The 144,179-nt window shown below is 39.3% G+C and overlaps 1 protein-coding gene across 1 annotated transcript; it reads left to right on the forward strand.

Moving 5' to 3' along the window:
* Positions 1–17,197: 17,197 nt before the first annotated feature.
* On the forward strand, positions 17,198–112,435 carry IRAK3 (interleukin 1 receptor associated kinase 3). Its single transcript, XM_043967812.1, is given in 15 exon segments — positions 17,198–17,356; positions 44,543–44,586; positions 44,588–44,623; positions 44,625–44,705; positions 44,707–44,728; positions 59,825–59,892; positions 63,038–63,092; positions 67,237–67,388; positions 73,876–73,940; positions 78,767–78,881; positions 83,176–83,294; positions 108,827–109,025; positions 109,529–109,591; positions 109,685–109,849; positions 111,956–112,435. Coding segments are annotated over 15 exon segments (1,818 nt in total). The 5' UTR covers positions 17,198–17,202.
* The last annotated feature ends 31,744 nt before the right edge of the window (positions 112,436–144,179 follow it).

The raw sequence follows: 144,179 nt of genomic DNA on the forward strand, positions 1-144,179 counted from the left end.
GGCATTACTGCTCTTCTCACCTTGGGTCTCACTCAGATTCATCACCCCCGGAGCTCAGAGTGACAGTGTATCAGGTCAGGGGTGAAGTAGCAAGCACCAGAGCCTGGCTTGGGGTTATCAGATGTACCTAGTCAGAAAGTAGCCAGCCCTAAATGGGGGGGGGGACCGCTTATGGTGGCCAGAGTCTTGGTCTTCCTGATTTCTCCACTGCTGTGGACTGCTCCTTTACACTCCCAGCCACCTCCAGTTGTACATACTTCTTCTGGAAGTCAGGCTTACCTAAACCGACAAGCCCAAGCCCAACACTGCTGCATTGGAGCTTCTGTATTAAACTTCCAGAGATGTATCTGCAGCCCTTAAACCCACTCTAAACCCCAGAGCTGCCTTAAGCCCCTGCTGTGGGTATGGGGACCCATTGGGGTACAGAACTGACTCTTGGGAAAGTGGTCTTCCCTTCATCCCCCAACCCCAGGCCAGGGAGCACTTGGATCAGGAACCATGTCTGCCTAAGGGACTGCACAGGGCTCAGAGCTGATTTCAGCCTGGCTGGCAGACCATATGCCAGACCTAGCATCTCTAGGACCCTCTGTGGAAAATGGGCTCCAGCTCTGGTCACGCTGGCACCTCTGTGGGACTTAACTTGTTCCTTCACTCAATTTGACCAGTGTAAGTGCCTCTGCTCTGTACCCTATTAATAAACTAAAATAAAGGGAAGAAAAAAAAAAAGAAAAGTGCAACATGGGGGCAGCTAGGTGGCACAGTGGATAAAGCACTGGCCCTGGATTCAAGAGGATCTGAGTTCAAATCCAGCCTCAGACACTTGATACTTACTAGCTGTGTGACCCTGGGCAAGTCACTTAACCCTCATTGCCCTGCAAAAAAAAAAAAAGAAAGAAAAGAAAAGTGCAACATAACCCAACTTAACTCTTGTCTAGATAAGATCCTTGTTTCCCCACCTACCTGAAGTGATTTGGACTACTACCAATCTGAAGGCAGGGCAATGGTGTCCTTTTTTGCATCCAACATTATTATGGAAAGGAACTTCATTTATTCCTTAAGAGGAAGATCTTGGAAGGTACAGAGTGGTGATTATTCTGGAATGTTAATACAGAACTGTATTCTAACATATTATGCTTTTGCTTTTTTAAGATTCCTATACATGTTACCTGAAATCATCTTAGGGCAGGGAGTCAGGTCAGAGAGTATGGGGTTCCTTGAGAGTTTGGATCTCTCTCTCTACAAGCTAATGATGACTTGGATATACATTAATATTTTTTTGGTGTTGTTGGGTTTTGTTTCTTTGTGGGGCAATGAGGGTTAAGTGACTTGCCCAGGGTCACACAGCTAGTAAATGTCAAGTGTCTGAGGCCAAATTTGAACTCAGGTCCTCCTGAATCCAGGGCCAGTGCTTTATCCACTGCGCCACCTAGCTGCCCCCAATATACATTAATGTTAAGTAAAATTTTTTCTGGCAAGCTCTAGCCTAAACCACAGAGTACAATATTAGTGTTGTTTTTTCTTTGACAAAAGTAAATAAAAAGCAATTTATGTGGGGGAGAACACTATGGGAATGAGCATTATATATGGGAATGAGTAGGATGTGACATTTGAGCTTGAGCCTTTAAGAAAGGTAAGTGTTTTGTGTAGTAGAGGTGAAGAGGCAATTCATCCCAAGAAGAGGGGAGAATTTGTTCAAGGACAGAGAGACAGAAGATGGAAATTCATGTTTAGGAAAAAGAGAGTAAGCTAGCATTTCCAGAACATAGAGTATATGAGGGTAGGTCAAGGTAGGCTGGAGTCTGATTATGAAGGACTTTAAATACTAAACAGAAAGGTTTATATTTTATCCCAAAGTAGGTGGAGGAGCCTTTGAAACTTCATGGTTAGACCTGCTCTTTAAGAATTTCAATGTGGTTGGGGCAACTAGGTGATGCAGTGGTAGAGCACTGGGCTGGGAATCAGAAAGACTCATCTTCCTGAGTTCAAATCTGGCCTTGGACACTTATTAGCTGTGTGACCCTGGGCAAGTCATTTAACCCTCATTGCCCTGGGGGGAAAAAAAAAGAATTTCAATGTGGCAAGAAATAAATGGCTTACATAAGATATCTATTCAGATGTCTCATAGACCTTTTCCTAAATCTCTCCTTTACATTGTTGAATATTAAAATATAGCTCTAGCATCTGCCTGTCTCCTACAAACAAATCAGAGAAATTATCTTTAATCTCTCCTATGAAATTAATAAACATCAGAGAAATTATAATACTTTATAATATCTCCTACTAATCAGATCAGAGAACATGATATCCATACCTGTCCTACAAAACAGATCAGAGACAGACAGAAAAAACATATCAATTTAATATTTTGTCCCAAGAAGAAAGACGTAACACATGATCATGTGGAGACTTCCTTACTAAGAGAAATGCTCAAAGCTCCCCTTCTTTTCTAAGGGTTTTAAGGTTTCTTGGCTCACAGGTTACGGAATAACTTCATTGGCATGATACAGATCAACCTATTATAAATGTAAATCAGTTAAACAATACAAATCAGTTTAAAAGCTCAACTTAAAGCAGATGCTATGGATAGATAGGTGGAAACAGGTCTCTCTTTACTTCCTGGGGAAGAAGATAGAAGATAGTGAATGGGGATTTCAAAGGAGCATTTGAGTTTGTTTATTCTCTTGGGGAAAGTAAATAGGGACTGTTTGGTTCACTTTGAAGTCTTTGAACAAAGGGCATTTTGCTTCTATTAATCCAGGGTCCCATAAAAAAATACTTTTGGATAATAAGGTACCTCCATCAAATTCAGGTGATCCATATATTCGTATTAACAACATTTATCTTTTGAATATATCATAGTTGTATCTTATCATCTCCATTGGATTGTAAGCTCCTTGGGAGAAGGGCCTGTGGTGTATCGGTTCTTGTATTCCCACCATATTTAATACAGGACATGGCAGGAACTTATTGTTTGGACCATTTCCGTAGGTTTGGTCTGCAGTGTCTAAGAAACAAATTCAGGTAGTGTGAGGAGACCAGGAAAGTAAGTGAATGCTTTTCTCAGCCAAGTTCATTTCCCTCCTTGTCCCTTTTCTTTTGAAATTAGTCTGTCCAAAGTGAGAGGAGAAACGGAGTTGTTGACTAGAGATTTATGTCCCTAAGTCAGCTAAGGGAAAGAGCTGAGGAAAGAATGGGTATGTCTACATTCCAAAGGTAAGAGCCATTAAGAGGATTCACCTATACAGCCAACCATGTTTGACAGCATCATTATCTATTGGTTACAAGTTTGGACTTGTCTGGGATATACATATATACATACACACAAGAGATGACGGAGTGTTCTGGGAGGACTAGCAACTCTGATGTGAAGGCTTACTGAGTCCTTTTCAGGGCTGTGCATCACCTTTGGTATCCATCTGTCACCCAACTCTCACCTGTGATTCCAAAAACTATAGCATACACAGTGGCCATACCTGTGCAAAACTGTCTTGGTAAATGAGCTAAACCAGGTTAAGAGTAACCAACAGTCCTCAAACCTGTCTGTGAGGTAGGGGGATGTCTACACCAAGCATGGGAAGACTTCCCCCAGTGGAATGGATGGATGGGAACAGTTTGTTCCAATGGTCTTGAAGGCAGCTAAAGCAAGAGCTGTGAGCCCTTAGAGCTTGGTCAGACATTGAAGATACTAAGGTCATTCATTCACTGATCCCAGGCCATCACCAGTCTTCTTGACTTTTGTCTTGCCACTGAACTTCAGTGACTCTGGAAGAGAAAATGAGGCTGATGACTTTATGCAACCCTGCTTCACTTAAATCCAATACACTGGCAAGTCAAGACATCATCCCATGATGTCACTGGTCCTCTTCAGAAACAAAGAACAACATACAAGTGTGTGTGTACACATACCCATATGTACCTTTAGATATAGATATAATTTCCTCTGCTTTGTAAATTTAAATTCAATTGAATTTTTTTCTGCTTCTATTTAAACACAATTTCCTACATTGATGTTACATGAATTGATATTACCTTGTACTACAAAATTTTGAGAGCAGGGACCATTTTTATCTTTCTTTGCATCACCACCACTTAGCATGGTGTCCAGCACATAGTAGACCAATAAATGCTTGTTGATTTGACTAAATGAATGAATGAAAAATTATTTATTGAGCGCTTAATATGTGCCAAGCACACAGTTTAGGTTGATTCTTTTTTTTCCTTTGAAGTTGAATTTAACCCCACACTGACTACTTTAGAGGAAAAATATTGACTATTTAATTTTTATCTTTAATTTTGCATTCTCTAGATTTTATAATGTTAATAACTACCATTTTACTTATTGGGGGGGGGGCTTTACTTATTTGCTTGATCAGTTAGTAAATGGCCATTTGATGGTTAGTTTGATGTTTAAAAAGTCCAAGAGAGAATTTCTGGGTAATTTAATGATTTTATTAATAAGGCGCTAGGCATGTTACTAATAAAAGGTCAGTGGTACTCTCAAATGCCAAAGACCTTTCATGGCGGTGGGTTCACAGTTTATATGCCTTTGGAACCCCAGGTGTTCCTGAGGGTAGCAATCAACTCTGATTAGTTAACAATGAAAGGATGAATATTATGAGAGGTGGGTTATATTCCAGTGAGAGTCTTGAGGTAGTCATCCAAGTCTTGGCCAGAGAGACTTATCAATTTCCATATCACCTGTCTGACAGAAGGGAGAATCCACATTTCTCCAGACCTGTCTAAGTAAACACAATGAACTGGAATGTGCGCATTAACCTAAACTTGGAATTTCTTTTATTGTCTTTGATTAAATCTTTAGCCAGGGTCTCTGAGAAAGATTTCCCACACTGGTTGATTTCTGGATGAGGAAGTAGAAAAGGGGAAAAACCTTGGTTCTGAGTGAATAATTTATTATTAATACAAAAATGAAATGATCATTTCTCTGTCAAATACTGAACATATAGATCAATATTGTGAAAATATGAATGTTCTATTTGGGAGGTATGGTATTTGATCACTTGTTCAGAAAGGAAATACATGGCAAAAAAGACATCCAAGATTGCCACACAGCTTTGTTGGGAAGAAATACCATCACCCCATCTTCCCATTTCCTCCCCAGCAAGGAAAGTCTAAGAAAAGATAGATATATTCAACACCATAGGAGAATCAAAGAGAGCACCAGGGATAGAGTCACTCACTTTTTAAAGATTTACTGACTCATTAACTCTTCATGCTCAGTGGCCAATAAGGGGGTACTTCCATCATCTCAAAGGAACAAGGTCACACATGGTCAGCAAGAAGCAATCAGGTTGTTTATCATCCTCAAAGCACCCAAGCAAACCAGCACACATGGCCTGAATAAAGGAGAGCAGCTTTGCTCATATCTTGTTCAAGCCTCAGTTATGCATAAATTAGACAAATATTCATTTTCTTAGGAATCTGGAACACAGCATCTCTCACAATTCCAACTGGGTCTCTATCCCCAGGATCAGCTTGGGTAAAGGTGAATTCACAGGCTGATATCTCCTTCCCCACACTTTCCTACCTGGAGGAAGGTGGTACTTTTCCAACTCTGGCCAGCTAGAAGTTTATAAGCCTGTCACAGGTTAGAAACTTGAAAGAACACACCAATTTCCACTCAGTTCTTTTCTTTGGCCCTGTGGGATTCCCCCTGGCAACAGCTGGGCATGGTTATTCAAATCAGCCAGAGCTGCTTCTCACATCATAGACACTTCCTGCTGCTTTCCACCTGTGTCCTGAATTGGCCATCCTTGCTTCTGTGCCATGTAAAAACTTTGAGACATAATTTCTGAGTAATTTAATAATTTTATTAATAATGCCAGTCCTTTGACTGTCTTAGACCAAAGACAATCTTGGCAGCAGGCTCAAGACATATGCCCATTGGAAGAGAGGTGTTCCCAAGGGTGTCAATTAACTCTTTTTTTTTAAAAATGTATAAGGTATTTTATTTTTTCCGTTACATGTAAAGATAGTTCTCAACTTTTGTTTATACAAGCTTTACAATTTCAGATTTTTCTCCCTCCCTCCCCTCCCTCCCCCCTCCCCTAGACAGGAGGTAATCTGATATAGGTTATGTCTATATATCTCTATACATATACATATAGATATAGATATATACACACACATATATATACACATAATAACATTAATCCTATTTCTGCATTAATCCTGTTACAAGAGAAAAAATCAGAGCAGTGATGCAAAACCTCAAAATAGAAAAAAAAAACAACAGCACCCAAAACAAAAGAAATAATATGGTTCAATCAGCATCTATACTCCACAGTTCTTTTTTTCTTTTTTTTTCTTGGATTTGGAGATCCTCTTCTATCATGAGTTCCCTGGAACTCTTCTGTACCATTGCATTGGTGAGAAGAATATAGTCCATCACAGTAGGTCAACACTCAATGTTGATGATACTGTGTACAATGTTCTTCTGGTTCTGCTCATCTCACTCATCATCAGCTCACAAAAGACCCTCCAGGTTTCTCTGAACTCTTCCTGCTCATCATTTCTTACAGCACAATAGTATTCCATTGTATTCATATACCACAACTTGTCCAGCCATTCCCCAATTGATGGGCACCCCCTCAACTTCCAATTCCTTGCTACCACGTAAAGAGCAGCTATAAATATTTTTGTACATGTGGGTCCCTTTCCCCCTTCCATGATTTCTTTGGGCAAAAGACCTAAAAGTGGGATTGCTGGGTCAAAGGGTATGCACAGCTTTATTGCCCTTTGGGAATAATTCCAAATTGCTCTCCAGAATGGTTGGATCAGCTCACAGCTCCACCAACAATGCATTAGTGTGTCAATTAACTCTTATTGGTTAACAATGACAGAATAAATATTATAAGGAGGGGCCAAAATCTATTCAAATGAACTTTATGTCATTTACTTCCAAGTTATTCCCAGCCTTGTACAATCTATTCAAAGAATTTATCCCCACCCAAACCAGAGCAGAGCACAATGGCTTCCCCACCTGGGTGGGGTCTGAAAAAGATTTGTAAGAAAGTTAGTCCAATATCATTATCAGTAATGTCCTTAAAGAGACTGAATTTTTGAAATTGGGATTTTAGAAAAAGGGGGGGAAACGCTGGATCTCTCCAAATTATTGGTGGCTGATAATCATTTCTCTCACTTTACTTGTACAGTCAAATAGATCGCTGATTGCTTTGGTAGTTCCCTCCAGCAATGCAAATCACAACTCATCCTTATTGTTCCCCAACATGTTGGAGACCTTCTTCACTTTCTTCTGACAGTCTGCAGATGACCAGTCATCCCTCCTGCCATGTGACCAGCCCATTTTTCCTTCCTATTATGCAATTCCCTGATAAATAGCCCCTTACTTCTATTCCTCAGGGTTTTTCATCGCTTATATGTTGCAGCTGCACAAACCCACTATGTAACTCTGTGCTGCCCTCTGTGTGAGGCTTATTCTTGCTTCTCTGGAGACAATTGTCTAGATTATCTTTGCCATATTTCAATGCTGGCGGGATGTTTGCTTTTTATTTTATTTTATTTTTTGCGGGGCAATGAGGGTTAAGTGACTTGCCCAAGGTCACACAGCTAGTGTCAAGTGTCTGAGGCTGGATTTGAACTCAGATCCTCCTGAATCCAAGGCCACCTAGCTGCCCCTGGTGTTTGCTTTTTAAAAGAATGGGTCTTTAGTTTCATTTGACTTGCTCTCATTTGGGGCCAGTAAAGCTTTGTAATTTTTGGAAAGCAATTCAGTAATTCATTCTGTTCCACTGTAGATGCAGCTTAATGTCCATGTGTACAATTTGACTGGATATACATAGTGATAGACAAGCTGTAGTGTATACATCCAACTAGACACATGTCAAATTCTGGTCAAGATTTATTATTCATCCACGTGGTCATTCCAGTGTGGATGTGATGGAGGAGGCTAAAAGGTGTTAACAGATAAACTGAGGCTTGAGTGCTTATCAATAGTACCTGAAAGGGTTAACGAAGAAACTAAGGTTTGTGTTCTTACAGTAACCAAGAGGGTTTGTCCCTATAAATCCTTTCCATCAACAGAAACAGTAACTAGGGACCATTGACCATTAATAGCCATTAATAGTTCTAGATAACAGGACACCTAGAAACCAGGCCTTAAGTAAAGAGATATCATAAACACAGAGACCCTCTGGGTCTTTAGGAACATGTGTAGAAAAGGCCAAATTTGTCCTCAGGTTCACCTTATGATGTGTAAACCCCAAAAACACACCCCCAGGGAAAAAGGTACCTGCCTCTGAAGTTGTCTTAGGACCCCAGGAAGTCCAAATTAGGACAAAACTTCCCATGAACCTCCCACAAGGAGGAGATTAAGATAATGAGGAGATAGCCTTCTTTTTTTCACTATAAATATAACTATTCCTCTTTCCCCTATTCGAGACACCTCCCTGGTGGTCTCTCTGTGGTCGCTCACAGTATTGCAATAAAACTTGGGAAACTGAGTCACTGAGTCTTGTAATTCTTTAGGACGCCTCACAATCAGTTTGATCCATTAAATCCATCTCCACATCATTTCGACAGATCAGACTCCTTGATAGATAGATGTCTTGCAGGAAGCTCAGCAATGTTCTAGGGCTTCTTGTAATTATATAATGTCATTTGTAAATAGGAGGAGGTGGAGGACCTACCTCACCTTCCACAAGGAATGCCTGCCAGATCTGGAGCCCATACAGAACCTGCTTCATATATCTCCTTCTTTTATCCCTTGCCTGATACGATTATAAGGCATTAAAGTTTTCAAGCTGCTTTTACTTCCATTTTTCATCTCTTCTTCACAAAGGCATTTGTGAAGCAGAGGGTGCAGGTGTTACTTTCTCCATGTGAAATATGAAACGGGTTCTCAGAGAGGTTAAATTATTTGGCCAAAGTTACATAGCAAGTTACTAGCAGATCTAGTAGTAGAATCCACATGATCTTGAGTTCTTTCCACCACACCACCTACAATATGCATTTTACTGTGTTAAACCAATCAATATTGAAGGTTGCTGCTATTAAATGCCATGAACTATTGATTCAAAGACAAAAACAAGAGTCCCTGCATTCAAGATACTTATATTGTATACTACTACCACCACTACTAATAACAGCTATGAACCTAGTGGGACAAAAGCACATGCCATCTGCTCCACAAAAGGACCCCCTCAACTCTGGACCCATGCATGCAGATGGGAGGGAACCTAGCCTCTAAAAAAAAAAGTTCATATCCTTCTCTCTTTCTTTCCTTCCTTCCTTCCTTCCTTCCTTCCTTCCTTCCTTCCTTCCTTCCTTCCTTTCCTCTCTCTCCCTCTCTCTCCCTCTCTCTCTCTCTCTCTCTCTCTCTCTCTCTCTCTCTCTCTCTCTCTCTCTCTTCTCTCTCTCTCTCCCTCTCTCTCTCTCCCTTCCCCCTTCTCCCCTCTCTCTCCCTTCCTCCAGCTAAGTGGCACACTGGAGAGAGATCTGGCCCTGAAGTTAGGAGGACCTGAGTTCAAATCCCACCCCAGATACTTTCTACCTCTGTGACCCTGAGCTACTTAACCCCAATTGCCTTAAACATCCAGGGCCATCTCCAGTTGTCCTGATAATATAACTTGCCACTGAACCCAGATGGCTCCAGAGGAATAAGGTTGGTGACATTGCATATCCCTTCCTCACTTAAATCCAATTCATTGCAAGTTATGACATCGGTCATGGTCCTCTTCAAGAAGGAAGGACAAAACAACAACAATACCCTTCCTTCCCCATTCTGTTTCTGTCTCTCCCTTCTTGCCCCCCTCATCTGTAAAATGAGCTGGAGAAGGAAATGGCAAACCAATTCAGTTTCTTTGCCAAGAAAACCCCAAATGGAATCATTAAGTGTCAGAGACAATGGAAACCATTGAACAACAAACAAGATTTCGCTGGAACTTTTTTTTTTCCTTTTGGGCATTTTATTTGGGAAAAAAGAAGAAATAACATGAAGTGATATATACAAGGATTATCCAGATACACTTGGACTTTTGTTTCATTTTTTTTTTTTTATTTTAGGCAATGGGGGTTAAGTGACTTGCCCAGGGTCACACAGCTAGTAAGTGTCAAGTGTCTGAGGCCGGATCTGAACTCAGGTACTCCTGAATCCAGGGCCGGTGCTTTAACCACTGCGCCATCTAGCTGCCCCCTTTTGTTTCATTTTTAAAGGACATGTTGGTAATTCCAAAATTTCCTTAAGTTTTTACATGAAACAAATAAATACAATATTAAACCTTTGATAGCAGAAAGATTTTGACCAATAAGTATTTCATATTCTGTTTAGTATTGGGCCTGCTTAATGCCCTCAAGGGTCATAAAACTGTTTTAATCAATTAGAATCTTTTCAGGATAATTTGCTTTATGGATCTGTTATTTCACTGGCATGGACACTTTCTCCATGCTTCTTGTGTGGTTCTTATCCATTGTCTTTTTCATAAACCCTCCCCAGATCAACTCAGTGATTTATTTTATACGTTTTACATCCCTGTAACTTTTTGAGCAGAAGAGTGACAAGGTCAGATATTGACAGAGAATACTAAAACAATACCATAGGGTAGGGGGTCAAAGACTCAGTTTCCAGCCTATGTAACTGAGAAAATGAAATAGTGAATTAGGGACGCTTGGGTTCAGTTATAGACATGCTGAGTTTGAAGGAGAGACAATATGAGTGAATATACATGAAGATTTGTGACCAGAGTTCGGGGGAACATGTCAGGACTGAAATATGAATTTAGGAATCATCGAAGTAGAGGCAACAGTTAAAACCATGAAAGTAGATGAAATTCTCGAAGGGAAATGAGTATAAGGAGAAGGAAACAGAGATCCTAAAATGAAGTCTTAGAGTGTGCCCACAGTTAGGGGGCTACATGAAGAAGATCCAGCAAAGGAAACAAGTCGGGTGGTCAGAAAGACAGAGAGAAAAATCAAAATAATGCAGACAGAGGAGAATTTCAGGGAGAAATAGGTAGTCAGTGGTGTCAAATGTTACAGTAAAGAGACAGAGGACTGCAATTAGGTCATTTCCTCAATTTAAAAAACAAAAAACAAACCTTTTTTTCCCCTCACAGGATTTTTTTTTGTTCTCTCTATGTAGGACCCAAGGTCAAATCAACAAACGTTATTAAGTGGCTACTATGTACTAAGTTCTGGTGATTTAAAAAAGGCAAAGAATTTACTATCTACTGGTGGAGACAACAGGTCAACAACTATGTAGAAATAAGAAATGTACAGGATAAACTGGAGATGATCTCAGAGAGGAGACACTAGTATTAAAAAGGTTGGGGGGCAGCTAGGTGGTGCAGTGAATAGAGCACCGGCCCTGGATTCAGGAGGATCTGAGTTCAAGTCTGGCCTCAGACACTTAACACTTACTAGCTGTGTGACCCTGGGCAAGTCATTTAACCCCAATTGCCTCACCAAAAAAAAAGGTTGGGGAGGAGCAGTTAGGTGGCACAGTGGATAGAGCACCAGCCCTGGATTCGGAAGGACCTGAGTTCAAATCCAGCCTCAGACACTTGATACTTACTAGCTGTGTGACCCTGGGCAAGTCATTTAACCCTCATTGCCCCACAAAAAAAGAAAGAAAGAAAGAAAAAAAAAGGTTGGGGAAAAGCTTCTTGCAAAGGTGTGATTTTAATTGAGACCTAAAGGAAGTCAGGGAAGCCAAGAGGAGGAGATAAAAGGGGAAGGAATTCTGGACACAGAGAAAATAAAAAATGAAAATGCACAGAAAATTTGGGGAGGCCAGTTGGGGGGAGGTGGAGAAGGGAGAGGATTAAGGAAAGCAGGGAGGAAGGGAGAGGGGGGAGAGAAGGAGGAGAGGGAGGGAGAGACAGAGACAGACAGAGGGGGCAACTAGGTGGCACAGTGGTTAAAGCATTGGCCCTGGATTCAGGAGGACTTGAGTTCAAATCTGACCTCAGACACTTACTAGCTGTGTGACCCTGGGCAAGTCACTTAACCCTCATTACCCTGCAAAAAAAAAAAAGAAGAAGAAAGACAGACAGAGACAGAGACAAGAGAGAGAGAGAGGGAGGGAGGGAGAGATTCAACATTTTTTTAAAAGCACAGAATAACAACAATAAAAAATAATCCAGATTCTAATCTCTTCCCACAAAGAAAAACCCAACATAGCAGGAAACTACTGCATATGTAATAACTATTTAGTAAATAATCGTCAATAGTTATGCATACACTTATGCTTATGCTATGTCATGTGACAGACCTACCTACATTCCAAGTCCTCAATGACCTTATTCACATCTTGAAATAATGGTTTCTTTGGGAGAATTTATCCACTTTGCAGGGGAAATAATTTCTAAAACCATGGGAAGAAGAAAGCCGAGTGCGGGGTTTTTTTTGTGTGTGTGTATGTTTTAAGATTTATGCTTATAGCCTGCCGAAGGGTAAAGAGTTCCTATAGAAGAAGGAAAGTAAGCATTTTTCACATTATTCAAACCAGAGCTCCTGCCAGAAAGAGTCAACAATAGGAACCAAGGGACGGTGACCAACATTTCCTGAAGCAAAACAGGTCCTTGACCCAGGAAATGTTGGCAAATAAAATGAGCCACATTTTTCTGGTAAGCATTTTCTCCACCTCAGATTCAAATTTCTTAACAAATACCACCACAATGCTAGACTTCTTCTAGGGGAAAGTAACTATTTACTTAAAAAATTAAAGTTTGAGTGTCTGTTTTTAAAGTGTGTGCTGAAATAACCCTTTAGGGGTCTTTTTTGATGTTGAAGTCAAATTGTTTTCAAACAAGGATTGAATTTTAAAATGTGTGTATAAGTATATAGCTATAATCCATATATTTGTGTGTGTGTGTATGTGTGTATGATATGATTATGCATTTGAGTCAGATTAAACTCTGAGGATGGGGTCTGGAAGGTGCCCAGCCCTGCCCCAGTATAGTTCGTTTAGAAGTTTATTGCTTATCAAATTCTCACTGTCTCCTTTAAGTTTTATTGCCAATTAACAGTATTTTTTTCTTCTGCTCAGTCTCCCCACTTGTCAGCTACATATTAGTTTTGTCTGCAATCCATCATGTGTCAGAATCCCAGTCCCTGTTGAGTGGGTCAGGGAGTTAGCCCACCAATTCAATACTCGGGACTCAAGAAGAAAGGACGGGGCTCGGCACAGGATGCAGCAATTAAGTTGAGACCAGATGTTAAGTGACATGTCTTTTTCTCAGAGCAGAATCCCCTTGGCCCTGGGGTCCCCAACAATGAATTATTCTTTTCTTCCCAACATAATCAAAGATACATTTTAACCCTGTCATCCTTCTAGAATTAACAGGACTACAGAACAATGCTGAAGCACCTGAGTGACTCTTCCTGTTATTCAGGTTGATTATCTTTAGAGACAGGGGCCGGGAGAGGGGAGTCAGTGGGAACTGTGAGATCTGAAACATCTGTCACTCCCCTGGTTCCTCTTCCTTTGGTTTGACCTTGTTCCCCCTCCCCTTTTCCCCCTTGTTCCTGGAACACATATGCATGTCTCCATACATTGATCACAAGCTAAACACGCACCCTGGGTGAGACAGGATTGGATGTTAGATTTTGAGCTTGCCCTAGTGTGCGTGGGGACTTCCCCTATAAAAGGTCAAGGCATGTATTAGCTAGCTCGGCTCAGGTATTGAGCTTGCCCATTCCTATGGGAACATAATAAATCTGTCTCTGCTTGACTTGGTGGTCTCCTCGAGTTATTTGGGTAAACTGAGGCAGTTTGCTCCATACATGTGTATACACACACATAAATATACATATAATTACTCATCCCACGCCTTTTCCTCTCTCTCTCTCTCTCTCTCTCTCTCTCTCTCTCTCTCTCTCTCTCTCTCTCTCTCTCTCTCGGCGGGCCAATGAGGGTTAAGGGACTTGCCCAGGGTCATACAGCTAATAAGTTTCAAGTGTCTGAGGTAAGATTTGAACTCAGGTCTTCCTGAATCCAGGTCCAATGCTTTAACCACTGTGCCACCTAGCTGCCCCCTCTTTCTGTCTCTGTCTCTCCCTCCCTCCCTCCCCTCCTTCTCTTCCCCCTCTCCCTTCCTCCCTGCTTTCCTTAATCCCCTCCCTTCTCTTTTGATCCCTTGTCAGTCAGTTAGTAAACATTTAAGTGTCTTTTATGTGCCAGGCACTGTGCTAAAGGGAGAACCAAATGACCGACCAAGTCAGCTCAGGGGATGCAATATTCAGCACACTTCTGCTTAGCAGGGATGTGTGTTTCATCTGTGCTCTGGACCTAAAGAATGTGTCATTCAGTGGGCAAAGTGTTGTCTCTGTAGCCAAAGGACCTGGATTTTTGGAACAGCTAGGTGGCACAGTGGATAGAGCATTGGCCCTGAAGTTGGGAGGATCTGAGTTAAAATCTCACCTCAGATACTTACTAGCTGCATGACCCTGGGCAAGTCACTTAATCCCAATTGCCTCAAACATCCAGGGTCATCTCCAGTTGTCTTGATGTATATCTTTCCACTGGACCCAGATGGCTCTGGAGGAGAGAGTGAGGTTGGTTACTTTGCTCAGCCCTCCCTCCCTAAAATGCAATTCACTGCAAGCCATGACATCACTTTGATCCTCTTCAAGAAGGAAGGATCAACAATGACCTTGGGTAAATGACTTCCATTTTCTTGGCTCAGTTTCCTCCTCAGTAAAATGAGTGGGTTGGATCAAAATTACCTGTAAGCTTCCTTCTGGCTTTAAACCTATGAAGCTTTAAGCTTAGGTCAGCTGCCTATTAGTGTTATTATTTACATTATTATAGTCATTTTGGATAATGTTCTGTGTCTACTTCCTTCACTTTATACCAGTCCATTCAAGTTTTCCTATGCTTAATTCCTTCTGTTTTTCATTTTTTAGTGCATTTGAAGGAACTACATGTGCAAACCACAATATATTCAACCATTCTCTAATTGATGGGTATCCACTGTTTCTCATTTTGGGGGGTTTTGTTTTTTTACTACCACAGAAAGGGCTGCTATGACTCTATGAATTATTTTCTCTCTGTCTTTGATCTCCTTGGGATAAAAATATTCCTTAATGGTATCACTGGATCAAAGGTATTTTGGTGACTTCCTTTCCCCTTCCCACCGCCATATTTCTAAAATGCTTGGCCTAATTCACAACTCCACCAACAATGTATTAATATATCTGTCTTCTCACCTCCCCTGCTAACCTTACTAATTTGTCTTTGACATTTTACTGGGATTGAGGTGAAACCTCAGAGTGGTTTCCCTTATTGGTGATTTGGAGCATTTTTATATGGTTGTTAATCATCTGTATTTTTTTTGGGCAGAGAATCAGGCTTAAGTGACTTGCCCAGGGTCACACAATTAATAAGTATCAAGTGTCTGAGGCCAAATTTGAACTCAGGTCCTCTTGACTCCAGGACCAGTGCTCAATCCACTGCACGATCTTGCTGTCCCAATCATCTACATTTCTTTTGCAAAATGTTCAAATTGTTTGACCACTGATTTTTTTTGGGGGGGGGGGGCGGGCAATGAGGGTTAAGTGACTTGTCCACAGGACCAGTGCTTTATCCACCACACTACCTAGCTGCCCCTTGACCCCTGATTTATATGAAAGACTAAAATTTTTAAGGAAGGGGCAAAATAAGTGGGGAAGTATAATAGAAAGTTACTAAATAAGTCAAAGGGGATGAGACAATTATAAGATTTTGTAAGGGGCTAAAATTCTAGCTATACTGTCTAAAATATCTAATGAGTGGGCGCCAGTAAATTATAAGCTTTAGTAAGAGTTAGACTTTTAAGCATTTATTAAGGAGAATAAGAATTTGGTAAAGAGAGAGAGAAAGGCAATAGATAGATATCTATTGAAGGGAGAGCACATTTCTTGCTCCACTCTCCACCAGCATCCTGAGGAAAGAGAGCAAGCCAGCCTTGCCCCCTCTTCCTCCCACAAGCAAATGTCACTTCCTGACACCTAAGAGCCCCACGTCTTGCCCTCAGATGCCTTCTCCTCATGGCGGAGCATCCTGCAGTAAGTCTCCAGCAGGTGGCCTCATTCCAATCCTTACAATTTAGAGCCAGAAGGGACCCAACCCATTTCTGAATACCTGGTTCTGAGGGGGGGGGGGGTTGTTTGTTTTTGTGTGTGTGTGCCAGAAATCATTCCAAAAAAGGATTTAAACCCATCTCCCCATAACTGAGGTAATTAAAACAGGGTAGGCCTTTGTAATTTCCTGAGGGCTGGGGGCTGGAACTGATTGATCTCTTGTGGTCCCTTCTAGCCCTCCGGTCTGCTAAGATCTATGTTTTGTTTTTTTTTTTATGAATTCAGAGGATATGCCCAAGGCTAGCTGTCTGTGGGCAGATCAAATTTAATCAGTATTGCATACCCTCCAATTATTTTTTGGTCTAGTTTTAGCTAAGATCTTTCTGATTTTTCCTCTCTGGGCCCCACCAAAATACATCAGATAAAAAAAAGTTTTACAAAATCAGCAACTCAAAACAGTAGAACTAAAAATACTAACAAAATAAAAGGAAAATTGAATGGGATTGAATGGACAAAGAATCCTGTTGGGAATTTAGCAAGAGTGACTGAAAATAAGTATTACCTTGAAGTTTATATGCTGGGATTAATTTCTTTAAATGTAAATAGCTACACACACACAAAAAAAAAAAAATGGGGCAGCTGGGTGGCCCAGTGGATAAGGCACCCGCCCTGGATTCGGGAGGACCTGAGTTCAAATTCATTCTCAGACACTTGACACTTTCTAGCTGCGTGACCCTGGGCAAGTCACTTTAGCCTCATTTCCCAGAGGAGGGGGGGCGGGTTAACTGGTTTTTATGGATATGTAAGATTAAATTAATGATAAAACATTGTTTTAAAAAAAGATCACCAACTCAGAAGCTTGAGATGAATGAAAGACAGGGGAGGGCTGAGAAGGAAGATTTCATCCTCAAAAGTTCGGAGGCAGGGCCGGTTTCTCCAGCTGGGAATCTCCTGTTGGAGTCTGCGTCACAGAGCGGACGTCTGTCCAACTTCGGGCTTTGGCCAAGGTACTTTGTCTTCCGATGGGGAGGATTTCCGCAGTTGTGAAAGAGTGCGCCCAGGGAGAGGGGTGGAGGAAGCTCTCGCCTCCCCACCCGTGTTTCCCCTAGTCAACCGAGCACCAGCCAGAAGCAGTGAGTAGGGCTTCGTAGGCGTCGGGGAGCGATGGCTTGGGCGCCCGCAGACGGAAGAAAAAGCCGCTGGGAGCCCGCAGCCTTTCCCGCGAGCCTACCGCTGTTTGATCTGCCCCCTTCCCTCCTGGGCAGCTTCTGCTCCATCCTAGACTCCTGCGACGGAGCGCTGGGCTGGCGGGGGCTCGGTGAGTGCGGCCGCTGTCCCGCTAGTGGGGAGCTGGGGCCCCGGGGGAGGCTGCTAGAAGGCATTTGGGGAAGTAAGTGGCTTGGCCGGGGCTGACGAGATTTTTCTCCAGCCTGCGCTGTGGGGCTCAGAAAAGGGTGCTGGTGATGCCGTTTCATTTATACACAAACCACATGCGTTTCTTTCCCTTTGAAAGACTTCTAAGTATCCCAAGGATAGCTGCTCATCACTTCTTGGGTCCCAATAATCTGGGGGGTAATCTCTGGGAACTAAGTAGGAGGAAGGCGCCCTTTTTAACTCTCTTGCCTTGCCCCACTCCGTCCAAAAAAAAAAAAGTAAATGGCATTTTAAATCGGAAGGGACATTTCCTCAAAACATTATTTTCATTCTTTACCCCATTTCGAGCAGTCTTACTTGTAAGAGGTTCACAGATGATACTAATTTGCATTATTGTTCCCAAATTCTTTTACCCTTTAAAATTTCCAATGCTACCCAACTCATGAAAGTTACATTCCCTTTGGCAATTGAAAAAATTTTAAACTTTGTAATTGTACGTTTTACATTTTATAATTATACATTTTATAGCATGCTTTTTTTTGCGGGACAATGAGGGTTAAAGTGACTTGCCCAGGGTCACATAGCTACTAAGTGTCAAGTGTCTGAGGCCGTATTTGAACTCAGGTTCTCCTGATTCCAGGGCCAGTACTTATAATATGCTTTATAATTGTACTTTCTGGTTGTATATTTTTATGTACTTTATAATTGTAAGTATAGGCTTTCAACATTTCTTAAATGTATTTTCCTTCAGCTACTCAATGCTTGATTCACCTTGATATAGTGGAAAGAGCTATGTTAGGGGACATAGGATCAAAGTCCTACTCTGTTACTAATTGTGTGACCTTGGTCAGATCTTTACACTTCCCTGGGCCTTAGTTTCTCCATCTGGAAGATGAAGGGATTAGACTCCATGACCTCTAAGGTGTCTTCCACCTTGTAACCTGTGATCCCAGAATAGAATGAAGGTTTCAGTTCAAAGAAAGGCTTTTAACTTTTTAATCTTATTCATGTATCCTTTTGTCCTTTGCCTTTGAAGAAAATGTGGAAAGTTGAGTAATTACTTGAATGTGTAAATTGGTCAATGTGGATAATATAGGTCAAAAATATCTTTTTTTCCTTAATGGCATTTTTTTTTTGCTACATAAATAATTGTTTATACTGTGTGTAGATACCCAATGTGTCCCTAGTTAAAATAGTTAAAAGTAAATGTATGTGTATGTATATTTTCATTATCTGAAATAATAGCTCATAGATTTATATACAGACGGGTATAAGTCATGGGGAGACGTTGCCTACTTGGTGAATGAAGGCATAAATTCTGGGTCCCTTAGTAAAAATCTCAGACAAGGATCTTTTGTTATTTACAAAGCAGACAGATTTCCAGTGGAAATAGAGACTTTCTTTTCCTGGTCCACCACCTTGTTCCGATAGTGTAGAGTGACTTGGAAAATATTTCTACCTAAGGATTTCAAAGGATCTGTGCTTTCATCTGTGGGGGGAATGCCATTATAAATATAGGTTAAGGCCAACCCCTTCCACACCTTAACAGATCATCTTTGTGAGTTGATGTATACAAAAATTTTTTTTTTCTTATAACCAAACTTCTGGTAATGAGCATCTCTGAAATTAGCCAGGTTAGTTCTCTGATAACAGTTCTCTGGTATAGCCTCCCAGAACCTAAGACCATCACTATGCCACCATGAGGTATTGGAATGGAATTTTTGTAGGGGTGTGTCAACTTGCACTGGCTCTAAAGAGTCGATTGTAAAATTTTCAGTGTGAGCATTTGCACTTCAGAAATCAGTAAACCTACAAATCAGGGTTTGATTTATTGTTTTATTGATCCTCTAGTGTTAAGAAAGTAATGGAGAAAATAATAATGCAAATTAAATTTTAAACTGTGTCACACACATATTCCACCACCCCACCCCCCAACCCACCAAGAGCCAGTTGTTGAATATTTACAGCACACCTTTGGATAAAATCACAGGGTTTGAGAGCTGCAAGAAACTATAGAGATTGTGTCATCCATCCCCTTGTCTGTCATTTTACAAAACAAACTAAAGACCTTAGAGGCGAGGTGGCTTGCCCAATAGTTAGTCAGTTGGCAGTAAACTACAGGCTTCTCTGTTCTTTGTCCTATGTTCTCTGTTCTACCCCTACTCATTATTGTACCTTTCTTGGATATAATCATTCTTTATCTCAATGAATAGTTTAATATGTAGGACTTTTTCTGGAACTACCCTCCACGTACACTTGCAGGTTGGCTCTCCAAGGTAGTAATTATCCTCAATGTATTCTGTGGATCTGTACTCTTAAAACCATTGCTTCCAAGCCCCCACCAGTACACTTGCAGTAGCTCTAAACAAAAGCATTCCATGAGATGGCATTGGAAGAACAATAATGATAAAACATTCTCCTATAAACATGGAGTGGACTCTCCCATAATTACAAATGGAATCAGCAAGGAGGGCAGAAATGCATTTAAATTATACTAGTAAAGAGACACACAGGGAACCCAAGTAGCCAAGTAGCCAAGGCAACTCAAGTCTCTGGTACTGCAAGGTCCTAGGCTCCTTTCTTTTCTTGTGGTATCCTCACATTGCTTTCCTTGGACAGAGCAACTTGGACAGAGCAGGGCACTAGCTGGCTTCTTGGGTCTGTACTTGCTACCTCTGTAGCTCTACTTCTAACTACCAGAACTAATTCCCTTTTTTTTTGTTTTTGGGTGGGGCAATAAGGGTTAAGTGACTTGCCCAGGATCACACAGCTAGTCAGTGTCAAGTGTCTGAGGCCAGATTTGAACTCAGGTCCTCCTGAATCCAGGGCCAGTGCTTTATCCACTGTGCCACCTAGCTGCCCCAATTTTCTTTTTTGTTTGTTTCTGTTTTTTAAAGGACCTCTAAGGGTATAGCAGAGCTTTTAGCAAGTCAGCAAGTAGCTAATTGCTAATTCTCTCCTCATTTTCATCTACTGCCTCCCTGACTTCCTTTAAGTCCCAACTAAAATTTTATCTTCTAAAGGAAACTTTTCTCAATCCCTCTTAATTCTACTGCCTTTCCTCTCTTAATTATTTCCTATTCATTCTGCATGTAACTATTCTCATTTGTATATATTTGTTTGCTTGTCTCCTTTATTAAATTTTTGGCTTCTTCAAGACTGGGACTGTTTTTCTTTTCTCTCTTTTTTTTTACCCCCAGCATTTTGCAGAGTTCCTGGCACATAGTAGGCACTAAACACATATTTACTAATTCCACCAAATTTGCCTGAGCAACTTCACATTTCGTTCATGATTTTAACATCTTTGTCTCTTTTACTTGCCCCTTGCCTTTCTGTCATTTTACCAACTGGACTTGGGGGAAGCCAGTGATCAGTAATTCCCTGTTCAACTCTCCCCAGTACAATACAGTTTAATTGAATGATTCATTTCATACATTTGAATTCATTCTCCTGATTTGGGTAATTGGAGCACTGGGAAGAAATGCTTTCAAGTATCTGAAGAGGAATTAATCTTGTTCTACTCGGGTCCAAAAGGCATAACTAAGATCAATGGGTGGGAGTTGAAAAGAGAGAAGTTTAGGCTTAATGAGAAGGCAGTTTTCCTAATAAGTAGAGTTATTCAAAAGCAGGATGAGTTGCTTAAGCATGTAACATCTCCCTCATTGGAGGTCTTCAAGCACCAATTGAATAACCACTTGTCTGGCATGTCTTAAGAAGATATTTTTTGTTCAGTAATGGTTTGGACCCTTTGAGTATTCTTTGGACTCTGTGAGAGAGTCTAAGATCTCCTCTATCTTTGAAATTGTGTAATTTTGTATAGATAGAGGAGATTGAAGATTCTGTGACTCTGCCCATCCCCATCTAGTTCACGGCAGAGAAGTGTTGGGTTATGGGACTTTAGCTATATGACTTCCTTGAAACACAATGCCTTGAAAGTAATACCTTTGAAAGTGTGGTAGTTAGCCTAGGATATTGTATTCTGTTATTTTTGGCTGTTTCAAAAGTTAAAAGCACATCCGTACTTAAGAAACAATGTTATCTAAAATAAAACTCCTGGAATTTTAATTTATAGTTCTTTTTTTTTTCCTTTTGTGGGGCAATGAGGGTTAAGTGACTTGCCCAAGGTCACACAGCTAGTAAGTGCCAAGTGTCTAAAGCTGGATTGGAACATGAGTCCTCTTGAATCCAGGGCTGGTGCTTTATCCACTGTGCCACTTAGCTGCCTCCACTAGAATTTTTATTAGCACCACTACCAGAGATCTAGCAAAACATGTATGACCATTTGCTGGATATGTTGTAAAAGGAGAATTGGGGATAGGATTAGAGAGAGTCTAAGATCTCCTCTATCTTGGAAATTGTGTAATTTTGTATAGATAGAGGAGATTGAAGATTCTATGACTCTGCCCATCCCCATCTAGTTCACGGCAGAGAAGTGTTGGGTTATGGGACTTTAGTTATATGACTTCCTTGAAACACAATGCCTTGAAAGTAATACCTTTGAAAGTGTGGTAGTTAGCCTAGGATATTGTATTCTGTTATTTTTGGCTGTTTCAAAAGTTAAAAGCACATCTGTACTTAAGAAACAATGTTATCTAAAATAAAACTCCTGGAATTTTAATTTATAGTTCTTTTTTTTTTCTTTTGTGGGGCAATGAGGGTTAAGTGACTTGCCCAAGGTCACACAGCTAGTAAGTGCCAAGTGTCTAAAGCTGGATTGGAACATGAGTCCTCTTGAATCCAGGGCTGGTGCTTTATCCACTGTGCCACTTAGCTGCCTCCACTAGAATTTTTATTAGCACCACTACCAGAGATCTAGCCAAACATGTATGACCATTTGCTAGATATGTTGTAAAAGGAGAATTTGGGATAGGATTAGAGAGAGTCTAAGATCTCCTCTATCTTGTGTAATTTTGTATAGATAGAGGAGATTGAAGGCTATTCATTTCAAGGACAAATTGGAGAACATTTCCTGCTAAATAGCCTGATGAACAGAAGTTTTTAGTGGGGATATCATTGTGAAGGGGTCTGCTAAACTCGTCTTCCTCAGCTGCCATATTTTCCAGACACAATGGATCCAGAGCATATGCGGTTAACATCATCATATTGGAGAATTAGAGCTAAAAGAGTCCTTAGAGGTGAGCTAAGTTCAATCCCCTCATTTCACAGATGAAGAAACTGAAGACCAGAGAAGTCCAGTGATTTCTAAGGTCACCAAAGCAAGTAGTAGTAGAGGTGAGATTGGAACTTGGATCCTCCCACCCCAAATCCAGTAGACTTGCCAGTGCACCCACCATATTGTTGTCTTCAAGTTTTGGAAGCACCATCGCATAAAAGAAGAACTAGATTTGTTCTGCTTTGCCACAGTGGAAAGAAATAGGTAGAAGTTACATAGAGGCAGGTTTTCTCTTAAAATCATGAAGAAATTTCTCACACAAAGTGCTAAGCATTGGCTTAGGAGAATGTAAGTTCCTTATCTGTCACAGTCTGAAGTGTCCTATGTTTCTAGTTGAGGTTTAGGCAACTTCCTGAGGGTTAGAGCATGATAGTCCAAAAATCTCTCTGACTTGGGGGAAGGTCCTCTCTGAGCAGCTTCGCTCTTCTCTTTTCCTTTTCTGGAAACAAACATACCTCAGACTGGAAATTCTATGTCTTTTTCCAATAGGACCTTGACTACCATTTTCTAGAACTTCCCTGCCTAGGATATCAGGAATAGGAAACCAATAACGGGTTCCTGAGCAAGAACCAGTTGCCTCCTGATAAAACATGTGAATTCCCCTGACTTAGGAGCAAGAAAACTCTCAGGCACCCAATACATTGACAAAGAGAAGATATGGGAACATAGGAGAAGCTGAGTTTGAGAGCAGCCTATCACAGGACTGTTGCTAATTCCCCCCCTTCACATATCTCCATATGTTATGGCCTGAGGATCCTAGCATCCTACATCCTGACGACCTTCTTTGTAGTAGACGTTATTACCCCTCTCTTCCTCCCTGCCCTCCAATAAATCTTGGACCTTTCCTTGAGTGAGTTACTAAATGCAGGAAGAAATGGCCATTGCTTTGTATATCACCAATCTGTCTGGCCATTTTGTGAAAAGCTTTTAGTTTCTGAATGGATATAACCAACTGGAATGCCATCACCAAAAGTCTTCAAATGGAAGTTGGATGATCACTTTGGGGGAAGGTAGTGGAGGAGATTCCTGGCCATGTACAAGGTGACCCCCAAGATCCCTTTCAGTCCTGGATTCCTGAACCAACACCGTTTGCCCTTGGTTTTCCTCTCTTGACACTCCTGCTTGGCAGCCCTATAAGAAAATAAGACAGCCCACCTTGATTCAGTGGCAGTTCCCCTTTTTCCACCTGCTCTGTGTCTGCCAGGAGAAGCCAAAATCAAGTGCCCCTTCAGTGTGTGTGTGTGTGTGTGTGTGTGTGTGTGTGTGTGTGTGTGTGTGTATATATATATATATATATATATATATATATATAAAGAGAGAGACAGATATAGATAGATAGATAGATAGATAGATAGATAGAGAGAGAGAGAGAGAGAGAGAGAGAGATAATACCTGTCCTAAATAGAGACGCAGAGGGCTAGCATTCCAAGACACTCAAAATTGGCCAGCAGGGAGAAAGTTGGAGAGGGCCATGGGAGTTTAGGAAAAAAGAATGTATGAAGTTCACTGGCATTTAATCCTCAGGAGGACTTAGGGCCTGAGGAGAGAGTGAAGACATTATTAGAGAAAAAATGAACTATCACAATAGGGATAAGGTTTAAAGTGGATCCTTTGCCTTTTGATATCTTTTGGATACCAAGGCTGTGATCACTGAAGTAAATTATACTGAAGAAGTTTGTCAATGCACTTGAGCCGTTATTTGGATGATTTATGGCAAATTCTCTTTGTCCTTAACAACATTTGGTTTTTAGAAGTTTGCCATTTTGGGAGATGCTGGGGTGGAGGTGTGCTAGGTGTCAAGGTTAAGTGACTCATCCAGGGTCACACGGTTGGTATCTGAGGTCAGATTTGAACTCACATCCTCCTGACTCAAGGCCCAACACTCTCAGCTGAGACACCTGGCAGTCCCAAGTACAGTTTAGTGGCCCCCATTTCTATCTGAGTTTTGTACCACTGGACTAAATGGAGTCCACAGGAACTTTGGGGCTTCTGTCATCTTGAAGTCTATGATCCTACAATCTTCAAAACATTGTACAAAAGCAAACTCTCCAGTCAGTCTTGTGAAATAGTCCTTTACTCAGAGGAAATGACAAAAGGTGTCCTTTTGACTCACAGGTATTGTGGTGAAATTGAAAGCTACAAATGAGTAAGGGTTCTTTAACTTTTAACACCTTTATGGATGTAATGAAATGTTCTAGTAAAGCCAGAGTATCAGGCCCTCTTCAATGATCTTACAATAGATTGGTATTTGAGAAACATTCCAAGTTTTAGCTAAAACCATCTCAGTAGGCAATGATAACTATTTTTCACTTTTTTGTTCTTTTTTCTTTTGTTTGCTTCTTTTTTCTTGTGGTTTTTTCCCTTTTATTTTGATTCTTCTCTCACAACATGACTAATGTGGAAATATGTTTAACATGATTGTAATGTATAACCTATATCAGATTACCTGCTGGCTTCCGGATGGGGGAGGGAAGGGAGAAAAAATTGGAACTCAAAATCTTACAAAAATGAATTTGAAACCTATCTTTACATGTAAATGGGGGGGAAAAGATACTATTTAAAAAAAACAAACAAAAACACACAAAAAATAGTCAGTGATATACTTACCTCTATACTGGTGTACTTCCTTCCATAAATTGTATAACAATCTGCATTTAATTTTCTTCCTCAATACAATAATACCATGAAATTAGACATTTATTAGTTGTGGGTCTCTGGGCAAGTCATTTAAACTCAGTTTCCTTTTCTGTAAAATGGGAGTAACAATAATAGCACCTACCTTTGCAGGGTTGTTATGAGGATCAAATGAGATAATATTTGTAAATCACTTAGCCTAGTGCAGACATATAGAAGGCACTTTATAAGTGCTTGTCATCCCCTGCCTCTCCCTTAAGAATGTCTACTTCAGTTACCTGTAAAAGATAAAAAAGCAAATCATTTCCTTGAATACTTTGTCCTGGGTGTAAGGGAAGGAATCCTTCTCCACCCCAGTTGATGTAGTCACATGGCCTAGAAAATAATCACAATGTATTAAGGAGATGTTAAGGAGTTTTCCTATAAACCTAGGTGTGAATAAGTATTTAATCTATCTGAGAGGATTATGGAGTCTTGGCCATTGTATAAAGGTAACTGACACCACATAGAAAATATCTTAGAGAATTAGTAAAAACTTAGAGAATCAGTCTTATTCCCTTGGGGGTGTATGTGTGTGTACACATATATACACATACATGGATATATATATGTGTATGTGTGTGTATGCATATACACGCATACACATATAAACACATAGGTGCTTTTGTATATATTTACACATATGTATATACACATGTACACAATATGTGTGTATAATATATGAAAATATAAAATTTATATATATATATATATTCAGCATTGGGGGAGTCCAGGCTTGGGTGTGTTTTGTGGAGGAGACACTTGGGACTTTATCTCCTCCCCACTTTTTCCAGTGGATCATTTCATTAAAGCTCCTGGACCAATAAGAGACAATGCATCGTGGCAAGAGAAGAGAGAGGCACTAAAGAAAAGATATTCACATAGAGAGATCATCGCCCATGGGAAGAAGCAAATTTAGGGAGCATGACCCCCTGTGGCAAAGAGTGGGGCCAGCTATGGACTTAAGAAAGGAGCTAACCCCTGAACTCAAGAGAGATGTTGCAGCCAAGAGGCTATGTGAGTACTCTGTAGAGAGAGAAAGGATTTCCAGGATCTATGAGAATAGCTAGCATTCTGTAGTAATGGAAATTGTGAGTTACCTTTGCCATATATGTTTGTTACAAACGTACCTTGCTGCTGTTATGCTCTAGGTTTGAGCCCACTTTTTCCATGGATGCTTTTGGTGTTTGTGAAAGAGTAAGTCCCAGATATTGGGGGGGGGGATTATATATGCACACACACATACACACATGTAAATATATGCAGACACACATATACATACATTTAGACATAGACACATACATATGCATATACGCACATACACACACACACTCTATTATTCTTATTTTGCTAAAAGCTAATTAATCCCATTCACTGATTGTAAAATGGAAAACACTTTAATGGGGACTTGGAAGTCATGGTGTTAGAAGTACTCCTTCATTAGGGTTATCTCTAGAATGTAGTATAGCACCCACTTTTTGGGAACCTACCCCTCAAGTGGGAGTTTAAGTTGGGAAAGTCTCTAAAAGGGGGACACATTTTATACCTTTGTATTATTTCAATAGAACAGAAATATTGTTATCTGGTTTTGGTGTTATAGCTTGGCATAAGCAATGTGGCTGAGTTGTGATTTAGATTTTTTTTCCCCTGCTTTTTCTGCAATGAAAAACTTTAATTTGGAAGGTTGGATTGTTGGTTTGGTTTTTTCCCCTTGTATGCTTCGGAGGAAAAAAAAGAGAAATCATTAGCCTATCATAAGACAAACTATAAAAATATTATCTTAACTTCGTAGGGAATTTTGCCTGGGGTTGTATGCAAAAACACATACCAAATAAGGTTATATTGCATTCTTCTAAAAAACCCCCGTCAGACACTTATTTGCATACATGGGCACGTGATTTATTGAACTTAACTCCCCAGCGGTTAACACTACCTAGGAAAGTATGCAGTATAAATATTATAGCTTTGGTTTCCTTCCTGAATATTGAATGATTTTGAACCGTTCAGGATCATTAGGTGAAAAATTTCTAGGCTAGCTCTAGCTCAGTTCATGGTTTGTGGAAAGGGGATAAATAAGCTTGTATTTCCTCAAAAAAAACTTCTCTTTCTAAGAAATGCTATGAATGTTATCTATACCCCTTCCTTGATTTCGACTCCTACCCCCAAGAAATAAGCTCAATTTTCCCAGGAGGCATCTTGTCCTTAATCTGTCTTTTAAACATCTTGTTCTCCTAATACTGACTCCAAATATTAGTTATGAACTTTATAATTTATTTTTATCTGTTTTGTATTAAGAACATACCCAATCAGTCATGTGCAAACCCAGGCTGAAACACTAGAAAAGTATAAATGTCAAAGAACATACCCTTGGGGTTATTTTGGGCAAGAGGTTGTAGTATAAATCACTATGTTGAATGGTTTATTTTTCAGTATGGAAATTTTTTAAAACAATAATATGACATAAAAGAAGGGGGAAAGCATATACCTAAGAATCAGGAGACCTGGATTTTAGTCCTGTCTTTGCCTTTAACTTGTTTTGTGAATGAATTGGGCAATTTCAATATACTAATTATATCGCTTAGAGTTTTTTGTTTTTGTTTTTACCATTTGGGAATGAATTACTTCTGTGAAAGACAGAATTTAATTGTTATTTGAGGGGCAGAAAGGTGGTGTAGTAGATAGATTGCTGGATTGAAGTCAAGAAAGTTTATCTTTCTGGTTTCAAATCTGGATTTAGACATTTACTAACTGTGTGACCTTGGGCAAATCACTTAACCCTGTTTGCTTCAGTTTCCACATCAGGAAAATGAGCTGGAAAAGGAAATGGCAAACCACTCTAGTAACTTTGCCAAGAAAACCCCAAATGGGTTCACAAAGAGTCAGATATGACTGAACAGCAACATCATTAAGAAAAAGGGAAAACCTATTAGAATATTGGAGGGTGAAGCATCAGTTAGAGAAAAGGAGCATAAAATCTTAGTTCTGGAGTGGTGCCTTTTAAATTGAATTTATTTCATGGAATCGTAGGTTTAGAGATGAAAGGGATCTTTGGGATTATCTAACACATACACACCCCTTAAAGAAACTGAGGCCCGGCGAGATTAAGTAACTTTTCCAAAGTGCCAAAGGTCATAAAGAGGTGGCAGAGTGAGGATTGTCTGACTCCAATGCTTTTTCCAGTCTCTTTTTTAAAGATAGTCCAATTCAGAGCCTCTGACTTTTGTGAATGTTGTGCAACACACAATTTCACTCCTCACTGAGAGAGTTAATTAATAAATGCAAAGTGGTGAAGTAGAAAAAAAAATCACAACATTGGATTTAATCAAAGGGCCTGGGAAATCGACAGCATCTCTTGTCTTCAGTTCCTCATTTAAAAATTAGGAGTTTGATTTGATGGCTTCTGAGGTCCTTTTGGCTCTAAATTTGTAAACTCCACATTATGTGCTAGGCTTTGGTGACACATATATAATTAGTAACAGAATTCCCATTCACAAGGAGCTTACATTTCCATTAGGGGAGACAAGGATATATAGAAGTATATAGGGGCAACTAGGTGGTGCAGTGGATAGAGCACCAGCCCAGGATTCAGGAGGACCTGAGTTCAAATTTGGCCTCAGACACTTGATACTTACTACCTGTGTGACCCTGGGCAAATCACTTAACCCAATTTCCTCACCAAAAAAAATTTTTTTAAATAAAAAAAATGAAGTATATATAGAACAAATATAGGGAATAAAGGTAAAGTCATTAAATAAATGGCAGTTTGAGAAGGAGGCCACTAACAATTGAGGAGGTTAAAAAGGGCTTCATGTGGAAGATGATCCATGAGCAGAATTATGAAGGAAGAGAGAGACTCAATGAGGCAGAGATGTAGAAGAGCTTGGAGATCAATGATAGAGCAGGTGGTAAAAAGAAGATAGTAGGTCAGAACCAGAGTAGAATAGGGTTTAGAATACCTCCAACAGGGGCAGCTAGGTGACGCAGTGGATAGAGCACCGGCCCTGGATTCAGGAGGACCTGAGTTCAAATCCGGCCTCAGACACAACACTTACTAGCTGTGTGACCCTGGGCAAGTCACTTAACCCTCATTGCCCTGCAAAAAAAAAAAGAATACCTCCAACAAAAGTATCCAGTTGATAGTAGGTATCTTCTGTCTGGTGGGGACTGGGAAATGGGTCTATGTGGTTGGGTTAGGGAAAGGAAAAGTCCATGACTCAATTCAGTTGCTGGTCTATCTTCTGGTCACCTCTTAGTAGGCTGGGATGAGGGAGGGGAAAGTTGCTAGTGGCCACTTTGGCAGCACTGGAATGTACCAGTATCAGTGAGTTTGTAGATCCATTGGCTAACATATATGTATAGGATGATATTCTACATAACACTAGATTTTCTAAAATAAAGCTTTCACAATGTCATTTTTTTTACTCAAAGACCTTAAATGGTTCCCTATTGTTTATGGAATAAACCAAATTCCACATTCTGGCCTTACATTACATTCATTTTTTTTTTTTTTTTAGTGAGGCAATTGGGGTTAAGTGACTTGCCCAGGGTCACACAGCTAGTAAGTGTGTGTTAAATGTCTGAGGCCGGATTTGAACTCAGGTCCTGCTCTATCCACTGCACCACCTAGCTGCCCCTACATTCATTTTTTAAAATTGAATTTTATTTTCCCCCAATTATATGTAAAAATAATTTTTTAACATTCATTAAAAATTTTTTTGAGTACCAAATTTTCTCCCTCCTTTCTTTCCCTGCCCTCCATTGAGAAGGTAAGCAACTAGATATACATTATAAATGTGCAGTCATGCAAAACACATTTCTATGTTAGTCACCATGTATTACATTTCCAATCCTATCTACTAAGATTACTTTATATGAATTCTTTTCTCTAAGCAAATTGTTCCACTCATTGGTCCCTTGAATATACCATGCTCACTGTTACCTTTATTGCTCATGTTATTTCCTCCCTTTCTCTCTCTCCAATCCCTCTTTTCTTCCCATGGAATGTCAACTTCTTCTCTCTCCATCATTGCAGATTTTACCTTTTCTTCAAGACCATCCTAAGTTTTCTGAAGGCTATTCTGCCTCTACTCTCTCTTCTAATTTATTTGTAAGGGTGAGGGTTGATTGAGTCACTCACCTTACCCAAATTATAAAAACCTCCATTGAGTCAGTCAATCAAAGGCAATTCAACGAAGTGTAACAATAGATCTGTTTTGATTGGTAGAAGGACTTAGTAATGATCTGTGGGGCTTTTATAAAAGCAAAAGTTAGTTTAGAATTTGGATTAAAGTTTCTGGCAGCTTGGTGGTAGAAGCCTCCAGTCAAGGCTTTGAAAAGAAATCACTTTGGGGGAAGGGAAGGAGCCTCATCCTCAATCCACCCCCAACTTAATTGACTAGAAGAAGACCTTGGGAGCTTTGGAAGGCAAGAAGAATTGGATTTATTGTTGTTTTAGGAGCATCTCTAAGACAGAAATAGCTGGTGACAGTGTCTGTATTGGCAGCCAAGGACACTCTTAGAGACACCAAAGAAGAATAGTTTCAAAATTCTACAAGGAAAGAAGCTATACCATGCCTAAGGAGAACTTGATGAGTACTTCAAACATAAAAGAAAAGGACATCCAGCTAGTAGGAGCTATCAATTACCCATTTGCCACATTTCCTCTTTGAGCTTGAGCCACTTCCTCATGGACTCTGTACTTGTGGAGAGTAAGTTACAGACTTTGTGGGGGGTGGGGTATGGAGGAGATTTTGTTCTGTTGTTACTAGTGTGAGATTTAAAATTGGATATACGAGCATTAAACTGCCCCTTTAACTTTTCCCTTATATATCTCCCAGACCACTAAGAAAAAGAAGCCTCTGAGCTTTAATCAGTGAGGGATTAGTTTTTATTGTTTGGGAATTAATTAGACAACAAAAGGTGATACTGATTAGGGAAATAGGAAAGTAGAAATACAAATGAATAATCTTAGATCTAAGCTTAGTCTATATTCCTTTATAAAACTCACCGAATCCCAAACTGCCAGCCAGGCTGGAGAACCAGCACCGAACACCAAAATGGGCTGCCACAGCTAAGTTGCAAAGCCAGAGAGACCGAACTTCGGTTCCACCCTCAGTTTTAAGTTGGCGTCCCGGAAGTTCATCACAGTCTCCACCCCAAAAGGGAGGTCCTTCAAAAGCGCTCAACTCTCAAATGATTGAGCTAAAACTTATGTTTTTTACCACACTAGGCCACCTTACTAAATACCCATTCCTAAAAGCTAGCTGCATGGCTAATTGATATTAAGTCATAATCAATTAGGAAAACAGACCAGAGAGAGAGCTCCTCAGAGTCCCTGAGGGTTTAAGTAGCCCCCCTGAGAGACAACCCTTTCAGTGCTAGGACAGGATAAGAGAGAAATCTCAGACCATGTGCTATACATTTTTTGTACCGCTGCCAGAATAAAATTCCATCTGTCAATTGGGTCATGCCAGTCCTCTGCTCAAAAGTCTTTCACTGTTCCCCTTTGCACCCTTACTGAATAAAATTCGCACTCCTCTGCCTGGCATTCAAGGCCTTCTGCAACCTCATGCTGAGGTCTATCTTTGTTTATACATTGTAGGTCTAGCTTGGACAGTCAATTTCCCGTGCCCCCAAAGTCAACTGGACTGTTCTGCCTCTGTATCTTTGTTCACACTATTCCCAGGGCCTACAACGTTTCCTGCTTCCTTGAATTCTGATCCATTGTTTAAATTTTACTCAACTGTCATTGCCTCAATGGTATGGGACTGTGATTAGCTAGGATTGCACACGTAGGGACCAATTTTTAATTGGGGAGTGTTAGCTAAGCGGCTCACCGCAATATTGGGGCAAGGAAGGAGACCAGAAGCCTCCCTCAAAACAGAGCAGGATTTATTTAACTAGAATGAACTTAAAAAAAACCCCACACAAACAGGATCAGTAAGATCAAAGGAAAGGAAAGGAAATGGGGAAACAGAAATTATACAACCTGAACAGCACCACCGCCCAGGAATCAGCTGAGAACACACAGTAGCGTCCTGTCGCCTTCCAGCTTCAAGCTAGAATGGGGATGACCACACACAGCCCCCAGCCAATTGACTGGCCACTCTGAAAGTCACATGACTGCCCTCACTGGGCTTCCTATCATTATAATTTTGCCAGGCCCATGTAGGCATCAGTGAGTGGTGATGACGTGAGGTGCCAGTGTCATGGTGACGGCTACAAGCAGTGTGTGGAGTGTCGTGAGGTTTGCAGAGCCCCAGACCAGTGTGCGCGCCAATGTTTTTTTTTTCAATTCTAGCCAAAAGAAGGGGTCATAAAAACCTCAAATAACAATTAACACACATGAGGCAAGAATGTACAATAACAACTCACTTTTCTAATGTCATGGTATGTCTGGGCAATCAGGAGCATATATCTTCTGCCCCCTTTCAGCTTTGAATGGGCCAAAGGTCCTCATTTGCCTCTGTCAGGAAAATTGTTAAAGTCCAATGGAGGAACAGAAACAACAAAGTCTCCAAGACATAGAAAAATAGGTTTCTTGAGAGAAGGCCTCACAATAAAGCTAGTCATTCTGGGATTGGACCTGAAAGACACTGAGTTACAAAATCAATGGGGTTTTTTTGTTGTTATTATTATTTCTTTTTTGGTGAGGCAATTGGGGTTAAGTGACTTGCCCAGGGTCATGCAGCTAGTAAGTGTCAAGTGTCTGAGACCAGTGTAATGATTGGAATGACGCCACCTGCTGGAGACTTACTGTAGAAGAGCTCCGCCCGTGAGGTGAAAGTCTTTAGGGCAAGACCATGCATCTTTTCTTTGGTGTCAGGAAGTGACGTTTGCTGGTGGGAGGAAGAAGGGGGAGGCTGGGGCTCTTTCCTGTGGACTCTGGTGGAGAGGGGAGCTAGAAATGCGCTCTCCCTTTAATAGATAGATGAATGTAGGCCTTTCTTTCTCTCTTTACCAAATTCTTATTCTCCTTAATAAATGCTTAAAAGTCTAAGTAGTAAGAAGAGAGTCAATCTACTAATACAATTAAAATAAGATATCTAAATATAATAAATCACAATTTTGTAGTTCATATGCTGATTATTGTAATAATTAAATCACTTATAACTATATTAAATGTCTTATAACTAATGGGTGGGGAAAATCTCACTCACACCTCACCCTTTTTGTGGTTTGACTCTGCCTCTCATTCTTATCCTCCCAGTTAATAATAGCTTCCCCTTTGGACCTCACGCATACAATATTGGGTTATTGTGCAATTGTGTGTATTCTAATTATTTGTGTTTGCGGGTTTTCCTCTTCCTAAAATGTGTCATGAGCTCAGGGACTATGTCTCAGCTAAATTTTGTATCTCCTCTAGTGTCTAGCATGATGCTCATCAAAGAGTGGACATTTTATAAATATTCGTTGAATAAATAGCCTTTGAAATTCAAATTTACTCTAAATCAAATTGTGGAGGTTGCATTGCTTTCACTGAGGATTTTTTGTGTGTGTCTGTGTGTCTCTGTGTGTGTTTTAGGTTACACATGAGTAGTCATGCAAAACATCTCCACATTAGCCAGGTTGTGAAAGAAAACAGACAAAAACAAAACTTCAGATTAAGGAGCTATCAAAAAAAATTATGCTTCAATCTGTTTTCAGATTCCATCAGTTTTTTCTCTGTAGATGGATTGTAATTTTCATAAATCCTTCAGAATTATATTGGATTAATTCAGATTTTAATATATGGCCCAATATGTGGAATATGTGTATATTCCATCTAATGATGCCCTCACCTGTCCATTGATTGGAGATGGTGAACACAAATTTAGTATTTTGTTTCAGAAGATATGTGCTGTTCAAGTCTTCAACCGTGTCTTCTCTAACATAGCCTTTAATAGATGAAGAATCTGAGACTGTTAAGGTTAAGTGGCTTGTCCACACATCCCCATAACATCTGGGACAGAGCTGTTGTTAAGCCTCTTTATATATTTTATTTATCTATATATTGATATATAACATATACTTATATATTAGAGTTAAATTAAATATAAACATTTATAGAATATATAATAACATGTTATTTGTATATTATATATTGCATCTATAATATGCTGTTTGCCTCAGTTTCCTCATCTGTAAAAAAGGTGGAGAAGGAAATGGCAACCAATGAGATCACAGGCCAGTCCCTTATCACTACACTATATTTAAGATAACTTTTGCCCCCAAAGTAGTCTGTTTCCTGCAATGTTCACCTCATCCACAGACATAAAGCATTTAACCAAGCCGTTATTTTGGCTTTGGAAAATGAGCCTTAACCCAAAAGGCTGGTCAATGGATCAGAAAGAAATCTATTTGGAAGAAGAGTCATAGCTCCAACCCTGTTTGCCTTAAATAGCATTTGGTCAATACACATACATATGTATAAGTTTTCATCAGTGATGTGTGATTTCACAGGTGCTAGCCACCAATTGAGGACATAATTCTAGGACTTAGAAGGTCCTCTGCCCTGTTTTAGCAGCAGCAGCAGCAGCAGTGACAATTAAGGCTGTGTTGACATTTTGGTGCTCAGAGCTTTTCCTTACTGGTGGGGCCTGACAGAAGTAAGGTTCCAGTGACTTAATCTTCAAGAATTCAGGATGATGGGGCAGCTAGATGGTGTAGTGGATAGAGCACTGGCCCTCGAGTCAGGAGTACCTGAGTTCAAATCCGGCCTCAGACACTTAACACTTACTAGCTATGTGATCCTGGGCAAGTCACTTAACCCCAATTGCCTCACTAAATTTAAAAAAAAAGAAAAAAAAATTCAGTATGACCTCTAGGTGAGAAGGAGGTTAGGAAGTAGGACTTTAATGGAGTGCTCTATTGGTAGGTATTCTAAAAATCTCCTGATGTTTGATATTCCTTACCTATTGCCTCCTAGATTGAAACAGTAGATGAATACAAAGATATTCAGGGAGATAGAAGAAAACATATGTTCTTATCTGTCAATCAATGAATGGGCATTTATATTATTTATTTTAATGTTTAAAAATTTTTATTTTTGGCATTTATTATTTTTAAAATTTAACAATTTATTTATTCCCAAATTACATATAAAAACAGTTTTTTACTACACTCCCCAATTAAAAATTGGTCCCCACACTTCCATTAAATTTTTTGGGGGGGGAGAGTTCCGAATTCTCTCCTTCCCTTCCTCCCTTCCTCCTCCTCATTGAGAAGGTAAGCAATCTGATATAGAAGTCATGCAAAACATATTTCCACGTTAGTCATGTTGTGAAAGAAAACACAGAGGGGATAAAAAAAGAAAGCAAAGAAAAAGTAAGCTTTGATCTTTATTCAGACTTCATCCATTCTTTCTGTGGAGATGGATAGCATTTTTTATTATAATCTTTCAGACTTGTCTTGAATCAGGGCAGCCAAGGTGGCACAGTGGATAAAGCACCTGCCCTGGAGTCAGGAGGACCTGAGCTCAAATCCGACCTCAGACACTTGACACTTACTAGCTAGTGTGACCCTGGGCAAGTCACTTAACCCTCATTGCCCTGCCCGCCCCCCCCCCCCCCCCAAAAAACTGTCTTGAATGTTGTATTGCTGACAATAGCTAAATCTGAATGAGCATTTATTAAGTACTTACTATTAGATTGGGGCAGTACTAAAACCAGAAGGTAGAAGAGAAGAACAGTAGTCCCTGCTGTCAATCAAGAAGCTTCCATTCTAGTGTGGGAGCCTTGAACACAAAAGCAAGATGCCTATGGAGTAGATAGGAGGTCTTTTTAGAAGGGAAGGTTCTCTGCAGATGGTGGACCTTGGGCTGAGTGGGGAATGAAGCCAGAGATTCTAAGAGACAAGAGGTGAGAAGGGAGAACATTCCACGCATGGAAGACAGCCAGTACAAAGGAGATGGAGTATTGTCTATGAGGAATGGCAAGTGAACCAGTATTCTTTTTTTTTTTTTTTTGCATGGGGCAATGAGGGTTAAGTGACTTGCCCAGGGTCACACAGCTAGTAAGTGTCAAGTATCTGAGGCCAGATTTGAGCTCAGTTCCTCCTGAATCCAGGGCCAGTGTTTTATCCACTGTCCCACCTAGCTGCCCCCTGGACCAGTGTTCTTGAACTGTTGAGTTTGTGAAGGAGTGTGATGTGTAAGAATACAAGAAAGATGGGGCAGCTAGGTGGCACAGTGGATAAAATTAAGTGAGAGTGATTGATTTTGCTGATTAGCCTACTTCATGTTAATTAGATTGTAACCACACCTGGCTGGCCCTTAAGAAGGTATTGTTCTCAGAGGCTAAGAACTTTGAACTCAACACATGACCACCTTCAAATCCAGTGAATCAATGGATTTGGATGACGCTAACCAATCAGCTTGAAGCAGTGTGTAAGGTGTGAGATTTAAAATTGGATATAAGAGCATTAAACTCCCCTTTAACCTTTCCCTGATATATCTCCCAGACCAGTAAGAGAAAGAAGCTTCTGAGCTTTAATTAGAGAGGGATTAATTAACTTTTATTGTTTGCGAATTAATTAGCCAACAAACAGGTGATACTGATTAGGAAAATAGGAAAGTAGAAATACAAATGAATAGTCTTAGATCTAAGCTTAATCTATATTCTTTTATAAAACTCACCGAATCCCAAAACTATCTCTCAGGCTGAGAACCAGAGTTGAAAGCGTGCTGCCACTGAGAACTAGAGCCGATCATCCGAATGCGCAGTCAAACCTGAGCCAGAGTGTGTGAGCCGAGAAAGAGAGCACTGAGAAAGAGAGCACTTCCGTTCTCTCCTCATTTTTAAGCTGGTGCCCCGGAAGTCTGACATGCTTGGCCACGCTCTCCTGGGCAGCAGCAGGTGCACGGCTGTTCATCACGGTCTCCTCCCCGAAAGGGCGGTCCTTCAAAAACTGGCCGTCCTTCAAACACCGTTTCAGTAGTATGCGTTCAAGTCTTAAATTTTAGTTAAAAACTTTCATCCCTTCATGGTTGCCATCTGTTAAGGCTAAAATTCTAGCTAAACTGTCTAAAATATCTAATGAGTGGTCACCAATAAATTATAAGCTTTAGCAAGAGTTAGGCTTTTTAGCATTTATTAAGGAGAATAAGAATTTGGTAAAGAGAGAATAAAAGGCCTAGATTCCTATCTATTAACGGGAGAGCACATTTCTAGCTCCCTTCTCCATCAGCGTCCTCAGGAAAAGAGAGCAAGACAGAGCACCTGGCTCCTCCTTCTTCCCTGCACCAGCAAACGTCACTTCCTGACGCCAAAGAAAAGACTCCTGGTCTTGCCCTCAAAGACCTTCACTTCATGGCAAAGTTTTTCTATAGTAAGTCTCCAATAGGTGGCTTCATTCCAATCATTACAAAGGACCGCCTCTGCTCCAGACCTATAAAAAGCTTTCACACTCAGTTTGAGAGGAGTTTATGGTTGAAGCAGGCTCATTGTGGAGGACTTGAGGAAAAACCAGACCAGGCTGGAACTCTAGGCTAGATAGGCCTTTTCTTAACTCCACGTGTTTGTTTGTTTTTCTAATACTTAGTTATGATTTAATAAAATGCTTAATGCCCAAAGACTGGTGCTAAAGCTTCTAATTTAAATCGACCACATATTAGATTTTTTGGACAACGCATTTTTTAGACAAAACATTTAGATTTTTAAACGTCACAGAGGAAAGACGAGTTCAGCTTTAGACTTTGGACTGTTTGTGCCCAACCTGTGGTAGTCTTCCCAGCTCATATTAGTCTGATCAGCCACAGTTGGACACACTGTAACTTGACTGTAACATAGTGATGTCATTTTGGTCCTCTTTGAGAATGAAGGGCAACAACCAACCAAACAAACAACCGATATGGCATTGGAGCTCAAGAGACTGGGGCTAAAAGCTGTATCCATACATTTCTAGGAGTAGTCTGCACAGAGAAGATGACTGAACCCAAAGGAGGTGGTGGGATTACTACGTGAGTTTACAGAAAGAAAAGAGAAAAGGGACCAGAATGGGGCCTTGAGGTACAAAAGTATGAGGGATGACATGGGTGAAAATAGAGCAAAGGAGACCAAAAAGGACAAGTCAGACTAGTAGGAGCTATGTCACAAAAGCCCCAAGAGGAGAGAATTTTCAGGGGGACAAATGTCAAGTGTCAAGTGTTCAGGGTCAACAGCTTCAAATGCTGTACAGAGGACAAGAATGATAAGGATTGAGAAAATAAAATAAAAATAAAATTAGACTTAGCAATTAAGAGATTATTTATAGGGGCAGCTAGGTGGCGCAGTGGATAGAGCACCGACCCTGGATTCAGGAGTACCTGAGTTCAAATCCAGCCTCAGACACTTAACACTTACTAGCTGTGTGACCCTGGGCAAGTCACTTAACCCCAATTGCCTCACCAAAAAAAAAAAAAGATTTTTTTATAATTTTGGAGAGAGTAATTATAATCGAACAATGAAATCAGAAGCCAATTTATAGAGCATTTGGAATGGAATGAATGGAGGGGAAGTGAAAACACTGAGTGTAGTTAGTTGGCTAGCTGAGAAAGGGAGAAGAAATATATAGGACTATTATTAGGACGAATGGTAGAATCTAGTGAATTTTTAGTAGGATTTTAAACAAAGAAATTTTAAGAAACTTAAATTTTTAAAGAAATTTTAAGGATTTCTCAAAGGGTTGTGAGGAATTTGAGGGTTCTCACAGGCATCAGGGAAGACACCTATCCATAAGGAGAGATGGAAAAAAAGGGGGAATGATAGTAAAGGAAATTTGGCTGAAATGGTTGGAGGGAATGGGATCAAGGGTCTAGATAGAAAGAGTGGCCCTGGCAAGGTGAAAGGCCACCTCTATCAGAGTTTTGAAAAGCCAGGGAAGAATTGAGACATTCCAATTCACTGACGTGAAATACTTAGTTGTAGCTGTTCTTTTATAGGCTAACCATGCATTTGAATCGAATCCATCATCCTCACTTAATGTGTGTATAGGTTTCATTTTTAATAAAGAGAGCTGCCACTCAAAGTTAGATGAGTCATTGGTTCCCAGTTTTTCTCTGCCCAGAACCCCCTTTCTGTGTGACTACATTTTTCATTTCCACCTTTCAATTTTGTTTGCACGAGATTTGGCAGCAATCACAATGAAAACATGTAAAGCATAATGTGGTTTTTCAGTTTACAAGGAAAAGCAGTCCAGGACTGTTTTGTAATTGAAAATTACTTTGAAGCAAGGCAACTTGCCTGTTACAATGTATATACCTTGCTTAGAGTTTAAGCAAATCAAATTATTCACAAGTAGAACTGATAATGTGAAGATGCTACACCAATTCAATTTAATTTAATTCTACAAACATTTATTCAGGGACTACTATGTGCAAGGCATTATCCTTTTCCCAGGGCAGTTCATTTTTAATAGTATAATCAATCCATCAATCAATAAACATTTATTTGGGGTTTTGTTGTTGTTGTTGTTGTTTTTAGGACAATGGGGGTTTAGTGACTTGCCCAAGGTCACACAACTAGTAAGTGTCAAGTGTCTGAGACCAGATTTGAACTCAGGTACTCCTGAATCCAAGGCTGATGATTTATCCACTGTGTCACCTAGCTGCCCCTCAATAAACATTAAATGTCTACTGTGTGTGAGGCAATCTACTAAGCCCAGTGTAGACATATCAAGATCAATAAAACTGAAGGCTCAGACCTCTGATGACCCACCCATGACTATGAAAGGCATAGAGATGAGATGAATGCAGAGAAATCTGGGGAACCCACAAGAGGCACAGGAAGATCATGTTGCTGATTCCTTTCTAAGCCGCATTCTAGATTTTCTCTACCATGCTCCAGAAACCTCATCACCCTGGAAGCTCCCTCCAGCTCTGGAATTCACACATGAGAAGTCTAATATGACACTGTGACCTTTGATTGGATGGTTCTTCCCAAGAACATTATTTAAGGAAAACCCCCCTCCCCCCCCCACCAGGTCAGCCAAATATCATTCCTCCCCCAGTAGTACTGCAGGCTGCTGCCCTTTCCCATTGCCCCTTTCCCTCCCTCCTCTTCCTCTTATGGGTTATCTTTCCCCATTAGAATGTAAGCACCCTATGGACAGGGGGAGTATTTGTTTCAGTTTCTGTTTGTCTTTCCAGTACTTAGCATGGTACCTGGCACATTGTCAAGACAAATGTATTAACTGATTGTTCTGAGGATGGCCAATGGCCCTCATGAAAGAGTTTCCCAAAGAACCTATCTCAATTTGTCAGGAACAGGGATATCCAAGTTTTAATCATCAGTCTTACCCCCCAAGAACTGTGGAATTTGGGGATTTTCTGCCTCTTACTATGACTTCTGACAGTGGTGGTTTCTAGGGACCTCCTGGTTGTGAATTTGAGGATACAGGAATTGCATGACAGGTAGAGAACAAACCATTTCTTCAAATTGAGGTTGGTTTCAGTATGTAATGAGGGAGCTTACTTCTTGTTCTAAGGCTTTATCAATAGTCCTGTGATTGTGATACAAAGCACAAGACTGACTTTCTGTAGTATACAGGTGGAGGAGGGAAGAAGACATCTGGTATTAACCAGCATAAATTCTTTACTGAAATCATGCCAAATTCCATTCATGGGTTTGGTTGTTGTCTTGTCACATCCATTCGCCTTTAAAAATACATTTAAGATTTGAGATTCATGCTGAAAAGCCCTATCATGGCAGCTGGGTAGTGGAGTGGACAGCATGCTGGACTTGGAATCAAGAAGACTTGAGTGTGAATCCTGCTTCAGACACTTACGAATTGTGTGACCCTGGATAAGTCCCTTCATCTCTTCTTGTTGTTGTTTAGTAGTTTCAGTTATATCTGATTCTCTGTGACCCCATTTGAGGTATTCTTGGCAAAGATACTGGAATGGTTTGCCATGCCCTTCTCCAGCTCATTTTGCAGATGAGGAGCTAAGGCAATCAGGGTTAAGTGACTTGCCCAGGATCACACTCTAGTAAGTGTTGGAGGTCAAATTTGAACTCAGATCCTCCTGATTCCAAGCCCTTCATTTCTATCAGCCTCATTTTCCTCATCTCTAAAATGGTGATAATAATAACAATGTACCTCAAAGATATGAATGTTGTTTTGGTTTATTTTTATTTCTTGATCAATTTTTTTCTGAACTAAACAAATATCAAATAAGATGAGCACTTATATATATACATATATATATAAATGAACATAAAAGAGAGTTGTACATAAAGCTGTAAATCTATTACTTATAGCATATTTTTCTTTTTATGTATATAATAAAAATCAGAATGCTATTTTCAAAGCTATCCCTGCTTGTCTTTCTTTCACTTTGGTTTTCTTTCTGTTCTTTTCTGTGTATTTAAAAAAAAAATGCTTCAATGAGCCTCTTATTTTTCTTATTTTTTTTTCTATTAAGGTAGTTTCCCTTTTCTTTGTTTTCCCCCAAAGTCCCCTCCCAAACTGAAAGGAAAGGAAAAACAAACCCTTTGTATCAGACACTCACGGTCAAGTAACCCAAGACTCCCCTCTCCCAGTTGACCTTGCCTGAAGATGAATAGTTCATTCTGCACCTTAAGTTCATTTCCCTCTCTTTTGTGGGTTAAGTATTGTGTCTTCACAAGTAGCATGTCTTCTGAAATCATGGTTAGTAATTGGTTTGATCACTTTTCTCAAATTAGTTGGTTTTTTCCTTTACAATGCTATTGTATAAATTGTTTTCCTTGATTACACCACTCCATCCTTCAACTTTTTCACTGTCTATACACCATGCCTAGAATGCTCTCCCCTCCTCATCTCTGTATCCTCTCTTCTCTGGCTCTCTTCAATTCCCAGCAAAAAATATAAAATAAAAAATAAAATCCCTACCTTCTTCAGAAAGCCTTTCCCAGTCCTTCTTAATTCCGTGGGCCTTCCCTCTGTTTGGTAATTTTAAATTTTTCTTATTTTTTTCTTGCATATTTGTGTCTAGCTTTTTGAATGTTTTCTCCTTCATTGTATTGTGAGTTCCTTAAGGGTGGAGCTGTCTTTTGCCTCCCTTTGTATCCCAAGCACACAGTGCCTGGCACATGATAGACATTTAATTTTTTTTCTTTTTTCTTTTTTTTTTTTGTCAATCTTTTTTTTATTATTTTCAACATTTGTTTTCATAAGAATTTTAGGTCCGATTTTTCTCCCTCCCTCTCCTCCCTCCTCAAGACAGAAAGGAATCTGATATGGGTTATATATGTATAATCACATTAAACATTTCTGCATTAGTCATGTTGTAAAAGAAGAATCAGAATAAAAGGGAAAAAAAAAACCTCAAAAAAGAAAAAAAAAACAGAAACAAAAACAAAAGTAGGAACAATATGGTTCAATCTGCATTCAGAATCCACAGTTCTTTTTTCTGGATGTGAAGAACATTTTCCATCATGAGTTCTTTGGAATTGATGATAGAAATTTAATAAATGCGTATTGATTGACTGACTGGTTCTGATCACTTCTCTCCAAATCAATTCATATAGAGTCTGTCCGAAGTCATCTCATAGGGTGGTTGTGACAGTCAAATGAGATAATATATGTGAACCTTAAAGTCCCATATACATATTAACTACTGTTATCTTTTAATTCATGACAATGCATGAAACTCATCACCTTTTTTTTTTTTTTGCAGGGCAATGGGGTTAAGTTAATCCAGGGCCGGTGCTTTATGCACTGCACACCTAGCCGCCCCCCTACTCATCAGCTTTTAGTTTAGCATTAGAATTTTAACTATGAATTTTAGTTCAATTGAGAAAACATTTATTAAGCACCTACTGTTTAAAAGACATAATGAGGGGCAGCTAGGTGGTGCAGTGGATAGAGCACCAGCCCTGGAGTCAGGAGTACCTGGTTCAAATCTGGCCTCAGACATTTAACACTTACTAGCTGTGTGACCCTGGGCAAGTCACTTAACCCCAATTGCCTCACTAAAATAAAATAAGATAAAAGACATCATGAACATATATTTACATCTTGCTCTCAAGGAGATTACAATTAAATGAGTGGAAATGACAACTACACAAATAACTATGATACAAGGAAAGTGATACTAGATGATCTACAAAGTCCCATCTAGTTTTCTAAATCCCATTATCTTCTGTTCTTAAATATGAAGAAAGGTCCAGGGTAAGTATCTTGAGATATTTAAGAAGGAAAGGAACAGGGAAGACTTCCTGGAGAAAGCCCTAGATAAAATGGGCCTTGAAGGACAAGTAGATGATAGGGTTTGTCCATTTCAGCCATGGGGAAGCTTTAGCAAAGATATGGAGTTGGAAAATATCAGGACGAGAATAGAAGATTCATAGTAGACAAGTTTGGCTAAAGTATAAAAGAAACAGTATTGTGGAAATAAAGCTGGACGGTAGGTTGGAGGCAATTGAAGAGGCTCTTTTTTTTTTTTTTTTTTTTGGTGAGGCAATCTGGGGTTAAGTGACTTGCCCAGGGTCACACAGCTAGTACGTGTCAAGTGTCTGAGGTCATATTTGAACTCAGGTTCTCCTGACTCCAGGGCCGTGCTCTATCCACTGTGCCCCCTAGCTGCCCTGTAGAGGCTCTTTTTTAAGTAGTTCGATCTGACAGGAAAATTGTTACTGATTGCCCATTGACTCTTTACTGATTAAGGTCCTCCATAGCTTGATGCCATCCTACCCTACTGCAGAATCAAATATGACTTAGTTTAAAATTTTCTTCAGAAGATAATAGGGAGCCACTGATAGCATTTAAGCAGAAGTAATATGATCAGGGGCAGTGAAGTGGTGCAGTGCTGATGGAAGCGCCAAGCCTAGAGTCAGGACGATTCATTTTCCTGAGTTCAAATCCGACCTCAGACACTGTTTGATCCTGGACAAGTCACTTATTCCTGTTTGCCTTTAGTTTCCTCATCTGTAAAATGAGCTGGAGAAGGAAATGGCCAACCTCTCCAGTTTCTTTGCCAAGAAGACCCCAAATGGGATCATGAAGAGTCAGACATAATTGAACGACAACAATGTGGTCAGAGTGGAGGTATAGGAAGATAACTTAGAGGTATGGAGAGGGGATCATTTTTTCTAACTCTAAAATCAAATTCTTTCTGTCTCACTCTCTGTCTCTCTGTCTCTCTCTTTTGATTTCCATTTATACAGACACCACTTATATTGGTTTGAAAATTTCCCTTCTTCTCCCTCCAGTATTATTTTTCACTTCCTCAAAGTTTTTCAAGGACAGCCACCCAGTGACTTTTTCTTTTGGTCTGATGTGAAAGTGATATGTTATCTTCTCTTTGTTCTCTCTTCTACCTCCCACCCCCATCTCCCAATTCCACAGCTGAACACCTTTGCAGCAGTTGGCTAGAAGTTCGACACATTGAACAAGTATGTTGAGCAAGGTAAAAGTGGAACAAGGGACATTACTCTGGTCTTGGGCCAGAAAAACACAGACTATCGGTGACCTTTTGCAAGTATTGCAGGAAATGGGCCATGAGCGAGCCAATTAATTTAATTGTGAATCATGGTAAGTTCTTATTTTATTATATTGATGTCATTGATGTTAAATATTGCTATATTTGTGACCCCGTTGGGAGAGGCAATGTGGCATAGTAGAGGGTGTTCTTGGTGTCTGGAAGACCTACGTTTAAGTGCTGTGTGACCCTGGGCAAGTCACTTAACCCCAATTGCTTTAAAACATCCAGGGCCATCTCCAGTCATCCTGATAATGTATCTTGCCATTGGACCCAGATGGCTGTGGAGGAGAAAGTGAGACTTATGACTGCACAGCCCTCTCTCAGTTAAATCCAATTTATGACATCTGTCATGGTCCTCTTCAAGAATGAAGGACAAACAAGTTATAGATGAGTTGCCTCTCTGCAGGCGTAAAACATGGGCCTGGTGTCCCTGGAAGACCTGAGGTTCAACAGCCACATCAGGACACGCCTACCTGAGTGATCCTGGGCCAAGTCACTTGTACCTCTCTCTTTTTGCCTCAGTTCGTTCATCTCTAAAATATAAGATAAATACGTAATACCCCGGTCCTTCCCAACATAGTTAGTGAGGATGAAAGTCATGGTAATTTTTTGTAAAGCACTTTGCACAACCTTAAAGCACTATATAAATGCTAGTTGTTGTTATTATTGTTGTGTTGTTTCTAGTCCACCAGGTAAGTTCCATACACTGACAAAAGCATATGTTGAGGCCAAAAAAAAAAAAGACTTGACTTGTTCCCTTTTTGTGTCAGAGTTTCATTCTTCATCCCGTAATTCTATTCAGAGTGACACAAAGTGGTCCTTCTTGCACCATTCCATTCCTCTTCATTTGTCCCTATCAACATTGTCCCCGTCCTTTTCCGTGGTTTCATCTCTCTCTATTCCACATAATACAAATCTGATTTTCAGCAAAACAATTCAGTCATCTAATAAGCATCCGAGAATGCTTTGAGGTCTATGCATAAGATGAAATGAAACACATTGTTAATTTCTTGATAATTTTATGCTGTGATTTATCACATAATTAAATGTTAGGAATGTAATGAGATTTACATCTGTAATCCGTATGTGACTGCTAGAACAATTCACTGATTTCTCTTTTATCTGTACCCCCAATTCTACCTTTCTCTGCGCAGTCATTCTGCTAGGCTTCTTTCTAATTATTCCTTCTTCTCCCCCTACTCTGATAGCATATAATCTGAAAATGAAATGATATCATAGTAAATGCGCATCATATTTCCTCAGTGTCTGTCTTATCTATTTAAAAAACAAACCCTTCAAGCCTGTGGTCCACAGAGGTGGTCTCTACCACTAAAGGCCCCAGGCTTGGGACTCATGCTGGCTGGGTTTGGGCCTGGAGGAACATGATCTCCAGCATAGGGATCCTCATTGCTCAAGACCTGAGTGGGAACATTTTAAACCTTATGCTTAGCTCTAAGGTCTTCCCCAAAAGGGATTAACTTGGTCCTCTTCTAGAAAAGCTCTTCAAGTTAAGAAGTCAACTTGAAAGGTCATAGAGGAAAACAACTCCCCCACAGATACTCCAGCAACTGTCTCAAAAACGGCTGAGTTCAGGAAGGCCAAGGATCCAGAAGACCCAAGAGTAACAGCAATGAGCTTCTCCATCCCATTCAGGGCTGCAAAAGAAGCTGAGCAGGAGGCTGTGGGTATATCTGGACAGAAATGTGATAGAAAAGGCAGAAACCAGAATGAATTCCAGGAAACAGCAGGGTGCTCTGAGCAGGATGGAACAGAGAATGCTTCCCAAGCCAGTTACATGCCCTGAGCAGGCATATATGCCTGATGACCCGGAAGCCGGAGTGAGAGCTGGTAATAGGGAGGTATTGGAATAGCAGCAGGGTGCAGAGAACCAGCTCCTGGTGGTCACTGAGCAATGACCAATCGCCATTCCAGTTTGCAGCCTTGGGGGGGGGGGAGGGAAGGAAGGAGGGATAGAGATTGAAACAGGAAAATATAAATAAAAATGTTTAACATGGAAAAAAAATAATAATAATAAATAGCATCTACCTCCCAGGGTTATTGTGAGGCTCAAATGAGATAATATTCATAAAGCACTTAGTATAGTACTTTGCACATAGTTGGTGCTAATTAAATGTTAGCTATTATTATTTAGTCCCTGTTTGCTTCAGTTTCCTCATCTATAAAACAGGGACACATGCTTGAATGTTGACATTGAAGTTAATAATAAAAAAGAGAATTAAAAAAAAATAAAATGTTCAGAGCAGCATAGATGATTGAAACACTAGGGGAAAGATAGTAATAAGAACCAGTGATCTGGGTCTGGATTCAGGGGAAAGGGGAGTAATAGAGGAGTGGGAGAAGAGAAGTTAATGACTTTAGTATTGCAAAGGAGAAGAATTTTGAAAGTCTTAAAGGGGCTTTGAACAATGCCAAGGACGAATCAAGACTCCAAAAGATTGACAATGAATTATACTTCACACTTTTTGGCAGAGAAGTGATGAATTAGAAGTTCACAATGAAGAATACATTTTCAAATACTGATAAGGTGAGGCAGCTAGGTGGTGCAGTGGATAAAGTACTGGCCCTAGATTCAGGAGGGCCTGAGTTCAAAACTCAGATACTTGACACTTACTAGCTGTGTGACCCTGGGGAAGTCACTTAACCCTCATTGCCCCGCAAAAACCAAATAAACAAACAAAACAAAACAAATACTGATAAGGTATGAACTCCTTTTCCTTGACTATACTTATTTCTTTTGGGGGAGGGCTTTTTTTTGGGGTGTGAGAGGGGCTAGTTATTGGAAAGAACAAAGTGGGTAGTGATAGTGCTACCAAAATAAGGAGGAAAGGAGAAAAGAAAATCATTTTTTAAGCTACCCAGAAGAGAATAGAAGGGAAATAGAAAAGCAGAGCTGTATTAGTGCTACTACCTTAATTTAACATGTACGGGGCAGCTAGTGTTGCAGTGGATTATAAAGCACTGGCCCTGATTCAGGAGGACCTGAGTTTTAAACTGGCCTCAGACACTTGACACTTACTAAGTGTTGTGACCCTGGGCAAGTCACTTAATCGCACATTGCCCCGCCAAAAAAAAAAATTTAACATGTACACATTACTCAGCCCACCAAGATGATGGATTACAAGCCAGCAACCTAGCTGAACTTTCAACATCCACCGCACCCCTTCCCCAAAGAACTTTACAATAATGCCTCAAATCAATTTTGGAGTGGAAAAGCCAACAAAAGGTCAGGGTGAGACATTTTTCTGGCCTAAGAAAACTTAGCAGGTCAGGAGAAGTTTGTGACATGGGCCAGAAGCCTGTCTAGAGTATACACCAACAGCAGCCAGTAAAAGTGGGCTTCCACAGCAGCAGCAGCTTTTGAGAACTCCAAACCCAGAGACCATAAGGAGGTCGGAACAAATGGTCAGAAAGAGATTACAGGGGACCCTTTGTAGGTACTGGGTATCGCTGGCACTGGCTGGCAACTTTTTTGCCCATACAATATTCTAATATTATAGTTTCAGGGCCATGAGGAGCACTGGGGGTTGATCCCAAAGAGAGTAGGGGCCTTGGTCTACCGTTGCAGGGAAGACCAAGACATAAACTCAGAGAAAACAATGTGAAAATGGCTTACTAAAACCTCAAAGAAATACAGTTAATTGACCCAAGCCCAACAAGAATTCCTGGAAGAGTTAAAGAAAGAATGGTAGAGAAAAAATTGGAAAAGAATGAGTGGTGCAAGAAAATTATGAAAAAAGAAGTAAACTAGGTTGGTAAAAGACAGTACCAAAAAAAATCAAAACCTAAAGAAAATAACACCTAAAAACCAGAAATTGGCCTAATGGGGGAAAAGGGCACAGAAATTCACAGAAGAACTCCTTTAAGAACAGAATTGCCAAATGTGGGGGAAAGGTATATAAATCTCACTGAAGAAAATAATTCCTTAAAAATTAGAATTGGGTAAGTGGAAGCCTAATGACTCCTGAGACATGAAGAAACAATAAAACAAAGTCAAAAAAATGGGGGAAAAAATGGAGGAAAATGTGAACTATCTCATCAGAAAAATAACTGACCTGGGAAAATAGATCAAGGAGGGAGAATTGAATTATTGATAAAAGTACCTGAAATCATAGTCAAAGTAAAAGCCTAGATATCATATTTCAAGACATTATCAAGAAAAACTGCCCCAATATCTTAGATACAGAAGGTAAAATAGAAATTGTAAGAATCCACTGATCATCTCCTGAAGAGATCCTAAAAAGAAAATTCCTAGGGATATTATAGCCAAATTCCAGAGTTCCCGATCAAAGCAGAAAAATACTTCAACCCATCCAGAAAGACACAATTCAAATATTGTAGAGCCACTGCCAGAATCACACAAGATTTAACAACTTCCTTAAAAGATCAGAGGACTTGGAATATGATATTCCAAAAGGTAAAGGAGCTAAAATTACAACCAAGAATAACCTACACAGTAAAACTGAGTATAATCCTTCAGGGGAAAAATGGATATTTAATGAAATAGAGGACTCTCAAGCATTCCTGATAAAAAGACCAGAGCTGAGTAGAAAATTTGACATTTAAACACAAGATTCAAGAGCATAAAAAGGTAAACATGGGGGCATCTAGATGGCACAGTGGATAGAGCACCGGCCCTGGAGTCAGGAGGACCTGAGTTCAAATCTGGCCTCAGACACTTGACACTTAACTAGCTGTGTGACCCTGGGCAAGTCACTTAACCCCCATTGCCCCTTGCAAAAAAACCAAACAAACAAAAAAGGTAAACATGAAAGAGAAATCATAAGGAACTGAGTAAGGTTAAACCGTTTACAATCCTACATGGGAAGATGATAAATGGAACTCCTAAGAATTTTATCATTATTAGGGCAGTTATTAAAAGCAATTTATGTAGACAGAGGGATGTACTGGGAGACTGGGGAAGGGAGAGATAGAAAGGGGGAAATTTTCTCACATAAAGAAGATGACAAGGACAAGCTTTTATAGTGGAGGGGGCAAAATGCTGGGGTGGTCAGCAATGCTTAAACCTCACTTTCAATGGAATTGGTTCAAAGAAGGAGGAAGAAAATATATGCATACTCAGTTGTATATAAAAATGTAAATTATCCAATAACAAAGTAGGAGATGAATGGGATAAGGGGTGGTGAGGGATGTTTAAAAGGAGAGTCAGATTAAAAGGAGGCAGTGGTTAGAAGAAAAACACTTTTGAGGAGGGAAGGATAGAACGAGAGAGAGGAGAAGAAATAGAAGAAAATGGGAGAGAGGGGAAAACATTGTCAATCACAACTATGTATGTCATAAAATAGAAGTGGAGGGGGCAGCTAGGTGGCGCAGTGGATAAAGCACCGGCCCTGGATTCAGGAGTACCTGAGTTCAAATCTGGCCTCGGACACTTGACACTTACTAGCTGTGTGAACCTGGGCAAGTCACTTAACCCCCATTGCCCCGCAAAAAAAAAAAAAAAAATTAAATAAAATAGAAGTGGATAAATAGCAGAATGGATTAAAAAACATAATTCAACAATATGTTGTTTTTCAAAAGATACACTTGAAAACAGACACACAGAGTTAAAAATAAAAGGCTGGGGGCAGCTAGGTGGCACAGTGGATAGAGCACCGGCCCTGGAGTCAGGAGGACCTGAGTTCAAATCCGGCCTCAGACACTTAACACTTACTAACTGCGTGACCCTGGGCAAGTCACTTAACCCCAATTGCCTCACTTAAAAAAAATTAAAAATAAAAGGCTGGAGCAGAACCTAATGTTTCAGCTAAACTAAAAAAAAAAAAAGAGGCAGGGGTCAGCAGTATGATCTCAGACAAAGAAAAGGCAAACCAGACTAAGTGCAAGTTTCTCTGATAAAGTCTTCATTTCTCCAATATATACTGATATAGAACTGAGTCAAATTATAAAATAAGAGCCATTACCCAGTTGATAAATGGTTAAGGGATATAAACAGGCAGATTTCAGAAGAAATCTGTATATGAAAAAGTGCTCTAAATCACTATTAATTAGAAAGGCAAATTAAAACAACTCTGAAGTACCTACCACTTCCCACATATCAGAAATGACAAATGCTGGAAGGGATGAGGGAAAAATAGATACACTAATGAACTGTTGCTATCATAGTGAACTGGTCCAAACATTCTGGAGAACAATATGAAACCATGCCCAAAGGGCTATAAAACTGTGTATACTCTTTGACCCAGCAATACTTTTTACTGGGTCTGTATCCTGAGGAGATCAAAGAAGGAGGAAAAGCACCTATATGTATGTATAAAAATATTTATAGGAGCTCTTTTTGTGGTAGCAAAGATTTGGAAAACAAAGGGATGCTCATCAATGGAGGAATGGTTGAACAAGTTGTGGCATATGATTGTGATGGAGTACTATTCTGTTATGGGAAATGACTAGGGGAGTGGGTTTCAGAAAGGACATGGCAAGGCCTATATGAACCCACACAAAGTGAAGAGAGAACTGAGGAGATCATTGTGCATAGTAACAGCAGTGTTTGTGATGAGTCGATTGTGAAAGCTTGGCTACAATGATATAAGACAATTCTAAAGGACTCATCATGAAAAAATGAAAATTTACCCTCCAGCAGAAATAACTGATGAATTATGAGTGCAAAATTGAAGTATAAGTTTCTCATTTTATTTTTCTTGCCTTTTTTGAAATATGGCTAATATGGAAATTATTTTGCATGATCTCACATGAATAACTGATGTCATATTGTTGGCCTTCTCAGTGGGTGGGGGAGAAGCGGGAGGAAGGGAGAGAATTCAGAACTCAAAATTTTAAAGGAGGGCAGCTAGGTGGCGCAGTGGATAGAGCACCGGCCCTGAAGTCAGGAGGATCTGAGTTCAAATCCGACCTCAGACACTTAACATTTATTAGCTGTGTGACCCTGGGCAAGTCACTTAACTCCAATTGCCTCACCAAAACAAAACAAAACAAAAACTTAAAAAGAAAAGGCAAAGAAAAAACACTAAATTTTAAAAAATTTCATAGGTACTAAAAAAACCAAGCCATAGTTAATAGAGATTCATGGTTTCTTACATAATCCTCCTGTGTTCTTTTCTCTATATTAAAATGTTCATTTGTGTTGGTATCTGTCAAGTTTATAATAAAAAGTCTTTTAAAAAAGCATTCTGTATAAAGTATATCAGACAGCTATTGATTGCATCTACTATAAAAGAAATGTTTCAAACATGAAACCCATAAGTGTGCATTGACAAATTACTGAAAATGTGAAACAGTAACTCATCACCCCTATTATATTCTCCAAGAAGGTTGAAATTTAAAACATCAGGACATGAAATGTTTTGTGGGACTGCTGAACAGACCTTTCACCAGCTCTGCAATGCCAAACAACCTACTCAAGGTCTGTATCTTTGATCAAGCCAGGGCATGGTGTGGGCTCTTCTTCCTGGCACTGGTCATCTTCTCATCTGAGAAGCTGTTACCAAGGACATCTGGACCCAAGGGTTTCCTGATATCTTAAACTCCTGTGGTTATCACCAAAGGTAGAAAATGTCCATCTCAGCATTACTGTTTGGTCACTTTTGATCAGGGAAAGGAACAAAAAGCAGAAGAGACAACCAGCAATTTGAGGTCCATTGTCAGGCTTACCTATATAGCACATATTTTCACAATCATGTGTGAACAACTACCATAGTTTCTGGGGTTAAGGGAGAAAAGTCCCCTTCCTTGCTTGATGGAGGTCTAAGAGGGATGTTCTAAGAATCTCCACATGCTTAACTAACAAGAAAAGAAATTGAGAATATGAGGGCAAAGTCATTCCTTTTAAAATCTACTGAGGGGCAGCTAGGTGGTACAGTGGGTAGAGTATCAGCCCTGGAGTCAGGAAGACCTGAGTTCAAATCCAGCCTCAGACACTTGACAGTTACTAGCTGTATGACCCAGGGCAAGTCACTTGACAAAAAAAAAGTCTACTGAGTGGGCCACCTTTCCTGGCTCAGTGGACAGTCCTCCCATGCAGTGACACCAGGTTCCCATCATGGAGAGCATTGGAAATAAGGGTAAGGCTTCATACCCCGAAAGTACAAGTCTATGAGTGCTAATCAGGTATTGCTGATTCATTCCAAACCTTAAGTATTTCAGCACCGAATCATAATATATGTCTTTCCAGAAGTGACTTGGCATCCAACAGATTAGGGAGTAGGGAACATGGTACTCCATGGCAATTTAAAAACTCTTTTTTCTCACTTTTCGTGGCTGGAAGCACACCAACAGTACTGATCCCTTGTCACTCTGCAAGTTATATTATAGTATTTCAAGTTCTTGGGTTAACAGCCCTTCAAATTCAACATCTTTTTTCTGTTTGGTCCTTTTCATCTGTATGTATTTTTATCTTTGCTTAGTACCACTATGCTTCTGTGATAAAAACAGAATGTGCAAACGATTCCAGCTTGTTACCCAAAGAAGCTCTGAACACACAAAAGTTTAGACCTTGAGAGTTGAACCTGAAAATAATAGCTTCTGAATGACTTTGGCTGTTGTAGGTTATTCTCTTAATAGGATGTAAGACTTAATTCCCACAGGGATCCTGCCATGATATCATCTGCATTCCTCAGCTCTGTGCTTCTCCTATCCCCTGACTCTTTGCTTAACCAGCAGAATGTTGCTCTGTGAAGTTGACTGATCAAGTTCAATTGATGGGTCCCCTGGAATTGTAAATGCGATGCCTTTTCATTATCTGAACCCTTTTGAGCCTCTAAAGCCTCCCACATGACTTGCTGTTCATGATATAAACACAGAAATTTGACTGGACACAGTGGTATGTTTTATGTCTTGCTTTCCTCAAACAGATTTTAGCATAGTTTTTTACCCTCTGGGTTATTTTATCAATGCAGAAGGGGCTGATTTGGCTTAGGAGAGGGCATGAATTCTATGCTCTCACTTGGCTCCATTTTTATGCAGTCCGTGTAACAAGTATTTTTTTTTTTAAAGAAAAACAGTTTCCCTTGTTAGTGAATTCATATAAACCCCTTTTATTCATTTATGTGCCTAATGCAAGGTGACAAATAAAGACTGAGATAGAAAGAGAGATTTTGAAGCTGTATCCTTCATTAAGGAAGATAGAATTGTTTAACTGTGACTATTGGAATTTCTTTTATAATGCAAAATTAAATCTATTTGAACAGAGTTCAATAGAAACAGAGACTTGATTCACTGGGAAGAAAAGTACAGTCTGCTGGATTCTACATGACTGGTTATATATCATTAGGAGTTAGGACTGGCTAAGTAAGTCTAAGAAGGAACCGTCACACTTGATTAATGTCATGGTCAGACATATGAAAAGAAAGTCAGCATAGTGTAGTGAATACAGTACTGAATTTAGAATTGAGACCTAGAATTGAATCCTTCTTGTAACACTTACTAGCTGTATGCCTACTGTGTGCCAGGCTCTGAGGGCATAAAGATAAAAAATGAAACAAATGAAGGTGTTGCTTCTCTCTGAGCCTCAGTGTCCCCAACTGTAAAAATTAGGGGAATTATGCTTATCTGTCCTTGCTACTAGAGTTGTGAGGAAAGTATTTTACAAACTCAAAAATATATAAATATTGTAAAATATAAGAGCTATATGTTGTAACAGTATAATATCCTGAAGAAAGTGCTTGACTTTGAGTTAGGAGATACTGCTTCTGATACTTATTTGCTGTGTGTTCCTAAGCAAGCCCTTTAAGCTCCTACTGGCTTAGTTTTCTCATTTGTAAAATGGGGAGAATAATATTTCATTACCGACTTCACAGGGTCATTGTGAGCAAAGCAAGGAGAGTCCCCATCTATGAGAATACAGATGCATTTAAGCATTGAAATGTTGAGTGGTGGAAGTCCACAATACAAGAAGGCTTCATTTTTCTTCCTTAACAATATTGGCGGCTCTCTGAATGTGTTGACATGCATACTAATGATGTCTTTTATCTTTAGTCCCCTATTTCTGTGTCAGACAAGCTTTCATTTATTCATAGAGGGTAGTTTATTTGGTAGTTTGAGAGCAATCAAGTTCCCTGATCCCATTATAATATTCCTACAAGATATCTTTTGCTTACATTCTTTAGGGTTCCTCACTGGTTATATGTCAAAGTATAGCCACTATGCACCTTTCCATTGCTTTGTGTGTAATTTACTCATTTTTCATTTTTTTGGAGACAGTGGTATTCCACATTTTGCTGTCATGTAGCAACATGTGCAAAATGTTGGTATTAAAAAGACAGGCCTTTACTTTTAGGGGAAGCCTGAAGGCAATCCAATTTGCTTTCCTCCCATTCAACTCTGATGCCTACTCAAAGTCTATACCAAATATCCCAGTTGTACATATTTATGGTGTGATGTTTAAAATCTCAATTGTGGTCGCCTTAAATCAGAAGTTTCAGCTCCAGTCTAGCCTAGAGTTCCAGCCTGGTTGGGTTCTTCCTCAAGTCCTCCTCCAGGAGCATGCTTTAATCAGGAACTCCTTTCCCAAGCTGTTTGTGGAAGCTTTTTTATAGATCTGGAACAGAGGCGGTCCTTACACACTGCTTCAAGGTGATTGGTTGGCCTCATCCAAATCCATTGTCTTTGAAGGTGTTCTCAAGTTGAGTTCACAGTCTAGTTTCTGAGAACAATACCTTCTTTTTTGTTTTGTTTTGTTTTGTTTTGTTTTTTTGCAGGGCAATGGGGTTTAAGTGACTTGCCCAGGGTCACACAGCTAGTAAGTGTCTGAGGCTGGGTTTGAACTCAGGTCCTCCTGAATCCAAGGCTAGTGCCTTATCCATTGCACCACCTAGCTGCCCCAACAATACCTTCTTAAGGGATAGCCAGGTGTGATTACAATCCAATTAACTTGAAGTAGGCTTAATTAGCAGTCAATCACTCTCACTTGATTCAATCAGTATAGATTAATATCCAGGTGGGTCTTTGAGTATCTGCTAAATCCCATTATTTCATCACAATGGACAATCTCTATAGGGTGCCCATGCTGAAATCTATGCAATTGACCTTCTTTATCCACTTGGTCATTCCTGTGTAGATGGTTAGGCCAAACTCCTTTGAGTGTTAACAGATCTCTTCCACAAGGCTCTGCAGTGTTCTGGATCTTGATGCAAATTAGTACAATGTTATTCACAAAGAGGAGCATCTGAAGGGCCTTACTATCCACAAGGAATCCCTTTCCCACCTGAATTCTGCAGTAGATCTCCTACATCACAATGAGAACACCTTTGAGAAACACAGAACTCCCTGTCTTATGCTTTGCCTAATGTATATTATGATTGAGTCATTGAAAAAGGTTATTTTTTGTTCTATCTTCAAAGGAATTTTAAATAATATTGATATAGGAATGCAAAACACCTTGTAAAAGAGACTTCAAGTTGGATTTTATTCTATGGAATCAAATATATAATGAGGGATAGTCATGCCCTGCCTGTTTCAATTCAACCATATATGATTCAAGATTAAAAGAACTTGGCATTTTGATAAGATGCAGCAAAACCTTGTTTCTTTGCCAACTGATGGTGCCATTGTGCAGGGTGTTATATCAGTTCAAAAGGAGGGACAACTTCCCTCTCAATGTATTCCTCATTCCTCCAAATCAAGGCAAGTAATTTGCCCACAACAGGAAGCAGGAGGAACCACCCTTTCCCCTACCCTGTCATTATAGCAATTGCTTCTACATGGCCACTAGAGTAGAGGGGCTCACTAGGTGAGCTTGAGCCTTGAACTCTGGCTGCCTCTTTTGCTTTGTGTTCCTACCCCAAATATAGGTGACCAAACATTGATTTCTCCTCTATAGTTGTGTGGACTGACCTGAAAACAGATTGGTGGTCTAGAGAGCCAATGCTATTCCTGAGACTTTGGAGTTCTGGTTCCTGGTTAGGGGTGGCAAGCAGGGAAGGAGGATATCAGGCCCATTCTCCATAGGGTTTACTCCACTGAACAATGGCTTACTGTGACCAGGCTAGAACTAGAGCAGGTCCAGCATTGCCATTTCTGGGTCTCTTGGGCTAACATACCCATTGATGGCAGTAGATTGGTGGTTGGTGTTGTATGCTGACCCCACAACATTCTCATAATTTTATTGCCTCCAGCCCTTATCACCTCTATATATACCTGGTCTTGATGGAGAAAAATTTGTCATGATGATTTTTGCAAAACATTTCCATTTTTCTTCTATTAAGGAAATGTTATAGATCTTCTTATAAGCATAGGACTTGCCCTATATACTTTCATAGATAGATAAATAGATAGATAGATAAATAGATGATTGATAGATCACTAGACCAATAGATTGATTGATCAAAAGATTGATAGATAGGAGCTCTGTGGTTATTGGGAAAGTCCTGTGTGTGTGTGTATGTGTGTGTGTGTTTGTGTGTAGGACTTTCCTAATAACCATGGAACTCCTTTGCTCTTCACCTTTAGTCTACCTGCTTAGCTTGTTTCCTGCTTAGTCCTACATTTCCCTTTATCCTGTGGTAATATAAAATCATTACAACCTTAAAGTCTATCTGGGCTCCAATATCTTCTCCATGTTTCTTTTTCTCTCATTGTATTCTCACAATCTGGCCTCAAAGTCCACCTCGGCCCCTGTAGATATTAATTCATTCTCTTTTATTTTATCTTTGTTACTCCCTACTTCTGGCCTCCTCTGCTCCTTCCCCAATCTATTGCTTCAGAATATAACAAGCCAACTGCTTGCAAGGCAGTTCTTCTCCCTACTATACCTGCCACACCTGGCCTAAAGTAAATCCCAAGATTCACATAACCTGAAATTGGCTGAAATTCTAAACTTTGTATCTAATAATGCATGAAAATCACTCATCTGGGGCCATGTTTCCCCCTATCCCCATAGGGTGTTCATTATTAACCTGTTTGATAATTGGTTGATTGTCCTTTGGGAGTGAGAGAAAGGAAGTTAAATTACAAGTTAAAAAGGTTAATGGTTTCTTAACTCATGGTGAATTAAAATGACAGAAGCAAGTTAATACAGGACATTTTCTTTATCCTCTTTAAAGGAAACTACTCAGATGATGAAGGAAAAAGGAAAAGAAACTATATGTTCTAAAATGTTTATAGCAGCTCCCTTTGTGGTGGTAAAGAATTGGAAATTACAGGGATGCCCATCAGTTTGGGAATGGTTGAACAAGTTGTGGTCTGTGATTGTGATGGAATACTACTATGTTCTAAGAAATGATGAGCTCGGTGATCTTAGAAAAACATGGAAAGACTTGCATGAAATGAGCAGAACCAAAGAGAATTTGGTATACAGTAACCACAATATTATTTTAAGAACTACTTCAAGTGAATAAGTAATTTTGATTATTATAAATACCCAAAATAACTACAAAAGACATATGAAGTGATGAGCCAGTCAGGAGTTGATTAACCTAGTGAATTTCTTTAACCACCCCCCCCTCCCCCTTATTTGGCCATGAGCACATTCCTGGGCAGTGGGCTTATTCAGGTTGTATTATTTCTCTTCCCCCATTTTATTTCCTTTCCCTTAATTCTACTGATCTTGTTTGTGTTTTTAAGTTCGTTCTTGTTAATAAATCCTGTTCTGTTTTTGAGGGAGGCTGTCGGTCTCCTTCCTTGCCCCAGTATTGCAGAGAGCCACATAGCTAACACTCCCCAATTAAAAATTGGTCCCTACAGAAGAAAGATGCTATCTGTATTAAGAGAAAGAACTGGCAAATAGTAGTATGCACAAAATACTTTTATGTAAATATACCTATTTGTGTCTAATGGTAGCCATGGGGAAAAAAAAGAAATTTACAGAATAACTTTATTATATATTTCAAAGGAATAGCAAGTGGTACATGATAGATTTGCAGTTTCCTGTGAAAAAATAAAATAAAATAAAGGAAACTACTCAGGCTATCAGCTTAGGTAGAAAATGAAAGCTCCCATTTTAGGTGGGGGGGGGTACCAGACTTGTATGATAATGGGGCAGAGAAAAGTTAAGCCTTGTTGGGAAATACCTGTGACTGTTAAAACACTACTCTAAAATTTGCTAAGTATCAAAATCTAAGTACAAGTACTTGATGAAAAAATTGATTTGTTTCCTCTTTTTTTTTTTCTACTTTCTTCCTTAGCCTAATAAATGATAAGTGTTTGTGACATGGGGTTTGGGACTATTAGAGTTTAAACTGGCCAATTTACCTAAGAAGTAAGGGAAATAAACCCATTAGGCGTGGCTGTTGCCTGATGGGTGCCAAGGAACAGAAATAACTCCAGAAGTCAGGACCACCACCTCTCATTTAAACTTATCCCCACCCCCAAAGGGAACTTTTGATAGTCAGATGGTCGCCCCATCCATCCCCAACCATTCATCCTCTATAAAAGCTTTTACCTTTCTTCTGTTGGAGGAGCAAGATGTCTCTAAGATTTCTCCTCCCCTTGAGGGAAGTCTGACTTCCCTCTTGGTCGCTTTCTCTAAGCGCCTAAATAAAAAATTATTTTATTCTCATTGGATTTTGTGCAAGAGGGTGTAATTCTTTTTTGTTTTGTTTTGTTTTTTGCGGGGCAATGAGGGTTAAGTGACTTGCCCAGGGTCACACAGCTAGTAAGTGTCAAGTGTTTGAGGCCGGATTTGAACTCAGGTCCTCCTGAATCCAGGGCCAGTGCTCTATCCACTGCACCACCTAGCTGCCCCACAGGTGTAATTCTTTAAAGAGGAATACCTAAGGATGCCCACTACCTATTTTCCCCATGACATGTTGGTAATTATTTTCAGACACATTTATCTCATAAATCAGCAACAATTCCATGAGTACTAACGTCATTGGTCTTATGATTAAACATCACCACTACAGAGTTTTTAGTTCATAAAAGACAGTATTATGAGTCTAGAACTGGCCTTTGGAGTCAGGAAGACCTGGGTTCAAGTCTCACCTCTGACACATACTTACTCTGTGATGAAGGGCCAAGTCACTTAAATTTGTTGTGCCTCAGGCAATTCCCTAAAACAGTGATTTGCAGTTTCCTTCACTGATGATGAAGTCTGGACAAGAACAAAACAACCCCCCACCCCCACCCCCACTCCCCCATGTATGATCACATCTCAAAAACTTGCTTATTTGTTTCAGCCTGTTTCTCATATCTGGCTTCTCTTACTTCTGTTCCAGGAAGGACCTTAAGTGCCCCGTCTAAGCAGAGTCAGCAGACATCTGGATTTCCAAATAATTCTTCCCAGGTACAGTACAGGATGTCTTAATAAGGGCAACTCAACTCAGAGTTTAAAAGTGAGCATAGGGGGCAGCTAGGTGGCTCAGTGGATAAAGCAGTGGCCCTGGATACAAGAGGACCTGAGTTCAAATCCTGCCTCAGACACTTGACACTTACTAGCTGTGTGACCTTGGGCAAGTCACTTAACCCTCATTGCCCTTCAAAACAAACAAAAACAAATAAAAGTTAGCATAAAAAAGAAACTGATCAATAGATGCCAGAGAAGAAAAATGTTGACCTGATACTGATAGCTTTTGTTTGTAAGAGGAAAACCTTATATTATACTTTGTTTCAATTCCAGATGAGAACTTAAGAATTTGGAGGATTTTAAATATAGAGGGGTAGAAGACTTGAGAACTTCCTCCTCTTGATAATTTAATTTATCCAAAATTTATTAAATGTCTATGGTAATTAACACCATTGACCTTATGATTAATCACTACCATTACAGAGTGTTTAATTCATAAAAGGCAAAATGGCATTATAGATGGAGAACTTCCCTTGGAGTCAAGAGGCCTGGGTTCAAATCCTGCCTCTGACACAAACTAAGTTCAGAGCATTGGGGGGTTTTTTTTTTGTTGTTGTTTTTGTTTTTTGGTGAGGCAATTGGGGTTAAGTGACTTGCCCAAGGTCACACAGCTAGTAAGTGTTAAGTGTCTGAGGCCAGATTTGAACTCAGGTCCTCCTCAATCCAGGACTGGTGCTCTATCCACTGCGCCACCTAGCTGCCCCACATTGGGTTTTTTTTTTATCATAAAAGTATTTTATTATTTTCTAGTTACATGTAAAGATAGTGTTCAACATTTATTTTTATAAGATTTTGAGTTCCAAATTTTTCACTCTTAATGCCTTCCCTAAGACAGCAAGCAATCTGATATAGGTTATATATGCACATTCACATTAAACATATTTCTGCATTAGTCATGTTGTGAAAGAAGAATCAGAACAAAAGGGGAAAACCTCAAAAAAGTAGAAATGGTATGGTTCAATCTATATTCAGATTTCACAGTTCTTTCTTCTGGATATGGAGAGCATTTTCCATCATGAGTCCTTTGAAATTGTCTTGGATCATTGCACTTCTGAGAAGAACTAAGTCTATCACAGTTGATCATCCCACAATGTTGCTGTTATTGTGTACAATGTTCTCCTGGTTCTGCTCACTTTGCTCAGCCATCAGTCCACTTAAGTCTTTCCAAGTTTTTTTGCAATCTGCCTGCTCATCATTTCTTATAGCACAATAATATTCCATTACATTCATATACTACAACTTGTTCAGTTATTCCCCAATTGATGGGTATTCCCTCAATTTCCAATTCTTTTCCACCACAAAGAGAGCTGCTATAAATATTTTTGTACATGTGAGTCTGTTTCCCTTGTTTATGATCTCTTTGGAATACAGACCTAGTAGTGGTATTACTGGGTTAAAGGGTATGCACAGCCCCATAGCCCTTTGGGCATAGTTCCAAATACTGTTCAGAGCATTGTGCTAAACACTGGGGGAGATATAGAGATAAGGAAGTCAGTTGCCTTATCATGATGGTAGCCTGGGAATGACATACAGGATATGACATACAGAAATAGAAAATGGAACTTGATGAATTGATTGGAGAGGTCCAAAATACTATAGGAGGTCTTGGGAGAAAAAATGATAATTTCTGATTGGGGTATCAGACAAGTTTTCCTAGAAGAAGACTCATTTAAGATGTGTTTTGAAAGCTCAATAGGATTTATTTATTCATCCATTTATTTATTTATTTGTTTGTTTGTTCATTCATTTACTCACTCACTCATTCATTCATTTATGCAGGCCAATGAGGGTTAAGTGACTTGCCCAAGGTCATACAGCTAGTAAGTGTCAAGTGTCTGAGGCCGGATTTGAACTCAGGTCCTCCTGAATCCATGGCTGGTGCTTTATCCACTGTGCCACCTAGCTGCCCTCTCCATAAGATTTAAATAAGTGGAAATTGGGGGTTTGGGAGGAATGGGGTTAAAAGATCAGTATTCCAGGTCTTAAGAACCACATAAACAAAGACACAGAAGTAAGAAGACACAAAGACTGTATTAGGTAAAGTCTTTCAAAGTTGGGGGTTGCAGTTATTAAAGGCACTGTGAAATTTCTATTTTTCTCTTTGTTTTCCTATATTATTATTTTTTTTCTTTTGATTGTGTACCTCCTGGGGTCATCCTCCAATCTGTAATCTTGGCCAGACACCCTTGGCTATGGTCTCTACCACTTCTAGCTTATGGCTCAACTAAAATCCTTTCCTATCTCTTCCTCAGGGAAGGGTGGGAGCTTCCATGCTTTCTAAGCCTATAGGGTTTCCTCACATTTTTTTAGAAAGAGCAGAAAACCCTGGCTCTAGGATTGGCAGTAAGCCTCACCTGTCTTGTTCCATCAAAGTCTTTGCCACCAAGGCCTCTAATCTTCTCAGAAAGTGTTTCAGCCCCAGCTACCAAGCTCTTTAGAATAAAGAAATGGGACCTCCCCCGAAATCAGCTATTGCCTGTATGCTTGGTGTATGAATGAATGAATGAATGAATGAATAGCATTTATTAAGCATCTTACTATGTGCCAGGCACTGTGCTAGGCTTTGGGGATAGAAATACAAACATAAGGTGGCACAGTGGATAGAGCACTGGCCCTGGAGTCAGGAGGACCTGAGTTCAAATCCGGCCTCAGACGCTTAACACTTACTGGCTGTGTGACCCTGGGCAAGTCACTTAACCCCAATTGCCTCACCAAAAAACAAACAAGCAAAAAAATAATACAAACGTAGTCCTTTCTGTTCTCAGGGAGCTTCTATTTTAATAGGGTAAAGCTACACACACAGGGGCTTGGTGGTTAGGGTTGGGCATGCAGGTCTGGAGAGTCATAGGGATGGGAAGTGCTACAAGAAGGGAGTGAATGGATGTGCCCTTTCCAGAGGCAGAGGTAACATTGATTTGCTAACTTTCCCCAGAGCAAAAAGGAGGGAAATTGACCTAAGGTACTAGACACCTTCTGAAGGTGTTCTTCTATGAAGAGGTTCCTCTTAGTGGAACTTCTGACATTCATAATGAGGTTTTCTCTCCAGGGTCAGAAGACTGAATTATTGTAATATGTTTTCTTTCAGGTAACAACTAACAATACCATTGACAATGTAGGACACATGCCTGAATATCAGAAAGGTAAAAAAAGAACTGTTTGAAAGGGTGTATCTACCTTTTAAAAAAAGGGATTGGGGGGGGCAGCTAGGTGATGCAGTGGATAGAGCACAAGCCTTGGATTCAGGAGGTCCTGAGTTCAAATCTGGCCTCAGATACTTAACACTTACTAGCTGTGTGACCCTGAGCAATATATATTGATATATATTTTAGAAACAAGTTCACTTCCCAATTGCCTCACCAAAAAAAAAGGGGGGGGGGAGGGTTGGGGACAACATTTTCCTTCTTTTTTTTTTTTGGTGAGGCAATTGGGGTTATGTGACTTGCCCAGGGTCACACAGCTAGTAAATGTTAAGTATCTGAGGTCAGATTTGAACTCAAGACCTCCTGAATCCAAGGCTGGTGTTCTATCCACTGTGCCACCTAGCTGCCCCAACATTTTCCTTTTTTAAAATCCAATTAGTACGGTCTATTTATGTAAGTACATTAACATGTTGATTCCTTATGTAAATAGGAAAGACAAGGCAAGGTGCTTGAAATTTTGGCTGACGCTTAAGATGATGATAAATTATTCAGCTAATATTAATGTCTTTATTGACCTTTGTAAAGTCCAAACATTGTCTTTTTAGCTAGGAGGATTTTCCATTATTTTTGGTTTTGAAATTTGCTATTTTTTAAAAGTAGGGAAACACTTTGGAAATAAAACTTACAAATGATTTCACATTTTTGGTCCTTATGGCTCGCTTGGATGATGGTAGACTAGTTTGGGGGCCAGCATGTACATCCAATTGTTCTCCTTATCAGTCTTCACTTTACAGTTTCATTAGCAGGGAAAATAATTTAGTACCACCTGGAATACATTGCATGGTGTTGTGGGCAGAGCATTGGATTTGGAGCTGAGCAAGACCCGTTTTCAGATCTCATCTTGTATAGTTATTAATTGAGTGATAATGGGTGATGAACCTATCTTCTCCAAGTCTCAGTTTCTTTATTTGCAGAATGGAGATAATAATAACACTTACTCCATAACGTTGTTATGAGGACCAAATGAGAAATTGTTTATAGAACACTGAAAAACTTAAAGGACTGTTGAAAGAGTTATGAATGATCTTAAAAGATTATTAGTCTTAAATACCTCTCCTCCATTATCCTATAGATTTCACTCTTGCTTTTATTTTCTTTTTCCTCTAAAGCTTAATTAGAAAAATTCCTATATTTTCAGCAATGAGCTCCATTCATACATTAAACATTCATAGCTAAAGAACTCTCCTTTTTTGCTTGAATTGTGCTGACAAGAATTTGATTGTGAAGAATTTAACCAATTACATGGAAGATTGTTTTCTAACTATTTGGCTCAGAGAGTTTAATTTGGGTTTTCCAAGATTTCAGTTTACGTACTTTAGTGCTTAGTTTCAGCATTAGTTTTATACACTGTGTGAATCAGCAAATAAATCAGTTGTCTTCATGTCAGGAAAACAGAAATTGAATAATCTCAACATAGAATCATTATAAATTGTAAATTTATTGATCAATTTCTTTCCTTTAAAAAAATATTGATATATATTTTAGAAACAAGTTCACTTCCCAGCAAACATCTAAACAAAACCCCCTACAAGTACATTCTCCAAAAACCAGTTTCTCCATTGGTAAAAGATACAAGGCTGGGGCAGCTAGGTGGCACAGTAGATAGAGCACCGGCCCTGGAGTCAGGAGTACCTGAGTTCAAATCCGGCCTCAGACACTTAACACTTACTAGCTCTGTGACCCTGGGCAAGTCACTTAACCCCAATTGCCTCACCAAAAAAAAAAAAAAAAAAGATACAAGGCTATGTCTACCAATGAGTTTTAGCAAATATGTATGTAACACCATACAAAGGCTGTTGTATTTGATCAGAGTTTTGGGGTTTTTTTTTGCCATTTTGCCTTTATTTGAGCAGCCATAGCCATCGTGAATATTGTTCTTTTGATTCTGCTTTCTTCCCCCCGCATCACTTCATTGTCATGTTTCTCTGAATTCTTCATATTTGTCATCCCTATGGTGCAGTAATATCCTATTACATGCATATGCTATAATTTGTTCACCCATTCATTGGGCACATATTTTCTTCCCAGCTTTTTCTTATCACAAATTGTGCTGCTATGAACATTTTTGCATATGGAAGCCTTTTCTTGCTGTCAATCACCTCCTTTGGATGTAGTTCCAATAACAGAATCTCTCCACCAAAGGATATGAATGATTTAGTAACTTTTCTTGCATAATTCCCAATTATTTTCAAGAGCAGTCAAAACAATTCCAGTACTATCAGCAATGAATTAGCATTTTTGTGTTTCCACAGTCTCTCCACTAATAACTTTTTTCGTAGTTTACTGTCTTTGCTAGACTGGTGGGTGTGAGGTAGCCCATCGGGGTTACCTTAATTTAAGCTTTCTGAATATTAATTATTTTAAAATATTAGGTAGTTATGGATAGTTTATATTTCTTCTGAAAAGTGTTTTTCTTTTTTGACCATTTATCTATTGGGAAATGACTTTTGATTATAGCAATTTGCATGAATCCTTATAGATTTTTGCATGGCAGACTTTTATCAGCATTCCTTAATGAAAAAATTTCCCATTTAATATCTAGTCTTCTTACCCTGTGTTGACTTTGTCTGTACAAAAGTCTTTTAATTTTCTACCATGACATTTAAAAAGTTGAAGACAATTTCTGAGTAATTAACAATTTATTAATAATGCTAGCATATTATTAATTAAAGGGTTAGTAATACTCTTGAATGCCATAGACCAATCATGGAATCCACTCAATGCTTACATGCCCTTGGAAGAGTGGGTGTTCCTGAGGGTAGAAATCAGCTCTGATTGGTTAGCAATTAAAGAGAGAATGGATATTATAATGAGAGGTAGACCTGTTCTAATGAGGGGCTGGGGACTTGACTTTGATCATGTCATTTACTTCTAAATCACCCCCCAGCCTAGGGCAATCTAATCAAAGAATTTCTCTACCCAGACCTAAATGGAAGCACTATGGGCTTCCCCACCTAAGTAGGGTCTAAGAAAGATTGTTAAGAAAGTTAATCCAGTCTCATTATCAGCAATGTCCTTCAGAGACTGAAGAACCTACAGGCTTCTGAAAAATAAAAATCCTTGTCCTAATTGAATAATTGATTATTATTATCAGAGAGAAATCATCACTTCTCTCACTATGATCAAGATTGTCTCTGGTATTTTTCATCTTGAGTCTTGGTTGCAAACTCTTCTCCTTTCTATATAATCGTTATTGATAATCTATGTCTTTCATCTTTTTATGGTGTGACTTTCATATTTTAATTATTTATTCATTTGGAATCTATTGTGGTATCTTGTAGATCTTTATTTAAAAAAAAAAAACCAAAATCCTTTCCAGTTTTCTTAGCAGTTTTGTCAAATAAAGAGCCCTTCCCCAACAATTGGTTGATTGGGGGGGGGGGGACATGGGGGAGGATGGCAAGGGTATATCATCATTCCACTTACCATATGTGTAATTTAAGATTCTAAATGTGGGTTCTAATCTGTTCCCCCAGTTTTGGGGGAAACTGACTAAAATCACTGATAAAATGAGTTTATGTTTTTAAGGGTTTATTGAAAGGTAGAAAGAGAAAGATTGAGAACAGAATTCCAACAGCATGGCAATCCTATCTTTCCTCAATTTTCCTGTGAAGTCCTCTGCTGCCACCACCACCACCACAAAGTCAGGAACCCAAAAAGAGAGAGACCTCCCCAGCAGGTCCTCCTTCCTCCTTCCTGTCCCCTCCCAGAAAATGGGAGGCTCCTCAAGTTGATTGGCTGGTAGCCTTGGTGGACAGTACCCATACGCAAACGTTACTTCCTGATGCCAAGGAAAAGCCACATGGCCTTGCCCACTGAGGCATTCTACTCATGGTGGAGCTTTCCTATAGTAAGTCTCCAGTAGGTGGCATCATTCCAATCATTACACATAATTAGAAAGATGGGTTTTTTATGACATATTGGGAACCAAAAGAGCGTTGTGTATGTAGAGAATACATGTGTGGATTTTCCCTTCCGGGTATTGCTTTCCTGATCTGAGTTCAGATCCAATATATTAATGTAGATTGTAATCAAACCTCTCATAGAGGAAAAGTAACTTAATTTTTCCTCTCTCCATCTTAAGGAATAAGCCTAAAACCTTCTTTCAACTTGAAAAACATCATAGAAGGAACCCAAAACTTCCACAAAGACTTCCTAATTGGAGAAGGGGAATTCTTCAAAGTATTCAAAGTAGAACTTCAAAATGGAACATATGCCGTAAAGTTATTTAAACAGGTATGGAATATAATTATCACAAGAATCACATAGCTTCTGGGATTACTACAACCTGAAATTGGTTTAATTTACATGTACATGTTTCATGCTAAAATGCCACATTTTTCTTACTTTACTCAAAAAAATTGTTTTCTTTCTTTTTTTTTTTTTTTTTTGGTGAAGCATTTGGGGTTAAGTGACTTGCCCAGGGTCACACAGCTAGTTAAGTGTCAAGTGTCCAAGGCTGAATTTGAACTCAGGTCCTCCTGAATCCAAGGCTCATGCTCTATCCACTGCGCCACCTAGCTGCCCCCCCAATTTTTTTTTCAATTTAAAAAACAAAGTTATATTTTTAGAAAATAGTATAAATTTAGCTTAGTCTCCCGACCCCAACTCCTCAGGTCCTGAAAATGAATTTGTTCACTCAGGACTATATGCTTAGCCATGAGGGATTAGAGGTTTTTTCCTAATGCTTTCTCTCATAGGTCATCACTATTGTGTTTTCCTCCATCTTTATTAGTTGATATCAATCAGTCAGTCACATCGAATTAGCTTTTAGAAAAGGGTTTTTACTAAGGGGGGCAGCTGGGTGGCACAGGAGATAAAGCACCAGGTCTGGAGTCAAGAAGACTGATTTCAAATCTGATTTCAGACACTTATTTACTAGCTATGTGACCCTGGGCAAGTCACTTAACCCATTTGCCTCAGTTTCCTCACCTGTAATATGAACTGTAGAAGGAAACGGCAAACCACTTCAGCATCTTTGCCAAGAAAACCCCAAATGGAGTGACAAAGAGTAGGACACAACTGAAATGACACAGAAACAATGACAAATTTTACTAAGGTAGTATAGTTAGAACAGTTGGTACAAAACATCCTCCCACAAAATTCTGTGTCATCTTCTTACTGGTACCTACAGATTCTAGGGGAAAGTGTGGGTAAAATATGGCAAAGGGGGGCTGCTCACAGTTCCTGGAAGTTGTATTGCTAGAGTCCTTAGGATTTTCTCTATACATATAGCACATTTTTTCGGTTGGGCTCCTCTAGGGCCCTGAATCTGTTTTTCCTTTATCATATCAAGACTATCATTGCCTCTTCAGCATTGTCCTTGGAACACTGCTAGGATGCTAAGGCAAAAGTCCACATTCTCTGGCCTCCCAGAGTTCACAAGGAGGGACCAGAGGACTTGGACCAGAGGATCTTCCTCTAGGAAGAGGAAGGAAGAGACCAAGGCCCAAGTGCTCTAATCTCTCCCAAGTTATTTTTTTTTTCTTCAAGAAGTGCTCTCTGTTGGTTCGCCACTCTCTCCAATTCTTGAATCCAAATAGCGCACTGACAGACTTCTTATTTAAGTTCATTCCAGTTCTTTCTGTAGCTTCCAAAGAATCTAAATCAGTAAAGGACCTTTCACACTTGTCCAAGGCCTATGATCAATTGATTCGATTGAAGTGCCAAGCCCTGTTCATACCTCGTGACTCAGCTATGTTTTCTTATAGAGTTAAGGTGTCAGTAACATCTTGTCACTTACTTTAAGTTGGATGGAGGTAATTGTCCAGGCTGACCCCCTCCCTTACATATGAATATGCCAGAAACATTCATAGTTATCACAATACCCTATTTCTTCCCCATTAGTTAGGGGGCTTAAATTCGGCAGGATCTTATGTGACCTCGGGGGAATATAGAAAAGGAATTAGGAAGTGGATGTTTAGCTGGCAGGAAGGTGAGATGGTCTCAATACCTTTATTTTTGCTTAAATCTGCAATGATAATAATAATAATAGTGATGAGGGGCAGCTAGGTGGCACAGTGGATAGAGCACCAGCCCTGGATTCAGGAGTACCTGAGTTCAAATCTGGCCTCAGACACTTGACACTTACTAGCTGTGTGACCCTGGGCAAGTCACTTAACCCCCATTGCCCCGCACAAAACAACAAAAAACAAAAAAAAATACTAGTGATGATAGTTTATATTCTTATGGTGCCTTATAATTTACCAAGTTTGTAACATGTATTATCTCATTTGAGTTTTCTGACTACCCTGATGAAGACTTTCTTCTAACAGCAGCAGGCTTTTTGTAGTCCTTTCTTTGATGATTTTACTTAAAGGTGAGCTGTTAGATTTGATAATTATTGTTTTTTCTTTTTCTTTTTAAAATTTATTTATTTATTTTAATTTTTCTTAATTACATGTAAAGATATTTTTTGAGTTCCAAATTTTTCTCCCACCCTCCCTCCCTTCCCCACTCTCAAACCCAGTAAGCAATTTGATATAGGTTATACATTACAATCTTGTGGAACATATTTCCACATTAATCAGAACAAAAGAAAAGGAAAAATGCAAGAAAAAATAAACAAGAATAACAAAAAAGCAACAACAAAATTGAAAATAATATGCTACAGTCTGCATTCAGATTCCATAGTTCTTTTTCTGCATATGGAGAACATTTTCCACCCTAAGTCTTTTGGCATTGTCTTGGATCATTGCATTGCTGAGACGATCCAAATTCATCACAGTTGGTCATTACAAAATGTTGTTGATACTGTGTACAATGTTCTCTTCGTTCTGTTCATTTCACTCAGCATCAATTCATGTAAGTCTTTCCAGGTTTTTCTGAAATTCATCTGCTTATCATTTCTTGCAGCACAATAATAACTATTGTTTTTCAAAGAACTGTCTCAATGGTCAATGTTATCCTGTTTTGGGAGTCTTTATTGGGGCAAATTATAGAAGAATTTCTTATTAGCATCATTTAGAATGGTAGAGTTGAGCCAATGGATGCCATTAAGATGCAAGTGAGGAGAAAGAAGAAGGTTCAAAAAGGAAAAGGTACTCCTTTTGCCTATTCATAGGACAGACCAGAGAATGGCAGGGCAGACCTGTATTCTGGAAGACAAGAAAGAGGAGGGTATTTGATCAAGTCTCTCCCTCCTGTGAACCATTAATAGTGGCATCAGGGCAGAAAACAGGAATTAATGTGCTCCTCCATAGCTTTCTGAATCCAGGCCTGATAGTGGATTCTAACACATTAAAAGATGTCAGAAGCCAGGGTAATGATAAAGTTCCTAAGCACACCCATGTAGAAGCAGCCTGAGAGGAGAACTTGTGGACAATTCTCCAAGGAGATATTTCACATTGCCCTCTATTTTTTCATTCATTTGGATTTGCTTTATTGTGTCTTGATTTCTCATAAAGTCACTAGCTTCCAATTGTTCAATCCTAATTCATAGGCAATCATTTTCTTCAGAGAGCTTCTGTATCTTCTTTTCCATTTGGCTTTTCAAGTTGTTGACTTTTTTCCCATGACTCTCCTGCATCACTCTCATTTCTCTTTCCATTCTTTCCTCCATCTCTATAAATCTTCCTTCTATCTCTTTTACTTTCTCTTCAAAGTCCCTTTTGAGTGCTTCCATGGCCTGAGACCAATTAATATTTTTCTTGGAAGCTTTGGATGTTGGAGCTTTGACTTTGTTATTATCTTCTTCTGAGAGTGTATTATGGTTAATTTTTCCCCCCAAAAAAGCTTTCTATAGTCCACTGCTTTCTCTGCTTACTCATAACTACCCAGAAGCAGATGTCTGATTGAAATCTGATTCTCTGTGGTTGGAAGCTTGGTGTTCCTGTGCCCCTCCCCAACTGGGCCACTACCACTAGAGTCCACCCACTGGATCAGAACCTGGGTGCTTTGCCCCAACTCCAGCAAAGGCCCCAGCCACTTCACCCCGGCCAACTGCCAAACCCCATCACTGGTCCGCTAACTGAGCCTCAAAAGAAGCCTCTGGCGCCAAAGACTCTGAGGCCCTGGAAGCACTGTATGTTCCAGGCTGGGTCTGCACTGTGCTCTGAGCTCTTCTCTCTATCTGTGAGCTGAGTTCCAGAAGCCACAGTTGAGTCAGAGGTTCCCAAGGCCTGGTTCTTTGGGTCTAGGTCCGCTCAGTGCGCTCCACTCTCACTATGGTACAACAGACCTTTCCTGCTAACCCTCTAAGCTGTCTTTGGCTGAAAAATTATTTCAGCCTGTCCTTTTTTGGGGGTTCTGCTGCTCCAACAATTGTCCTATGGCATTATTTGAAGGTATTTGGAGGGGTTTTGGGGAGAGGTTAGGAAAGTCATTGTCTTTCCTCTGCCATCTTGGCTCTGCCTTCTGACAATTCTCAAACACTAACTTCCTGTACAGAGGAGAGGGATTTCTGTTTCCTAGGTGGTGTGATGTTCAAATCTAGCCTCTCCCACTACTAGACTACTACTTCGTTTATTCTGTATTTATTCATTTCCCTAAATAGAATTTTGTAGTCAGGTTTGCACAAACAAAGTGGGTTCAGGAGGTCCCAAGCTTTCTGAGATGGGCAATTTAAGGAAGTAATAGAAAGTCTTTTCCTTATAGGATGCTAGGTGGTGTGGGGGACAGAGCACATTATCTGGACTCAGGATAGAACTGAGTTCAAATCCAGCTTCAGAGACTGTACTAGCTGTGTGACTCTGGGCAAGTCACCTAAATCTATCTCAGCTTCCTCATCTGTACAATGGTAATAATAATACTACCAACCTTTCTGGGTTGTTTTGAGGATCAAATGAGGTAATATTTGTAAAGCACACAGTCCCTGACATATAGTGAGCATTTAATAAAGACTTATTTGTTTCCTTCCTTTACAAAGAAAGAAAATTTCTTCCCCCAGAATTACCTGTACAAGTGAATAGTTAAGTCCAATACTGATAGATGTGTGTGTTCGTATATAGGTATAGGTATAGGTATAGCTATTGCTATACATACATACATACATATATATACATCATATAGATAGAGATATACATCATATACATATACACATAAACATACATATACATCTACATGTGTGTATCTATCTATCTACACACGTGTATTTATCTCTTTTTCTTTCTCTACCTACCAACAACTGAAATATCCAGAGTTCATCATTAAAGATGCATGTATATGACATAATAAGGGGAAGTAGGAATTTAAGAATCTTTTAAAAAAAATAAGCTTTTGTGTGACCCTGGGCAAGTCACTTAACCCCCTTTGCCCCACAAAAAAAGAAAAAAAAGTAAGCTTTATTGATGACTTTTGCCATTACATTACAGTTATTCTAGAAAAAAAATACCTTCTCCCTGCTCACATTTGATCCCCTCCCTTGTAAAAAAATTAAAATCATAAGACACAGTGACCATATTTGACAACGTATTTAACCTTGTGCTGTAGTTGCAGTCTCCTCTGTGTCAAATATATTATATATGTGTGTATGCATGTTATATGTATCAATGTTAAATATATAATAAATGTGTCTTATATATTATATATATATATACACACACTACACGTGTTAAATTTACCAAAATAATAACAGAATTGCTCATTTCTCTTCATTTCTTTTTGTTTTCTTTTGTGCATTAAAAAAAGTGCTTGGGAGAGAGCATACCTACTGTTATCCATTGTTGTTGTTATTCAGTCACGTCCAACTCTTTGTGATCCAATTTGGGCATTTCTTGGCAAAGATTCTAGAGTTATTTGCCATTTCCTTCTCCAGCTCATTTTTATAGATGGGGAACTGAGGAAAACAGGTTAAATGACTTGACCAGGGTCACACAATTAATAAGTATCTGAAGATAGATTAGAACTCAGAAAGATGAGTCTTTTTGACTCTAGGCCCAGCACTTTATCCAGTGTGCCATCTAGTTACCATTTTACACTTTATATTCATTCTGTTTCTATTTATTCTAGGTATATAGATATGTAAGATGTAGAGATAGAGATGGAGATGGAGGTGAAGGTGGAGGTGGAGGTATAGATGGAGATGGAGATGTATAGATGTATTTACTGTCTCTCCCCTTAGAATGTGAACCCCTTGTAAACAGGAATTATTTAATTTTTTTAATTTGCACACCCCACACCTAGGAGAGGACCAGGCACCTAGTAGACACTTAATAAATACTCATTGACTGATTATTGGTTGATTGTGAGGTCAGATTTTAATCCAGGTCTTCCTGGCATTAAGGCTAACTACTAACCATTACAACTATCACTTATGAGGTGAATCAGATTGCTTGATATTTGGCAAGCCAAGTTCTCCTGTATTGTTAGAATGGTTAGTTCCCAATTCTGGAGAGCTCAGAACCTGACCCTCAGTTTTTCCCTGGAGTCAGTGTGTCACATGGTCAGCATTTTGGTTTTATTCACATTAAGAAACTCAATGAAATCTTGCAATCTGGGCAGGCTCCCAAATGGAGATCACTGCTGCAAGCCACTGAGACCTGGGCTCATATTACATCCCACCAAGGAGTAACCCAGAAGAGTTTGTCATTATAACTGAAATCAACAAGCGTTCAGTTCTCATCGGGGTGGGATTTTTGCAATTTGAAGTACTATGCTAATTTGCATAATGAAGTAATTTGAATGTTAAATTTACCAATGGGTTAATGACACTGAAACATTTTTTCAGATTTGTACTTTTTCTTTATAATTATATCCAGTTTTTTTCTTTCCATATAATATTTAGGAGAAAACTACAAAGGATAATAAAAATTGGAAGATGTTTTTCTCAGAACTTGGAGTTTTGAATTTGTGAGTATATTTTCTCTAATTTCTATTCTCTTGCTGTTATAATATCTAAAATATTGGTTGGTATTTGGTAGAGCATGCTTCATAAGTTAATTTTTCAAATAAACCATTTACATTACTGATACAAATATATTTTAAGTAGGGCACTAGATCTCCACCAGCAGGAAGCTAAGTGATGCCATAGTGCACAAAGTTCTGGACCTGGAGTAAGGAAAACTTGAATTCAAATCCAGCCTCACCTAGTAGCTCTGTGCCCTGGGCAAATCACTTCACTGCTGCTTGTTTCAGTTTTCTCATCTGTGAAATGGGGATAATAATAGCACCAACCTGCCTGAGTTATTGTGAGGATTAAACAAAACAATAATTGGAAAGCACTTAGCGCAATGTTTGCCACATAGTACGTACTATATAAATGAACTGTTATTATTGTAGAATGTTAAATATTTTACAAAACACTATATTGTGATCTGTTTTGTATAGCATTGGAATTCCTTTTTCTTCTTTCTTAGAGACATACCAGAATGGATTATTACATATTTTTCAACCCCAGCTTTACTTTAAAATTTGACTTTTATTCTTTTTTTTTTTTTTTTTGCATGGGGCAATGAGGGTTAAGTGACTTGCCTAGGGTCACACAGTTAGTAAGTGTCAAGTGTCTGAGGCCAGATTTGAACTCAGGTTCTCCTGAATCCAGGGCTGGGGCTTTATCTACTGTGCCACCTTACTGCCCCTAAAAACTGAATTTTTTTTTTAAAACTGAATTTTATAAAGGAATCAAGTGCTATTGAAGTATATATTATTTTCTGGGAATTCATTTCTGAGTCTGGATGTCATTGGAGAGAAATTCCAGGGACTTCATTTTTACATAAAAGCAGTTGTGTAGCCTGGTTTAAAAAGGGATCACTCATCACCTTTTATGTATAGACAATATTTTTCTCAGCTGTTTTCAGAATCAACAAGTAGTGGGAATGAAAACCTCAGCCTTATCTTTTATCTTTAGCTTCATGACTTACAATCAGAATACCAAGAACTCATCATTAAAGATCCGTTAATGGAAGGGAAGAAAAAAATTAAGAATAATTTAAAAAATAAGCTTTATTGTTGCCTTTCATCATTATATCACAGTTATTTTGGAGAAAAAAATTCTACCCCTGAGTACATTGACCCCTTCCTCTCGTAATACTCCCTCCCCAAATTAAACAAAATCACACAATACAGTGATTGCATCAGACAATGTATGCAACCTTTTGCCCTAGTTGTATTTTTCTGTTCTTTGTTAAAAAGGAAGGAATTTTTCATTATCTGTTCTCTCAGACCATGGCATCAATTTTAATGATTAGGGATTTGTTTGTTTTTTTCATTCTGTTTTTAAAAACACACTCTCCCATCTTATTTCATTTCCTTTCTCCTGCTCTCTTTCCCTCTTGCCTACATAAATCCTACCTCTCCTTCAAAATCTAGCTGGAATCCTAATTCCTTATTCAGTCCTTTATTTGTAGCATGGTTTTAGGATTAACCTTCATATAATGCTTAGGTGGGGTGGTTACCTTTTTTTCCACTTGCTACTGCATACTTCTCCTCAATTCTCAAAGGACAGTTCTGTCATTCAATTCTTTCAGTACCCTTATACACGGGGTTATAGGATACAGAAGTAGAAGAGGTCTTTGGCATCATCCATAGTGCAACTCCCTGATTTAATAGATAAGCACCAGAAAGGGTATAGCTTGCCACAGACCTCTATCCCTAGTAGTGGAGCATGTGCTTCAGTTTACATTCAAATACAAGGCTCTTTCCACTACACCCTATTGCTTCTCCAGAGATAGGCAGCTTATGGTGCTTAATATTTATTTCATGTCCTCATTTTTCAGATCTTTTTCTGAAAGTCTCACAGGAACCTATATTGTTACATTTCTGAGTAGGCACAGGGACAAGATGCTACAAGATCAACATCAGAGAGCAACATTAACTCTGTGATTTACATTGATAGAAATCTTTTTTAGCATCAAACTTTACTAGTTGTGTGCATATTCTCTTATATTTTCAATATCTCTCCAATTTGATAAATCTCCCTACATATGGAGTTCTGAACCATTCAAATGAAATTAAGAAGGGACATATGCTGATTTAAACTACATTATCTTTGAATTATGTCTTATATAAGGAGAATTCATAATATAGTTACAATGTATCCCAAACTACTGACAGAGAGATGTATAATCTGCTCATTGATTCATAAAAAGTTCTCTAGAGAGAATCATAAGCCTGCAGAAACCATAATTTCTTAAATTCTCTTTTACATTTAGAATACCTTATTTACTTGAAAAATGTCTACTATCATAATCATCAGAAATCTCCCAACTGAATCTATAACATTTGATAGAAGATTGCTCCAGTTTGCATTTTTTAAAAGTAGTTTGCTTGGTAAATGTGTACTATTTTACACAGTATATCTGAGTACAACACCACATTCCATTAGGGATATAAAAAATGCTTTATTAGGAAAGAATGCATTGCCCAGTAGATAAGTGGTTAAAGTATGTGGTCAAATAGTTCTTCCCCAAAACTGAACATTTTTAACAACTAACTATATGAAAGAATGCTTCAGATCACTAATAATAAGAGAAAAACAAATCATACCAACTTTGAGGTCTATGTCACATTCTAAAAGTTGACAAAAATGAAAAAAGATAAAAATAGTGTGTGTTAGAGGGGTTGTGGAAGATGGGAACACTAATACATTGTTGGTGGAGCTGTGAATTGGTCCAATCATTCTGGGAAGCAATTTGGAGATTTTATATATATATATGTATATGTGTGTGTGTGTGTGTGTGTGTGTGTGTATGCAAAGAAAAGTAACTAAAATTTATATACCCAAGACTAAATAAATTGTGGACCATGAATGTCATAAAATATCACAGTGTTGTAAGAAATTATGTATGTGGGGCAGCTAGGTGGTACAGTGGATAAAGCACCGGCCCTGGATTCAGGAGGACCTGAGTTCAAATATGACCTCAGACACTTGACATTTACTAGCTGTGTGACCCTGGGCAAGTCACTTAACCTTCATTGCCCCACACAAAAACAAACACACACATACACACACACACATAAAAGAAATTATGTATGTGATGAGTACATAGAATAATGGGAAGACATATGAACTGAGACAAAGTGAAGTAAACAGAACCAGGAAAACAATATACCCAATGACTAAAACAATATATACAAATAATACAGAACAAAATAATGAAAATTAAATGCAATGAAATCATAATGCCTAATCTTGGCCTCAAAAAGAGATATAAGTGGGGGGCAGCTAGGTGGTGCAATGAATAAAGCACTAGCTTTGGATTCAGGAGGACCTGAGTTCAAATACAGCCTCAGACACTTGACGCTTAACTAGCTGTGTGACCCTGGGCAAGTCACTTAACCCTCATTGCCCTTAAAAAAAACTTTTTAAAAAATTAAGAAAAAAGAAAAAAAGAGATATAAGAAGATAACTCTATTTTCTTTGCAGAGATGGGAGACTATAGATTTAAAAAACTGAATATAATATTGGACTTTTAATATGTGTTAGTTTTACTAAGTCCCCCCCCCTTTTAAAAAATTTGTTATAAGGGAAGCATCTCCAGGAGGAAAGAGGAATACGCTGGGAAACATAAGTGATATAAAAAAAAATCAACAAAATTTTATTTAAAAATAAAGACCACAGGATTTAGAATTAGGGGACCTAAGTTTTAAATCTGCTTCTACTGTTTGCTTCCCGTGTAATCCTTGGTGCCTCAGTTTCTTCATCTGTAAATAAAAGGGTTATACTAATTCAATACTATCTTATGGCTCTAAATATTTGGTCCTACTATATCCCTCCCATGTCCTCCATCAAATTACCCCTCTAAGTATTTCCCTCTGCCACTGTAATTTTCCATTTTTCCTTATCTACTGGTTCCTTCCCTGCTACTTACAAACACATCTGGTTTCCCCTATTCTTAAAAAAAAAATCTTTCACTAGATCCTGCCATCCTTTATTATCATCTTCAATTTCTTCTTCCTTTTTTAATGAGCTTCATTGAGAAAGCCATTTATATTCATTGCCTCCTCACCATTCCTCTCATTCTCTTCTGTACAAAGTTCTTCCTCATGACAACCCAGTATCATAATTAGTCATTACCTATATTTTACAAGGAAAGAAACCAAATGCCATAAAGCTAAAAGTGATTTTTTCCAAGGTCATGTGGCAAGTAAGTGACAGAATTTTCTGACTCCTAGACCAGTTCCTTTTCTACTATACCTTCTGCTGGTTGTTTGAAATCTTTGTTTGAATTATAGTTGTATACCATTACACATTGTAATTGCATGGTTGTGCAATTATGTTCAACTCTACATGACCCCATAGGCATTATCCATGGGATTTTCTTGGCGAGGTGGAGTGGTTTGCCATTTCCTTCTCCAGCTCATTTTACAGATGAGGAAATGGAGGCAAACAGGGTTAAGTGACTTGCTCAGAATCACACAGCTAGTAAGTCTCTGAGGTCAAATTTGAACTCAGGAAGATTCCAGGCCAGGGACTCTGTCCATCTAGCTGCCTTGGCCAGGATGACTAAAAACAGAAGGACAGAGAGATTAAACTCATCACACAAACAATATCAAGCCAGGATTTTAACCCAGGTCCTAAGTTCTGCACTCTCTCCACTACTACAAGGCTCTTTCCATTTATTTATTGCTTTAGATTTGCTTTTTTCCTCAAGATCAAAGTGCTATTTATTTATTTTAAAAATCATGTTTCCTGTGGATTTAATAATTCTGTGACTTTACAACTCTTTTCTTTCAAGGGTTCATCATCCAAACATCCTGGAACTGGTTGCATATTTTATGGAGGCTGAGAGGTTCTGCCTTGTTTATCCATACATGAGCAATGGATCGCTTTTTGATAGGTTGCAGTGTGTAGTAAGTGCTTTTTATTATTCTGCCCAATTTTCTGACCCTATAAGATTTCAAGAAACTGTTGTAATCCTTCCAAGACAAGTAGGAAGCCCTCTCTGGGTTTATGTGAAAGAATACAGGAGAATTTATTTCTCTCTGCGTGGAAGCAGGGCAGTTCTCCAAACATTCATGTCTCTCTGGCCAGTCAACAAACAATTATTAAATGCCTACTATGTGCCAGGCACTGTGCTAACCACTGGGGATACAAAGAAAGGCAAAATAATGGTCCCTGATCTCAAGGAGCACACATTTCTCATGGGGGAAATAACTGTATACAAATAAAAATATGGGACTAATAACTACATACAAATGATAAACATGTACCAGACCTAAGTGTTGTTGTCATTCAGTTTTATCAGCAAGAATTTATTAAGTACCTACTAGATGCCAGGCATTGTGCTAAGTACTAGAGTTATAAAGAAAGGTAAAAGATAGTCTACCCTCAAGAGGCTTCCAGTCTAATGGAAAAGACAACATGTAAACAACTATGGACAAACCAGGGGATAAATTGGAGATAATCAACAGATGGAAGACACTAGCATTAAGAGAGATCGAGAGGATTCCTATTTGTACGCCACATGGCTTTTTTTTTTTAGAGAGGATTCTTATAAAAGGTGGGATTTTAGCTTGAACTTGAAGGAATCCATGGAAATGAGGAGGCATAGATGAAGATGGAGAAAATTCTAAGAAAGAATTATCCAAAAAATGTTCACTTTAGTTCTTGTTATCTAATTGTTCCAGATCCCAAATTATTGATACAAATTATAGGGATAAGGATTAGGCCTGTGACCTCATGGGTACAGGAGACTCCCAGGTGTGGAAAGTCTACCAGTGCAGGTTGGCAGCTTCTCCACAACAATTCATCTTAGTGAGTTGCCTAGAGCCCTGAAAGGGCTGATTATTTGCCCAGGGTTGCACAGTCAGTATGAGTCAGAGACAGGATGTGAACACAAGTTTTCTTAACTTTGAGGTCAGTTCTTTATTCACTATGCCATACTTTTTTTTTTTTTTTTGGTGAGGCAGTTGGGGTTAAATGACTTGCCTAGGGTCACACAGCTAGTAAGTGTCAAGCGTCTGAGGGCAGATTTGAACTCAGGTACTCCTGACTCCAGGGCCGGTGCTCTATCCACTGCACCACCTAGCTGCCCCATTGCCATACTTCTTGACATAAATAATTTCCTTGTTGTTAATGTTGTTAGTTGTGTCCAATTCTTCATGATGCTGTGAACCATAGCCTACCCAGACCTATCCATGGAGTTTTCTTGGCAAAGATACTGAAGTGTTTTGCCATTTCCTTCTCCAGTAGATCATCTTTTGTCAGAACTCTCCACTATGCTTGTCCAACTTGGGTAACCCTGTACATCATAGCTCACATAAGCCCTTCTGCCATGACAAGGTGTTAATCCAAGAGGGGAGGTAATTTTTATTCAGTTCAAAAACACTTACCATACACCTACTATGTGCATGTCAGTGTGTCTCTATTAAAGAGTAGCTGTTATGGAACGGATGCTGATTTACTGGAAGAGGAACTTTTTTTAACCAGATGTTTCCTAGACTCATGGAATGAAAAGTCTGATGAAAAACAAATGAACAACAAATATGGTTCTATATTAGACATTGTAGCAGTTACAGAGAGAAATAAAACACATTCCTTGACTTCAAAGAACTTACTATCTAGAAGGGGTGACATGACAAGATTTTCTTCAATACTTCATGGATTTTGTTGACTAACACATCTATCTCACAGACTGTGCCTGAGCAGACAAGTCTTTTCAAAGCTGTTGTGGCTCTCTCTCCATGAGAAGCCTCTCTGCAATCAACTAGATTGGTCCAGAAACAATAACTAGGTTCTTTGTTGCCAGGCCCTTACTCCTACCCTTCCCAGTTTGGGAGTAGTACACAGCTTCTTCCTTCCTGACATAGCTTTTGAGAGGTCAAGGTGATCTGTCTTCCATTAATGCTGCAGTGGCCTAGTGGTTTCTCACTCAGCTAGCATTCATTTTATTTTATTTTTTATTTTTGTTTTCATAGGATTTTTAGTTCCAAATTTTTCTCCCATCCTCCCTTCCCTTCCTCCTCCCTAAGACAGAAAGCAATCTGATATAGGTTACATATGTGTAATCACATTAAACACATTTCTGCATTAGTCATCTTGTGAAAGAAGAATCAGAGCATAAAGGAAAACCTCAAAAAAGAAAGGAAAAAAAACAGCCCCAAAATAGATACAGTATGGTTCAATGGGCATTCATAATCCACACTTCTTTTTTCTGGATGTTGAGAACATTTTCTATCATGAGTTCTTTGAAGTTGTTTTGGATTGTTGCACTGCTGAGAAGAGCCAAGTCTATCACCATTGTTCATCACACAATGTTGCTGTTACTGTGTACAGTGTTCTTCTGTTTCTGCTCCTCTCAGTCATCAGCTAGCATTTATTAAGCACCTAAGCACTAGGGATACAAAGTCAAAAAGCAGTCCCTCTTCTCAAAGAGCTCAGTCTAAGGAGAGAGGCAAAATGCAAACAAGCTATAAGCAAACACGATAAAATGTGGGTCATCTCTACAGGAAGACACAAAGATTAAGGAAGACTGGGAAAGGTTTCTTGAAGAAGGTGGGACTTGAGCTGAGACTTCAAGGAAGCCAGGGAAATAAGAAGGCAACTATGAAGAGGGTAGGCAGGATATGCATCATCTGTGGGAGGAACAGCAAGGAGACTAGTGTTCCTAGATCACATTGCTTGTGGAGGTATGAGAAGACAGGAAAGGTAGGAAAGGGCCAGGTTATGAAAGACTTTAAATGTGAAACAGAGGATTTTATATTGGACCCTGGACTTAACAAGGAACTGATGCAGTTTATTGAATAGAGGAGTGGTGCAATCCAAACAGCATTTTAGGGAGATAATTATAAATATATTTATTAAGTATATTGTTATACATCACTTTAATATATAATTATTATGTAATTATGTGAATGTATAACCTTATAATATAATTATATAATTACACTATACATATAATGTTGTATAACATAATATTATATATTATAGAGAGGGGGCACAGTGGATAGAGCACTAGGACTAGAGTCAGAAAAACATGAGTTCAAATCCAGCCTCAGACACTTACTACCTGTGTTAACCTGGGCAAGTTACCTAACCTTTGTTTGCCTCAGTTTCCTCACCTGTAAAATGAAGATAATAATACTACCGGCCTCCCAGGGTTATTGTGAGGATCAGATGAGATAATAATTACAAGTACTTAGCACAGTGACTTGCACATAGTAGGTTAACTATGTAATAAATAATAATAATAAACTATGTAATAAATGTTAACTGCTGTTACTACCAATATAAAAATATTTTGCAGAATATGTAATGTGATATATTAGTAGAGAGATTATTTATATACAGGAAAAAGTATAACACAACAGAAATAAATGCTTCAGGGGCAGCTAGGTGGTGCAGTAGATAAAGCACCAGCCCTGGATTCAGGAGTACCTGATTTCAAATCCAGCCTTAGACAATTGACACGTGTGACCCTGGGCAAATTACTTAACCCTCATTGCCCCACAAAAAATTAAAAATAATTTTAAAAAGAAAGAAATGCTTCAGAGGAATCCAAAGTGCAATGAGATTAAATGAGGGAGAAATTTATTTCAGCTGAAGCTAGAGTACAGGAACTATTTCATTTTGAGTCTAATATCTTGAGTTGCTAGGACAGTGCCTAGCACATAGTAGGTACTTAATAAATTTTTGTTGAATTGAATTTATGGATCTTCCTTATTTAGGACCTTAATTAAGGTAAGCCAAACTGAAGATGAACAATTGTTGAATTGTTTCAGTTGTGTCTGACTCTCTGTGACCCTATTTGAGGTTTTCTTGGAAAAGATATTAGAGTGGTTTGCCATTTCCTTCTCCAGTTCATTTTACAGACTAGGAAACTGAAGCAAACAGGGTTAAGTGACTTGCCCAAGGTCACATAGCTAGTAAATGTTTGAGATCGGATTTGAACTCAGATCTTTGTGACTCCAGGTATAGTGGTGTATCGACTCTCGCCTCAGACACTTACTGGCTGTGTGACCCAGGGCAAGTCACTTAACTTGTTTGCCTCAGTTCTTCAGCTCTAAAATGAGCTCAAGGGGGAAATGGCAAAATGCTTCAGTATCTTTGCCAAGAAGGTAAAAAATGGGGTCAGCAACAACAAATATACTAGATGTTACCTTTAATACTTATTTTTAACCAAACTAACTCCAGTTCTCTTTTTAGGATAATACATTTCCACTTTCTTGGCAACTTCGAATCAGTATATTGATAGGAGTAGCCAGAGCCATTCAAAATTTGCACAATACTGAACCATGCTCTGTCATCTGTGGCAACATAACAAGGTAAATTTGACAAACATCCTTGTTCAATCCCTTATGGTGTACAGAGATGCCCCCTTACTTTTATTATCAAAGGTAAGTAGATTCTATGAGAGGAACATGGATGGATTGCAGTCTATAACTGGAAGGAGTAACTATGCCAATGAGATCCTGAGTCCAACAAAATATCAAAGTCTTCTTAGCATAGATGACAAAACCCTAAATAGTATAGTGTGATGAGGCTATAGGGAAAGAGTATTTGAGTACGAGTCAGAAGAGGGGCAGCTAGGTGGCACAGTGGATAAAGCACCAGCCCTGAATTCAGGAGGACCTGAGTTCAAATCCAGATTCAGACACTTGACACTTACTAGCTATATGACCCTGGGCAAGTCACTTCCCCCCCCCCCACCTTGCAAAAAAGAAAAAAGAAATTACTGAAGAGTCAGAAGACCTGGCTTCAGTTCTATATTTTTCTACTTTCTACCCTTGCAAGTAACGTCTCTGAGCCTCAGTTTCCCCTCTATAAAATGAGAGCTTTGGACTAGATGACCTCTAGCTCTTAACCTATGAGCCAATCAGAATCTTCTCTAGGCTTTTATTCTGTACCTTTTCCTAGTTAAAATGCTTCTCTTAAATTTTGTTGACAGTTGTTTTATGCATGTCCAACTCTTTCTTCATGACTCCATTGGGGTTGTTGAGGGTTTTTTTGGTAAAAGATACTAGAATGGTTTGCCATTTCCTTCTCCAGCTCACTTGACAGATGAGGAAACTGAGGCAAACAGGGTTAAGTGACTTGCCCAAGGTCACAAAGCTGGTAAGTGTCTGAGGCCAAACTTGAACCCAGAAAGATGAATCTTCCTGACTCCAGGCCCAGCACTGCAGCAGCTAACTGCCCCTATATAGTTAACATTTATATAGAACACTTTTGACATTTTCAAAGGCACTAAATTGCATGATGTTAGCTAAGGAAAAGTTTTATTGCTCTCTTTTAGTATTATTATAAAAGCCTTTTTCTATTTATCCTGCTTCATGTGAATTACCTTCCCTGTGCTATCCCCAAACTCACCCACATACTCTAAGGTTTGGTCCCCAGAGGACAGCCACTGCCTTAGGTTCTCAGGGTAATTTTGTGTGGCTACAGTTACTACTGTAGTTCCTATATATCATGAGCCCCTACTGATGTTCTCCTCATCAACAATCATCTAGGTGACAAGATTTGCTCTTAGCAAAGATATTTACTAAGATGGCATAGTAAATAATAGTAAAAAATGGTGATGATAGATATAAATCATTCTTTTCATAAACCTAGGATATACAGTCCCACAAATGCACACAGTATCTATGGGGAGAGTAGGGTCAAACTTAATGTATGGTGGTAGCAAGACACACATTTAGGATACATGTGTGGCAAAGACAGCTTACAATCTTTGGTATTGTATTGTCTGGATGTCCTTTCTCCCCAGAGTCCTCATGTAGCTAGCTTTGGATGTCGCATCTTTGCTGGGTGTGTTGCTCAGCTGGATTTCCAAAGTTTGCTCCTTTCCATAGTTTGACTCCTAGTTGCTAGGGACTCTCTTTTGAGCTCATAGCCAGTTCTTTTTTTTTTTTTCCTTTGATTTTTGCTGCCAGGAATCTAGTTCCTTAAAACCACTACCTTCCTCAAAAGACTTTGTTTCTGCATTGGCATATGTTAGGAATGTGGGTCTCTGCTCCCTTGCCATGTATAATTCTACTGTAACTTGTCTCTCCTCTCTACAAATCATGAATCTTCAAACTTTTGGATGGGGTGTCTCCTACTGATTGAGTAGCCTTATTTCAAATCCATATGACCAATAAGAGGAAGGGGAAGGGGAGAGAATCACCCCTATCTCCCTTTGCTGTCCTTTAGTATAAGTGCAAAGGTCTCCTCTACCACTGTACTAACTCTCTAATCCTTTCCAAAGTCTAATTATTTAAGGCCCTCCAAAGTCAGGTCCAATTTTTATTTGTCTAATGAGGTTGTTTCTTTGAATTCCATCAGAGAAAAGGTTTTGTCACCTTTGTTACCATAGTAAAATGTCTTCAATAGTGATCGAATTCTGTGGTGGGGGTAGGAGAGGAACATCTCCCACCTCCCTAAAACTCTTCTCTCATTTAAACATTTTCTGTCCCTAGAAAATTCATTGTGGTGCTTTTTGGAAAGGCCAATGTTTATAGGAAATCCAAAAATTAACATTCTTCTCTGAGAATTCAGGTCTACTATAGCTGGTGGGCCCAGATATTACATTCTCTGCTAAAGTCATGATCACACAATTTTAACAAACAGACATCATTTTAAAAGTGCTTTGTTAGTTGAACCTGATAGCAGTTCTATGAAATAAATTAGTATTCATTTCTCTGTCTCTTTTTCTTTTTTTGGCTGAGGATTAAGGAAAGGTTAAGCGATTAACCCCAGGGCATCCCAGCAAGACAGAAGCAAAGCTGGAATTAAAATTCATAGCTCCTGTGTCTGCAGTCTTTTGCTGATCCCACTGTACATACTGCTGGAGAATTTTCATATTAAGCTGTACAAACCTCACAGCATCCCTGGCAGTTCATTTAGTGAGATATCAAAAGGGGAGATAGAAAGGCCTCCTCCTTTCTTGTCTTGCAATGTACATTCAGGTAGATGGTTGATTTGCTAGAGTAAGTCTTCACCAAGTGGATGAATCCTATCCTGTTAGTGAATCTTTTATCAGTCCCACAGTTGGGAACTGTGCCTTTGATGAACAGTAGGGAAGACTGCAGGAGATGGTTGCTGCTTCTTTCCAGTAATCTCCCCAAGGATTTGTGAAAGTCTTTTGCTGTATTTTTGACACAAGGACTGGAGCTTTTGTTTGCTCTTGCTCGTGATTTAAGGAAAAAAAAAAAAGGCACCAGAATCCTGCTTAGTCCTGAAGGCATCCACATGGTATCTGGTCACATGGGGGCAGTGGTAAGCCTTCAGTTTTCTTTTTGTTCATTTTTATTTTTTTTTTAATTCTGAACACCAAATAAAATAGACATTTTCATGTACATAGTAGAACGGGGAAAATTATTTTACATTAAACTGCGGATCCCTGTTATTTACAACTTACTTTTCTTTTTAAAGTATGATAAATTCAACATGTAACTTTCAAAGGATGGAGGGAAGAGAATAAACATTTATTAAGTACCTACTAGGTGCCAGGCACTGTGCTAAGCACTCCACAAATATTATCTCATTTGGTCCTCAAGACAAGGCAGGGAAGCAGATAGAGTTTAAGTGACTTGCCTAGGGTCAAAGGCCCAGTAAATGAACTCAAGTCTTCCTGAGTCCAGGCCCAGTCCTCTCCTGACACCTAGCTGTTTCTGCTTTTTTTTTTTTTTAGCGAGGCAATTGGGGTTAAGTGACCCAGCAAAAAAAAAAAAAAAAAAAGAGGGTTTTTTTCACCTTTGGTGGGTCAATGAGGGTTAAGTGACTTGCCCAGGGTCACACAGCTGGTAAGTGTCAAGTGTCTGAGGTTGGATTTGAACTCAGGTCCTCCTGAATCTAGGGCTGCTGCTTTATCCATTGTACCACCTAGCTGCCCCCTGCCCTCTGCTTTTTTTTTTTTTTTTTTTTTTAGAATAAGGTGATAGTTTATTTAGGAGCAAGGGAAGGGAAGGGTGGGGGGAGGGAAACCATGAAAGAAATCCTTGGACTTTCATGGGGAGATTGGCATAAAGCACATGGCTCAGAGGTACCAAATCTCCCCTGCCTCTGCTTTTAAAGCTGTTCTATCCAATTTTTTTTTGAGGCAATAAGGGTTAAGTGACTTGCCCAGGGTCACACAGCTAGTAAGTGTCTGAGGCTGGATTTTAATTCAGGCCTGACTTCAGGGCCAGTGCTCTATCCACTATGCCACCTAGTTTCTCCTTGTCCTATGCATTTCTGATTTTGGGGGCTTTCCTTCTGTTTTCTTCTGTGCATTAAAAAAAGAGCCTTCAATGATCCTTTTTTCTTTTTCTTTTTATTATTCTACCTCTATTCCTACCCTTTACATCTTCCGCCAATTAGAAAAAAGAAAAACAAAACCCTTGTAACAAATATGCATCTTCAGGCAAAACAATTTCCTACATTAGCTATGTCTGAAAATGGATGTCTTAGTCTGTATCTTAGGTCCATAACCACTCAATTGGTTGGCAGGAAGCATGCTTTATCAGCCCTCTGGAATTGTGATCAATCATTGCTTTAATCAGAATTCTTAAGTCTTTCAAAGTTATTTTTCTTAATAATATTGGGTTTTTCTCATTTGTTTTCCTGGTCCTGCTCACTTTCATCTCCATTAATTCATACAAGTCTTCCCAAGCACAATAATTTTCCATTACATTTATATATTGTTTAGTCACTCCTCTGTTGAAAGGTACTCCCCCACCCTCTTTGGTTTCCAATTCTTTGCTGTAACAAAAAGAACTGCTATAAATATTTTAGGTGAGCATTTATATCTCAGAAATCAGCAAATGCTACAAATCAGGGCTTGATTTATTTTTTCTGTTCATTGTCTAGACTTAAGAAAGTGATGGGAAAAATGTGAAGAATGCAATTAAACTTAAAAGTGTGTCTCACATACATTCCTCTCCCCTCTCCATCGCCCAGCTGATTGTTAAATATTTAGTAGTACACCCCTGGTCCTTTCCCTCTTGCTTTGATCTCTTTGGAGTTCAACCTTTGATTGTTAACAAGTAGGTAAAGATGATATAGCAAGGTTGCCTGCTCTGAGCATGTACTAGTAGCAGCAAAATTAGGGAAGACACCACAAGTAGGCTGTTACCTACACAGTTGTGTGTTCAGAAGCCAGAAAAGCAATGTGATGTAGTAGATAGGGTGTTCAGCTTGAAGTACCAGGGAACTGGGCTCAGCTCTCACCCTTAATACTTGCTGGTTGTGTGAACATGGGAAAAATCAAATAACTACTATGAGCTTTTGTTTCTTCATTTGTAAAATAAGGATCATACAGTCTGAAGTAATTACCTTGCATAGTTGTATGGCTCAGATGAATTAAGATACGAAAACCACTTTCCACTTTTTAGGCAAATCTCATTTATTATTTTAAGTCTGGGGATTCTCTCCACCCCCTCTCCCCCAAATAACAACTTTTCCATCCAGTGAGCTCATTCCAGAAATTGTAACATTACATTATCTATGTTCTTTCTTTGGTTTATTATCTTTGTTTGTTTGTTTTTTGGGTTTTTTGTGTGTGAGGCAATTGGGGTTAAGTGACTTGCCCAGGGTCACACAGCTAGTAAGTATTAAGTGTTTGAGGCTGAATTTGAACTCAGGTCCTCCTGAATCCAGGGCTGGTGCTCTATTCACTGCACCACCGAGCTGCCCCTTGGTTTATTATCTTAAATTAAATTTCTTTTTTTTCAAATGAACAGAAATCTATTTTTCTCTCCCCCACCCCGCTGAAAAAAAGAGAATGAGAAAGAAATTCCTTGTAATATGCATTGTTCAGAAAAACCAATGCCCTTATTGGCTATGTTTAAAAAAAAACAAAACCACAAACTATATGTCTCATTCTACAATCTGAATTCATCATCTCTGTCAAGAGATGGATGTCATGTTTCACCAAATACTCTAACTTCTCAGTTCCTCAACCTTTTCATCTCCTATGAACTAACCCATTTCAACCACACACACAAAACATGGTCATACCCTTGATCTTGCCATCTCCCATGACCACCTCCATGTGCAAGAATTCTGAAATCCACTTTTCCGACCATAATCTATTGGCTCTTCACCTCTCTCTCAGACTTCCCTTACAAAAACCCTGCTCTTCCTCCGTACCATGACCTCTAATACCTTGACCTATCAATTGTCCCCCCAAGCCATCTCCCCAGCACTAGCCACTCTCTCCTCTCTTCCTCATTTTGACTATCTGGTGAATCAATCAATTCAACTCTCCACCTTCCTATTCTCCTGAATCCCTCATTCCCTTATCATAGTGCTAATTATACCTAGCACTCTCACTATGTGTTGCCTTCCTACCTGCAGATGTACAGGTAGGAGTGAAAGTGGAAAAAATCGCACAAGTGTTCTGACTGGGTACACTACAAATTTATGTTACACAATCTCCACTGAGCCCTCGCTGCTGCTAGGAAATTCTGCTATACTTCCCTTAGGAACTCACTATCTCACTCTCCAAAATGACCCTTCCAAGTCTTTTCATCCCTCCTCAGTTCTCTCATGGTTCTCCCCTCCCCACTCTCTCAGTTGACAACCTCGCCTCATATTTTATTTATTTATTTATTTATTTTTTTTAGTGAGGCAATTGGGGTTAAGTGACTTGCCCAGGGTCACACAGCTAGTAAGTGTTAAGTGTCTGAGGCCGGATTTGAACCCAGGTCCTCCCGACTCCAGAGCCAGTGCTCTATCCACTCGCCTCATATTTTACAGAAAAATTGAGGCCATTTGCCTTGAGCTCCCTGTTCTTCTCTCTTCTTCATCTCCCATCACTCAGATGCCCTCTGCCACTTCTTCCTCCTTCACCCCTTTTCACATGAAGTGTGAAATGGTAGGTGTCTCTCAGAGTTGGGTGCCAAGTCCTCTTTCTTCTCCCTATACTATTTCACTTGTTGAAATTCATCAGCCTCTCCATGGGTTTAAAAATTATCATCTCTATGCTAATGATTCTCAAATCTATCTTTTCTGCCCTGGTCTCTCTGCTGACCTGTCTCCTATCTCACATCTCCATCCGACATCTTGAATCGCGGATGTCCAGTAAACATTTCAAACTCAATATGCCCAACAGAACTCATCTCTGCCCCTAAATCTTCCCTCTCCTTCCGCCTCCCCATGGCTATAGAGGGCAACACCAATCTCCCAGTCCCTCAGGCTCCCAACCTTTCACCCTCTTTTACTCCCTATACACCAAGCTGTTGCCAAGATGTGTCAATTTCACTTTTGTGATATCTCTTGTTGATTTCACTCTGACTCGCCACTACCTTGGTCCAGGACCTCATTGCACACACCTGGACTATTGCAATAGCCCCTGCGGCAGGTCTGGACTGCCTCAAGTATCTCCCCACTCCATCCATTCTCCAATTCAGCCCACTAAAGAGATTCTTCTAAATACTGTCTGATCACCTTACCCCACCCCCCCTCATAAACTCCAGTGGCTTCCCTATTACCTTTAGGAGCAGATACAAAGTACTCTGTGTGACATTTAAAGCTATTCATAACATAGCCCCGTCCTACCTTTCCAGTCCTTCTTATGCTCATTCCCTAACATGGACTTTTCCATCTGGCCTCTTGGCTGCCATGAATGAGACACTCCATTTCTTGTCTCCAGATATTCTTTTTTTTTTTTTTTTGGTGGGGCAGTGAGGGTTAAGTGACTCTTATTACTAACAGGAATGCTTGTATTCCTAATTGTATAAATACCATTATACTAAGATCAATAAGGCAGCTAGGTGGTACAGTGGAGTCAGGAAGGACCTGAGTTCAAATCCATCTTCAGCCACACTCACTAGCTGTATGGCCCTGGGCCAAGTCATTTAACCCCATTTGCCTCAGTTTCCTCATCTGTCAAATGAGCTGGAGAAAGGAAATAGCAAACCACTCCAGTATCTTTGCCAGGAAAACCCCAAAAGGGGTTATGAAAGAGTCGGGCATGACCTGAAAAACTGAAGTGAACAACAACATGCCTTGGCTTCCCCATACACTAAAAATGAGGATTTATTCTATTTAATGAATACTACAACTCCCTCCTAGCTCTAAATCTGGTCTTTCACAAATACTTGTTGGCCCAGATAGCCTCTGAGCTTCCTTCCAACTTTTTTATTCTAAGCTTATCGACATGTTGAAAATATAATGATACTAGACAGATATGATTGAGGGCCTGCCTTACGAGGGTTATGAGGATTCTTCTTGGGTTTCTTTAGATAAGGTCGAATGGGCATTTATATGCGTCAATTATTATTTTTGAGCAGAATATTTTTCAAGTAAGGGTTAAAGCCTGTGGCTTCTGCAATTCCTTCCAACTTCTAGTTTCTTTTTCTTTCTTTTTTTCTTTTTGGGTAGGGAAATGGGGTTAAGTGACTTGCCCAGGGTCACACAGCTAGTAAGTGTCAAGTGTCTGAGGCCTGGATTTTGAACTCAGGTCCTCCTGAATCCCAAGGCCACTGCTTTTATCCACTGCACCACCACAGCTGCCCCCAACTTCTAGTTTCTGTGATTCCATGATTCCAAAATGAGTGTGGTTGTTAATTAATACAGCCCAAAGTTTAGGGGAGAATAAATCAATGTGAGCTCGAGGAGTTGCAGGAAGTGCCAAGAGACTGGAACACTACAAAGCACAGGGGCTGATGTTTATATAGAAAAATTCTTTCTTATCTCTAGCTGTTATAGGGCTGACTGGAAAGGAAACGACTAATTATAAAACCAATGTGGTTGTGTTCAGTCATTTTTCAGTTGTGTTCAACTTTTCCTGACCTCATTTGGGTTTACTTGGCAAAGATACTGGAGTAGTTTGCCATTTCCTTCTTCAACTCACTTGACAGATGAGGAAACTGAGGCTAATAGGGTTGTGACTTGCCCAGGGTCACACAGCTAATCAGTTGTCCTTACATGGGATTTGAATTCAGGTCTTCCTGATTCCAAGGGACAGGCAAGCTATTTACTGTGCCACCTAGCTGCCCCTGTGAGGCCACCAAGGTTTTTTAATTGTTTTAAGATATGAATGATCAAGGCCTCTGAGGCCATGATCAAGACCTGGGCTATCCAATGGTGATGGCAGCACTGCCCCTACCTGGTTGGGAGATCTGGACAATGTACCTCCCTAGGCTTAGAAGAGAGGATCAAAGACCCCAGTGATTCTAGCACAGCAGTAGGTATTTAATTATAGGTAACTATTACTTTAAAAACAGCTTAAACTATTACTTTAAAAAAAGCAGGTAGGTGGGGCAGTGGATAGAGTACTTGGCCCTGGAGGCAAGAGGACCTGAGTTCAAATCCAGTCTTAGACTCTTATTGGCTGAGTGACCCTGGGCAAATTACAACCCCAATTGCCTCCCCCCAAAATAAATAAAGGTAAATAACAAAGAATTAAATCAGATAGCAAGCACTCCTACTATTCATTTCCCAAGGCTACCACTATGGCATCCTCAGAAAGTGGAAACAGTGGGCTTATTTTCTATCCACTCTCCCTATACCTTTAACACAGTGAGAGAAGAAACAGGTATTTTCACTCATGGACAGATCTGTTAGAGACATTCACTCTCAGAAGTAACTCTGTTGAATTACTTCCTCTCATATCTTCTCCTTATTGTGGCTTTTGAGCACATATCTTCTCCTTATTGTGGCTAGAGAGAAGAAAGGGTATGAAAAACTTACCAAGTAGATTGAGTTTCAGTATCTTGAAAATGAGACATCTTGGGTCAAGAATAGAGCAGTGGTGAGAGTCTAGTTGCTCTGAGGGACTGGAGGAGAGAAAGCCTCCTACTCCTACTTCTACTCGAATACCTTTGCATGATCAGCAATGCATCTTTCTTCCTCTCCTCTTTCCTTACCATGCTCACCCACCTTTGCTCTTTACCTCATGAGACTTCCATTGGCATTTTTGTACCAGGCGTACAGAAAACATCCAATCAGGTCAAGATGGTTATCACTTGATGAGCTTATACACAGCCTTCTGGGGACTCTAGTTATACAGAAAACACAAAATTCATGTCCTCCTGGATGGGACCCCCAGGAGTTCTGTTTTTTGTTTGTTTGTTTGGTTGGGTTTTTTTTTGTGGGGCAGTGAGGTTTAAGTGACTTGCCCAGGGTCACACAGCTAATTAAGTGTCAAGTGCCTCAGGCAGTATTTGAACTCAGGTCCTCCTGAATCCAGGGCTGATGCTTTATCCTACTGCATCACTAGCTTCCCCCTAAACCAGGGGATTCTTAAACTTGTTTTGCATCATGGTAAAGTTTGACATGTATGGTGAAGCTAAGGATATGGATGCTGTCTCAGAATAAGATTTTAAATGCAATAAAATAAAATCTGTGGAATTCACAAAGAAAACACTTATGTTGAAATTCAGTTATCAAAATCTTTTTTTTAAAGTTGTTTTCAGACCCTAGTTTGGAATCATTACTTTAAATTACAATCCCACATTAATTTCCAGCTCTGAAATCTATGATTTTAAGTGTTCATTTAATGTGAGAACAAAGCTTGTGAGAACTTGAGCACACATTGCTTACCTTACATATCTTTCTCTATATAGTCATTGTGTGCGTGTAGTACAGCCAGAGCAGGTAGGGCTTACTATTCCAGTATACTCTCCTCTCTCCTTAGTATGTATCAATATTGAATGAAGAATGAGGAAACGCTTTCAGGTCAAATTCTGTCCAGTATAACTTATCTGAATCATGAGCTAGCAATCTCACTTATGCTCTAAGTTTCTTTCTTTTTTTTTTATTTTTTGGTGAGGAAATTGGGGTTAAGTGCTTGCCCCAGGGTCACACAGCTAGAAGTGTCAAATGTCTGAGGCCTGGATTTGAATCCAGGTCCCTCCTGAATCCATGGCCGGTGCTCTATCCACTGCACCACCTAGCTGCCCCACTAACTTTTCTATTTCTAAAGGAGGAGTGCCCAGGGGAGATGTGGCCGAATCAATAGTCCAGTAAACATTTCTTAATCACCTACTATGAGGCCAGACACCAGATAGTCCTCTGTTTCTTAAGGAGGTTATACTCTAATAAGGAAAGACAAAACATGAAAGGGAACTGAGAAGCTAAGTATAGGGAAAGGCTCTGGCTTAGGTGCATGATGGACAAGTCAGAAAAGTCCAAAGTGGGATCGCTGGTGAGAAGTGGGGAGAAGACCATGCTGGGCCCCTCCTTAAGTGGAGGCCCTGAAGCCCATAGCTTTGCCCTACAGCAAGAGGATATGGAGGTGAAGTGCTACAGGCACTTCACAGAAATGCTTCATCAAAAAAGTGTGACCATGGGTGGAAATGTGGCTATTGATATAAAACATTTGAGTTTTTGTGGGAAGAAGGAATTGCTATTAACTGTTCTGCAGTTCTTCCCTTTCCCCTTCTTCTTCCTCTTTCTTTTCTTCCCCTTCCCCTTTTCTGCTTCTCCTTCCTCCTCCCCCTTCCTTCTTTCCTCCTTCCCCCTTCTCCCCTCTCCTCCCCTTTTTTCCTTTCATTCTTCCCTTCCCCTGTTTCCCTCTCTTCCTCTTCCCTCTTCCCTTCCTATTCCTCCTTTTTCCTTTTCTTTGTCTTCCCCCTCCCCCTTCCCCTTATTTCTCTATCTCAGTCAGTCTGGAAGCACAGGGGCCACTCCCTGGACCCTAACCCACAACTGAATGGCACAGAGACTTTGAGCTGCTCCATTTTGGACCTGAGTCATCAACTTGCCCCTCCTTAGGCAACCTGTGGTTCCTTCTCTCCACCCTTCCTCCTGAGGGCTCACTATTATTGGTGCTGGACTTAGTGTAGACACCCAATCAGCCTTTAGCCTCGTGGCAGCTCAGAATTTCCCAGCTAAAGATATCCACTAGCCTCAGCTTCCCTAGTAGCATAGGTTACAGGCATGTGTCACAACCCCTGGCTGCCCCAATTTCATTTTCCCAGGAATGGACTAAAAAAAAAAAAAGTGCTACCCATAGTTCGAGGGATCCATAGGCATGTACCAAAGTCTATTTGAAACAATTCATTATTTCATCCAGCGGTCCCCAAAGTATAGGCTGACATTTCCCTGTCTGATTTGCTATCAGTGTGAAGCACCCCTTTTCCAGAAGCTGACTCTTCTCTAAAGAGTAAGAGACAATTCCCTCTCCAAAGCTCATTCAACTCTTGGCCTTTCTGCTGAGCTTGCCAGCAAGCATGCTAATTAGTGTCAGCTGTGACAGTGGGTTTGGTGATGTGAACACCTGTTCACTGGGTACTGGAATGAGACCATCTTGTTTTGTTCGGGCCACTAAACATCCGTTAGATGGTAATGACTTTAAATCATCAGCCGTCTCAGCTGAACTGGAGTTGGGTAACCTAGATTACCCTTCTGAATCTGTTTTAAATAAGTCCCTCATTTTGCTCTAAGCCTGGACCTCCCTCTCTCTTAGGCATTCCCATGTGCAACCTAACGCCTTGGGAAATATTTAAATTGCCTGTACAGCTTTCCTGTCAAGTATAGTGATTGCGTAGGAGAAAACAGGTTTGGGGACAGATTGTTCTTCAGTCCCTTTATCTGACTCTTCATGATCCCATTTTTGGATTTTCTTGGTAGAGATACTGGAGTGCTTTGCAATTTCCTTCTCCAGCTCATTTTACAGATGAAGAAACTGAGACAAAGAGGTTAAATGACTTGCTTAAGGGCACACAGCTAGTAAGTATCTGAAGCAGGATTTGAACTCAGGAAGACGAGTCCTCCTAACTCCAGGTCTAGCATCTATGCACGATGGTGCTACCTACCTGCCCTTCCGGGACAGATACAGCCACAGTAATCCTTTCAAAAGAGAAACAACAGCTCTAATCGTATGCTGTGAGGTGAGCCTAGGTCTTCCTTAGGGCTTGCATTGAGCAGTATTATTTTTATTGAATGAGTAAACAACAGAAAAGAGGCAGTGCAAATAACCCTGGCTCTGGAGTCAGAAGACCTAAATTCAAATGTGGCCTCTAATGTCTGCTACCAAAGCAGTCTTGGGCAAGTCACTTAATCAATCTGTGCCTCAGTTTCCTATAAAATGAAGGAATCAGTCTAGATGGCTTTTGAGGTATCTTCTAACTTGACCAATAGCATTACTTACATTAAAACAATTTTCCAATTAAATCCATAGATTAAGATGTTTTATGGAAACCTTTAGGAGATCATTCAGTAGCAAACCTTTCCCTTCATATTAAAAAAAGCAGGCGGCAGCTAGGTGGCGCAGTAGATAAGAGCACTGGCCCTGGAGTCAGGAGTACCTGGGTTCAAATCCGGCCTCAGACACTCAACACTTACTAGCTGTGTGACCCTGGGCAAGTCACTTAACCCCAATTGCCTCACTAAAATTTAAAAAAAAAAAGCATGTAGTCACTTAGAGAAAAGGAAAGGCAGTGGGTATTCCAAGCTGGCAAATGAAACCCTCAGATTTTATCATTTGTAACATTTGATATATGTTGACTTTTTTAATTGGCTAATTTATCATTTAAGCACTTCTTTGGGGGGGACAGGGCAATAAGGGTTAAGTGACTTGCCCAGGGTCATACAGCTAGTAAGTGTCAAGTGTCTGAGGCTGGATTTGAACTCGGATCCTCCTGAATTCAGGGCTGGTGCTTTATCCATTGCACCACCTAGCTGCTGTGCCCCACCTCCCCATTTAAGCACTTTTGCAAAAAAAAAAAAATTACTGTGTTTAATAAAGTTAAGGTTATGATCCCCATAAAAGTTCCAAAATTGGGATAAAGACAATTTGGCTGGGTCTAAACAGGTGAGGCATCAGGGGAAAAGTCAGCCTAACATAGTGGAGAGAGCATTGGTTTGGGATTCAGGAACCATTGGTTCTAGTCCTGAATCTATTACGAGCTAATTAGGTGACCCTGGGAAAATCATTTAAATTGTCTACCTCTCAAGTTTCTCATTTTTTAAATTAGGGAAAAGGAGGAAGGATGACTAGGTGAACTCTGAGGTCCCTATTCATTCCACAACTGCACAATCATTTGTTATACCAAAACATTAAGATGTAGACAGAGGAAAGTGACTTAGCCCACTTGCATGGGCTCACCCTAAACCATACTATTCGATTCAAAGGGGAACCTACTCTTGATGAAAAAAAGAAAATGCAGAGGGCTGGAACAGGGGAAGCCATGAGAAGTCCTGTGGAAATGGGAGGGCAAGGAATCAAGTGAAACTGTTTAGGCCCATTGGGCAAAAGGAAGGTCGAGACTAATGCTGGGGTGCTGAGCTCTTGCACTTCCCCATCACTACACACCCCAAAGTTTCAATCCTGCCTTCCCTTTCTCTCCTCCAACTCCCTTTTGGAATCCTTAAACCATTCTCTCTGTGTATGGGGAAAATCTATTTCCCTTTCTTTTTGAAACATTTACTTGTCTTTACAGTGTTAATCACAGACATTTGCTATTCTGGGCATACTTATTGGAAATGCATTTGGAAGAAAGCAATTAAGATAGAAGAACAACCCCAAATAATATATAGGAGGATCTAGCACTAAGGTGTTTTGCCAGACTGCGGCCTTTATCAGGAAACTCGGTGCTAAAAAAAAGAAAACTAGAGAAAGAATTAGATCCTTTAATACAACTTCTATCTTGGCTTTGAGTCAGTAAACAAGGGGGAGGCCCCAGTAGAAGTAATAGACCACTGCTACACATAGTTATGTAAATAGGTTTGAGTTGTCAACGACTGATAAATAGATACAATGCAATAAATAGATATCTTGGAATTACATGAAAAATTCCAAAAGTTATAAATAGAACCAAAATGAATAGAAGTTACAGATATTGGGTTTTTGTTGGTTTTTTTTTTTTTTTTTTGTGGGGCAATGGGGGTTAAGTGACTTGCCCAGGGTCACACAGCTAGTAAGTGTCAAGTGTCTGAGGCTGGATTTGAACTCAGGTACTCCTGAATCCAGGGCCGGTGCTTTAACCACTGCGCCATCTAGCTGCCCCACCAGATATTGTTTTAAATATGATTTATTCTTCCCAGGCCTTGACCTTAAGGAACTGCCTAACCTCTCTGACAATGATTTAAAACTGCCTATGTAGCCAGCCCTTAGTCATGGAGATTTAGAATGAGAATAGTTTGGGGCAGCTGGGTGGTGCAGTGGATAGAGCACCAGCCCTGGAGTCAGGAGGACCTGAGTTCAAATCCGGCCTCAGACACTTAACACTCACTAGCTGTGTGACCCTGGGCAAGTCACTTAACCCCAATTGCCTCACCAAAAAAAAAGAAAAAGAAAAAAGAATGAGAATAGTTTAAATGCAAAAGGTGAATTATTAGGAAATCCCGATTATCAATTAATTATTTCCTAATTATTGGGAAATCCTACATAAACTACAGGGTGGACCTAAAGTCACAAAGGGGTTTCAATATTTAATAACTCCTTTTTTAATGTACAATACCATAGAATTATATATGGTATATATAGGAAATGAATTATATTATGAGTGAAAAATCAAATCTCGTAAAAATAATTTTCAGAAAGTTATTAGAACACTGTGACTTTTGGGGACAGCTAGGTGGTGCAGTGGATAAAGCACCGGCCCTGGATTCAGGAGTACCTGAGTTCAAATCCAGCCTAAGACACTTGATACTTACTAGCTGTGTGACCCTGGGCAAGTCACTTAACCTCCATTGCCCCGCCAAAAACAAAAACAAAAACAAAAAAAAAAAGAACACTGTGACTTTTGGCCTACCCTGTAGTATTAAGAAGTTGTCGCTCTTCAGAGTTGGGTTTTTGTGTGTGTGTATGTGGTTTTTTTTTAATGTTTGCAATATTGTTGGTATTACTGACCCAAGCATATCCTTATGGACAGGGGAAGTGAAGAGTAGGACCAGGCTTTGCTCCTTGTCTTTGGAAATGTATGATCTTACCAAGTTTTTCCACTTAGTGAAAAGTTATATTTGTTATTATTTGTTACTATTATCTGTCTTTTCAACTTGATCTTTCTCCATAATTTCCAATTTATCTGTATATAGCTTGTTTGTAAATAGTTGTTTGCATGTTATCTCTCCCATTAAACCTCCTTTGTTGGCAAGAACCATTTTTTTTCCTTCTTTGTATCCACAGTGCTTAGCACAGCCAGTGCTTGGCACATAGTTGGAGCTTAATACATTTTCCTTTTTTTTTTTTTTTTTTTTGCAGGGCAATGGGGGTTAAGTGACTTGCCCAGGGTCACACAGCTAGTAAGTGTCAAGTGTCTGAGGCCATATTTGAACTCAGGTACTCCTGACTCCAGGGCCGGTGCTTTATCCACTGCGCCACCTAGCTGCCCCCAATACATTTTCATTAACTGACTCGACATCCTGAGGGGTAGCTAGGTGGAGCTCTAGCCCTAGAGTCAAGAGGAGACCTGAGTTCAAATCTCACCTCAGACACTTACGAGCTGTGTGACCCTGGGCAAGTTACTTAACCCCAACTGCCTTAAATATCCAGGGCCATCTCCAGTTGTCCTGATGTCTATCTTGCCACTGGAGCTAGATGGCTCTGGAGGAGAGAGTTGAGGCCGATGACCTTGCATAGCCCTCCCTCACTTAAAGCAAATTTAGTGCAAGTCATGACATCGGGGTGATGTCCTCTTCAAGAACAAAGGACAAGGGACAGCTAGGTGGTGAAGTGGATAAAGCATCGGCCCTGGATTCAGGAGGACCTGAGTTCAAATCCAGCCTCAAACCCTTGACACTTACTTGCTGTGTGACCCTGAGCAAGTCACTTAACCCTGGTTGCCCCACAAAAGGGAAAAAAAAGAAAAGAAAGAGAGAGAGAAAAAGAAAGAACAACAACAACATCATCGTGAATTTGCATTTAGACCCTACCTAAAACATTTTGGTTCACATTAAGATGTTAGAAAACTTACAGTGTTTTACTCTCCTAGCCAAATCCTTTTAAAATTTGCATTTTAAAAGAGTCTGGTAGGATGACCTTGCTTAACCTGAAGGAATGAATCACTAATGGTAAAATTTCTGGTATATGTGAGGATGTAGCAAGCTCTGCCCCTACTTCCTGATTTTCCTAATTTGGGTTTTTTTTGCTCTTTGCTCTCAACACAAATATCTACCCCACCCCCAACCTAGTATTCTAGTGGGAGAATGCTCCACTTAAAGCAAAGTTTCATTTTGGCTGATTAAAAGAAAATGGGAAGATTAGTCTTGTTACAACTTTATAATAGTTGTTGGTGAGAGAAATGATTATTTCTTTCTTATATTAATAGCCAGTTATTAAAATTGGGGAGACCCAAGTTTTTTCCCCTGTCTTATTTCCTTGCCCAAGAGCTAGTCTCTCAAGGACAGGACTGATGGAAGATGGGATTAATATTCTTCTCATTCTGGGTATTGCTCCTGCACCCAACTAGATCAGATTTCTAATCTAAAATGAACTCCTGCCCATTGTGTTGCACTCAAGCTAATTTGGATGGAGGTAGATCTACCCAAGGCTGTGTGTGGTCTTCGTGTAAAGGTAGTCCCTTTGTCCAAGAGTGACATGATGTCACTCTCCCAGCTCCTAATTAGAATAGGTCCACCTGGGGCGGCTAGGTGGCGCAGTGGATAAAGCACAGGCCCTGGAGTCAGGAGTATCCGGCCTCCGACACTTAACACTTACTAGCTGTGTGACCCTGGGCAAGTCACTTAACCCCAATTGCCTCACTTAAAAAAAAAAAAAAGAATAGGTCCACCTATCATTAATTGTTAACCAATCAGAGTTGATTGCCAACCTGTGGAACACCTACTTTTCCAAGGGTACATAAAATCATGAGGCCCCCCAATTGTCTTTGGTCTGAGAAAGCTAGTCAAATGACTGTTCCTTTTATTAACAAAATACTAGCATTATTAATAAAATGATTAATTATCCAGAAATTATGTCTTTTGAACTTTTTAAACATCACATTGGTCTTCCAGTGTGGAAGGAAATGCCATTACTTAAGCAACAGTTGTACAAAAAACACTGGATTGAAAGGGAGCTTCCAGATCCTCTCTTACTCTAAACATGTCATCCTATTAATCAATGAAAAAGTCTTTTTTCCCCCAATTTTTTCAATGACTAGACATTTATTTTCTCTCCATTCCACATTCCTCCCTGTATTTGGAGAAAAAGAAAGAAAGAAAAACAAAGCTTTTGCAACAATTTTGTTTAATCAAGCAAAATAAATTCCTTCGCTGGCCATTTCTAAAAATGTGTGTCCCATTCTGCACCTTGAGTAGCATGCGCCATCCATGTCCTGGAATTGTTGCTAGTCATTACATTGATCAGAGTTCTTAAGTTGAAAAATTCTTTACATACTTCTTATGGGCCCAGCACTGCATAAGATGCTATGGTAGGCTTTTCAAAATATATTCAAAATATAAACTAACAGTTTAGTTGAGGAGACAAAGCTGATACCCATCGAATGGTAATAGGTAATTATAAAATTGTATGTGATTAGGTGCTAAATTGTATGGTATAGGCTTGTACTGTAAGATTTTAGTTAAGGGAATCTCAATCAAACTGGAGAAGGAAAGAAAGGTTTTACAGAAGAGGTATGTGTTGAGCTAGGCTTGGAAAGGAGAAGCATTTCAGTTGAGGGAAATAACATGAATATTTTAGGAGTTGTGAAGAGATGGTCCTGATTAATTAGAGTTGAGTGTATTGGAGTATATTAGAGAATAGTAGGATAAAGTTAAATAGCAGGGCAGGATCAGGGTATATGGGATCTTGAAAACCAGGCTTCAATTTTATCATTTAGGAGTTTGGACTTGATATAAAATAAGGGAGCTATTGAAACAGAGGAATAATAACAAAAGTAGCTATAAGGTAGAAGATTTTGGCCATGCTATACAAGATGATTTATAGGAGTTGGGAAGAGACTTGAATTAGGATGCTATGGTAGTAATTCAGTTGTGAGGCATTGAAGGCCTAGATTCTGGTGGTGACAGTAAGTATTGAAAAAAGAATTAGGTATGAGACACTTTGAAGGAGGAATTAGTTGGCTTGGCTCCTGACTATATATAAGAGATGAAAGATAAAAAGAAAAGAGTTCAAAATGGTTGTTTCCCAGACTTTCCAGATTGGGAATTCCCAATGAAGTGGGAATAATTTCCATGGGAGAAACTGTTACCATTGGCAAAGAGGGAAAAATTGAGAATGGGAAAACCTAGTGAGTTCTGCTTTGGATATGTTGACTTTGAGGACAATCAAATGTAATCATCCAGTAAGCAGTTGGAACAATACGATCGGAACATAAATGAGAAGATAGAATTCAAGAAATAAATTTCAAGAAATAAATCGTCAGCTTAGAGCTAGGAGTTGAGTCATGAGAATAGATGAAATCCCAGAGAGAGGATTTAGAGAAAAACATGCCAAGGACCAGAGATTAAACCTTGGGGGAGGTGGGTGGAGATACTCTCAGGACACAGGAGGAGGAAGAGAAACCAACATTTCAGAAATGTCAGTGATATTTCATGGTTTCTTTGGCAAACAAACCAAAAACATACCATTTGAGAACCTAAAAGAGATTCTCATAAAAAATAATGTTCAATCCAGATGGTAGAATTTGAGGAGGAAAATGGTTTCCTTTTTAAAAAATCATGAAAGAGCTTATTCTATATTTTTGGCAAAGAATTCTTAAAATATTATTTGGAAAATTAAGACATTTGTAAAATACAAGATTACACAAATGCATCCCAAAATAGTAAAACTCTCCATTATTTAATTCCATCCTTTAAAAGCTTGTTTCCAAAAAATAAATTAATTAATTAATTAAAATTAAAATTAAAAAAATTTTTAAAAGCTTGTTTCCACATTTATAAAATAAATTCTCTGTTGGACCAAAAGCTTATTTATTGAATTTTAACCAAGGCTAAAAGTCCTATTGGCTTTTTTTTATTCATTACAGTTTCCACCATCTTTGTCATTCTTGATAATGTTCTTAAAATAGATCAATCTAGTGAAGAAGGATTCATTCTTGCTGATCAAAACAAGCTCTGATGGCACATCTCATGCAGATCTGTAAAAGAATATATCTGATAGTGTTTCCAGAGGAGGGAGATTGGGTTAGTAGATAAAGCACTAAGCATTCTATAATTCCTACTAATGCAATGTAAGCTTAATTAATATCACCCCTTTGGGGGTGGCTAGGTGGCACAGTGGATAGAGCACCAGCCCTGGATTCAGGAGGACCTGAGTTCAAATCCGGCCTCAGACACGTGACACTTACTAGCTGTGTGTGACCCTGGGCAAGTCACTTAACCCTCATTGCCCTGCCAAAAAAATAATAACATTACCCCTTTTCTGTACCCAGGTGAATGAGGCTGTTGATAATCATTTTTTGAACACAATGAGAGAATTTAAAAAAGGGATACACTACAAGGGAAAGGAGAAACGAGTTGTATTGAAATGGATAGTAGTGAAACTGATAAATGGTTTGAGAGATACACTGAACAAGTGTGTGGAATTTCTTTTTGGGTTGGGTTGGGTTTTGGGTGTAGGGTTTTGGTTGTTGGGGTTTTTTTTTAACTTTTTGAAAGATTGAGATATTGGTAATGGTTGATAAGAAGCTAACAAACCAATATCTGCCAGATGGTCCTTAATGACTTGCTGTGGGTTTGATGTAGTGTCAGTCCCAGTGAGATGCAGCTGGGCCATTAAGCAAAGCTGAAACCCTTTGCAGTAATTATTGATCGCTGTTGCTAGGCTTCTTGGGTGCTCCCAATTTGCACCCCTTCAACCCAGGCCCACGTCTAATTTGGGAGTACATTGTTTAATGTTGGAGAAGGCAGGATTAGAGATGGGAAGGGGTGCGGGGAAATGATAACATCTTTTTATGAAGACATATATTCAACAAATATGAGTGACTACTATGTATAAAGTGCCTTGTCTACTGAAGCTGCTTGTTAAACATTTGTTCAATGAATGAATTAATAAATAGCTAACATTTATATAGTAATTTAAGGTTTACCATTCTCATTTTACAGATGAGGAAACTAAGGCAAAGAGAAGTTAGGTGACTTACCCAGGATCATACAGCTCATGCCTGGAGCAGAATTGAACTCAGATCTTCTTGGCATAAGTCCAGTACTCCATGAACAATACCATCCACCTGCCTTTTCTATCAAGAAGCTTATCTTATAAGTGAGGCAAATAAGATAAATACACAAATAATTTTAGTGCAAAAAAGAATATAAGGCCCTATTAACCCTGATGGATGAGATCAATGTCATAAAGTAATACAGGGGGCAGTTAGGTGCTACAGTGGATAGAGCACCAGCCCTGGATTCAGGAGGACCTGAGTTCAAATCTGGCCTTAGACACTTAACACTACTGGCTCTGTGACCCTGGGAAAGTCACTTAACCCCAATTGCCTCACCAAAATAAATAAATAATTAAAAATTAAAAATTAAAAACCAAAGTAATACAGAGAGAAAAAAAAGCAAACATTTATTAAGCACCTACTCTGTGCCAGGAACTGTGCTAAGTACATTTTCTAGATATTATCTCTTTTGATCTACACAACAACCCTTCAAGGTAGGTGTTATTATTCTCACTTTACAGTTGAGGAAACTGAGGCAAACAGAGGCTGCATACCTCATAAGTGCTGAGGCCATATTTGAAATTAATTCTTCCTGACTCCAGGCCCAGCACTCTAACCACTGTACCACCTTAAAGAAATAAACATGTAGAGCTTTTTTTGGGAGGGAGGCAATTGGGGTTAAGTTACTTTCCCAGGGTCACACAGCTAGTTAAGTGTCAAGTGTCTGAGGCCGTATTTGAACTCAGATCCTCCTGACTCGAGGGCCGGTGCTCTATCTACTGTGCCACCTAGCTTCCCCATGTAGAGCTTTAATAGATAGTGAGAGCTTTTGATGAGCTACATAAAGAGCTTTTGGGGGTTAGGATCCAGGGATGGATGCCATGAACCATCTCTGGCTACCCAAAGGGATCCCATCTACTTATCTGTAACAGTCCCTTGTGCTCCGTACCCTAGGATGGTTTGAGCTTGCCATCTTAATGCAAAAGAGTATCATGGGGGGTGGGACAGCTAGGTGGTACAGTGGATAAAGCACTGGCCCTGGATTCAAATCTGACCTCAGACACTTGACACGTACTACCTGCGTGACCCTGGGCAAGTCACTTAACCCTCATTGGCCTGCAAAAAAAGAAAGAAAGGGAAAAAAAGAGTATTGTGGGTTAGCTTACCTTTTCTTCTTAAATATTATTATGGAATAATTAGGGTTTGGGGGATATATGAACTGACTATAGATCCATGGGTGTCTGCTCAGATTTGATGCCACCCACTTGGACATTTCACCTGGGCATGTTCTATTGTATTCAGGTTGACTGAGAAGTACATTGACATATTTTCTGTTGTTATATAGCTTCACCTTAGGTTTGGTTATATAAAAGTCCCATTACCTTTCTGCATCAGAGATCCGGGAAGGGGAACCATCTCTGTTTGGTACAATTTGATTTTCCTCAGATCTACATTACTCTTTCCTATTCCTAAAATATGACAGTCCTAGCCCGTGACTAAAGCTGAGACACATCCACGATGAAACTGGCCATGACAACAGGTCAGCTTGGTCTGGGGGACAGCGTTCCTCAAAAGTAATGCTTCAGGTGGTGAGTGATCAAAAGCTTGAGGTGGGCAAATAGGGCAATGAGCAAGAGCAGCTCACAAGCATGAGCCAGAAGCAATGAGCATCCACACAGGTCATCAGTGTTGGGATACTCAGAGAGGGAAGATATCAGATTCAGGGGCATGATGGATGATGGGAAATCAACAGATGGCTGGCCTGAGTGCTCACCTTAAAAGTAGGTTCTAGGGGCAGGTAGGTGGCACAGTGGATAGAGCACTGGCCCTGGATTCAGGAGGACCTGAGTTCAAATCTGGCCTCAGACACTTAACACTACTAGCTGTGTGACCCTGGGCAAGTCACTTAACCCCAATTGCCTCACAAAAAAAAAAAAAAGTAGGTTCTGGAAGGAGCTCTCCATTTTCATCTTCTCTAATCAGAGGGAGGGGCCTCAGGGGCAGGAGGTACTGATGAATAGCCTGAAGGCTCATCACTGACTACTAGGACATCCAATCTATCATAGTCATGGTATGAGATCCCGTAGATGAGTCAAGGAGCAGTGGAGAATCAAGCATACAGTGCTTGTCTCCTTTGGGCCAACAAAAGCCAGCAAGCTATTATACTGTATGGTTATTGAATTATTTTTAGTTGTCTATATTTTTCCAGTGCATTTTTCCCATAGGATAAACTTAGCCTACCTCTGCCCAAGGAAAGCGGTGGTCACCATACATTTGAACACTGTTTAAGCTTTAAGCAAGGGAACATATTGGTGTGGAATTGATGGTCAAAAAGACTTTTGCAATTCCCATATTGCTGTAATGAAACATCTTTCTTCCTTAAGATGCCAAGGACTTTATTTATTGCCGTGTAAATCACAAGACCCAGAATTTATGTTGTTCAGTGCAGTCCGCTTATGGCCAACTTATCTTTTTCACCAAACATCATCTCTCTAAGTAGAAATACAATGCCCTGGAACAATTTTGGAATTTCAGTCTACATTTCTAAAAGTAGTATTTCCCAGGATCTGTTTGCTCTGAGTTTTTACTACGTAAAATTTTGTTTGTTTCTGCTTTATTCGAGAAATAGTCACCACTAAAAAACTATGAGTGTTTATAGGAGTATTGTGCTCAAATTTCTGGGGGGCCTACTATAAATTTATTTTTTAAATAATTTTAATGGATGCATTTTATTTTACATTACTGATCCTTCCTGCATATAAACAGTGGACAGGACACTTGGTTCATTGGGCTCTATTCAATGTCAAGAGATTTAGAGGTAGACGGCCAAGAGGGTAGACGCCATGTGAAGGATTTTGGGTAGAACAGGGAAAATAGTTGCATAGAATGTGCACGCACAAGTGAAATGTGATCTGCCCGGCTAGGAGTACCTAAATTGATAAAATCATAGACCCATTGAAATTTCAAAGAAGTAACAGTGGCCCCAGTAACCTTCAGAGACACAGCTTATTCTTTATTGTATACAGTAAGTGCTTCTAATGATTTTGTAAGATCCAGGACTTATTTCCGGATTCAGAATTTTTAGAACTTGTTCAGGGATTGGCCTTAGGCAAAATTGTGAAGTAAAGTTGTCTTGGGCTTGGGTTGGTTTTCATTTTATCTTCTTGTCTTCAATGCCTAGCATGGTGCTTGACCATAGTAAGTGCTTAATACAATGCTTGTTGAATCGAATTGAATTCTTTTTGGTGCCTTCTCGATTTTCCCATGACATTTTTTCCTCTCCCAAATGCCATTTCCCAGAAATGTACTCTTGCTTTAATTTGGCTATCATTAAGTCCCCAATATGATAGCAACCAATAATTAAAATAGAAGTAAATGACTTATAGACTGACCTCCCTCCGGGGTTTTAGCTTTAAAGATGGTCCAAAGGAACATAGCTGTAAGGGTGGAATGACTGGTTTGGCCTTGGTATTTTGTTACCAGGGGACTGTGCTCCTCAATGCACACCAAGTAAATATAGGACTACTGCATTCATTGATTAGGTCAAGTCCTATAATTAAGTTGTGGGCACAAGTGGGAGCTCCAGAAATTAATTCAAGTAATAGATTAAATAGAAATGAAGGAATGGTCAGTCAAGGAGAAGGGACATAGAAAATTGCTTGGACTAAATTTTAACTTTTCCCTTTCTTTCAGTTGACAAATTGTCAGCTCCATTTACCATCTGGCTTTTTTGTAATCATGAGCTGACCAATTAAAAAAAAAAGCACCACAGAAAGTATTTCCTGGGAGTCCCTAACCACAATGGGGCATTTGGAACATGCCCAGTCTCAGATAAAAGAGTATTCTCTTCCAGTTTTTATATCCTTATGTGTGAGAACCATATTACTAAGGATAGGTACTGGATCCATAATTTCATTGGTATAAGGAGCTCCCAGATGAAGAAATGAATGTTTGCATTCATCATTTCTTATTGCACACTAATATTTTGTTATATTAATATTCCATAGTTTGTTCAACCATTCCTACATAGATTGGTGTCCACTTTCATTTCCAGATATTTGCTACCACAAAGAGTATCTTTTGTTTCCACCTTTGACTTCCCTAGGATATACCCTCAGTGGTGAGATAATAGATTCAAAGGTTATTAACAGCCAGATGACATAGGCAATAGAGTGCTGGATTTAGAGTTAGGCAAAACAGAGCTGAAATCCTGCCTCAGACTAGCTGGTGAACCTAGACTGAACTTCTTTTACTTTCAGTGAGACATGGTACCTCTCTTACAGGATGATTGATGATCAAATGAGATAACAGGAAATCTAAATATTATTATTATTATTAATTATGGAAAGTTAAGCCACTTTTTTTTTCATAATTCCAAACTGAAATCCAGAATGGTTGAATCAAGTTCCACCAAGTGCATTTGTATACCTGTTTTGCCACATTTTCTCCGACACAAACTCTTCCCATCTTTGTTCACCTCAGTTCACATGAAATTGAAGTCACAGAGTTGTTTTTTTTTTTGTTTGTTTTTTTTTTTTTTTTTTTTTTTAGTGAGGCAATTGGGGTTAAGTGACTTGCCCAGGGTCACACAGCTAGTAAGTGTGTGTTAAGTGTCTGAGGCCGGATTTGAACTCAGGTACTCCTGACTCCAGGGCCGGTGCTCTATCCACTGCGCCACCTAGCTGCCCCCACAGAGTTGTTTTAAACTGCACTTCTCTTATTATTAGTGATGTGGAGCACATATTCATGTAATCGTTTATAGTTAGCAATTCTTTTGAAAACTATTTGTTCATATTCTCCGAGAGATGAGCTATTTATTGTTTAACGAGTCATTAAATATATCTTCCAGAATTTTTTTAGTTTAATTTGTGCCTTTGTTACAATTTTAGTTCAAACATACTTTTGGACCATCAGTTTCAACCCAAACTAAAACACTTTGTCACGGCCCACCTACGACCTCATCTGGAAAAACAGAGTTCCACTATCCATATGGAGAGCAGCAGGAATAAATATCTATGGTACATGCCAGAAGAATATATAAGACAGAGAAGACTGTCTACTAAAACTGACGTCTACAGCTTTGGAATTGTGAGTGTCCATCTTTACAGTGGTTTTTAATTTGGGGGTCTGTGAATTCATTTTAAATATATATTTTACTATTTGTATTTCATTTTCCTAGATTCCATTCCATTTCAAGGGGGGAGCAATGTCATCAATCATTTTCTAACCCTTTGGGAAAAATTAAAAGGACTTTGACTTTAGGCTGATTGCTTTTGCTCTACTCAGTGTTTGCTGTAAAAATGCACCTGAGTTATAAAGCATGAACCTCTTTACTAAAAGAATGGATTCATTGTCATAGTTAATAGAAGCAGATTGTAATTCGTGGGATGTTAAAACCTAGACTGAGGGGCAGCTAGGTGGCACAGTGGATAGAACACCAGCCCTGGATTCAGGAGGACCTGAGTTCAAATCTGGCCTCAGACACTTGACACTAGCTGTGTGACCCTGGGCAAGTCACTTAACCCCCATTGCCTCACCCCCCCCCCAAAAAAAAAACCCACCTAGACTGATTTAAATTTGTCTTCCCCCAGGTCATAATGGAAGTTTTAACAGGTTATAAAGTGGTGCTGGAAGGTCCAAAATATGTCCGACTGGTAAGAATCACCTTTGCCTATATGTCTTGCTGTTGGTCATATTCCTAATGGAGTGTTTCAGAAGACCTTTGTGTCTCTTTTTGTTACCCCCAGAGGGACCTCTTCGTGGAACTGATGGAGAAAAGAGGCCTCGAGTCATGTCTCTCCTTATTAGATAAAAAAATAAATCCATGTCCTCAGAATTTCTCCTGGAAATTATTTACTTTAGCAAACCAATGTGTAGCTTCCCGGGCAAAGTTAAGGCCAACAATGGATGAAGTAAGTATTCTCAGGATAATTTGATTCAAAATAGAGTATAGAACTCTTGAAAGTAGCAATAATGGGGGCAGCTAGGTGGCACAGTGGATAAAGCACCAGCCCTGGATTCAGGAGGACCTGAGTTCAAATCCGGCCTCAGACACTTGACACTTACTAGCTGTGTGACCCTGGGCAAGTCACTTAACCCCCATTGCCCCGCAAAAAAAAAAAAAAAGAAAGAAAAAGAAAAAAGAAAGTAGCAATAACACATCTATAGACCACTATGAGAGTTAAAGTGTTGTCCTCACTGAGTTAGATAGGGTGTGTATTATTAGAATAGTTTTATTGATGAGGAAGTCAGCCAGTGGGCATTTATTAAGTGCTTGCCATGTGCCAGGTACGGCACTAAGCTCTGGGTATGCAAAGAAAAGCAAAAACTTGGTTCTTGCTCTCAAGAAGTTGGCATTCTAATAAGGGAGATAACATATAAACAATGCACATAAAAGATATAGGCAGAGTACATAGAAGGTAATATCAGAGGGCCTCCAAAATGAGTTTTATCCCTTATACCGTGCTACCTCTCCCTGAAAAATACTCAGAGGAAACATGTATCTAAATGGAAGTTTTTATTAGTGAGAAGTCAGTTAAATATTGTCTAGATAGAAAGGACTCACCTAAAAAAAAGGTAAATTAATCTCTTTCAGGTAAAAAAAATATTAATTTTATCATAGTAGCAGCCATTTGTCAAATACCAACAGGTTGCCCAAATTAACATAGGAAGTTAATATGGTATTTGGGGATTGGTAGAACTGGAAAGAAACTTGGAGATAATCTAATTCAATTTACTTCATTTAGTAAATGAAAATGAAGCCAAGTTTGTATAAATAATTTGCCTAAGGCCACACAGGCTAAAACTGTTCATTGTATTTCATGAATCAATCAATTAATAAGCATTTATTTAAGTATCCCATATGCCTCAGGGAAGCTAGGTGTCACTGTGAATAGAGTGCTGGGCCTGGAGTCAAGAAGACTTATCTTCTTGAGGTCAAATATGGTCTCAGATGATTACTAGCTGTGTGATCCTAGGCAAGTCACTTTACCTTGTTTGCCTCAGTTTCCTCATTTGTAAAACGAGCTGGAGAAGGAAATGGCAAAACCAGTCTAGTATCTCTGCCAAGAAAACCCCAGGGGGCAGCTCCGTGGTGCAGTGATTAAAGCACTGGCCCTAGACTCAGGAGGACCTGAGTTCAAATCTGGCCTCAGACACTTACTTGATACTTACTAGCTGTGTGACCCTGGGCAAGTCACTTAACCCTCATTGCCTTGCCCTAAAAACAAAACAAACAAACAAACAAAACCCAAATGGGGTCACAAAGACCCCACATGACTGAAATGACTGGAACAATCACCACCATCTATGAGTCAGTCACTATAGTAAGCAATGGGGTTATAGAAGCAAAATTATACGGTCCCTGCTCTTAAGAAACTTATATTCTATCAAAAGACACAACAAGTGCATATATCAGCATGAACAAAATTATTACAAGGTAATTGGAGGAGAGGAAAAGTTTTATGTAGAAGGTAACATTTGAGCTGCTCTTAGAAGCAGTCTGGAATTCTAAGAGGTGGAGGTGAGCAGAGTGATTTCCAGTGATAAAGTACACAGTGCAAACACACAGACATCCAGAGATTTGGCACCTTTCAAAAAAAGGGCGGGGGGCAGCTAGGTGGCGCAGTGGGTAGAACACTGGCCCTGGATTCAGGAGGACCTGAGTTCAAATCTGGCATCAGACACTTGACACTTAATAGCTGTGTGACTCTGGGCAAGTCACTTAAGCCCAATTGCCTCACACACCAAAAAAAAAAAAAAGAAGAAGAAGAGGCAGAAGATGGAAGAGACTATATGGTATAGAGGAAGGACCCAGAATCACAACACTGTGTGAACTTGGGCAAGGCACTTCCCTGCCTCAGTTTCCTTATTTGTAAAATTAGGGGTTTGGATGAGATCTAGCTCTAAAATACTTCAAGTAAGCATATTTTGTGAAATGTAATAAAATGATTTTTAGCTAGAAAAACAATATCAGTTCTTAAACTCTTGTTCGGTTGGTTTGTTTGTTTTTAAATTAGGTCCTGATTGCTCTTGAAAGTACTTACCCTATTTTATATTTTGCTGAAGATCCTCCCCAGTCGCTGAAGTCCTTCAGGTCTCCTTCTCCTCTTTTCCTTGATCACTTACCCAGTGTTCCCATGGAAAATGATGAAAGTCAGGATATTGGTTCACCTCCTAAGGAAAAGTCAGACAAAGATGGATTTGCTCAGAAAACTCCATTAGAGTGTAGCCAGTCTGAAGTCACCTTTCTGGGCCTTGACAGAAAGGCTCTGGGTAAAGAAAAGGCCTGTGTTTCTGAGGTACCTGTGACTTCCTGGGAAGACAACTTCTCATCGAACCATATACACCCATCCCAGGACTCAAGAGTTTGTTTTATGAGTATTGAACTTTCCTCAGAGTCTAAAAGTCCTTCAGGTTTGAGCAGGCTAGTTGAACCGAGTACCTCTTCAGAATCATATCGAAATAAAGATGAAAAGTTGGAAAGAGATGACTTTTAAAAATATTTCAACATTGGGGCAGCTAGATGGCGCAGTGGATAAAGCACCGGCCCTGGATTCAGGAGTACCTGAGTTCAAATCCGGCCTCAGACACTTGATACTTGCTAGCTGTGTGACCCTGGGCAAGTCACTTAACCCCCATTGCCCCACAAAAACAAAAAACAAACAAAAAAAAATATTTCACAATCAGATTTAAAAAAAACTGAGGGAAGCACTATACAGTGACGACTATAAACTATTGTTTTGGAAAGAACCAGTAATTTCTACAGAGGTAAGACCAAGAGAGGTGAATCTAGTGAATTTGGACCATTTATATCGACAGTATGGATTTTTCAAACTCTTATCTCTTTCAGTATGGTTTATGTTTTAGGTTTGGGGGTTGTTGTTGTTATTTTTGCTTCTTTTGCTTTTTTTAATACCTGAGTTGCATTGAAAATTGCCTTAACTTCTGCCAGTATTTAAAATGAGCCAGGCTAAAAGAAAGAGAGATCTTTAGAGCCATATAAAGTCATTCAGGAGGGAAGCTAGGTAGCACAGTCCATAGAGTGCCTAGCCTGGAGTCAGGATGACTCATCTTCCTGAGGTAAATCTGGCCTCAGGAACTTATTAGCTGTGTGATCTTGGGCAAGTCACTTAAACCTTTTTGTCTCAGTTTCCTCACCTGTGAAATGAGCTAGAGAAGGAAATGGCAAATCACTCCAGTATTATGATTAAGAAAACTCCAAATGGGGTCACAAAGAGTTGAACATGACTAAAATATGACTGAACAACAAACTGATTCAGATTGGGGAAGTCTGGCTTAAACAAAGAGCATAAGCAAACTGCTTCAAGTATAAAAACTGGTTCTTCTCCCTTCCTCTTTGAACTTTCAAGGCCAAGTTATCTCAAAGCTTCAGTTGCCTTATGCCTTTCTCACTGTTTCATCATTTTGTTTTATGTATTTGTTAAAATTTTGTATTATGCCCAAAGGTCTATAAAACTGCAAACACTTTGAATCCCGCGATACCACTACTAGGTCTGTGTCCCAAAGAGATTTTTTAAAAGGGGAAAGGACTTATTTGCACAAAAATATTTATGGCTGCTCTTTTTGTTATGGCAAAGAATTGGAAACTGAGAGGATGCCCATCAATTAGGGAATGGCTGAGACAAGTTGTTTTATATGAATGTAATTGAATAGTATTGTACTATAAGAAATGATGAGCTGGTGGATTTCTGAAAAACCTAGAATGACTTATATGAACTGATGCTGAGTGAAGTGAGTAGAACCAGGAGAACAATGTGCACAGTAACAGCAACATTCTGTGATGATCAACTGTGATAGACTTAGTTCTTCTCAGCAAGATCCAAGACAATTCCAAAGGATTCAGAAGAAAAATGCTATCCACATCCAGAGAAAGAATTGACGGAGTCTGAATGCAGATTGAAGAATACTTTTTCACTTTCTTTATGTTTTTGTGTTGGGTTCTTTTTAATGTGTCTTCTTTCATAACATGAATAATATGGAAATATGTTTTGTATGATTGCACATATATAACCTATATCAAATTGCTTACATTCTCAGAGGGCAGGAAGAGAGCTGGAGGGAAAGAATTTGAAGCTAAATTATTTTAAATGATTGTTAAAAATTTTCTTTACATGTAATTGGGAGAAAATAAAATATTATTTAGAAAATAAAATGTATCCCAAGTGCAGGTTATTTCACACTTAAATTGTCAACTATCATAAAATAGTAGATTCAAGTTGGGAGGGTGTTTTTGGAGCCACTGGGTCTAGTCCCCTTATTTTATAGATGAGGAAACTGAAACACAGGGAGGTTATGACTTCCCTAGGGTCACACAATTTGTAAATGTCTTAAGCAGGAACTGTAGCTGGGTCTTCCTGACTACAAGGACAGTACTCTGTCCACTAGTTCATGCTGCTTCTAACTGATATCCTTTAAAATGACATACATTTTAGCTGGACTTGGTGTGTCCTTTAATTTTTTTTTTTTTTTGCAATGGACCAAACCAATAACACATTCTATTTAGAAGAAAGACCATTTACAGGACAGTTGTTTGTTGTTGTTTTTTTAATCAGTCTGATTTTACGAAGTTTTAGAGACCTGTTTTTTGTTCAGTAGAATTTCCTCAGTACATCTTTTTTTTTTTTGCCAAAAAAGTGACTTGCCCACGGTCACACAGCTAGTAAGTGTCAAGTGTCTGAGTCCAGATTTGAACTCAGGTCCTCCTCAATCCAGGGCCAGTGCTTTATCCACTGCGCCACCTAGCTGCCCCCTCAGTACCTATTCTGAATAGAAAAATTCAAGTTTATTTTTATTTTGAGTAAATGACTAATCACTGGACCTTAATTATGGTTATAATTATGTGAACTTTACTAAGGATTGGTTCATGGATTCATAGATTTAGAGCTGAAAGGGATCTTAGAGATAGGTTAGTCTAACATCTTCATTTTACAGATGAGAAAGTTGAGGCCCAGAGGTTAAATGACTTGTCTAATGTCATACAGTTAGAAATCAGCAGAGCTGGGATTTGAACCCAACCTTTAAATCTCCAAATTCAATGCCCTTCCCTTCCTACTAGATACCATACTACCACCTCACCCTCTCCCACATGCCCCTGGGTATCTTGTCATGGTTTATCCAATGCTTTCTCAGTCTGATCACATTGCTCTAGGTTATTTCACTGGTCATTTGGTACTTCTCTCCAGGGAAGGACAGACGAGGAAAATAAAAATTACAAGTATGTTTTGCCCTTCGTCAGCCTTCCCACCACAACTCTGCCCCCACCCCTCCAGCCCTCTTGGTTGGCCCAAGAGTTTTAAATAATTGGTTAAAAAGGACGCTGATTGGACCATACTGTTTCTTTTGGTTTTGGTGCTGTTGTTTTTCTTTTTTGAGGTTTTTCCTTCTTGCTCTGATTCTTCTTGTATAACATGACTAATGCAGAAATATGTTTAATGTTATATATCAGATTATCTACTGTCTAGGGGAGGGGGAGGAGGGAGAAAAATTTGAAATTGGAAATCTTATCTAAAGAAAGGTTGAAAACTTAAATTAATTAAATTAAAAAGAAAAAGAAAAAGGAATCATGGTGTACTAGAATGAGTGGGAGTTTGGGCATCTCGGAACCTGGGTTTAAATTTTGACTACTACTGGGTAAAAAAAAAAATCACTGCACCTTTCTGGACCACAGTATCCTTCTCTGCAAAATGAGAGAGTTGGATTAGACTGGTGACTCAACCTTTTTGAGGAGGAGAACACTTTTTTAATGTTGAAAAAAATCTATGGATCTTTATCTGTCAGTAGTTGTTCTATTAGTATTTTTTGATTCAGCAAATATATGATGACAAAAACTATGAATCAGCAACTTTTAAATGCATTTGTACATGATTAATCACACTAGCATTTATGTCTATTTTAAAATAAATATTTTAATATATTTAAAATATATTAATATATTTCTATATTAAATAATATATTTAAATATATTATTAAATATATTAAATATATATTTTAAAAGTAATACTACATGTATGTGTAAAATGATATTTACTCAGTCTTCAAAAGACATGCTTTCTGACTAATGTAGGAAGACCAGCAGGGGTGTGCTGGTAAATATTTAACAAATATTCACAGGGCACACTTTAAAGTTTAACCTACATTATTAACATTTTCTCCATCACTTTCTTGAGTCTAGACAACCGACAAAACAATACATCAAGCCCTGATTTCTAGCATTTGAGAATTTCCAAAGTGAAAATGGGCACACTGAAAATTTCCAGCTCCAACACACCCCAAGAAACAGTGATTTTTTGTGGTTGTTAGGAATGCATAACCAAGTCAGGAACATAGGAGGAAAGAACTAGGGTACAGGTCTTGGTCTGTCCTGTTTTGCCCCAAGTTGATCTGCAAAACAACTAAAGACATTATGGGAGCTAGAAAGAACAAGTAGGCCCAGCTCCTCCTAGCTCTTTTTCATTTTGCTAAATGGAATCCCTAGCATGTTTGAAGGGATACAGTTTAATAATGAAGGGTATGACAAAGTTTAAAAAGAATATTCTGCTCTAATGAGAAAGGAAACTGAGGTCAAGGAACCAGATCTCAGGGGAAACTAGGTGGCACAGTGGATAGGACACCAGCTCTGGAGTCAGGAGGATCTGAGTTCAAATCCAGCCTCAGACACTTACTAGCTGTGTGACCCTGGGCAAGGCTAAGGACCTGGTGTACTTTGTTTTTTACATGGGAAGAAGGTGAGCTGACTAATAGATAGACTAATAGATGGCAGAAGAGAGTACTAGCAGCCCTGGGGACATCCATTAGAAAGCCCCAGCAGCAGATATATCCAGAAACAGGTAGAGAGCTGCTCAGCAGAGAAAGTAACTCTCAGACAATCTAATCAAAGGATATCAAAGACAAGAGGTATAAGTTGGTTGGGCCACATGTAGAAGTATAAATTGCCCCAGATATATGTTCTCCACATATGTGTCCAATCAAGTAAGTTTCCTAGTCATCTGCATTGCTTGCATTTATCTCCTCACCCTATTAGTAGGACATTATACCCCTATGTCAATGAGGGGAAACCTTTCATGTTTCCTGATATTTCATTTAATTAAATATCTTTGTTTTGAGAAACTGTGTCATCTGAATGGCTAGAAAAAGGAAACATGTTTTTGTAAGCTTGTATCATGTAGGTTTGAGTGGATGCCAATCTATACCTCATGTACCTTGATCCTGGATGACTCTCAGTGGGGCAGAAGGCCCAAGTTCTACAATTATTATACTGAATCACAATTTCTATTTTATTGGAACTGAATAGGGGGCAGCTAGGTGGCACAGTAAATAAGGCACCAGCCCTGGATTCAGGAGGGCCTGAGTTCAAATCTGACCTCAGACACTTGACACTTACTAGCTGTGTGACCCTGGGCAAGTCACTTAACCCTCATTGCCCTGTGCAAAAAAACAAACAAAAAAAGTAACAAAGTAAAGAACTGAATAAAGATGGTGGCAATTTACATATGGATTCTAGCACCCTTTGTGATATTTTTGCAGCTCCTTCCAATGACTTCTGGGCCAATAAGCTAAGAATTATTGGACTAGGTAAGTACCTTTCATTTCCAAATTCTTTTAAACTTTATGACCACATAAAATTAATATTGACCATATTAAATTATTTTTATTAAAATCAAAAATATTTATTAAGTGCCTACTATGTGTCAGGCAACTGTGCTAAGCACTGGGAATACAAAAGAGGCAAAAGACAATCTCAGCCCTCAAGGAATTTACAATCTAAAGGATTAAACACAAAAAGGCATACTTGTCATCTTTCCAAAGATTATTGAGATTAAGATACTAAAGTACATTTCCAAAATATCAAGGTTCAATCATTTTTCTTTCTAGAAATTTATAAGTACCCAATGCTGATAAGTTAAGATGATCTAGCTTCAGTCCATTATTTTATATTGGCTTTAACATCCAGTTGGAAAGATGACATATACGAAAATTTCTGTTATCAGAAATAACAGAAAATCCTCTCATATATTTAATTGTACATGTCCTCAGAATCATAACCAGAAATATTTTCACCAAAGGCAAAACCAGAGCTGTAGTTCTATTAGGAGAGAAAGTGGTCTGATTTCCCCCAGTAGGTGTTGGAGAGGAAGTTGGACCCTGAAAGAGGGCACTGTTTTGGTAGGATCCTCAGAGTGGCACCAAAGGCTGGGTGTACCTCATGGAAAAGAAACTATCTGAGTAATATGAGAGAAGGTACAGGGACATTGGTTGTCACAAGGAGAGTTCTCCAGGGACTCCAGGGACATTCTTCTGTATCCTCATCCTTCTGGAAAACCAGAAGACTCACTCTGAGGGGTCAAAGGGAAACAACAGCAGGGCATGGTGGGGAGGTGCTTTGCATTCTCCAAAACACCAACATCCCAAATTCCATTTTGAATTCTGGAGTATATTAACTCTCTAAAATTCCATGCAGATTAAGATCTGCCTACAGAACATGTCACGTTTCTTTACCTTCCTTGTTTTGAGGGGATCGGGGCAATGGGGGTTAAGTGACATGCCCAGGGTCACACAGCTAGTAAGTGTCAGGTGTCTGAGGCCGGATTTGAACTCAGGTCCTTCTGAATCCAGGGCCAGTGCTTTATCCACTGTGCCACCTAGCTGCCCCTTTACCTTCCATTTTAATGGCTTCCCAGTCTCAGACAAATAGTCTTAGGTGCTATGTTTTCTGCCTTGTTTTCCCCAGAGCCTGTTTTCTCCCCCAAGGAAGCCACATTCCTTGAAACAGTTTCCAGAAGGAACTTTAATCCTTCAACCATACCTTACTCCATCAATGTAAATTTCTCTCAGAGAGGTGCTGGGGACACTGGAAGTTGAGCAATTTGCTTGTTACCCTGTAGCTAGTATGTTAGAAACAGTTTGAACATGAACATTCCATACTGCAAGATGGGCCCTCTTCCCACTCTTCCTGCCTCTCAGCTTTGTCACCGTATAAATAAAGGAAATTAATATGGCATCATATTTTAAGCAAATCTAGATCACAAGAATCTCTGTTCTGTTCATTATGGGTTTGGGGCTTTTTTTTTAGCTAGACTGGAATCCCACATAAAACTTAAAAAAAAAAAAACTGGTATCTTTTTTTAACCTCACCCTTTTCCATTTCATTTCCATCTACATTTTTTTTTTTTGGTGAGGCAATTCGGGTTAAGTGACTTGCCCAGGGTCACACAGCTAGTAAGTGTTAAGTGTCTGAGGCCGGATTTGAACTCAGGTCCTCCTGAATCCAGGGCCCGTGCTCTATCCACTGCGCCACGTAGCTGCCCCTCCACCTTCATTTTTTTTTAAATTGCCATCTTTTTTTTTTTTTTTTTGATGGGCAATGAGGATTAAGTGACTTGCCCAGGGTCACACAGCTAGTAAGTGTCAAGTGTCTGAGGCTGGATTTGAACTCAGGTCCTCCTGAATCCAGGGCTGGTGCTTTATCCACTGCACCACCTAGCTGCCCCGCTATCTTTTTTTAAATCTCACCTTCATTTCCAAATAGATTCCTCCCAGCTTCACTTTACTGAGAGCCATCCTTTGTAACAAAGAATTTTCAAATGCAAGAGGAGGGAACAAAACCCTGCTTAGCAAAGCTATCCAAAGCATTGAGTTTGCAGTGCCCCATGTATATTTCTTTCTTTCTCTTTGTATTTGTATTCCCAGTGCTTAGCACAGGGCCTGGCACATAATAAGAATGTAATAAATGCTTGTTGACAGAGTTTGGTTTGATTTGTTGTTGTTCTTTCTGTTTCAATTGTTGTAGTCATTTTATGGTTTTCCGTGTTCTGTTTACTTCCATTTCTATCAGTTCACATAAGTCTTCCCATGCTGCTCTGCATTCTTTTGTTGTTGTTGTTGTTGTTTTTGCAGGGCAATGAGGGTTAAGTGACTTGCCCAAGGTCACACAGTTAGTTAAGTGTCAAGTATCTGAGGTTGGATTTGAACTCAGATCCTCCTGAATCCAAGGCCAGTGCTTTATCCACTGCGCCACCTAGCTGCCCCCTGCATTCTTAATGTTTATCATTTCTCATGGCACAGTGTCACTTTAACTGCAAATGACTTCACTTCAGTGAAAACAGTCCTACACCATTAGATCATTCATTATAACAAGTAAAAATAATTTTGCAGGAATCCTCTTGATCTTCTTCACAAAATAAAAGTTACAGTAGTTTCATAGAGAAAGAAGATGTCTCTTCTCCAGCTTATCTCCAGCAATTAAAAGAAAACAATCTGGGGCAGCTAGATGTCGCAGTGGTTAAAGCACTGACCCTGGACTCAGGAGTACCTGAGTTCAAATCCGACCTCAGACACTTAACACTTACTAGCTGTGTAACCGTGGGCAAGTCACTTAACCCCCATTGCCTAAAAAAAAAAAAAAAAAAAAAACAACAACAAAAAAAAGAAAACCATCTCTTCAGTTTCTCTCAGGTTCTCAATTTTATTCCAAGTCATTCCCCAATTGAGAAATAATCAAAGGATATGAACAGGCTGTTTTCTGATGAAGAAATCAAAGCTATCTATTCCCATATGAAAAAATGCTCTAAATTACTATTGATTAGAGAGATACAAATTAAAACAACTCTAAGGTACCACCTGACACCTATCAGATTGGCTAATATGACCAAAAAGGGAAATAATATATGTTGGAGAAGCTCTGGAAAAATTGGAACACTGGTGCATTGTTGGTGAAGCTGTGAACTGATCCAACCATTCTGGAAAGCAATTTGGAATTATGCCCAAAGGGCTGTAAAGCTGTGAATACCCTTTGACCCAGCAATACCACTTTGGGGTCTTTTTCCCAAAGAGATCATTAAAAAAGGGAAAAGAGCCCACATGTACAAAAATATTTATAGCTGCTCTTTTTGTAGTGGCAAGGAATTGGAAATTGAGGGGTTACCCATCAATTGGGGAATGGCTGAACAAGATGTGGTATATGAATGTAATGAAATTCTATTGTGCTGTAAGAAACGATGAGCAGGAGGAGTTCAGAGAAACCTGGAAGGACTTGCATGAAGTGATGATGAGTGAGATGAGCAGAACCAGAAGAACACTGTACACAGTATCATTAACATTATGTGTTGATTAACTGTGATAGACTAGATTCTTCTCACCAATACAACGGTACAAGAAAGTTCCAAAGGACACATGATGGAAAAGGCTCTCCAAATACAGAAAAAAAAAAAAAAGGAACTGTGAAATATGGATGCTGATTGGATCATACTATTTCTTTTGGTTTTGGTGCTGTTGTTTTTCTTTTTTGAGGTTTTTCCTTTTTACTCTGATTCTTCTTGTATAACATGATTAATGCAGAAATGTGTTTGATGTTATCGTATATATGTGGCCTATATCAGATTACCTGCTGTCTAGGGGAGGGGGGAGGGAGAAAAGTTTGGAATTGGAGATCTTATATAAACAAATGTTGAGGGCTGTCTCTACATGTAACTGGAAAATAATAAATACTTTTATTAAAAAAATAACAGTTGAGACGGTTCTGATACAGGAAGTTTCTTTTTGCCTTCTACTAGATGAGTGATAAGAAACACCACTGAAGTCTAGTAAGCTATAGTGTTAGGAGTTGCCACCAAGAGGGTACCCTAGAGTCTAGGTATAGTGGCCAACCTATAGAAACCAACCAGTGAAAATAGTAAATTGTGAGAGTTAGCCCAGAGTGGGATGCTACACTTTAAAAAAGTTATATTGATGATAATGAGGATTGGTTGATGTTGATGATGACAAAATGTCTGGTACTTACTTTGCTGGGCTATTGTGAAGAAAATTCTTTGTCTGATATAAGGTACTATATAAATGTTATTTATTACTGTTGTTGCAATAATGAATCTCCTGGGTTTATTGTAAAGAAATCTCTCTTTAAAGTACTATATAAATGTAGTTTACGATAAAAAAAAACAATGAGTAGGATGCTATCAGAAAGACCTGGAAGGATCTGCATGGGCTAATGCAAAGTGAAATGTACTGTATACAAAATAACAGCAATACTGTGAGTTGATCTGCTGTGAATGACTTGGTTATTTTCAGCAATGCAACGATCCAAGACAACTCTGAAGGTCTTATGAAAAATGCAATCCATCTACAGAGAGAGAACTGATGGTATCCAAATACAGATTGAAGCATAATTTTTTTTGTTAGTTCCTTTATCCAAAGTTTTGTTTTTGTCTGTTTTCTTTCACAACCTGACTAATGTGGAAATGTTTTGCATGACTGCTCATGTATAGTTTATATTGAATTGCTTGAGTTCTTGGTGGTGGGTGGGGGTAGGGTAGAATGGGAAGGATGAAGAGAATTTGGAACACAAAGTTTTTTTTTTTAAATTGGTGTCAAAATTTGTATTTTACATGTAATTTGGGAAAATAAAATTCTAAATGTGAAACATAAATAATTAGAAAACTAGAAAAAAAAGTTATCATATCCCCACAAAGTCTTATCTTCTCCTCCATGCTAAACATCACCAGTTGCTTCAATCAATCCTCATATGACCTACACTCACTTGAGGCCTTTGATAATTCTGCTTGCCTTCCTATTTGTAGTTATTGTTGTTCAATTGTTTCTAACTCTTTTTAATCTCATTTGTGGTTTTCTTGGCAAAGATATTGGATCATTTTTTTTCTCCAGCTCACTTTACAGATGAAGAAACTGAGGCAGAGTTAAATGACTTGTCTGGAGTCACACAGCTAGTAAATCTCCAAGGCCAGATTTGAACTCAGGGAGATGAGTCTTCCCGACTCCAGGATAGGCACTCTATCCACTGTGCCACCTAGACCCCATCTTCCTATTGCATCTTTAAAATTTATTATTGTCCTTCCTAAAATGTAGTGCCTAGAGCTAAACATGATATTCTAGATGTAGCCTGAGCAGGACAGAGTACAATGGGCCTATCAACTCCTTCATTTTGAACACTATAAATCTCTTAATGTAGCCTAAAACTTTTTTAGCTTCTGGCTGTAATATCACACTGTTGACTCACTTTTAGTTTTCAGTCCACTAAAGCTCTTAGATATTTTCAGAACAAACTTGCCTGAGGTGGAAAGTGTATAATGTTTTGTAACAAATGGCCTGATGCTAATGTGTAAATGGCAAAAAGAAAAAAAAAAAAGGACTGCTGTCTAGCCACCACCTTCCTGCTATATTTGATTTGTGAAGGTAAATTTTTGAACCTAAGCATGACTTTACATTTATCTCTATTAAATTCCATTCTGATAGATGCAATCAGCACAATACTCTAATAGTTGGTCAAAATAATTTTTAATCTTAACTTTGTCATCTAGTGTGTTGGTTCTCTCTCCAAATATTATGTCATTTGCAAATCTGATACACATGCTTTCTGTGCCTTTATCCAAGTCATTTAGAAAAAATGTTAAATAGAATAAGCAGTCCCTGCTTGACTTCTTGGGGATATAGATTTTCTCAGTCATTATGGACTAATAAGGAATTATTAGCAGCAAAGACAGGCCACAATTCCCAGTAAATCTAGGATGTGGGGGCAGCTAGGTGGTGCAATGGATAGAGCACCAGCCCTGGAGTCAGGAGGACCTGAGTTCAAATCCGACCTCAGACACATAACACTTACTAGCTGTGTGACCCTGGGCAAGTCACTTAACCCCAATTGCCTCACCAAAAAAAAAAAATCTAGGGTGTGAATCTAATAGAGAGTAAGGAAAATTTTACCTGACCGTGCTGTGAGGTTTAGTTAAAGGGCTGCTATACTTCCTCCAGATCCTTTACATAGAATAAAGGGATAGTAGTATCAAACTCATCATGGAATACTTAGGAACAGAATGTTGTCATTGAGGGCAGAAATACTTTCATTCCTCTCTTTATAGCCTTAGAAACTCACACAGTGTCTGGCACATAGTAGGTGCTTGATAAATGCTAATTGATTGGTTGGTTAATGAATAGTACTGAGAATGTTGGGAATGAGAATGGGTATAGTCATGTCCATTCAGAAGGCACTGCACTTTCCTGGGTTTTTGTAAATAATCAGTCACCTTTTTACAGTCTTCAATATGGTCATAAACAATATGCTTTACACTAACTAAATCTGGATGCTGGGTGCTAGAGAGGACCTTGGAATTATATAATCCAATTCCCTATTTTATAGATTAGGAAACAAAGGCACAAAGAGTTTATGTGATTTGCCCTGGGTCAATAGCTAGAAACCCCTAAATTCCATGATCTTTTTTTTTTTAAACTAAGTAAAGATTTTATTAACCTTTAAAAAAAAACCCTTTAATTCCAGGCTTGTTCAGCATAGTTAGTCTGTGAAGAATGAATTATGTATAAGCAACAGATGAAAAAAGCTATAATGTCCAATGGGTTTCAAAATATTAGAGATCTGGGGGCAGCTAGGTGGTACAGTAGATAAAGCACCAGCCCTGGATTCAGGAGGACCTGAGTTCAAATTTGGCCTCAGACACTTGACACTTACTAGTTGTGTGACCCTGGGTAAGTCACTTAACCCTCATTGCCTTACCCCCACCTCCACCCCCACCCCGAAAAAAAAAATTAGAGATCTAATTCTCTAGATCCATAAACAAAACAAAAGGTCGGGAGGGGGGGAGAAAAGGAGGAAAGAAAAAAGCAACTACAATATAAAATAGCATCTCTGTATAACTTTTCATATAATTTTGTTTGGGCTTTTTTTCTTTGGTTGGTTTTTTTTGGTTTTTTTGCAGGGCAATGGGGTTAAGTGACTTGCCCAGGGTCACACAGCTAGTAAGTGTCAAGTGTTTGAGGCCGGATTTGAACTCAGGTACTCCTGAATTCAGGGCCGCTGCTCTATCCACTGCACCACCTAGCTGCCCCGCTTTTCATATAATTTTGATCCATTCTGGTTGTGTTGAGACCTTTCTTTTTACCATATTTTATACTATGTATTTTAAACTGAGAATTATGTGTAATAGTATATGAACATTTTTCACATTCTGTAGCTTGTTTTATAGTATCAGATCTAGAATTGTAAACCGATATGTCCAACTTCTAATAATAACAATTATTATTATAGCAGTTAATATTATTACTATTTGCCAAGTACTGTAGTAAGTGCTTGAAAATTATTATTTAATTTTATCCTTACAGCAACCTTGGGTAGGTGCTGTTGTTATCCCCATCTTACAGATGAGGAAACTGAGGCAAAAAGAGGTACAGTGACTTGCCCAGGATCAACAGCTATTGAGTGTCTGAGACTAGATTTAAACTAAGATCTTCCTGAGTTATAGAGATTTTTGTCAAGAAAGGTTTGCCCCCACAGGACACCACTTCTCAAGTTCTTCATTTTCTATTGTGATAATCTAGTGGAATGAATATTTCAATTTGTTAGTTCTCCTTGCCACTTCCCATATAAACACAAGTTGGCTTCTTTTTGTTTTTCTGGGAGAGTTATAAGTGTATAGATCGAAGGTAATGATCTAAGGATGGCTATAATAATAATAATAATAATAATAGTTGAGACATGTATCACTTTTGTCATGGGGTGCAGAGCACCCCAGAAGTTCTCTGGGGCACACCAAGGAATCTTCTCCTTGAGAAACTAAACCAGAGGACAGATAACGCCTAGAGAGATAAGCTGAACCAAATTGGACTGAGCTAGCTTCGGATTCCTACCCTTCATTCTGGTCTCCCTTACCCTAGGGAGATAAATTTGGGTGTGGCTGCGGCCTTTGTGTCCTGAAGAGGGATCCGTAGACACCCCTCACCCAATTCCTCTAGTCACTACCGGTGGGGGATGGTCCTCCACTCCTCACCCAATTGCCCCAGCTACCACCAGTGGGGGATGGTCCTCTCTCACTAAAGGAACTTTTCACGGGCAGATGAGCCACCCCCATCAGTCCCCTATAAAAGTACCTTCCAGTCTCCTGTTCGAGGAGATTTGGTACCTCTGAGCCATGTGCTTTATGCCAAATCTCCCCATGAAAAGTCCAAGGATTTCTTTCTTAGTTTCCTTCCCCCCACCCTTCCCTTCCCTTGCTCCTAAATAAACTATCACCTTATTCTAACTACATTTTGCGTGCAAGAGGGTGTAATTCTTTAAAGAAGAATTCCCAAGAACCCCAATTCCTTCCCACCAACCCGTACCCCATTTTCCCCTATATCACTTTAAAGTTTGCAAAGCATTTTGCATACATTATTTCCTCATTTGAACTTCATAACATTATAATATCGGTATTTTTTTCTTTTTTTTGGTTCTGGGTCTATAATTTTCTAGAAACCCCCTTTACTGATACATGCTCTACAACTTAGTCTTAGAGCATTGCCCAGACTCCCATGTCCCAGTAGGTGTCAACAGCAGACATTAAACCTAGCTCTTCCTGACTCTAAGGTCAGCTCTCTGTATGCCTCTATTACTCTAGGTGAGGACTACAGGTTGTGTCATACCCACTTTACACTATGCACATCACCACTTCCCATATTATATATGTAGTTAAGGTCATTGGTTGGAATGTGGTAGTAGTAAGCCCTTTCTGAGCCTCAATTTTCTTATCTGTAAAATGGTCTGCAAAGTCCTTTTTAGCTCTAAATCCATGATCCCATGATTTTGATCTAGTGTAGCCCTATTTTTTTTCATTTCTTTGACCACAAACTGCAACCTAGTCCAGTTTGCCATCTCACAAATATTTGCCATTGATCAGAAGAAAGACCAGTGAAAGAATGTTGATTATTATTTGTTGTTGTTCATCCTCTGTTCTCAAAAAGGACAAATGACATCATGAGGGTGATGTCTTGACTTGCCTGTGAATTGTAACGATTGGAATAACGCCACCTGCTGGATACTTACTGTAGAAGAGTTCTGCCCATGAAGCGAAGGTCTTTGAGGGCAAGACCAGGAGTCTTTTCTTTGGCGGGAGGAAATGACGCTGACTAGTGGGAGGAGGAAGGAAGAGACTGGCGCTGACTCTGGGGTTTTTTCCTGAGGACTCTGGCGGAGAAGGGAGCTAGAAATGTGCTCTCCCTTTAATAGATAGGAATCTAGGCCTTTCTCTCTCTCTTTACCAAATTCTTATTCTCCTTAATAAATGCTTAAAAGTCTAACTCTTGCTAAAGCTTGTAATTGATTGGCGACCACTCATTAGATATTTTAGACAGTTTAGCTAGAATTTTAGCCCTTAACAGATGGCTGACCACGAAGAGGAAAGCTGAACCTCACTTCTGATCTTCCGGTTGGGTAAGAAATTTCCCTACCCTTTAAACTGCTAAGTACTGGCGCACTGGCTGTGTTTTCCCTTTAAATTTTTCGAATGGACCTTTTAAACTCCCTAATTACCCTATTTTTGATTTTAGTCTGTTTAACCAGACAAATGGGAGATAAGATCATGTTAATGCTTTGTTTTTGTGGATTTTCTATTTTTCTTTTTATTTTTGTTAAAAGAGCCAGCAACTTACTCACACAAGGAAATATCTCTCCCTCTCCCAACCATGCTTTTTCAGAGAAACCTGAAGAGATTCCTGCAGCTTTTCCCAGTTCTAACACTAATTGTTGCTTTAATTTTGCATGCCTGGAGGCAATGACCCACCCTCTAGAAGCTTTTAATCCCCTAGCACCTGGAGGCAAGGTGGGGGAAGAGGAATCCAGGCCTGAGTTCAAATCAAGTGTGATTCAAATTGTGCTGGTCCCTCCCCTCTTCTCCAGACCCCACCCTCTACTCCTCCCATGGCCAAGCCCATAGCTTCCCCTGCCTGGGAAGTCCAGAGATCTGATGCGCATGCTCAACTTTTTCTACCTGCATTTGCAGCTTCAGGCTCAGCCCTTCCCCAGCCTGGCTGTGCTTCTGAGACAACTTTAGAAAACCCTTTAAATTCCAGATATGCTCGATTTGTTCATAATTTTGCTAACCTGCTTTTGTCTTTAATTAGTAATCTTATAAAGCATTTGTATGGTGAAAAACCCGACAGACAATATAGAGGGGTTAAAGAAGAAAAACTTAAGCTGAATAAGAATGACAATCAACATAGTTCAAGACTCTGCTTCTTTTGCCATGGAAGGGTATATATTGTACAGAAATGTAGAAGTAAGCAGCAAGGTATTGATATGAGTATTGGGGATTTTAGATACCGGAATCAAAAGTGTTCTGAACTCACTCAGAGTAATAGTATCAGTTCAGAGGTTACATAGGATTTCTATGCTATTACATATACATTTTGAAATTAATGGTATGGGTTTATTTTCATAGAGATTTTCATGCTTTTGAGATTGTGTCATACTTAGTTTTTAAAACAAGGAGAATATTTGTAAAAGCTTTTTATAGTCATGTGATCAAGTTTATATTTTATAATACTCTTATTAATATTAAATTCATGCTCATTTAGATTTCCTTAGTTTGAATTTCACTGTTTTTTTATTGTTCCATGTGTATTTTCTTCTATTCATTTATCTAATTAAAAAAAAATTGAGAGATGGTTTTGATTTCATAATACAATGTTAATTCTAGGAGTATTGTGCTCCCATATTCTGAGGAGTTTGTTTTTGTTATTTTTTCTCAACTGATTATTTGATCAAACTCTTTAAAGCATTTCCCTGGCAAATTGTTTGCCATGGCAAGTGTAAATTGATTCTAGAAGTATTATTTTTGATAAGCATATTCCAAAAAAAAAAAAAAAGAGGGGAACATTTGTAAAAGTTTTCTTTTTAAAAAAAAAGTTTTCTTTGAGATTCTGTTGTGCTTTAACTTGTATTTAAGTATGTTCTGATTTTTCACAAAAGTAATTGTATACTAAGTAAAAAAAAGGGTATTATTTGAAATTGTTGCATAATTATATATTATATTTTGAGTCAAGATGTATTCACATTTTTTGCAATCATTTATTATCCTCAATTTTAAATCCATATGAGACTTGGATTATGGGAACTTATCATTTAAGACATTAATTGCCTTTATTCTGAGTTATCAGATGCCAGTTGGCCAAGATGCCATCCAATCACAAGAGGAATACATGCAAGAGCAGACACTGAACTGTCACATGAGGGGAGACATGCATGAAGTCAAGGTATGGCCGAGGGAACGGCTTTTGACAAATGTTGAGGTTGGATTCTCTTGGTTTAATATTTTATTCTCTTTTTCCCCACAATATTGTACAGATGGCTGGAAGTATTCATCCCACCCATCTCACTTCTACACCTGGCTTCTATGCTCCCTCCTATATGCCTGATGCCATGGACATCTCAATCCCATGCATCTGATTAAGTCTGACTCAGTTTCTTCCAATATGTTCGGTGGCTTGGACATATATTCCATCCACCTATTTTAAGCCTGGCATACTGTATGAGCAGTACATATTGCTCAAGTGTGGGAATGCTCATATCCCATCATTTCTCTGTTCTTTTATGGTATACCCCCATAATTATCTCAGGTGTCATGATAAATACAGTGTTGAATTTGGCCTTGACACCTGTTACCAATTATATTAGATTTTTTAATTTCTCATAATGGCATGAGGATAATTAGGCAGATGATGCAAAAAGTGATGAAACAAAGATAAAAAAATTATTTTTAATAATTAATATCGCAGCAATTGTCTTCTCAATTACCCTCCATAAGGGGGGGACTATAGTAATATTATAATTTTAAAGAATGGTTCAATTTTTGTTTTATTATATGTTTCATGTGTAACAACTAAGATTCTGAATTCCCCTAGACATGTTTTTGAAAACTTTCATTGTTTGATTTGATTATTGACAAAGCTATTTTAAAGTTGTGTTAAGCTCAATTTTGTAGGAAATTTTCCTGGCTGATTACCAGCATCCACACATCAACCCCTGAAAAGACTTCCATTCCACGACTACACCTAGAGGACATCTGAGAAAAGACTTTCAGAGACTTTAAATGAACAGTTTTGATTTGTTGTTTTTGTTGTTTTTTTTCTCTTTCTGTTATAATATACACCATCTGTTACATGTATTCTCTGCAGAGGCCCTCCCTTTGCAAGACTAATGTCAAAGCGTTGGTTCATGAGGACAAAAAAAAAATCGCCCCTCTGGACAAAACTTTCCTCTCTTCCTTTTCTATATTGTTGTTCACATATTATTAGTTAGCAATAGTTATTATATTGTTTTTACTGTTCCGTCAAGGAAACATTTTGTTTCTTGAGGAACAACAGGGGGGACTGTAACGATTGGAATAACGCCACCTGCTGGATACTTACTGTAGAAGAGTTCTGCCCATGAAGCGAAGGTCTTTGAGGGCAAGACCAGGAGTCTTTTCTTTGGCGGGAGGAAATGACGCTGACTAGTGGGAGGAGGAAGGAAGAGACTGGCGCTGACTCTGGGGTTTTTTCCTGAGGACTCTGGCGGAGAAGGGAGCTAGAAATGTGCTCTCCCTTTAATAGATAGGAATCTAGGCCTTTCTCTCTCTCTTTACCAAATTCTTATTCTCCTTAATAAATGCTTAAAAGTCTAACTCTTGCTAAAGCTTGTAATTGATTGGCGACCACTCATTAGATATTTTAGACAGTTTAGCTAGAATTTTAGCCCTTAACAGAATTGAATTTAAGTGAGGCAGAGCTGTGCAGAGTCATCAGCTTCTCTTTCCCCTAATCATCCTAAAGAAAGAAATCTATCACTGCTCCAAGAAATATAATTCATTTGGTATGTCCTACTAATAATAGTGGTTCCATGGTACCATTTCTCTACATAAGAAACTTCATTGTTATTAAACCGGGGCGTTTAAAATCCAATCATGACTCTAGAGAAATGCTTCACAAGAATCCCACTAGGGGTCGCTTTCCCTATGTCCTAGGGAGAGATGGTTCAGACTCATTTAGTAAATTGATTCTCCATGAAATATTCAGCATTGTGTTTAATTTTTAAAAGTCATTTTGCTGTTTATTTAATGCAAACTGAAATTCTTCCCTGTCTTACAAGCCTGGAAGCCCTGTACTGTTGCCAGATCTTTCTGGCTTTATGAATAATGGCAATATTCATGTTTGCATAAAAGAAGGGGAAAAAACCGAAATTGAACATGGCATTTAATTCTGCACATTAAGAATTTAGCTCACTGAACTCACATGAAAGGTTGCTCTATATTTAGATGGCTTAGAGTCTTAGATAAGGTTAATATTTAATTAGCACATTTCAAATATATTTAGAGACTGTATCTCAAGAGTATGTGGTTCTAAATTTTCCTACTTCTCTCATTAACTAGTACACATCCTATTCACATTATTATAATAATTATAACTAACATTTATACGGTGCTTTACCTATATTATTTCATTTAATAGACATTATTTTACTTAAGGAGGTCATAGGACATAGTTTTAGAATTGGAAGAGACCTCAAAGTGCATAGCTAACATTTATTCGAGTGCATGTACATACATACATACATACATACATATACACACACACACACACATATAAACCCACATGTATATTGTTCAGTCATTTTTCAGTTGTGTCTGACTCTTCATGAGTCCATTTGGGGTTTTCTTGGCAGAGATACTGGAGTGGTTTGCCATTTCCTCCTCTAGCTCATTTTATAGATGAGGAACTTAGGCAAACAGGGTTAAGTGACTTGCTCAGGGTCACACAGCTAGTAAGTATCTGAGGCTAGCTTTGAATTCAGGAAGATGAGTCTTCCTCACTCTAGGCCAAGCACCCTGTTGTACCACCCATCTGCCCCATACTCTTTTTATGTTTATATAAAATATCAGTTGAAAACCATTGATATTATTCAGAATAACTTAAAGAAGTCATAGGCTCATAGAGTTATAGTTAAAAGGAACTTTAAAGGCCATCTAATCCAACCCCTTCATTTTTTTTTTGTGGGGTAATGAGGGTTAAGTGACTTGCCCAGGGTCACACAGCTAGTAAGTGTCAAGTGTCTTGAGGTCAGATTTGAACTCAGGTCCTCCTGAAACCAAGGCCAGTGCTCTATCAACTGCTCCACCTAGCTGCCCCGCCCCTTCATTTTTATAATGAAGGAAACAGGCCAAGAGAGGTTAAATTCTTTGCCCAACATCACATGGGTAGTGTATGTCAGAGACAGGATATGAAAGTAGATCCTTTAATGCCAGAGCCAGTGTTCTTTCCACTTGCCTAGTCTACCTTTTATATATAACAGAGATTAGATGTAAATAAGGGAAATTGGAAGGCAAATAAATAAGGTGGATTTACTAGCAAAGACTAGCCACTGGTACAAATATACTCAGGGAAGCTAGTTTTGTGATTGTGCATTTTGATTACCCCAACTAGTACTCTCATATTGACTGGCAGCTGATGCTGTGACAGTACCATGATCCCCATGGTGTCTACCTAGTAGGAATAAATATGACATGGTGGGGGGGTTTGTGACATGTAACTAGCTTATGAGCTCCTGAAGGGCAGAGGGAGCCTCACTTTTTAACTATCCTCATTTGCACCTAGTTACTACAATTAGTTGATGCTTAGTAATGTGTTGTTTGAACTATTGAGGGGAAGCCTGTCTCTGTTCTTAGTTATTGGGGAATTTAGCTGGGGTTTCTGACATATTGCTACTTTTAAATTAAAGGCTATTGCACCAGTTTTTGGAATTAAGCATTTATTAATCATATGGAATATTAGTAAAGAGAGAGAGAGAGCACATGGCTCCCTCCAAGTAGAGTTCAGAAGCCCTACATTACCTAGATAGAGAGGAGAGCAAGGTATGGCTGCCTCCTCCAACATCCTAGCCCAAGAAAGAATGCAAGCTTCCTACCAACCAGAGGAGAGGTGACCTTTACGCACTGTTCCAAACTAATTGGTTAGCATCATTCAAATCTGTTGGTTTACTGGACCTGAGGGTGGTTCATATTAAAATGAGCAGTGCTGGACTGAGCAAAGGCTTTCAGGTAGGTGTGGTTTCTATTGTCTACTCAGTTCATCTGATCTCTAATTCTACTGATTATGGGCTGGCTCTGAGAAACCAGCCAGAGCCCCTGAGTGGGGGAAGGGGAGTGTCTCTGGGTCCTGCCAAAACCCCATTATTAACAATTATTTTCTCACAGTAAATAAATTCATTTACAATGAATGAGTGATACAAGTCTGTGTAAATGATTGTTGCAGCTAACAGCTTTGATCTTGGCTGACTAGACTGTACCTCACTCCCTAAAGGGAAAAATTAGACAGGTAGACAGAAACAACTAGAATGACTGATAGAGCCATCAGCCCCCTAAATCAAGGGTTTTTAGCATGGGTCCTGAGACGGATAACATAGGGTTCATGGATAGATTTCAAGGGGTTTATGAACTTATTTTTTTAAATTTTGGTAACTTTCAATACATTAGTTTTCTTTTGATCCTATGTGTTTTATTGTTTGCATTTAAAAACATTATTCTGAGAAGGCATCCATAGATTTCAACCGACTGCCAGAAGGGTCCATGATATCAAAAAAGTTAGGAACCTCTATCCTGAATGGTTATATTAGCATTTCAAAATAATAATGATAATAACTCATTACAACAAATAGAGATAAAATAACTCGCATTTCATAATTCTTTAAAGTTTATAAAGAACTTTCCTCACAAATTAATAACAAGCTGCAAAAAGCTTATTATTTAAACCAAAGCACAAGGATTTCTTTTCTTACCAGAAATCCCCTTCTGAATATATTAGATTATTGGTGTCTTGATTTTGTTTAAAAATTATGTGCAGCCTAATAAAGTAAGGAATGTAAGGAACAAAGACATTTTCTAAAGAAAGATGGCAAAGTTACAAAATTAATATTACATTACTACTCATTTATAAATATTTCATTTAAAGTACTCACATGAAAACCATGTGTTGTATATGTAGTACATTCAGTAAGGAAATATAAAAATTGAATAAATACTTTTAAAATTTAATACTATTCTGTAGTATGCTAGAGATATTGATTTCCCTATCTGCCTACCTTAAGTAAAGCATATTACATAGTTATTTTGGAGAAACAATCATGTGAGATACATCAGTGAAGCAATTCTACCATCAGTGATTTTCTTTATTCATTAAGAATCAAGGGGCAGCTAGGTGGCGCAGTGGATAGAGCACTGGCCCTGGATTCAGGAGTACCTGAGTTCAAATCCAGCCCTCAGACACTTGACACTTACTAGCTGTGTGACCCTGGGCAAGTCACTCAACCCCCATTGCCCCACAAAAAAAAAAAATCAATATAAGGGGCAGCTAGGTGGCGCAATGGATAGAGCACCAGCCCTGGAGTCAGGAGGACCTGAGTTCAAATCCAGCCTCAGACACTTAACACTTACTAGCTGTGTGACCCTGGGCAAGTCACTTAACCCCAATTGCCTCACCAAAAAAAAAAAAAAATCAATATAGTCTGGGGACCAGAAATAGGGAGCTGGTTCCCATAATGTTGTACAAAAGAATCACAGTTTATTCTTATTCTGGTGCAAATTCTATTGCCATATATGTAGACAGGAAGACTTGGGTTAGAGTCCAACCTCTGACACATACTAGGCAAGTCACTTAACTTCTTAATACTTTTCTAGGCAACTCTCTAAGATTAAAATTTAAGGGAAGGTGCCTACTTGCATTGGTAAAAGCAATCTCTTCAATAAGGAGTTTTCCAAACCATAAATCATAAATTCAGTCCTTACCCCTACATGCTCTTTGATGGAGTCTCATGTTCTTTGGATGTGGAAATGGTTCAAGGAAAAAAAAAATCCTGGTTAAAATGAAAGAGAGAATGATTTTTTTCCAGTTTTTTTAATGGTATTTTATTTTCACCCAATTATATGTCAAGACAATTTTTAGCATTCATTTTTACAAGATTTTGAGTTCCAAGTTTTTTCTATTTCCTTCCTTCCCCTCTTCCTAAAATTTCTTAGGCAATTTGATATAGGTTATCTATGTGCAATTATGTAAAACACATTTCCATATTAGTCACGGTTGTGAAAGAAGAAATAGTTTACTACTACTACTACTGCTGCTGCTGCTGCTGCTGCTACTACTACTACTACTACCAACAACAACAACATCACCACTATTAGTACTAGCATTTATATTGTGTTTTGTTTGTAGAATGTGATACATGTTAACTCCATTGATCCTATACTCTCTCAGAAAGAAGAGGGACCATGGGAGAATCGGTAAGGTTGCAAAGAGAGGCATTGAAATGGGAAAAGGAGGAAATCATAATTCAATGGTGGAAAGGGTGCTTAGAAACATTACTACCTCTTGAGGGAGTATCATACCTCCATGGGCACATTTTATGTCTCCTGCCTCAGGAGAAGGGAAATCAGAGTTTCTGGGGGATGACTAATATTCAGAAATATTTGAGAGGATTTCTTATATTTTCTTCTCCAGTGAGAAGATTTCATGGCAAATAGGAAAAAACAATTATCATGAGAACAGGAGGTAATAATGAACAACACAGCCAGGGGCACAGCTAAATTTCTACTACAATACTTCTATCTTGTCTATATACTGCCGGAATTGATTCTTCTAAGAATGAAGAAAAGAAAAAAGAAAGAATAGGGCAAATTCTACAAGGCAATAACTAACATAAAAACTGTTTAGAAGAGGGGATTCAAAATAGGTGCTGCAGAAAGATTAATTCCATGAGAAATACAGACTAAAGCAGGAATTAGCAAGCATAAAGACAATGATTCAAAACATAAAATTTAGAACAGAAAGAAAGAGAAGTAAATTAGTAAAGAGCACGAAGGAAAGAAACCCTTTTATGAAAAGGCACAAAAAAATGAAATTTTTACAGCAAACAAGAATTTGAAGAGGAAAAGAAGGGCTTTTACTTTACTTAAATGTGTGTGGGGGGGGAAGAGATGAAGAATTAGAGAACTGAATGAAAGGAAAAAAGAAAAAGGAATTAATAAATAAGATGTCAAAACTAGGGAAAGGGGTGAAAAAAGGAAAAGTTTGAGGATGGGGAAAAGAGAGTATGTGGGGGAAGGATCGCCTTTAAGTAGACTCAGAAAAAAAAAGAATGAAAGAAGAAAAATTACTGTCTAGAGGAAGAATAACTCCTCCAATTCCTAATTCCACAAATAGAAGAAATAGAAACTTAACTATCATAACTTGAGAAGTAAATGGATTAAACAAACCCCCTATAATGAAAGAAAGTGACAGATTGAATAAATAAAATCTGGCCTGAGACACTTATAAGTTGTGTGACCCTGGGCAAGTTACTTAACCCTCATTGCCCCACCAAAAACAAACAAACAAATAAACAAAAAAACAAAAAAACCAACGGTGTAAATAGAAAGAACAACTATGAGACAATAAAAATAAATGTTACAAAAGCACAAAGAATAAGCATAGCTGCAGAGAAGACTCTCACCCCATTCCTTTACAGAAGTGCTACTTTGCTTATGTTTTCAGACTTTTTTGATGTATTAATTGGTGTTGCTTATTTTTTCTCTTTAAAAAAGATTACTTATTATTTGAAATGGTTCTCGCTGTGTAAGGGAGGGTAGAACATCAGGGAAAATGTTGGTGATCAATAAAAAATAAAAAATAAATAAAAGCAGTTTAGGGACATTGATTTTTGAACAACTCCCAGTCCAGAAAACCTAGATTATAATCTCAAAATATTGATAAGGTATTAAACTGTGATAAATATATGCTAGGATTCCTTTATGGATCATGAAAAGCTTTCTGCGAATGAATCCAAATACACAATCTTATTTTCTGATGTTATGCTTTCAGTAACCTTAAAAGACAATCAATTTGTGAGTGTGAAGGAATGTACACTTAGGAGTACTTTATGTAGAATATCTATGAAAGAAGTTTGAGGGGAGTTCTCTCTCCCACCCCCACCCCCATTGACTATGTTGTCTAGAAGAAAGTTTCCTGGAGAGAAACATCCCACCTAACACTTTGAGTGTAGGTTCAAGAACATTCAAGGTTCAATTTAGAGATCAGAAATGCTCATTCCAGATAGACAAAGATATAAGAAGTCACTCAGAGAAGGGAGCAGCTTTGAAGAACGAGGCCCCTGGCAGCAGAGAAAAGAGTCGTTTATGGATTAAAGAGAGAACTAGCCTTGACAATTTCGAGTTGAAAACTATTTAAAGGAACAGTCCTTGGAAACATAGCTGAGCAATCACCCCAGCACTGGAGCCAAATGAAATTGCCTGATGATTATTATGAAGAAAAAAAAATAGACTTCCAGGTCCTGCAGTACCAGTAGTTGTTATCATTTTCACATTTGTGCCCTATACCTGTACCTCACTACTATTGTATTCTAAATTTAAACCCACTCTTGCCCTGGATTCTGTATTTGTGGGAGAGTGTGTCTCAGGTTTCTGGGAGGTGAATTTTTAGCTGCTGTTCTCACTATGCCATCTTGTTAAATGTCTTTGCTGATCATTTTTTTTAATGCTCTTTAGCTAAGAATGAGATAAGATCATAACTCAAACCAGGAAAGAGACAATGATCTCATCTAGCAGAGATCTAGTCAAAGGAGTCTCTAGAACTGCAAGTCCTGGAGGTCAAGGAGCATGATGGGGTTGGATCCCACACTGTCTGTGGTTCCAACAGTTCCAATTCACCATTCAAGAGTTTCTCTCTTGACTCCTTCCACAGAGTTCTTTTCTCCATTTATACATCTAATAAAACTAAAGTAAGTTTCTTAGGCAGGTCACACTCAGCATTCTCTCAATCTGGACTTATATCTGCAAAACAACCAGAGGACTGGGCAAAGGAGGAATGACAGGTCACACACACACACACACACACACACACACACACACACCATAGTGACTAGAGTACTGAGTTTAGGATAAAGAAGATAGGAGTTCAAATCATACATCCTCAATCCTTACTAGCCAGGGACTCTGGGTAAGGCAAGTCATCTATTTGTACTTCAGACAACTCCCTCATATTTATTGATTAAGTCATTTATAGTAATGATCTGCTCAATGGAAGGAATTCTCTGAACTGTAGAAATCACAGATCATTCATGAATTCACATATTATTAATGATAACTGCAAGGAAAATACGAGTCTCAACATGATTAATAAAAGTGAGTCAATGAGTTTCAGTTTTCACTTTGCATTTTGACCCCTGGAAGCGGGAAGAGTTGTTTCAGCTTAATCAGAAAACATTCTATAGAGGAAGTTGTGTTTTAAAAACTCTATAAAAAAGGGAAGGAAAGAGGCTTCTTTGGCATTGGTAGATATATAGAGAAGAGAGCGTTCCTGTTTAGTGAGAAACAGTGTGGGAAAGAAGCAAGGAGTCCAAAGCAAGAGAATCAGAGTCGTTCTGAACAGAGCTTGTGGAGAAGGAGAGATAAATAAGAAAATGAGTTCTATTAAGCCAAGGGAATTTGGTGAAGGACCTTAAAACAGCACAGGAAATACAGAATCTTCATGGAAGTTCAGTGGTTGACTAGAGATATAATACAGATAGATAATATAGATAATGTACATTATTAAAATATGTATATAGAGATTTTATTGAAATATATGCATAATATATTATGATAGAATATATATGGAGAGAGGGGGAGAAAGGGAGAAGGGGAGAGGGAAAGAGGGAGAGAGAAAGAGGAGGGGGAGGGAGGGAGGGACAGAAAGAGACAGAGAAGAGAGAGAGAGAGAGATTTTATTGAAACAGCCAGTAAGAAAGATGGCAAGAGTATAATAAAGATTCACAGAGGGGCAGCTAGGTGGCGCAGTAGATAGAGCACCGGCCCTGGAGTCAGGAGTACCTGAGTTCAAATCCGGCCTCAGACACTTAACACTTACTAGCTGTGTGACCCTGGGCAAGTCACTTAACCCCAATTGCCTCACTAAAAAAAAAAAAAAAAGATTCACAGAAATCAGAGTTTGAAAGTTGGATGTGCATGAGGAACCTGAGGCCAAGCCAAGTGAAATTAAATGACTTGCCCACAGTGACCCAATCAGTGTCAGAGCCAGGCCTAAAACTGAAAGTTGCAGCTTCTAGCCTCATCAGAGTATGGGGGAATTCTTGATAGAGGTGGGGTTTTTTGTGGATTTTTTTTTTTTTTGAGACTAAGCCATACCATTTTGGCCAGACTGGAAGTACAATAGCCTGATCATGGGCCTGATCCCACTACTGATCATCCAGGATATTTGACCTGCTTTGTTCTCTTTTTAATCTGGGTCCCTTTGCCCTCCTCAGGCAGCCTTCTTTGTTCCTTACCCTTGCCCCCCCCAAGCTCCCCAAAGCATTCAATAAGCATTCATTAACAAGGTATTGTGCAAGGCCTGGGGCTACAAAAATACGTGCCCTGAAGGAATTTATACTATGCTGTAAGTTATTGTAAGGAGCATTACTTTCACACAGCCAATCTAAGTATTTCTAGTGTGGCTGAGAAGAGAGAACTAGCCAGAGCAGGAAGACATCCAAGGTGAGATCAAGCAAGTCTTCCTTCCCCCATCCACTCCAATCACTACCCTCGATTCTTTTTTTGTTCCCTAACACTGCCCCTCTGTCCTTACCAGGCTAGTTTCTTTACACATTGTGTTCATTCCCACTTATAAGAATTCTCGTTTCAAATAACGCCATGGGAAAATGCCAGGAGCAGCAAAACCCACAGAAGAATGTGCTGAAATCACCTTCTGACCAAGAACGGCTTGGAAGGTCAGAAGGAGGGAGCTGCTGTGCTGATACAGGAGTGGAGCCCCACCCCACAGTCACCCTGACATAGATCCAGTCCCAGGAAGGCCTCACCAGAGAAGCAGACCCGCAGAGCCTCTGAATCAGCTGAAGCACCAGTGTCATCTGGAACTAAGCCCACAGTCTGGTGAGAGGGCCGAGCCTTTGGCAGGGGGGAGATTACAGGGGTCTATGCTGGTGCTGAGGCAGAACTTGTATTTTTCACCCCTGCTGAGAACCAGGAGGTGGGCTTGAGTAGCAGTGGCCCAGGTTGGGGAGGAGCACAGGATCATCAGAGCTAACAACCACAACACACAAAGCTGGTGGATTAGCAAGTTGGTCTGGGGTCATCTAAGGACCAGGGAACAGGCCAGGTGAGTGAAGAACCTGATTCTCCTTAAATCATACCACCTGGGACTTCTTAAGCTTGGGATACTGCAGGCTAGAAACAGTGCCCCACTTTAAGCAGCACAAAAGTCAAGTAGAAGAAAGGCAAGGTGAGCAGACAGAGAAAGGTGAGGACCATAGAAGGAAGATGTCAACATCAGGGCCCCTATATCTAAAGCTTCCAAGAAAAATATGAATTGGTCTCAAGCCATAGAGGTGCTCAAAAAGGACTTTGAAGATTAAGTTAGAGAGGTAAAGGAAAAAATGGAAAGAGAAATGAGGGAGATGCAGGAATGACATGAGAAAAAAGTCAACAGCTTGAAAAGTCAAATTGGCCAAATGGAAAAGGAGGTACAAAAGTTCTCTGATGAAAATAATTGCCTAAGAATGAGGATTGAACAAATGGAAGCCAGTGACTTTATGAGAAACCAAGACACAATAAAGCAAATCCAAATGAATAAAAAAATAGAGTGCAATGTGAAATATCTTCTGGGAAAAACTGCTGACCTAGAAAATAGGTCCAGGAGAGATAATTTGAAAATTATTGGTCTACCTAAAAACCATGATCAAGGAAAGAGCTTAGACATCATCTTCCAAAATATTCTCAGGGAAAATTGCCCTGAAATTCTAGAAGAAGAAGCTAAAATAGAAATTGAAAGAATCCACCAATCACCTCCAGAAAGAGATCCCAAAAGGAAAACTCCTAGGAATATTATAGCCAAATTCCAGAGCTCTCAGGTTAAGGAGAAAATATTGCAAGCTACCAAAAAGAAAGAATTCAAGTACTGTGGAGCCCCAGTAAGGATAGCACAAGATCTAGCAGCTTCTACATTAAAGGACTAGAGGGCGTGGAATATGATATTCCAAAGGGCAAAGGAAATAGGATTATAACCAAGAATCACCTACCCAGCAAAACTCAGCATAATCTTTCAGCAGAAAAAAAAATGGGACCTTAATGAAAAAGAAGACTTTCAGATATTTGTGATGAAAAGACCTGAACTGAAAGGCAAATTTGACTTTCAAATACAAGACCCTAGAGAACCATAAAAAATTGGAGCTGGGGGACATACCTGGGGTCATACAGTGGGCAACTGTCTTGTGTCGGAGGCCAGGTTTTGGTTGGGATCCCCCTGGGTCCAGGGGTGATGCTTTGTCCACTATGTCACTTAGCTAGGTGATGACATCTTTAGGGTTAAATTGAGGGGTGAAGGGAATTCACTGGGCGGGGGGGAAGGGCAGAGGTGAAATCCTACATGAAAGAAACAGGAAAAGGCTTATGGAGTGGGGGAAGAGATGGGAGAGGAGCAGGGCAGTAAATGAATTTTACACTCATCAGAAAAGGCTCAAAGACCTTAAACTCATCAGAGCTGCCTCAAGGAGGGACTAACACACACACCCAACCGGGTGGAGTAATCTATTTAATCTGGGTAGTAAATGAGCCTAACACTCATCAGAATTGGCTCAAAGACCTCAATCTCATTAGAATTGGCTCAAGGAGGGAATAATGTACACACTCAATTGGGTGGAGTAATCTCTCTAACCCTGCAGGAAAATAGGAGGGTAAGGGGATAAAAAGAGAGGGGCAAAAGAAGGAAGGGCAGAGTGGGGGAGGGGACAGACAGAAGCAAATCCCTTTTGAAGAGTGATAGGATGAAAGAAGATGAATAAATAGAATAAATATCATGGGGAAGGGAATAGGATGGAAGGGAAACAGTTAACAATAGTAATCATGAAAAAGAGAAAAGGGGGATGTGATGTTTAAGATCTAAAATGTGGTCACCTTAAATTAGAAGCTTTATCACCAGTCCTTGGGCATTAAACATTTATTAAAGCATACAGATATTCCCATGGAATTCAGAAAGTTAAGAAAAAAGCCTTTTTAGCCTAGAGTTCCAGCCTGGTCTGGTTCTTCCTCAAGTCCTCTGCCACAAGCCTGCTTCAATCAGGAACTCTCTCCAGCAAACTGATTGTGGAAGCTTTTTATAGGTCTGGAACAGAGGCGGTCCTTACACACTGCTTCAAGCTGATTGGTTGGTGTCATCCAAATCCATTGCTTCTGAAGGTGTTCTCAAGTTGTGATTACAATTCAGTTAACTTGAAGTAGGCTAATCAGCAGTTAATCACTCTCACTTGATTCAATCAGTCTAGATTAATCTCCAAGTGGGTCTTTGAGTATCTGCTAAATCTCATTATTTCATCACAGGGAAAAATTGTACAAAAAATATTTATAGCAACTCTTGGTGGAGGCTAAGAATTGAGAATCAAGGGAATGTTCATCAATTGAGGAATGATGGAAAATAGCTGTGCTATATGATTGTAGTTGTTAAGGGCTAAAATTCTAGCTAGTCTGTCTAAAATATCTAATGAGTGGTCGCCAATAAATTATAAGCTTCAGCAAGAGTTAGACTTTTAAGCGTTTATTAAGGAGAATAAGAATTTGATAAAGAGAGAGAGAAAGGCCTAGATTCCTATCTATTAAAGGGAGAGCACATTTTTAGCTCCCTTCTCTGCCAGAGTCCCCAGGAAAGAGTGTGAGACTGAGCGCCAGTCTCTTCCTTCCTTCTCCCACTAGCCCACGTCACTTCCTGACGCCAAAGAAAAGACTCCTGGTCTTGCCCTCAAAGACCTTTGCTTCATGGGTGGAACTCTTCTACAGTAAGTCTCCAGCAGGTGGCGTCATTCCAATCCTTACATAGTGGAATGGTCTTGTGCTATAGGAAATGACAAACAGGATGATCCCCGAAAAACCTTGAAAGACTAATGAACACTGATGTATAGTGAAGTGAGCAGAGCTGAGAGGACATTGTGCATAGTGACAGCAGTATTGTTCAATGAGCAATTGTGAATGACTTAACTACTCTCAGCAATGCAATGATCCAAGACAATCCCAAGGAACTAATGAGGAAGCTTACTATGCACCCCCATAGAAAGGACTGATAAAAAGAACACTTGTGGATTGTACATATATAACCTGGTTGCAATCTTGTGGAGGGGAGAGGAAAGGGAGGGAGGGAGGGAGAAAAATTTGGAACTCTAAATCTTATGAAAATGAATGTTGAAAAGTACCCTTACATGTAACTGGAAAATAAAATAAATGTTTGTTGCTGGAAAAAATTAAAAATTAAAAAAAAGGAAGAAAAAAGACCTCTAGTTTCATAAGATAAGAGATCAGGGTAGTGAGAGGCAACAAGGGCTCAGGTAATGAGGAGGCCCTGACTGACAGTTATACCTGCTCCTCAATTTGGAGAAGCAGGACAGAGATGACACTAGGTTCCTGAGAAACATTTGGCTTGGCTTGGGGCAGCTGCTACCCCTCTGAAGAGAAGAGTGTCCTCTATCCTTGCAGATAGAAAGTCAAATTAGGAAAGACCAAGAACTTCAGGCTTTAGATGAGAAAAAAAATGGGAGAAAAAGAAGTGACCAGCTTCTCTGTCCAGTGGGGAAGTAGGGATGGATGGCACAAACTATCCTTTTCCCTCCCTCTTCTTAACAAATAGCCCTTATGGGCAGCTGGTGGCGCCATGAATAAAGCACTGGCCCTGGATTCTGGAGGACCTGAGTTCAAATTCGGCCTCAGACACTTGACACTTACTAGCTATGTGACCCTGGGCAAGTCACTTAACCCCCATTGCATGGAAAACAAACAAACAAACAGCCCTTACACAAGAGTACTAAACTACATAGAGAGACTGCTTAGCAGAGTGGAAAGAGGGGGTGGGTAAGGAACCAAAGGGCCTGAATTTTAATCCTGTCTCCTCTTGCTACTACTTGACTTTGGGCAAATCATTTAAATTGTTTGAACCTTAGGTTCATAATTTGTAAAAGAAGGGACTAGAGGTAATGAACTCTAAGGTGCCTTATAGCTCTAAGTCCTATTTATTCCATATAGTCCTGGTAGTATGGTATGGTTTAAAGCAAGTCCCATTACTTAAATTCTGCTGATTTGGGCTAATGAGGAAACATGATTAGACTGGCTGAAAGTCCTTCACATTTAAAGCTTAGGTAGGAAGTGCTAGGGGAAAGGGTAATTTTGATTGGATTAGGGGAAAAGGGTAAATGAGAGGTGATTGGGGGGTTTGGGCACTGAAGGAGAGGGCAACACTTGGTACTGAGGGCAGAGGAAAAAGGAAGCCAGGAGAGAGCAAAGGTGAGGCTCAGGAGATGAGAAGGGGGCCCAGGAAGAGAAGTCTGAAGGGATTTAAGAAATAATGATAAGAGGGCAGCTAGGTGGCTCAGTGGATAAAGCATCAGCCCTGGAGTCAGGAGGA

Source organism: Dromiciops gliroides, chromosome 5 (genome assembly GCF_019393635.1).
Source record: "Dromiciops gliroides isolate mDroGli1 chromosome 5, mDroGli1.pri, whole genome shotgun sequence".
Taxonomy (NCBI): Eukaryota; Metazoa; Chordata; class Mammalia; order Microbiotheria; family Microbiotheriidae; genus Dromiciops; species Dromiciops gliroides.